This window comes from Jaculus jaculus, chromosome 13 (genome assembly GCF_020740685.1).
Source record: "Jaculus jaculus isolate mJacJac1 chromosome 13, mJacJac1.mat.Y.cur, whole genome shotgun sequence".
NCBI classification, from domain to species: Eukaryota; Metazoa; Chordata; class Mammalia; order Rodentia; family Dipodidae; genus Jaculus; species Jaculus jaculus.
In genome coordinates this window covers 30,079,929-30,223,099 of record NC_059114.1, presented here as the reverse complement: position 1 = coordinate 30,223,099, position 143,171 = coordinate 30,079,929, and the positions used below count along the sequence as shown (strand labels likewise).

Sequence of the window (143,171 nt, the reverse complement as noted above, 5' to 3'; positions counted from 1 at the left end):
CTAGACCAGCCTTGAGCTCATAGCAATCCTCCTACTCTGCCTTCTTAGTGCTGGGATTAAAGGCATGTACCACCTTGCCTGGTTAAAACTTTTTTTTTTTTTTTTTTCAAGGTAGGGTCTCACTCTAGCTCAGGCTGACCTGGAATTCATTATGTATTCTCAGGGTGGCCTTGAACTCACAGTGATCCTTCTACTTCTGCCTCTTGAGTGCTGGGCTTAAAGGCGTGTACCACCACACCCAGCTCTGGTTAAAACATTTTATTGACACCCTCTGTATATATAGACAATATACCATAATCATAATCCTCTCCCACTACCCTTGCTTTCTCCCTTCTAAATCCCCCAACACTGAATCCTTTCTTACCAACTAGCCTCTCTGTTTGTTTTAAAGTTTAGAGAGACTTCACTAGGTTAAGAGAAGGAAAGATAACAAACAACAACAATCCCCTCCCCCCGCCCCCCGCAACAAATGCTAGAGGCTGTAGCTCAGTGGTAGAGCATAAATGAGGTTCTGGCTCAATTCCTGGCATGTCCAAGGTGTGGTGGCACACGCCTTTAAACCAGCACTTGGAAGGCTGAGGTAGGAGGATCACTGTGAGTTTGAGGCCAGCCTGAGACCAATTTCAAATCAGCCTGGGGTATAGTAAGACCCTATCTCAATAAATTAAAAAAAAAAAAGGAAAGAAGCACCTGTCCATGATAAGTCAGGAGGGGGTAAAGCCCAGAATACAGTGAGCATATGCCCATGAGAAATCAGAGTGGTGAAGTCTACCTAGAGACTCAAATTGGGGTCATTTATAGGCTCTGAATAGGGGCTGAACTAAACAATCACAGTGCCAGGATCAGGTTTAATCCTTCTAGGAATCTTAATTTATAGGAATGGGGAACTCCTTCCTAGGGAGGGACTCAGGTTGTTTATAGAAAGACAGATCTAAGGAACTGTTTTAGGCAAGAAATAAGGAGAAGCCAGATCCTTCTCTGACCTCTAGCAAAGTGGAGACTTCAGGGGCAAGCTCAAGGCATTCCCTGCTTTTATTTTCAGGGCCCAGTCACCCTAAACTGCCACAATTCCCCCTCTGAAGAAGCAACCCTAACTACTGTTAGGGAATTGGGGCAATGACCAATCTGGCTTCTTCAAACTGAACAGGGTTGTTGGGCGCGGCAGTTGGAAAACTCCAGTGGATCTATATAAAGGACCCTGACAGTGCATTCCAGGAAGATAGTCCTGGAAGAAAATGTTGGGGAGAAAGAATGAAACAAGAGGAGTCTAGGGGAAGTGGGTACTGAGCACATCAGAGCTTTTTAGGGAGCCCATTCTTGTAGACTCTCAGGCTTTGGAGGATTTCTAAGGGGACCCAGATAGATGTACTTAGATTGTCACAGGATCATCTCAGTGTGACCTGACTGTAAGCAAGAGGAGATAAAGTTAAAACAGAAGCTGAGCACAAAAGATCCAAATATTAACAGAGTTACTATTAGTTACTATCAGAAATGACAGGCATAATTTGCTTTCACCATGAAGATCCAGAAATCCACTTTTAAAGTTGTTCACTAAATGGCACAGTCTATACCTATTCTTGTAGATCTTGTAAAGCAGGTGAGACATTATCAGAATTGTCAATAATGCCACTCAGAGTAAGTACTTTACTTCCTGGTTATACTATTCTTCCTGAATGCTTAAAACCAAGTAGGTAGCCAAAATTTAACTTTCCATTGTATTTTTATTTATTTATGTTTTTTGGCTTTTCGAGGTAGAGTCTTGTCCTAGCCCTGGCTGTCTTGGAATTCACTATGTCGTCTCAGGCTAGCCTTGATCTCATGTGATCCTCTTACCTCACCTCCCAAATTCTGGGATTAAAGGACAAATGGCTCAGCAGTCAATGGTACTTGCTTATAAAGCCTGGCACCCTGGGTTCAATTACCCAGTGCCACATAAAGCCAGATGAACAAAGTGGTGCATACATCTGGAGTGCATTTCCAGCAGTTGGAGGTCTTGGGGCACCCATACTCTCTTTCTGTCTGCCTCTTTCTCTCTCTCAAATAAATAAATAATTTTTTTTATTTAGTTAGTTATTTTGTTTTTTTGAGATAGGGTCTCACTCTAGCCCAGGCTGATCTGGAATTCACTATGTAGTCTCATGGTAGCCTCAAACCTTCACCTCTGCCTCCTGAGTTCTGGGATTAAAGGCATGTGCCACAATGCCTGGCAATACATGATATTTTAAAATAAATTAAAAAAAAACTTGCTGCAAGGTATCCCTCTCCTGTAACTGAAATTTTCTTTTAACAATCTATGACTTCTAGGCCTCAATTTTTTGTTCACCATTCTGTTCCTAGCTCTTGGCACACAGTAGGCCCAGCTGGCACATAGTAGGTGCTCAGCCAGTGTTATTGTTAACTCCCCATTGCTGGGGCAAATATCCAACCAGAAGCAGTTCCAGAGGAACACCATTAATGGCAGAAGAAGCTGGCTCACTTCCACATATCCATAGCAGGGAAACACCACCAAACAGCCAGCACCACCAACACCAGAAAGCAAGAGCTCAAACTGTTCTCACACACATTTAAAAAATTTTTTTTTGGTTTATTTTTATTTATTTGTTTGAAAGCGACAGACAGAGAAAGAGGCAGAGAGAAAGAGAGAGAGAGAGAGAGAGAATGGGTATGCCAGGGCTTCTAGCCACTGCAGACGAATTCCAGATGCATGCACCCCCTTGAGCATCTGGCTCACGTGGGTCCTGGGGAATGGAGCCTTGAACCAGGGTCCTTAGGCTTCACAGGCAAGTGCTTAACTGCTAAGCCATCTCTCCAGCCTCTCACACACATTAGGGGGCAACTCAGATCTGCTCCTAGCAACTAGCCTCTTCTCCAGTAGGATTCTGGCTACTGGCCACTCACATGGCCAGCCTGAGTCTATGGGGCCATGCATTCCAACTACCACAACTAGTAGCTGCTCATGGACCAGAAAACATGCCTGCCCATATGCCTCCTGGGAAGAATCCTGTTCTGTCTCCAGACAGAACCCTAAAGTAAAAGCAAGGAATTTCCTTGAGGTTGTCCTTAGAATTTCTACTTCCCCAGAGGCCAGAGAAGGATGTGGTTTCTCCATATCTCTTCCTGCTTAAAGGAGTTTCCTCCCTAGGTTTTTCTTTTCTTTTCTTTTTTTTCGAGGTAGGGTCTCACACTAGGTCAGGCTGACCTGGAACTCACTGTGTTGTCTCAGGGTGTCCTGTAACTCAAAGTTTTCCTCCTTCCTCTACCTCCGAAGTTCTGGGATTAAAGATATGTGCCACCATGCCTGGGCTGGAGAGATAGCTTAGGGGTTAAGGTGCTTTCCTGCGAAGCCTAAGGACCCAGGTTTGACTCTCCAGGTCCCACGTAAGCCTGATGCACATGGTGGCACATGCATCTAGAGTTAGTTTGCAATGGCTAGAGGCTCTGGTATGCCCATTCTCTTTCTCTCTCTCTCCTTCTCCCTCATTCTGTGTCAATAAATAAATAAATATCAATAAAAAAGAAATTCTAAACTTTCTTAAAAAAATAATTTTATGCCAGGCATGGTGGTGCATGTCTTTAATCCTAGCACTCAGGAGGCTGCATAGTGAAATCCAGGTCAGCCTGAGCTAGTGTGAGACCTTACCTTGAAAAACAAAAACAGAAACAAAAACAAAAACAAAAACAAAACAAAAATTGCCAGGTGTAGTGACGCATGTCTTTAATCTCAGCACTCAGGAGGCAGTGCTAGGAGAATCATCATGAGTTCAAGGCCACCCTGAGAATACAGAGTGAATTCCAGGTTAGCGTGGGCTACAGTGAGATCCGACCTCAAAAACCAAAACAAACAACCCCCCCCCAAAAAATGATATTTTACTAATTTTCAAGGAGGCAGGCAGGGAGGGAATGAATTAGAATGGGCACACCAGGGCCTTCTGCCACTGCAAACTAACTCCAGGCACATGTGCCACTTTGCATTTGGCTTTACATGTGTACTAGCCTGGGAACCACAATCCCCCTATCAGATATATGATATGCCAATTGGAGTTCTTTTCCAGTGCACCAATATAATATGGGAATTGAGGTGTCTTTGAAACTGACAGTATCTCTTGGCTCTTGGTTGGATTGTAACCCAGGAGTTATGGTGCCAGACTGTCATGGTCACAAAAATACTTTCACTCAGTCAGTAGCCCCAAGATTCTTATCTTATGCATTCAAAGAAATGAAATTCCAGACCAGGAGACTGGGTAGATGGTTCAGTGGTTAAAGCTATGTGCTTGCAAAGCCTTCTGGCCTGGGGTTCAATTCTCCAGCACTCATATAAAGCCAAATACAAAGAGGCATATGCATCTGGATTTCATTTGCAGTAGCAAGAGAACCACACACACACACACAAATTAATAATAATAATAATAGTAATAATAATAATAACGATGATGGTGGAACAAGAAATCCATAGAGCACAGGGTAAAGTTTAGAGGTTTTATTAGGCTACAAATCGAATTTAAGAGAAGCAAGAAGACAGAGCTCATGCCCAAAGGGGAGGCATGGGAATGATTTTCAGAAATGGGGAAGCCCAGCCAGAGACCAAGACTGGGGTCTTTTCTAGGTTTTAGATTGGTACTGAGCTGATCAGCTCCAAGCCAGGTTCTAAGTAGAGGATCAGGTTTAATACTGCCAGGAATCTAAATTCCAGGAAAAGAGAGCTCCTTTCTAGGGAGGAATTTGGGTTGAGGTAAGGAGAAACAGATCTAGACAATTCATGTAGGCAGAAAGAGAGGAGAAGCCACATCCTTCTGTGGCCTCTAGCAAAGCAGAGACTGTAAGAACAGCCTCAAGGGTACTCCTGGCTTTTCCTTCTGTGGCCCAGTCACCCAAAACTGCCTCCCTGTGGTGACCTGTCTGGTGTGCAGAGGTAGCTTCAGTCTCTGACAGCATGTCTGAGTCATGGTCTGCCTTGCCTGAGAGGTGGTCATGCAGGTCCCCAGACTGGAGGCAAAGGTGAAGTGGCTGTCAGCCTAGCCTGTGAGAGTGAGAGGGAGGCCCCTTCTTTTAGGGAGTGAGGAGGAGGGAATTCTTCAGGGTGTGACGGTAACAGACTGCCAGAGTCCTCTGATGTTCAGATGCCCCTCCCTTTGCTCTGGGACTGGAGGTCCTGGTCATAGTATGTACAGATGGATGTTAGACAGGGGCTTCTCTGTGTTCTCGCCTGATGGAGGGCCAGGCCTCTCTGTGGTCTCTTTCATGGGATATCAATCTCCTCTTTTCTTAAAAAACAAAACAAAACAAAACATTTTTTTGGAGGGGGTTGAGGTAAAATCTCACTGTAGCCCAGGCTGACCTGAAATTCAATATGTAGTCTCAGGCTGTCCTTGAATTCACAGCAATCTCTCCATCTCTGCCTCTGGGATTAAAGATGTGTACCACCATGCCCAGGTTTAAAAAATATTTTAATTTAAGTTATTTATTTACGAGAGGGGGGAGGGAGGCGAGAGAAACAGACAGACAGACAGCTAGAGAGAGAGAATAGGTACACCAGGGCCTCCAGGTATTGCAAACAAACTCCAGGTACATGTGCCATTTTATGCATTTGGCTTACGTGGGTCCTGGGGAATTGAACCTAGGTTCTTTGGCTTTGCAGGCAAGTGCCTTAACCACTAAGTAATCTCTCCATCCCTTGACCTTATCATCCCCAAAGGCTCTGTCTTCTTCTTTTTTTTTTTTCCCATCTTCTATTGTCATCACCTGACCATTAGCTTTGAATATATGAACTTTGGGGTCATAAACACTCAGACTAGATTGGATGGGGCAAGTAAGGGCTAGAGTCTAAAGGCAGAATCCAAGCTTCTCTATGGGGTGGACACAGACAATGACACATTGGAGCACACAAGGTCTTGGGACTCCTCTGCTTCCACAGGACCAATGAGTTCTTTCATTGACAACATCCTGGCACCTCCTGCCCCAGGGCCTTCTTTCTGGATTGCTCTTCCTAACAGAACGTGCCAGGGCGCTTTCTTGCAATCTTTTTCCTATGTCACCTCCCCACTGTGCTCTGTTCTCTCACTTTACTCCCTGAAGCTGTAGGCATCATTAGGAAACAGCCCTACATGACAGGAAACCCACAGGCGCTATTTAAAAGTGTTTCAGGGGCTGGAGAGATGCCTTAGCAGTTAAGGCACTCGCCTGCAAAGCCAAAGGACCTATGTTCAGCTCCCCAGGATCCATATATGCCAGATGCACAAGGTAGTGCATTTCATTTGCAGTGGCTAGAGGCCCTGGCATGCCCATTCTCTTTCTCTCTCTCTCTCTGTAATAAGCAAATAAATATATTTAAAAAATTTAACTGAGCCGGGTGTGGTGGCACATGTCTTTAATCCCAGCACCCGGGAGGCAGAGGTAGGAGGATTGCCATGAGTTCGAGGCCACCCTGAGACTCCATAGTGAATTCCAGGTCAGCCTGGGCTAGAGTGAGACAGTACCTCGAAAAGAAAAAAAAAAAAAATAACTGTGTGGGACTTCGGGATAAGACGGTGGCATAGGAACCATGCCAAACCAGCCTAGGGAGGGATTTAAGCAAAACCACAGCAAAATATACTCTTCTTTTGAAAAGTGAAAGAGTATGGGTTATTCTTAGACATGGCGGAGAAATTGGAAAGATCAACTTCCACCGGAAAGGAGGAAGACAGCCAGAATCCCACCGAGGCGCTTGCTGCCTGCCAATCCACGCACCTGCCTGGCACCGCCCCACCAGGTGCGCCAAACAGCAGCAGCAGCAGAGACCAAACAAGGGGATTTTTCAACTTCATTAGCCTTCTTGCAAAGTTAAGAAATCTGAAGATCAACTACTGAGCCACTGAAAGGGACACAGGTGTAACTGTGTGAGCGACTCCAGAAGTCCGCACTCTCCCATCCCCCACCATAGAACCATGAACCTCTAGCATTCCGCCTGGGTTGCAGTGCAGCCTGCACAGCTGATCAGAGGTCCAGCTCCACAGCACAGCATGGAGAGATTGAGGTAGGCACTCAGCACTGGTGAGATTGGAAGCCACCCCAAAAGGTAACGAGGCTGACTGAAAAAAAAAGCAAAAGAAAAAGAAAAAACACCAGGTACATAGGCCTGCATTGGAAGAGTTAATCTCTCTTTCCTAGTCAGGGAAGATTACAGGTTATATATTCTTGGTTGGCTTTACCATTTTCAAATAACCTGCATTTGAGGGTTGAATATTGTTGCCTTTGATGCTTTCATATTTATAGGGCCTTTGTCTTTTGCTTCTGTCATTATTGGGGGCGGGGTCTGATCCAGAACCAAGCTGACCTGGAACCCAACTCAGAACAGAAATCTCTACCTCCCAGCTGACAAGATTAAGGGTGTAGAATAACACACACTCTTAGGGATTTTTGGCTTTATAAGACTATTTGTTTTAATCTCCACAATTGCATACTTCGTGCAGGTTTTTATTGAATGTGTTTATTGCTCAGTTGAAGTTTAGAATTTGCCAGTAAATTGTTCCACCTGGTCCACTAGAATATTTGCTTAGCAAGAAAACTCAACATCTAGGATTACTTCTATGGCTGGATGGGGTACAAGAGCTACACCTGGCACCTTAAACTCATATCCTGAGAGTATATTAAGGTGGATTGCTACATCTAAGAACACTGTAGCTAAGTAGAAAATCCAAGCATCAAATCAACCCAGGATGCAAAAAAAATGCTACAATATAATGCAAGAAACTCAAAGAATCAAGACAACACAGTCCCACCAAAAATTATAAATTCTTCAGATGATCACACATGAGACTGTTTTAGATGAAATGCCTGACAAAGATTTCAAAAAACATGATGGTACCTGCACTCAAAGAAATCAAAGAAGAAATGAAAGGCATCAAAGAAAACAAAGGAATTAAAGAAGAAAACAAACTTCTGAAAGAGACCACAGGAAACCAGCTTAGTAAAATAAAGAGGTCATTAGAAGGCATGAGTAAGGAAATAGAAATACTGAAGAAAAACCAGGCTGAAATCTTAGCTCTGAAGAATACAGTCAGTGAAATAAAAAACTCTGTGGCAAGTCTAACAAGTAGAATGGATGAAGAAGAGAACAGAATATCTAAACTAGAAGACTGGGTGGCAGATCTAATACAACCCAACAAGGAGAAAGACAAGCTAATAGAAAGCTTTGAATGAGAATTTCAAGATATCAAGGAAACTATGAAAAGATCAAACAGAATAAGAATTCAGGGCATAATAGTGGGAGAAGAATTTCAATCCAGAGGTTTAGTAGGCATTTTCAACAAAATCATAGAAGAAAAATTTGCCCAAATTGGGAAAGAATTGCCAATGCAGATACAGGAAGCTTTTAGAATACCAAACTGACAAAACCTGGGGAGAACCTCTCCTTGCCATGTTATAATTAAACTACTAACACACACCAAAGAAAATATATTGAAAGCAGTTACAGAGAAAAAGCAAGTCACCTACAAAGGCAAGTCCATCAGAATAACAGCAGATTATACAACACAAACTTTAAAAGCCAGAAGGGTTTGAAATGATGTTTTCCAAGTTCTGAAAGATAACAAGTGTCAATCAAGATTACTTTATCCTAAAAAGCTATCTTTCCAAATTGGTGGAGAAATAAGGACATTCCACAACAAAAACAGGCTAAAGGAATATATGACAACTAAACCAGCTCTACAGAAAATATTTAAAGGAATTCTTCACACTGAAGAGAAAGGAGGAAATAGAAAAAACAAAAAAACAAACAAAAAAAACCACACCCAAATAACAGTTAAAACAAATAAGTAAAAGGAAAACAGGAAACACTACAACATAAGAATGGTGAGAATAAATGCATACCTTTCAGTAATAATATCTTAATATCAATGGCCTCAACGTACCAACCAAAAGACACAGACTTGCAGACTGGATTCGAAGGCAGTAGCCATTTGTTGCCTCCAGGAAACTCATCACTGTCTCAGGGTGAAAGGATGGAAAATAGTATTTCAAGCAAATGAGCCTAGGAAACAAGCAGGGGTTGCTATCCTAATATCAGACAGGATACACTTCTAACTAATATTAGTGAGGAAAGAAAAGAAGGTCATTTTTACTGATTAAAGGAACACTCCAACAGGAGGACAGTACAATCCTAAACATATATGTACCTAATGTGGGGGCTCCAAATTTCATCACGTTAACACTATTAGACTTAAGGTCATAGATAACATTAAACACAATTGTAGAGGGTGACTTCAATACCCTACTCTTATCGATTGACAGGTCATTCCAGCAAAAAATAAACAGAGACACATCTGAATTAAATGATTTCATGGAATAAATGGACCTAACAGATATCTACAGAACATTCCATCCAAATGCTGCAGAATATACATTTTTATCAGCAGCACATGAAACAGTCTCTGAAATAGACCATATACTAGGGCACAAAGCAATCTCAACAAATACAGGAAAATTGAAATAATCCCTTCTACTACATCTGACCACAGTGGGATTAAAGTGCAAATCAACAACAAGAAAAACTACAGAGCATACATAAATTCATGGAGACTAAACAGTACACTATTGAATGATGAATGTGTCATTGAAGAAATCAAAAAGTAAATCAATAAATTCATAAAACCAAATGATGATGATAATACAACACACCAAAACCTTTGGGACACAATGAAGGCAGTCCTAAGAGCACAGTTTATAGCTCTAAGTGCCTATATTAAGAAATTAGAGAATACACAAATAAACAATTTAATGCTTAACCTCAAAGCCTTGCAATAGAACAAGACAAACCAAAAACCAGTAGACAAGAAGAAATAATAAAGATTAGGACAGAAATTAATGAAATAGAAACAAAAAAATCGACAAAACAAAGAGTTGGTTCTTTGAAAGGATAAACAAGATTGATAAATCTTTAGCAAATCTGACCAGAAGAAAGAGAGGAGACAAAAATTAGAGATGAAAAAGACACCATTACAACAGATACCAAAGAAATTCAGAAAATTATAAGGATGTATTTTAAGAATATAGGTTAAAAATCTGAAAAAATGGATGATTTCCTTGATTCTTATGACCTACCAAAATTAAATAAAGATGAGATATGCCATTTAAATAGACCTATAACAAGTATGGAGATCCAAGCAGTTATGAAAAGTCTCCCAACTAAAGAAAATCCAGGCCCAGATGGATTCATTGGTGAATTTTACCAGACCTTCATGGATGAACTAACACCACTGCTTCTCAAACTTCCATAAAATAGAAAGGGAAGGAGTTCCACTGAACTCCACTATGAAGCCAGCATCACCCTGATACCAAAGCCAGACAAAGACAGATTTAAAAAGAAAATTACAACGCCGGGCGTGGTGGCGCACTCCTTTAATCCCAGCACTCGGGAGGCAGAGGTAGGAGGATCATCGTGAGTTCGAGGCCACCCTGAGACTACATAGTGAATTCCAGGTCAGCCTGGGCTAGAGTGAGACCCTACCTCGAAAAACAAAAACAAAACAAAAATAAAAAGAAAATTACAAACCAATATCCTTCATGAAGATAGATGCAAAAGTTCTGAATGAAATATTGGCAAACAGAACACAACAATATATCAGAGCTGGGTGTGGTGACACAAGCCTTCAATCCTAGCACTGGGAGGCAGAGGAAGGAGGATCACTCTGAGTTTGAGGCCACCCTGAGACTTTTCCAGGTCAGCCTGGGTTAGAGTAAGACTCTACCTTGAAAAAAAAAAAAAAGAATATATCAGAAAGATTATTCACCCCAACCAAGTTGGCTTTATCCCAAGGATGCAGGGATGGTTCAACATACATAAATAGATAAATGCAATATATCATGTAAATGGTCTGAAAGACAAAAATCACATGATCATCTCAATAGATGTAGAAAAGGCATTCAACAAAATCTAACATCCTTTCATGGTAAAAGTATTACAGAAACTGGGAATAGAAGTAACATATATCAACATAATAAAAGTTATTTATGACAAACCTACAGCCAACATAATGCTAAATGGAAACCTTAGCTATAGCAATAAAGCAAGAGACACTCAAAAAAGGTATACAAACTGGAAAGAGATCAAATTATCATTATTTGCAGATGATATGATTCTATATATAAAAGACCCTAAAGACTCTACCAGCAAACTGTTAGAGCTGATAAACACTTTTAGCAATGTAGCAGGATACAAAATAAATACACAGAAATCATTAGCTTCCCTATATACTAACAACAAACATTTGGAAGATGAAATGAAGAAATTTCTCCCATTCACAATTGCCTCAAAAAAAAAAAAAAAAAAAACCTACCAAGACTCCACATACTTGGGCTGTAAGGCCTCTGAGAAATCCTGCTTGAATTGAGCTGATAACCTCTTCCATGCAGGCTTACAGAAAGCTGGAAGAAGCTGTTCTGCATGCAGTTCAATGGAAGAAAGAGAAATCCCCAGTGAAGATACTCAACAGTGGATACTGCAAGGCTTATATTTGGCCAGCCAGGCCAAATGAGTCAACGGGTGCAATAGTGGCACATCTGTCATGGTGGAAAGCAACTGCCCTCTAATTGGACTAGAGGCCCACTCCATGGGAGGGAATACATCCCCGATACTGAAAACTTAAAACAGGGGTATTCATGAATCCTAGGGGTGTAACGTCTGCTGCTGTCTGACTAAAAGTATATACCATGCTCATCAAACTGCCCAGTAAGCACTTCTCTTAATATTCATACCCTTATATTAATGCTACTCTCACTTTTAGTAGAGAATCTTCTCTTTTCAGATGGCAGTGACCTTGGGATGACTCAGAAGGCATCATGGTGCTGGAAAGAAGTGACGATAGTGCTCAGTACTGCAATATCTCTATCACACCTTCCAAGGCTCAGGGTCTATTGCAGAAGAGATGGCAGAAAGAATGTAAGAGCCAAAGGAAGGGTAGGACTCCTTACAATGTGCTCCCCCTGGACACAAAACGGCCAGGATATCCATGACCTCACAGTGCCTGACACTACCTACACAAGACCAGCATAATAGGAGGAAAAGATCATGACAACAAAATAAAAGAGAAACTGATTAAGATGGGGAGGGGATATGATGGAGAATGGAGTTTCAAAGGGGAAAGTGGCGGGGGGGGGGGAGGAAGGATATTACCATGGGATATTTTTTATAATCATGGAAGTTGTTAATAAAAATTTGAAAAAAAACTACCTCGGAATAAACTTAACCAAAGAAGTGAAGGATCTCTACAATGAGAATTTTAAAACACTAAAGCAAGAAATTGCAGAAGATACAAGGAAATGGAAAGACATCCCATGTTTTTTTTTTAAATTTTTATTTATTTATTTGAGAGTGACAGACACAGAGAGAAAGACAGATAGAGGGGGAGAGAGAGAATGGGCGCGCCAGGGCTTCCGCCTCTGCAAACGAACTCCAGACGCGTGTGCCCCCTTGTGCATCTGGCTAACGTGGGACCTGGGGAACCGAGCCTCGAACCCGGGTCCTTAGGCTTCACAGGCAAGCGCTTAACCGCTAAGCCATCTCTCCAGCCCACATCCCATGTTTCTGATTGGGAAAACCAATATTGTGAAAATGTCAATCTTATCAAAAGCAGTCTACACATTTAATGCAATCTCCATTAAAATTCTAATGGCTACTGAGTTTTCTTCTTACACAAATATAAAGGGAATAGAAAGGAAGGGAGAGGGTATGTAATAGGATGGTATTGTATATATGGTATTGTATATATGTAAGTAGAAGAATTGATTAATAGGGAAAAAGGCCTAAGTGAGTTCAGAGAAAGAGATTTAGTAAAGAAGGGTGAAGGGAGGGTTAATCAAAATCTGAGAGGATGTAAATAAATCATAGGGAAACCTACTTTTTTGGACAATGGAACACTCAGGAGCCACAGATTGTTACTAGAAAATTTTCAGTGCCAGGGATGGGATACCTTCCAGTGAACTGTTGGCCAGGGAGTGCTGGGCTCCCCCAGCAGGTAGTGGTGAGGAAGGACCAGGCCCACTGGTTCCACCCAAGGGGTTGAGGAGGAGGGTGAGTGTTGACGGCCAGGAACACACCACCACACCGGGAGTCTTGTCGAAGCAGGAACTCACTTTATTGTTACAAGCAGTTACTTATATAATGTTGAAAACTAGGGTGGAGATTTTAGGATGTGGGGAGAGGTAAGGGCCAATAGTAAACCACAACCTTTGAAATGATCGGTCCCAAGAGCGTGTGTGCAGGAATTCCAACTCCTATGTGAAGTAGCAGGCCAGAAGCCATTAGGCATCTTGCTGAGTCATAGCTGACCAGAGGCAGAGCACCAAACTTTAGCTAGTCACAGAAAGTTCCACTAGGCCTCACGCCTGGGCCTTTCAAGGCCCAACATCTCCCCCTTTTGTTTTTGTAAGAACATTAGTCACCATGGCCCCTGTCTTAGGTTGTCCTTCTCTGGGGATCTTACCCGTCACTGGGTACCAGGTGTTTAGCTTGTTGAGAACCCACTCCATGGCCTGTATTAGATTGTCTCAGTCAGTCTGAGATCTTGCCCATCATCGGTCACATGGAGGGCAGAGGAGGTGGCAGTGGGTCATCTGAGGAACTTAATTCCTGAGTTGCTAGCCTGTGATAATGTATCTCAACCTGATGGATTTTTATTGCCTCTAGCTGCTGGTGAATGAATTGTGTAATTTTGTTAATTACACAAGGCCCAACAGTGAGTGAGTGAGTGAGGAGAAGGAGAAGGAGGGGCCCAAATAGAGGGAGGAGGTAAGGTAAGAAGCCATGTAGGCCCATCCACAGTGGGTTGTCTTGGAGGTCCCGCCGTCTCTTCTCCAGGTTTTCTTGAAGTCTTCTGATTTTGTCTTGAACAATTCCTGATCTACTGGCATAGAAACAGCATTTTTCATGTAAAAACATACATGCTTCCCCTTTCAGCGGTTAATAGTTTTGTAGGACTATCCTGTTTTGTAGGACTATCTCAGACAGGGAATCTAGCTGTGGTTGGAGATCAAGGATAGTACTGGACACAGCTTTTATGTCATTGATCAACTGGAGAGAGAGCTTTCTGTGGAGATGGACTGCCATACCCATCCCAGCTGTCCTGGTGGCCATGCTACGGTTATTCCCAACCCAACGAGTAGGTACCATTTGTACAGCTCTTTTAGGTCTCCCTCCAATATAATCAAATGAGGGGATAGGGAGGACCTCATTTCCAGGAATGATATCTACATCTGGGATTAAGGTGGCTGGGGCACAAAGGCCCATCCAATTGGTGGGCAGAAAGTCATAAGCCATCCCGCCTCCACAAACATAAACCATTCCAGAAGGTGAGCAGTGTTGGGTACTGGGCTCAGTTGTGTTGATTATTAGGGGAAGGCGGAGCCCAAATGCAAGTTCCAGAAGGAGACATTGGGAAAAGCTGGACAGGGATGGGGAAGGTGGCTGAGCAATTTTTTAGGATCGTATGGGCAACTATAGTTGTATCATTGGTGATTACTGCAAGCAGCTGGGGAGGCCCAGATCAGAGGCAAAGCCAGCAATCCTCTGCAAGGGAGGGAGTTGTTTGGTTTAGTAGGGTGAAGACCATTTTAGGAACAGTCCTCAGGGGTGGTACACTCCCTGGAGAAGTGATTGTCAGTGTCCCCTTGTTGGGACAAATATTTTAGGTCTCTCTCTGGTACCCAAATGGGTCTTTTTTCTTGAGGGAAGACACATCCAAACCCTCTCCCTGCTGTGAGGAGTGAGTCTGGTCCTCTCCAGGCCCCAGTCAATGGGTCTCTCCATTTGACCTTGATCGAGCTGTATGTGACAGAGGATGACTAATGTTTTTGGAATGGAGACATTTTTTCATTTCTAGAAAAATTTAAAATATTTAAGGTGAATAATGCTTTCTTTAGCTGATCATGCTGGGGAGTAGTGATTCCCCTTTTGTTTTTGTAATTGTGATTTAAATGTTTGGTTATATCTTTCCACCATGGCTTGTCTTCAAGGGTTATATGGAATGTCTGGGCATGTGTAATTTGCCATGTCTGGAGGAAACTTGTAAAGTTTTTACTTACAAAGCAGGGGCCATTATCTGTTTTTACTTGATCAGGCAAAACCTTGAAGCATATGACGAATGGCATGTTTAGATTTCTCCCTGGCATGTGCAGATGCCTAATAGGCATGGGAGAAAGTATCAACTGATAAGAAAATATATTTAAGTTTGCCAAAGGGGGAATAATGAGTACAAGCCTAAAGCCAAAAGCCACAGCACAGTTCAGGAATTCCTGCTTGTAAATCTTTAGATTGAAATCTGAAACCCACCACCACACCTTAAGATCCACCCAGTGACATTGCCTCCAGGCAGGTGGCTGCAGAATGCAAACAACAAACAAATAAACAGCTGAATGAAATCAAACAAGTTAAACACTTAAGATTGCTAGTGTGTTGACAATAGCAGCTTTAGTAATCTAAAGCCAATCTCTGTGCCAGTAAATTTAACTTGCTTAAAGTTTCCAGCTTAAAATCTTAACTATCTCAGTCCAATACCTCTAGCCAAGTACATCAGTCCATTACAAATTTAACTTTGATCAAACTCTCTGGGCCTGGGCAGCAGAATGCAGCCAGCCCTTATGCCAGTAGCCCAGTTCCAACAAAGTCCTCTGTAGTCTTTCTTTCCCTTTAGAAAGCTCATAAGCAAAGCCTCAAAGTTTAATGTTATCTGTACTTAACATTCTCAGACTTTCATCAGAATAGTCCATCAAATTTGGCTTACCACTCCAGAAGACATCTTCAGTTGCAAGCACCAAGTCCATGCCTATTTCTACAAAACAAAGGTTCCAAAAGATCAACATCCACATGGTCAGGTTCATCTCAGTCCACTCCTCAGTACCAAGTTCTGTATCAGACAGCTTCAGGTTCACTGAGATGAGCTTCCAGACCAAGCACAGTTATGGAGGAAGGGATATTTACTGAAGCCGACAGATCCAGGGGAAGTTCCATAAATGTCAGAAGAAGATGGCCTGCCTTCACAGGACCAAGTAGAGAGAGAGAAGCACAAGCTTAAAGGTCAAAAGCCACACAGTGTGTCCACTAGGGACATATGACTCATTTAGAAATACAAAAGCCGCAGATGTAGCTTGCCGGTGAACCGAAAGTGAAAGAAAAGAGAAAGGGAATGAAAAGATGTTGACAATCAAGTACATGTTACAGAAGCAAAGTTTAACACATTAAATATGAAGACTGCCTCATAACTTATGAGGGTACACTCATCAGCACAGCAATTGACCTACTCAACGAGAATGCCTCACATGGGGTACCAGTATGCTGGGTTCCTGTAGCCCCATGTCAGGTGCCAGATGCTGGGCTCCCCTGGCAAGTAGTGGTGAGGAAGGACCAGGTCCACTGGTTCCACCCAAGGGGTTGAGGAGGAGGGTGAGTGTCGATGGCCAGGAACACACCACCAAGCCGGGAGTCTTGTGGAAGCAGAAACTCACTTTATTGTTACAAGCAGTTCCTATATAATGTTGAAAACGAGGGTGGAGATTTTAGGACAAGGAAGAGGTAAGGGCCAATAGTAAACCACGACTTTTGAAATGATTGGTCCCAAGCATGCGCACGCAGGAATTGAAGGAACCCCAGGAGGAGGACCCCACGCTCTGCCCGGATATGGCGACACCCCAAATCACTCACGAGAAGCGGTCTTGATGCAAACTGCAAGAGGATTTTATTCCAAGCGCGCTGGGGCCCACAGTCGTACACCGCACAGGGGTAGAGGACTGCAGACCCCGGATGCAGGAACGGGACAGTTTTTATAGGGTTTCTAACAAAGCCTGTGCATTAGACCAATCATTTTTTTATTATCAGGAGCCCGCAGGGTGTGAGCCAGTCAGTTTGTGCCACCCCATAGTTTCTAAGCCAATTAGTTTAATTTGTTCAAGCCCCTCGTGGACCAATCATTCTCTTATGACCTTGGTGGTCAGCATTTGTGCAGGTCCTTGGGTGGGAGTAGCAGAGTGTGGTATCAGTCTCCTATGACCTTGGAGGTCAGCATTTGCGCAGGTCCTTAGGTGGGGGTAGCAGAGTGTGGTATCAGCCTCCAATGACCTTGGTGGTCTGAGGTAGGCTGCTACAGCTTATGGTGTGATCTACTAAGGCTTACAGTGTGGGCTATTAAGGCTTATGGTGTAGGCTATTTACAGAAACCAAATAAGTGGTTCACTTTATTACTCATTTCCCATCCTTGGGGGCTATCTCATGCCCTTTTTACCTAGTTTTATATTAGGAGCAGGCTCTGATATAATGAGAAGAGGGATTCTTTACTTGCTTCCAACAGAGAGTAAAGCCTGGAGTTTGAGGTATGCAGGGGCCCGCTTAAGCTCCCTTTGGAGTGTGATAGTATTTCTGGGCTTCTGAATTCTTGGGCCTTTAAGAATTCCAACTCCTATGTGGAAGTAGCAGGCCAGGAGCCATTAGGCATCTTTCTGAGTCATAGCTGGCCAGAGGCAGATTGCCAAACTTTAGCTAGCCTCAGGAAGTTCCACTGGGCCTCACACCCAGGCCTTTTAAGGCCCAACAAGGGAGGTCCCTGATACCCCCAAAACATTATAGGCCATTGCTGAGGCTCTTGGTTTCCCACCAGAAGTAGATGGTAAGACCCTATTGCTGAAGACTCCACATACTTGGGCTGCAAGGACACTGAAAAATCCTGCTGTAGTTGAGCTGATTGAGCTCCACGTAGACCAGCTGACAGAAAGCTGAAAGAAGCCATTCTGCATGCAGATCAGTGGGAGAGAAATCACCAGTGAAGATACTCAACAGTGGATACTGCAAGACTTATGTTTGGCCAGCCAGGCCAAATGAGCCAACGGGTGCAATAGTGGCACATCTGTCATGGTGGAAATCAACTGCCCTCTAATTGGACTGGGCGCTTGCTCCATGGGAGGGAATACATCTTTCATACTGAAAACCTACTATGTAGGTAGTCATGAGCCCAAAGGGTGTAATGTCTGCTGCTGTCTGGCTAAAAGCATATAGTATGCTCATCAAACTGCCCAGTAAGAACTTCTCTTAATGTTCATACCCTTATATTAATGCCAGTCTCACTTTTGGTAGAGAACCTTCTCTTTTCAGATGGCAGTGACATTGGGATGACTCAGAAGGCATCATGGTGCTGGGAAGAAGTGACAGAAGAGTGTTCAGCACTGCAATATCTCTATCACACCTTCCAAGACTCAGGGTCCATTGTGGAAGAGGTGGTGGAAATAATGTAAGAGCCAAAGGAAGGGTAGGACTCCTTACAACGTGCTCCTCCAGACACAAAATGACCTGGATATCGATGACCTCATAGTGTCTGACACTACCTACACAAGACCCTCATAATAGGAGGAAAAGGTGACGACATCCAAATAAAAGAGACTGATTGTGCCGGGCGTGGTGGTGCACGCCTTTAATCCCAGCACTCAGGAGGCAGAGGTAGGAGGATCGCCGTGAGTTCAAGGCCACCCTGAGACTACAGAGTTAATTCCAGGTCAGCCTGGACCAGAGTGAGACCCTACCTCGAAAAACCAAAAAAAAAAAAGACTGATTGAAATGGTGAAATGGGAGGGGATATGATGGAGAATGGAGTTTCAAAGGGGGAAGTGCAGGGAGAGAAGGCATTACCATGGGCTATTGTTTACAATCATGGAAGTTGTTAATAAAAATAAATTAAAAAAATTCCAATAGTATTCTTCACAGAAATGGAAAAAAATCATAAAATTCATTTGGAAGCACAAAAAACCTTGAATAGCCAAAACAATTTTGAGCAACAAAAATAAGGCTGGTGTATCACTATACCCGATTTTAATATATTACAAAACCATAGTAACAGAAAGGGCATGACAGACATGTAGATCAATGGAACAGAATAAAGGACCCAGATGTTAATCTAGGCAGCTACAGCCATCTGAGTTTTGACAAAAATGCCAAAAAATATTTATTGGAGAAAAGACAGCCTCTTCAACAAGTGGTCTTGGGAAAGCTGGATATCTATATGTTGAAGGAGGAAAATAGACCCTTGTCTTTCTCCATGCACAAGAATCAAATCCAAATGGACCAGAGACCTTAATATCAGACCTGAAACTCAGAAATTGCTAGAGGAGAAGGCAGAGGAAACACTTCAACATATTGGCATAGGTAATGACTTTCTGAATATAACCCCAACTGCTCAGAAAATAAAATCACTAATCAACAACTGGGATCTCATGAAATTACAAAGCTTTTGTACAGCAAAAGACACTTTGAACAGAGCAAAGAGACAACCTACAGAATGGGAGAAAATCTTTGTCAGCTACACATCTGAGAGAGGATTAATATGCAGAACATACAAAGAACACGAAAAACAGAACAATAAGAAATCTAATAACCCAATTAAAAAATGGGCTATGGGGGCCTGAGAGATGGCTTAGTGGTTAAGAGCTTGCCTGTGAAGTCTAAGGACCTCAGTTTGAGGCTCGCTTTCCCAGTACCCATGTAAGCCCAGATGCACAAGGTGGCACATGCATCTTGAGTCCATTTGCAGTGGCTAGAGGTCCTGATGTGCCCATTCTCTCTCTCCCTCTTTCTCTCTGTGTTGCTCTCCAAAAAAAGGGGAGGGGAGCTATGGAACTAAATAGAGAGTTCTTACCAGAATAAATACAGATGGCATATAAACATCTAAAAAAAAGTGTGCTACATCCTTAGCCATCAGAAAAATTCAAATTAAAAACTACCTTGAGATTCCAACTCTCTTCTGTTAAGAAAACAAATGACAATAAATGTTGGCAAGGATGTGGTAAAAGGGGAACGCTTCTACACTGTTGGTGGTAATGTAATCTGGTACAGCCATTGTGGAAATCAGTATGGAGGTTCTTGAGACACCTACAAATAGATTTACCATATGATCCAGCTATAGCACTCCTAGGCATATATCCTAATGACTCTTCTCACTACCTTAGAGATACTTGCACAACCATATTTATTGCTGCCTTATTCACAATAGCTAGACAATGGGACCAGCCTAGATATCCATCCACAGATGAATGGATAATAAAGATGTGGGTCATTTACACAATGGAGTTATATTAAGTGGTAAAGAAAAATGAAATTATCGAGCCGGGCGTGGTGGCGCACGCCTTTAATTCCAGCACTCGGGAGGCAGAGGTAGGAGGATTGCCATGAGTTCAAGGTCACCCTGAGATGACAGAGTTAATTCCAGGTCAGCCTGGACCAGAGTGAGACCCTACCTCGAAAAACCAAAAAAAAAAAAAAAAAAAAAAGAAAAAATGAAATTTGCAGGGAAATGGATGGATCTGGAAAGGATTATACTAAGTGACATAACCCAGGCCCAGAAAGCCAAATATTGCATGTTTTCTGTCGTATGTGGATCCTAGTTACAAATGTATAGACTTGTGTGTGAGCTGGAACCAAAAATCAGTAGTAGAAGACCATATGCCAGAAAAAGGCAGTAGGGGCGGGAGGAGAGGGAAGATCTTAAGGGGGATGGAATTTATATATATATATATGTAAATAGAACAGATTACATGGAGGAGAAAGGCCTAAGCGAGGTCAGGGGAAGAGATTATATAAAAAAATAAGGGTGGGAGGTGAGTCAACCAAAATTCAAGATATTCAGAATAAGACATATGAAAGTCCACTTTCTTGAATAATGGCACACCCAGAAGCCATAAATTGTTACTAGAAAATTTTCAGTGCCAGGGATGGGATACCTTCTAGTGAGTTGTTGGCCAGGAAGGTCCCTGTTGACTCCAAAACATTACAGGCTATTGTCAAGGCCCCTGGTTTCCCATGAGAAAGAGATGGTAAGACCCTATTGTTGAAGACTTCACATGCCTGCATGGCAAAGTCACTGAGAAACTAAGCTGGTACTGAGCAGAAAATCTTCTCCCTGTAGCCCAGCCAACTGAAAGCTGGAAAAAGCTGAACTTCATGTAGCCTTATGGGAGACAGAAGTCATCAGCAGTGAAAACAGTGGACACTGGAAGCCTTAAGTTTGGCCAGACAGGCCAAATGACTGAACGAGTGCAATAGTGGCATGTCTGCTCTTGGGGAAAACAACTGCTCTCTAATTGGACTGAAGGCCTGCTCTATGAGAGGGAATATATGCCTGGTACTGAAAACCTAATCAAAAGCCTATGACAGGGGAGGTCATAAAGTCTGCTCTTATCTGGATAGATGCATGTATTGTTCTCATCAAACTGCCCTGAAAACACTACACTTAATGTTCATATTCATATAGTAATACTACTCTCACTTCTGGTTAGAGAAGCTTCTTTTCATATGGCAATGACCACTGGGATGACCCAAAAGGCAACACAGTGCTGAGAAGAAGGGATGAAAGAGTGTCCAGCAATGAAACATCTCACAACCTCCAAGGCTTAGGGTCTATTGCAGAAGAGATGGCCAGTAAGAATGTAAGAGCCAAAGGAAGGGTACCATTTCTTACATACAATTGTCTGGACAGAAATTGGCCTCAATATTCATGACCTCACAGTGCCTAGCAATACCTACACAAGATCCTCATAATAGAAGAAAAAGATGATGACACCAAATTAAAAGAGAAACTAATGGAGAGAGGGAGGGGATATGAAGGAGAGCAGAGTTATGAAGGGGAAAGTGGGGGAGGGGAGAGAAATACCATAGTTTGTTGTCTGGAAGTATAGAAGTTGTCAATAATATATATATTTAAAAAATTTAAAGTGTTTTCTAAAGTGTTTTAAGGGTGGGGGGCAGAGTTTTGTTATGTAGCCCTGGCTTGTCTAGACCCAGAGATCTCCTAAATGCTGAGATCACAGGAGTTCACCACACATCCGCATAGTGACTACATTTTAGACAAGAAATAGGTTGGCTGGAGAGATGACTTAGTGGTTAAGGCTTTTGCCTGCAAAACTTAATGACTTGGGTTTGATTTCCCAGTGCCCACATAGAGCCAGCTGCACAGAGTGGCACATGTGTCTGGAGTTTATATTCTCTCTGTCTCTTCCATCTCTCTTTGCTTGCAAATAAATAAATAAAATAATTTTAAAAAGAAGTGGAGACATCTTAGGTGATAAAGTGCTTACTGTGCAAGTATGGGGACCTGATTCCAGATCTTCAGGACCCATATAAATGCAAGGCATGGCAGTGTGTTAATATAGGGAGGAGGAGGATTCCTGTGGCTTGCTGGCTAGCTAGTCTAGCCTAATTGGTGAGCTCCAGGAGGATAAGAGACTCTCAAAAAATGGTGGGCACCTGGGTATGCCTTTAATCTTAGCATTTGTGAAGCTGAGGTAGGATTGCTAGGAGTTTGAGGCAAGCCTGGTCTACAGAGTGAGATCCAGTCAGACTGGGCTAGAATGAGACCTGCCTCAGAAAAAACCTTAAACAATGGGGGAGTGGGAACACAAGTGTATAAATCAATGGGGGTATGACCAATATGCAATATGTTCATACAGAAAGTTCACAATCAATAAAAAAATACACTGGGTTGGTGAGATGGCCTAGTAATTCAAGGTGCCTGTTTGCAAAGCCTGACAGCCCAGCGTTCAATTCCCTAGTACCATGTACAGCCAGATGCATAAAAGGATACATGAGTTTGGAGTTCACTTGTAGTGACAGGAGGCCTTGGTGTGCCTATACTCTCTTTATGTCATGTCTCTCAAAGAAATAAAATATTTTTATAAAAAAATATGGAGAGATTTCTTAGTGGGTAAGACACTTGCCTGCAAGGCTTAATGATTTGAGTTCAGTTCCCTAGTATCCACATAAAGCCAGATGCACAAAGTGGTATATGCGTCATAAATTCATTTTCAGCAGCTGGAGGTCCTGGCTCACTCATTCTGCCTTTCTTCTCTTTCTGCATGGTAGTGTACACCTTTAATCCCAGCATTCAGGAGACCAAGGTAGGAGGATTGCTGTGAGTTGGAAGCCACCCTGAGACTACATAGTGAATTCCAGGTCAGTCTGGGCTAAAGCAAAAACCAGCGGGGCATAGTAGTACACTCAGAGGTAGGAGGATGGCCCAGGCTGACCTGGAATTTACTCTGTAGTTCCAGGCTAGTTTTGAACTCATGGTGATCCTCCTACCTGTACCTTCTGACTGCTGGGATTAAAGGCACATGCCACCAGGCCCAGCTCCAGACTTTCTAGCTTTGTAACTGAAGGGTTACTAGCCTTCTCTGAAAACTAGAAGGAATTAAAGAGTTATTAACTATCCCTAAGACCAGCAAGCAATAAAGAAACTTCAGAAGCATGACCTTGACAGGCCTGTCTACTCCTGAATGATAAACTAAACTTCTCTTAGCTCAGAAAACCTTGAGGGAACAGAAACCACCTGGTGGATTATCCACCCTAGACAATTTGGCTAAAAAGCTTATTGTGAGCAATGACACAAATAACTACAGTTCCTTATCTACTTCCCTTTGACCTGCATGTGGTATAGTCTGGTTTTCTCAGGATACCCCTTTTAAGCTTACATCCCAGCCTGGCCCAGTGCTTCAGCCTCCATCCTGTGGGAGACCTGTTGCCCCTTGCTGTTTTCTCTAATAAAAAAGAGTCTGGGGCTGGAGAGATGGCTTAGCGGTTAAGCGCTTGCCTGTGAAGCCTAAGGATCCTGGTTCAAGGCTCGATTCCCCAGGACCAACGTTAGCCAGATGCACAAGGGGGCGCATGCGTCTGGAGTTCGTTTGCAGTGGCTGGAGGCCCTGGTGCGCCCATTCTCTGTCTCTCTCTGCCTCTTTCTCTCTCTGTCTGTCTCTCTTAAATAAATAAACAAAAAAATTAAAAAAAAAAAGAGTCTGTTTGTAGAGATCAAGGCTGGTGTTCCATTTTGCTTTTCTCTTGCACTTTCCTTACATTTTTTTGGTGTTGTGACTCAGATGCCCCTCTGGGGCTTTTGGGGTGCATGCTTCCAATTCCTATGTCCTCCCCACCTCCCTGACAGTGTATCATTCTCTCAGGAGCACAGGCACTCATTGAGCTCACTATTTGAACTAAACAGTCACCAGTCTGACCTGAGACCTCTGATCATTTGTGGTTTTTGTCTGTGTGAGCGGTGCAAGTTCCCTTTGGCCTCATGGCTCAGGGAGCTTTATTGGTACTTTGTATAAACCCAGTTTGATGCCTGGCAGCTTTCTCCTTCTTTTCTTCCTTTCATTCTGACACTTGGATTGCATGAGTTCAACAGCTCATTTGTAGAGACTGAGGAATTCTGGCCAGTGCTACCCCTGGTGAATGTCCAAAATCCCTATCTGAGCTCAGATGAGTCTCCAGAAGCCCTTTGGGTAATCCATCAGGTCATACTTCTCTCCCACTCTCTTCTCTATCTCCCTGCCAATGTTTCACCCCTCCAGGGGAACAAAAGCTCACTGTGCTCACTACTCTGAACAAAACAGCCACCTGTGACCTGAAACCTACAATCTTTTCAGCTTGACACCTTGGGGCTTCTTTCTTTTCTTTTTCTTTCACCCTCTGTTCTGTTCTTTTGAACTCCAGACTAGAGGCTTCTCACTGTGTGATCTGCTACATACACACCCTCATCAAATTACTTCAGGACAAGGTATTTGCCCACTGTCTGTGATGGAGGCGCCCCACCCCAGACCTCAGAAACTCAAGAATTTTCTCACTTTTCAGTCTGTGGACCATGGGAAACTCTGGGAGCCTCCCATGTGTCATTCCACTGGACACGCCAAATATTATGATCAGGGGGACACTCCCTCCTAATTTTTGGGTTTCATTTGCTCTCCCTAAGCTGGGGAGATGTCCCTTGTGGTGGGATTGGCCACTGTAGTCCTTTTCCTCCAAAAACGGGATCTAAATTATATGTTCCAAAAGACACCCCATTAGTATGACTCAAGGCTAATTTAAAGCAGCTCACACCTCCTGAACTGCTGCCTGCCAAATTATCCTGGCTCTCTGTTCAAATTTGTCCATGGTATTGCTTAGATAATGGCCATCACTGACCTCAATTTGGTACTTTTGAATTTAATATTCTTATTAATCTTAATTACTTTCTCGAAAAACACTGTAGTGGTCCAAACTTCCCTACCTTCAGGGCTTCTTTGCCCTTCATTCCCACCCTTCCCTTTCTATTTCTTGTTCTACCTACCAAATTCTCCTCTGTCACCAAAAACCCTCTAAAATCCTGCCCCTTCTAAAACTCTCACACACAGTTCTGCCTTCTGGCTATGACTTGCCAGAATCTCCCCCTCTCACTCCAAATTTAAGTCATATCACTAAAGCAAATACAAACTCTGCCCTCTTAAAGAAACTCCTGTCTTAACTGGACCTCTTTAACTTCTTCTATGTATGGATATCTATTTTTTCTCTCCTTGCTAAAAGATAAAATAACTAAACAGCTTCTAGGAGTTTTTCCTTTCTTATCTATTTCCTCCTTCTTTTCATTACAAACTACCAAGAAAAAAAAAGTCTACTTTAAATTTAAACCACTGGCTGTTACCCTGTTAAGATTAAGTCTATACCAATTTAAAACATAAGCAAAATCTTTTGTTGTTGTTGTCTTTTGTTTTTTGAGGTAAGCTCTTATTCTAGCTCAGGCTGACCTGGAATTCACTATGTAGTCTCAGGGTGGCCTTGAATTCACAGCAATCCTCCTACCTCTGCCTTCCGAGTGCTGGGATTAAAGGTATGCACCACCATGCCCAGCTAAAACATAACTAAAATCTTAAAAGCATGTCTCTCCATGTTTCATGTTGTCATGTCTAATGTTGGCCAACCATGTCATGTTACATGTTCTATGTTTCATGTAGTCTGTCCTTATGTATGACTAAATTTATGGTTATTAATTGTTCCAATGCTTATGGTCATTAAATGTTCTGATACTCATATATTTTAAGATGATGTTAAATTATTAAAACCAGGTTTACAATATGTTTAAAATAATTAACCTCTATGTTTTTGACAACATGCTTGTTCATGCTTATTACAATAATAGATATATTTGTATACCAAATTCTAATCTTACTTCTACAGAAATAAATATGTTTTTGGATCAGAAAAGACTTTGTAAGATAAAAGATTGTAATAAGGTATATTTTAATAATGTAAAAGGATATGAAAATGATATAAAAGGATGGTGGGACTTAAGGTAAAGAAGGTTTGGGTTGCCTGTGGTAAAATGGGTTAACTTAAAAGTTTTCATTCTCCATAATATTTCTCACCTTAATTATTCATTAGCTCAGACTTTACTCTTTGTAATAAGTTGATAAATTTATTTATATTGTCATGTCTCAAATCAAAGTTAAATTGAACTATACCTATATTTCCTAATGTTGAAATTCTGACTGCTAAAAAAAAATGAAATGTTTAACACAAATTCAACATTCATTTTTAATGAGCTTGCTTGTTTACTTAAACTTCATCTAAATGTAACACAAAAGTAAAAAAATATGAAATTAGTATAACTGAACTTCTAAAATTAAAAAAAAAAGAGGGAAACCTAGGGGAACTGCTGACCCAGGGAAAAGGGAAGACAGACAATCAAAATTTAAACAGTGTATTTATAATTAACCATAGGGACAAAACCCCATAAAAGCAGAAGTTAAAAAAAAAAAAAAAAAGAAGCCAGGCGTGGTGGTGCACGCCTTTAATCCCAGCACTCGGGAGGAAGAGGTAGGAGGATTGCCGTGAGTTCGAGGCTACCTTGAGACTCCATAGTGAATTCCAGGTCAGCCTGGGCTAGAGTGAGACCCTACCTCGAAAAACCAAAAAAAATTAAAAAAATAAAAAATAAAGAACCTTAAATGGTCATGTTAAAAGTCTTATGGGAGTATTAGCTGGGTGTGGTGGTGCATACCTTTAATCCCAGCACTCAGGAGGCAGAGATAGGAGGATTGCCGTGAGTTTGAGGCTACCTTGAGACTCCATAGTGAATTCCAGGTCAGCCTGGGCTAGAGTGAGGCCCTACCTCAAAAAACAAAAACAACAACAACAAAAAGTCTTATGGGAGCTGGAGAGATGGCTTAGTGGTTAAGTGCTTGCCTGTGAAGCCTAAGGACCTCAGTTTGAGGCTCGATTCCTCAGGATCCACATAAGCCAGATGTACATGGTGGCTCATGCATCTGGAGTTCATTCGTAGTGGCTGAAGCCTCTGGATATCCATTATCTCTGTCTCTATCTCTGTCTCTTTCTCTCTCTGTCTGTCTGTCACTCTCAAATAAAAAAAATAACAAAAGTCTTATGGTAAGGACAATAGAAGCTTTTGTTGTAAGTTATGAGAGAAACTGACTAAAGCAGATAAACTGCAGAGGAAACTGTTTTTTGAATATATATTTTTTTATTGACAACTTCTATATTATAGACAACAAACCAAGATAGTTCCCTCCCTCCCCTACTTTCCCCTTGATAGCTCTTCTCCCCATCATATCCCCTCCCTCTCTCCATTAGTCTCTCTCTTTTTGATGTCATCATCTTTTTCTCCTATTATGAGGATCCTGTGTAAGTATTGCTAGGCACTCCAAGGTCATGGATGTTGAGGTCAGTTTATGCCCAGACAGTTGTGTGTAAGGAGTGGTACCCTTCCTTTGGCTCTTACATTCTCTCCACCACTTCTTCTGCAATGGACCCTAAGCCTTGGAGGTTGTGAGATGTTTCAGTGCTGGACACTCCTTCATCCCTTCTTCGCAGCACTGTGTTGCTTTTTGGGTCATCCCAGTGGTCATAGCCTTCTTTTTTTTTTAATTTTTATTTTATTTTATTTATTTATTTATTTGAGAGAGACAGACACAGAGAGAAAGACAGATAGAGGGAGAAAGAGAGAATGGGCACGCCAGGGCTTCCAGCCTCTGCAAACGAACTCCATACGCGTGCGCCCCCTTGTGCATCTGGCTAACGTGGGACCTGGGGAACCGAGCCTCGAACCGGGGTCCTTAGGCTTCACAGGCAAGCGCTTAACTGCTAAGCCATCTCTCCAGCCCATAGCCTTCTGAAAAGAGAAGCTTCTCTAACCAGAAGTGAGAGTAACAATATATGAATATGAACATTGAGTGTAGAACTTTCAGGGCAATTTGGTGAGAATAATATATGCATTTATCCAGACAAGAGCAGGCTTATACCCCTAAGGCCCATGACCTCCCCTGCCATAGGCTTTTGATTAAATTTTCAGTACCAGGCATATATTCCCTCCCATAGAGAGAGCCTTCATTCCAATTAGAGAGCAGTTGGTTTCCCCCAGAATAGACATGCCACTATTGTACTTGTTCAGTCATTTGGCCTGTCTGGCCAAACTTGAGGCTTCCAGTGTCCACTGTTTTTACTACTGTTGACTTCTGTCTCCCATAAGGCTTTTTCCAGCTTTCATTTGGCTGGTCTATAGGGAGAAGTTTTTCTGCTCAGTACCAGCTTGATTTCTCAGTGACTTGGCTGTTCAGGCATGTGAATTATTCACCAATAGAGTCTTACCATCTCTTTCTCAAGGGAAACCAAGGGCCTTGACAATAGCCTGCAATGTTTTGGAGGCAGCAGGGACCTCTGTGGCCAACAACTCACTAGAAGGTATCACATCCCTGGCACTGAAAATTTTCTAGTAACAATCTGTGCCTTCTGGATGTGCCATTATTCCAGAAAGTTAGGTTTTCATATGTCCTATTCAAAATATCTTGAATTTTGATTGACCCTCCTTTCCCAGCCTTCTTTTATACAATCTCTTTCCCTGACCTCACTTTCCTCTCCCTGTAATCTGTTCTTCTGCTTACATATATACAATACCATCCCCTCAAGTCCTTCTTTCTCCTCTCTCCTTTATAGCCTTTTTCTAGCTTACTGGCCTCTGCTACTGATTTTTGGTTCCAGCTCACACACATCTATACATTTGTAACTAGGATCCACATATGAGAAAGAATATGCAATGTTTGGCTTTCTGGGCCTGGGTTACCTCACTTGGTATGATCCTTTCCAGATCCATCCATTTTCATGCAAATTTTATTTTTCTTTACCACTTAATATAACTCTATTGTGTAAGTGAACCACATCTTTATTATCCATTCATCTGTGGGGGGACATCTAGGCTGGTTGCATTTCCTAGCTATTGTGGATAGAGCAGCAATAAACAAGGTTGTGCAAGTAAATCTAAGGTAATGAGAAGAATCATTAGGATATATGCCTAGGAACGCCTTAACTGGATTATATGGTAAATCTATTTTTAGCTGTCTTAAGAACCTCCACAATGATTTCCCCAATTACTAGATTACATTCCCACAAATAGTGTAGAAGGGTTCCCCTTTTTCCACATCCTCACCAACATTTGTCATTTGTTTTATTGATGGTAGCCATTCTGACAGGAGAGAGATGGAATCCCAATGTTGTTTTAATTTGCATTTTTATGATAGCTAAGGATGTAGAACACTTTTTTTTAAAGATGTTTATATGCCATCTGTATTTCTTCTGATGAGAACACTCAATTTAGTTCCATAGACCATTTTTAATTGTGTTATTTGATTTCTTATTGTTATGTTTTTTGAGTTCCTTTTACATTCTGGATATAAATCCTCTGTCAGATGTGTAGCTGGCAAAGATTTTCTCCCATTCTGTAGGTTGTCTCTGCTCTATTCACAGTGTACTTTGCTGTACAAAAGCTTTGTAATTTCATAAGATCTCAGTGGTTGATTAGTAGTTTTATTTCCTAAGCAGTTGGGGTTATATTCAGAAAGTCATTACCTATGCCAGTATGTTGAAGTGTTTCCCCTACTTTTTCCTCTAGCAATTTCTGAGTTCAGGTCTGATATTAAGGTCCCTGATCCACTTGGATTCGATTCTTGTGCATGGATAAAGACAAGGATCTATTTTCATCCTTCTACGTATAGATACCCAGCTTTCCTAGGACCCCTTGTTGAAGAGGCTGTCTTTTCTCCAATGAATATTTTTGGCATTTTTGTCAAAAATCAGATGGCTGTAGCTGCCTGGATTTACATCTGGGTCTTCTGTTCTGTTCCATTGATCTACATGTCTGTCTTTGTGCCAATACCATGCTTTTTTTGTTACTATGGCTTTGTAGTATAATAAAATCAGGTATGGTGATATCACCAGCATTATTTTTGTTGCTCAAAATTATTTTGGCTATACAAGGTTTTTTTTTTTTAAATTTTTTTCTTTTTTTTTTTTAATTTATATATTTGAGAGTGACAGACACAGAGAGAAAGACAGATAGAGGGAGAGAGAGACAATGGGCGCGCCAGGGCTTCCAGCCACTGCAAACAAACTCCATACGCGTGCGCCCCCTTGTGCATCTGGCTAATGTGGGACCTGGAGAACCAAGCCTCGAACCGGGGTCCTTAGGCTTCACAGGCGAGCGCTTAACCGCTAAGCCATCTCTCCAGCCCTATTCAAGGTTTTTTGTGCTTCCAAATGAATTTTATGTTTTTTTTTTTCTATTTATGTGAAGAATGCCATTAGAATTTTAATGGGGATTGCATTAAATGTGTATATTGCTTTTGGCACAATTGACATTTTCACAATATTGATTCTCCCAACCCAAGAACATGGCATGTCTTTCCATTTCCTTGTGTCTTCTGCAATTTCTCGCTTGAGTGCTTTAAATTCTCATTGTAGAGATCCTTCACTTCCTTGGTTAAGTTTATTCCAAGGTAATTTTTTATTATTTTTTTTAATTAAAAATTTTTATTAACATTTTCCATGATTATAAAATAATTTATTATTTTTTGAGGCAATTGTGAATAGGAGAGATTTCCTGATTTCATCCTCTGCATGTTTGTTGGTAGTATATAGGAAAGCTACTGATGTCTGTGTATTTATTTTGTATCCTGCTATGTTGGTAAAGGTGTTTCTCAGCAGTAATAATTTGCTGGTAGAGTCTTTAGGGTCCTTTATGTATAGAATCATATCATCTTCAAATAATCATAATTTGACCTCTTCCTTTCCAATTTGTGTCCCTTTTATAAGTGTCTCTTGCCTTATTGCTATAGCTAAGACTTCCAGTGCTATATATTAAATAAAATTGGGACACTGGACACTATTTTCTTGTTCCTGAATTTAGTGGAAAAGCTTCAAGTTTTTCCCCATTGAGTATTATGTAGGCTGTAGGTTTGTTATAAATAGCTTTTACTATGTTGAGATATGTTCCTTCTATTCCCAGTTTCTGTAATACTTTTACCATGAAAGGGTGTTGGATTTTGTTGAATGCCTTCTCTGCATCTATTGAGATGATCATGTGATTTTTGTCCTTCAGACCATTTATATGATCTATTACATTTCTTGATTTGCATATGTTGAGCCATTCCTGCATCCTTGGGATAAAGCCAACTTGGTCATGGTGAATAATCTTTCTAATATATTCTTGTATTATGTTTGCCAATATTTTGTTCAGAATTTTTGCATCTATGTTCATGTGAGATTGGTCTGTAATTTTCTTTTTTTGTTCTGTCTTTGTCTGGTTTTGGTATCACGGTGATACTGACTTCATAGAAGGAGTTCAAAAGAATTCCTTCCTTTTCTATTTTATGGAAAAGTTTGAGAAGCAGTTGTGTTAGTTCTTCCATGAAGGTTTGGTAAAACTCACCAGTGAATCTATCTGGGCCTGGACTTTTTTTCTAGTTGGGAGATTTTTTTTAAATAACTGCTTGGATCTCCATACTTGTTATAGGTCTATTTAATTGGCTATCTCATTGTGATTTAATTTTGGTAGGTCACATAAATCAAGGAAATCATCCATTTCTTTCAGATTTTCAAATTTAGAGGCATATATATTCTTAGAATATATCCTTATAATCTTTCTGAATTTCTTTGGTATCTCTTGTAATGGTGCCTTTTTCATCTCTAATTTTATTAATTTTTGTCTCTTCTCTCTCTCTTCTGATCAGATTTGCTAAGGGTTTATCAATCTTGTTATCCATTCAATGAACCAACTCGGTTTCATTGATTCTTTTTTTTTTTTTTTTTTAAATTTATTTATTTGAGAGCGACAGACACAGAGAGAAAGACAGATAGAGGGAGAGAGAGAGAATGGGCGCGCCAGGGCTTCCAGCCTCTGCAAACGAACTCCAGACGCGTGCGCCCCCTTGTGCATCTGGCTAACGTGGGTCCTGGGGAATCGAGCCTCGAACCGGGGTCCTTAGGCTTCACAGGCAAGCGCTTAACCGCTAAGCCATCTCTCCAGCCCTCATTGATTCTTTTGATTGTTTTTTTTTTTTTCTTGGTTTCTATTTCATTAATTTCTGTCCTAATCTTTATTATTTCTTCCTGTCTACTGATTTTTGGTTTGCCTTGTTCTTCTTTTTCCAAGGCCTTAAGGTAAAGCATTAAATTGTTTACTTGTGAACTCTCTAACTTAGAGCTATAAATTTCCCTCTTAGGACTGCCTTCATTGTATCCCAAAGGTCTTGGTATGTTGTATTATCATCATCATTTGATTCTATGAATTTATTGATTTCCTTTTTGATTTCTTCAATGACACATTCATTATTCAATAGTGTACTGTTTAGTCTCCATGAATTTATGTATGCTCTGTAGTTTTTTTTTTTTTGTTGCTATTGCTGATCTGCAGTTTAATCCCATTATGGTCAGACAGAGTACAAGGGATTATTTCAGTTTTCCTATATTTGTGGAGATTTGCTTTGTGGCCTAACATATGGTCTATTTTAGAGAATCTTCCCTGTACTGCTGAGAAAAAATGTATATTCTGCAGTATTTGGATGGAATGGTCTGTAGATATCTGTTATGTCCATTTGTTTCATGAATTCATTTAATCCAGATGTCTCTCTGTTTATTTTTTGCCAGGATGGCCTGTCAATTAATGAGTGTTGGGTATTGAAGTCACCCACTACAATTGTGTTTTGTGTTATCTGTGACCTTAAGTCTAATAGTGTTGGTGTGATGAAACTGGGAGCCCCCATGTTAGGTGCATATATGTTTATCATTGTAATGTCCTCCTGTTGGAGGGTTCTTTTAATCAGCATAAAGTGACCTTCTTTATCTTTCCTCACAAATATTGGTATGAAGTCTATCTTGTCAGATATTAGGATAGCAACCCCTGCTTATTTCCTAGGCCCATTTGCTTGAAATACTATTTTCCATCCTTTAACCCTAAGACAGTGTCTATATTTTATTGAGAGATGAATTTCCTGGAGGCAACAAATGGCAGGATCCTGTCTTTTAATCCAGTCTGCAAGCCTGTGTCTTTTGGTTAGTGCTTTGAAGCCAATGATAGTAAGTTATTATTGAAAGGTATATATTTATTCTCACTATTCTTTTTTTTTTTTTTTTTTAAATTGAGCGACAGACACAGAGAGAAAGACAGATAGAGGGAGAGAGAGAGAATGGGCGCGCCAGGGCTTCCAGCCTCTGCAAACGAACTCCAGACGCGTGCGCCCCCTTGTGCATCTGGCTAACGTGGGACCTGGGGAACCGAGCCTTGAACCGGGGTCCTTAGGCTTCACAGGCAAGCGCTTAACCGCTAAGCCATCTCTCCAGCCCATATTCTCACTATTCTTCTTACTTTGTAGTGCTTCCTTTTTCCCCCTTACTCACTTGTTTTGACTATTATTTGAGTATGTATTTTTTTTCCCTATTTTTTCCTGGGTGTTTTGCTTTCTCTTCAGCATGAAGAATTCCTTCTTTTCTTTAGTGCTGATTTAGTTGTCTTACATTCCTTTAGCCTGTTTTTGTTGTGGAATGTCCTTATTTCTCCATCAACTTGGGTAGATAGCTTTGCAGGATAAAGTAACTTTGGTTGACAGTTGTTATCTTTCAGAACTTGGAATATATCATTCCAAGCCCTTCTGGCTTTTAAAATTTGTATTACATAATCTGCTGTTATTCTGATGGGCTTGCCTTTGTAGGTGAGTTGCTTTCTCCCTAACTGCTTTCACTATATTTTCTTTGGTTTGCTGTTAAGTAGTTTAATTATAACATTGTGAGGAGAGGTTCGTTCCAGGTTTTGTCTGATGTTCCAAAAGCTTCTTGTATATGCATGGGCATATGTTTCCCAAGTTGGGAAATTTTTCTTGTATGATTTTGTTGAAAATGCCTACTAAGCCTCTGGATTGAAATTCTTCTCCTTCTCCTATGCCCTGAATTTTTATCTTTGATCTTTCATAGGTCCCAGATATTTTGAAATTCCCATTCATACCTTTCTCTTAGCTTGTTTTTCTTTTTGCTGGACTGTATTAGGTCTGCCACCTGGTCTTCTAGTTTTGATATTCTGTTCTCTCCTTCATCCATTCTACTGGTGAGACTTTCCATAGAGGGTTTTTTTTTTTTTTTTTTTTTGTTTGACTGATTGTGTTCTTCAGAGCAAGAATTTCAGCCTGCTTTTTCTTCAGTATTTTGATTTCCTTACTCATGTCTTGTAATGACCTCCTTATTTCATTAAATTGGTTTCCTGTTTTCTCTTTCAGGTGTTCATTTTCTTCTTTAATTCTTTTGTTTTCTTCATTGATTCCTTTCCTTTTTTCTTTGATTTCTTGGAGAATAGATACAATCATTATTTTGAAATCTTTGTCAGGCATTTCATCTAAAACACTCTCATTGGTCATCATTTCTGATGGATTTATAATATTTGGTGGGATTGTCTTGTCTTGATTCTTTGTGTTTCATGTATTACAATGCTGTTACTTTTGCATCCCCAATTGATTTGATGCTTGTGTTTTCTACTTTTCTGCAGTGTTCTTAGATGTGGTGATCCACCTTTATATATTTTCAGGATGTGAGTTTAAAGTGCCATATCCCAATTCAATTGCAGAAGTAATCCTAGGTGTTGAGTGTGCTTGCTAAGCAAATATTCTAGTGGGTGGAACAATTTACTGGAAAATTCTAAACTTCAACCAAGCAATATACACATTCAATTAAAACTAGCACAGAATATGAAATTGTGGGGACTAAAACAAATGGATAGTCTTATAAAGATTTCTATTCTGAATTGGGTTTCAGATCAGCCTGGATTTGAGTCAGACCCTACCCCAATAATGACAGAAGCAAAAGATAAAGGCCCTATAAATCTGAAATCATTAAAGGCAACAATATTCGACCCCCAAATATAGCTTATTTGATAAGGATAAAGCCAATCAAGAATATGTAACCCATAACCTGCCCTAACATGAAAAGAGAGATTAGCTGTTAAGTGCAGGCCTTTGTCCCTGTTTTTTTTTGGTCAGTCAGCCTCATTACCTTTTAGGGTGGCTTCCAATTTCACCAATGCTAAGTGCCCACCTTGATCCCTCTGAGTCATGCTGTGGAGCTGTAGTTCTGATCAGTTGTGCTGGCTTCACTGCCACTGGGGGCTGAATGCCGGAGGCTAGTGGTTCTGATGGTTGGAGGATGGGAGAGAGCAGACTCTTGGAGTTCTCACACAGTTTCATCTGCATCCCTTTCAGTAGCTCCTTTGTTGATCTCAACTGTCTTTCCTTCAGATTTCTTGACATCAGAGTCTGATGAGATTGGAAAATCCCCTTGTTTGGTCTCTGCTGCTGCTGCTTGGCCTTCCTGTCGGGGTGGTGCTGTGCGGGTGCACAGATTGTGTGGATTGGCAGGCCACAAGTCCCTCAGTGGGATTCTGGCCATTTTCCTCCATTCTGGTGGATTTTGGTCTTTCCTGCTTTTCCACTGTGTCTAAGAATAACCTATACTCCTTCATTTTTCAGAAGAAGAGTGTATTTTGCTGTGGTTTTGCTTAAATCCCTTCCTAGGCTGGTTTGGCATGGATCCTATGCTGCCATCTTACCCAGAAGTATCCCAGAAAGCTGAGAGGAAACTTTAAATGTTGGTAAATGTTTGATGAAAAAGATTGTTACACAGTGGTTACACAGATTGTAAGGTAAATGTATGTAGATGAAGGTATGAGTAAAGTATGTGAATGAAGGTACGAGTTAGCTTAAACAGAAGGTTATAGACAAAGTTGACTAAGTCTTAAATTACGTGATCAGATTCAGACTCCTTGAGATATATCAGATGACTATTAACCTAGGGTTTGTATCAGACTAACAAAGGATGGTCCTGGCTGGTTGCAGGATGGTGTAGTATTCAGATGGTAAACTTAAAAACTTTAACTCATTGATCTTAATCAGGTCATGATAACTGGCTTTAAAGTTCTTAACCAAGTTTAATATGTTCCTCTATTTGTCAATATTTTATCATTTAATAAGATCATTATATCTTATCAAAAAACACTGTAACGTTTAAATGGTTCCTGTCTTGTTTATACTGTTTTACTGGGTGATTATCACTGAGATTATTGTCTAAGTCTTATAAAAGGTAATTTAGTCATTGTAACTTTGTTCTTAGATTATATAACCAATGTAATTCTATAAAACACAATTTCATTAAGTTTATAGAATAAACAACTGATAAAAACAAATTATCAAGAGTAATCAAAATTTTAGTCTTTCAGCCTTACATACTTTCATTAGTTCTAAAGATAAGACTTTTTTTTAAATTAATTAATTAATTTATTTATTTGAGAGAGACAGACAGAGAGAGAAAGACAGATGGAGAGAGAGAGAATGGGCGTGCCAGGGCTTCCAGCCTCTGCAAACAAACTCCAGACGCGTGCGCCCCCTTGTGCATCTGGCTAACGTGGGACCTGGGGAACCGAGCCTCGAACCGGGGTCCTTAGGCTTCACAGGCAAGTGCTTAACCGCTAAGCCATCTCTCCAGCCCAAGATAAGACTTTTTGATCTTTGGACCAAGTAAGAAAAGACCATGAACCTTCTATAGTAAAGACTTTTACACACACACACACACACACACACACCCTGTAAACCTAAACCTCACAAGTAGTTAACATCTTAATCTCTATCATATTTAAATTTAAAATAATTTAGGATATTTAAAATATTGCTTCAATACTAATCTCTTGTACTTCTTACCTTACCTAAACTACATATTTATATTTCCACAAATTTCAATTAACTTCCTATCCAAGTTAAAAATTCCTTCTTCCTTACTTATCACTTATATTATTATTTCCCAATCTTAAATATAATGTTCATGTCACTTGTAATTTTCAAGTCACATGCAAGAAAATTCATATATGGATAATAACCAGATCATAATGGCTAATAGATTTGACATGAACTAAATGTTTCTTTCCTAATGGCTCTGTTAACTATCACTCCCCTGAAGAGCTGCCTCCTTGCCTGTTCATTAGATTGGCATTGGATAATAGCCTAATATGTACACAAACTAAAAAAATGAAGCTTGACAAATAGAAAAGTAAGAGCTAAAACTACCAAAAGCCACACCTATATGACTAAGACTTCACTGATGGACTACAATGATTATGGAGAGATAAGTATTACCAATCCAGAACCAATAATACTTTGGGCTATATTAGCCTTTTTAATGGCCAATAATATTATTTCTCTGGATGCAACCTGACATCTCTCTGTGACCAGCAAAGGCATCTATTTCTGTGAGTTCAGAAATCTCACAGCTCTACTCCTTTCCAAGTTAAACCTATCCTGTCTCTGACATGTACTTTATTCCCCTGATTATGATTATGTTCATTCCCTCTTTTGGTCCTTGCATATTCAGATGTCTCAGTGAATTCCTCCTGGACAGAATACGTGTCTTCATGTCACAGTGAGTCAGTGATTCTTCATGGCCACTGACTATTAGCCCCTGAACATCCAACCTCTACAGGACTCTGTGGGATACCCCAAAAGATCTACTGCCCCCCTCAGCTTGAAGTAGTTGGAGATGAGTCACTGCCCCCTTTCTGGCCCACATAGTCCTCTCCTAGATGCTCTCTACATCCCCAATTCTCCCCAGTCTTTTGTATCTTTCCAGAGCCCAGACTGAACAGTTACTAGCCTTCCCTGAAAACAAGAGGGAACTAATGAGTTAGTAACTATCCCTAATACCAGCATGCAATAAAGAAACTTCAGAAGCATGGCCTTGACAGGCCTGTCTACTCTTGAATGATAAAACTAAACCTTCCTTAGCTCAGAAAACCTTGAGGGAACAGAAACTGTCTGGTAGGCTATCCTCTGCTGGACATAGGCAGGGCTCTGGGTTAAAGCAAACCTAAGCTGTCTGTCAAAAGCCCCAGGCTAGGAAGAGGTTGCAGCAGCCTGAACTGGTGGTCATATCTCGGGGACCTGAACGGCAGGAGAGCTCCTCTTCTCCATTCTCAGGAGTTGCAGTAAGCCAGGATTCTTCCCCATTGTTGGGGGGTCACAGTGAGCCTGGACCCCTGGACAAAATCTCAGACCCTGAAATCAGCAGGAAGTAAGGCTACTCCTTCTCCAAGCATAAGATACCTGGACATTCAGATAAGACTTAGGCTTTGCCCACAACCCTGTGGCCTTTGGCCAGTTGCCTAAGAAACTCCTTATATGGTATCAGCCAGCACCTTTGCAAAGTCCATCCCCCTGTACCATTGCCTATGTGCTGGAATGAATGTCCCCATATGCTAATTAGGCATCAGCAAGCAACCCTGTACATCCAGTCCCCTTAGGACCCTCAACGGCTTATAAATCCACTTCCCTGACAATAAACTGAGAGCTATTCACTGAAACTGTCTCCTGAGAATTATTCTCATGGTTGCCTGGGTACCTTTGGTGGACCACAACTGGCCCCAGAGGGAGGACCCAGGGACCCACAATCCTCCATACACAATTTGGATAAAAGCTTATTCTGAGCAAGGACACAAATAACTATAGTTCCTTATCTACTTCCCTTCGACCTGCAGCTGGTACAGTCTGTTTTTCTTAGGATGCTCCTTATAAGCTTGCACCCCAGCCTGGCCCACTGCTTCAGCCTACATCTTGTGGGAAAGCTGTTGTCTCTTGCTGTTTTCCCTAATGAAAACATTCTATTTTTAGAGATCAAGTCCCATGTTCTCTTTTGCTTTTCACTTACGCGCTCCTCACAGTTACCTGCCTGACTGTTTTCCCAAGCTCTGCGCCCGCCCGTTAGCGCACCACTGCTGTGGAGGAGCCGGCTCGCGCCCCAGCCTGTGCTCCGTGCTGCACTTCCCGTCGTTTGGCCTGGTTCCCATACAGGCTGCTCTCTTGGAGATTTTGTTTTTCCTTTGAGGTAGGGTCTTGCTCCATCTCAGGCTGCCCTGGCATTCACTGTATAGTCTCAGGGTGGCCTCAAACTCATGGCGATCCTCCTACCTCTGCCTCCTGAGTGCTGGGATTAAAGGCGTGTGCCACCACGCCTGGCTTCTTGGAGATTTCCCTAACTCCCCATTCTCATCTCCCTCTCTAGCCAGGCAAGGAGGGGAGTTCCTTTTTGGCCAGAGTTTTTCTACCAGTCCCCTGGATACCAATTCTCCCTAAAGTAAACTGTAATTTATAATTTACCCTTCTTAGAGTTTGTTTTCTTAATTCTTTTAAAAAATGTTTTTTGTTTATTTATTTATTTGAGAGCCACAGACACAGAGAGAAAAAGACAGATAGAGAATGGGTGTGCAAAGGCCTCTAGCCACTGCAAACGAAGTGCACCCCCTTGTGCATTTGGCTACTGTGCGTCCTGGGGAGTTGAGCCTTGAACTGGGGTCTTTAGGCTTAACTGCTAAGCCATCTCTCCAGCCCTTCTTAAGTCTTTTTTAAGTGGATAAGAGCCCAGAGGTTGGCGTTCACAGCCCTAGGAGACCCTCTTAACCCTAAAATCCTGTGTCAGTAGTACTGAGATACTTGACTCTTTCATAAAGTCTTTGAGATTCATATATCACACTCACGCTTGAATGTGCTGAGTCAGGGTCAATGTGGGTTTAGGGCCTCTTTCCTCCCTGCCCCTTTTTTGAGGCATCCTCACTCTATAGACCAAACTGGCCTTGAATTTGTTAAAATCTTCCTGCCTCAGCCTCCATGTGCCCAGATCACAGGTGTGAGCTACCATGCCTCCTCCTTCTCTTATTTCTTATCCTTGGCATAAACAATGTCATGCCCCTGGGGAGGCACATGCACATGGCATGTATGCAGAGGTGGCTTCATCAAAGAAACCCCTTGCCAGGTGTGTAACCAGGATCTGCCTATTGCATCCTTACCAATAAGTCACAAGTAGCTGTCCCCCCCAAAGGGCACGGTGAGGAAGTGTTAAGTGACAGCTGGCAGTGGAGACCCCAAGGCTCTGGCCAATTCTCCACACCTACCAACAGGGGCCTGCAGAGTGCCTGGCACTATTTGAGGAGCTCTAGCAACTAGTGGACAAGGTGGACAGATGCCCTACTAAACGGCTTTTCACAGTAGACTACAAATTTTATTGTTGCAGTCTGCTCCATGTTGCTCCACATCCGACCAGATAAAATTTATGGGAAGAAAGGGTTTATTTCAGGCTTACAAAATCCAGGAGAAACTCCATTCATGGTGGAAGAAGCCACTTACTTCAGACATCCAAGCAGAGAGAATTAAAAAAAAAAGAAAAAGAAAAGAAGCTGCAGCAAGCCAACATCAACACCAGCAAGTATGAACCACCACAGCTCAAACTGCTCTCCACACACCTTTGGGCTGGAATGAATACACTTCCCAAATGCACCCTGAGGCTGGATTCTAGGCTCTGTCCACAGTGATATGCCCCCCCCAGCAGGGGTCTGCCTGCTAGGAGCTCACATTGCAAGTTCAATTTTTTGTTTTGTTTTGTTTTTTGAGGCTCAGCTCAGGCTGACCTGGAATTCACTATGTAGTCTCAAGATGGCTTTGAACTCACAGCAATCCTCCTACTTCCTCCTCCTGAGTTCTGGGATTAAAGGTATGTGCCCCCACACCCATCCACAAGCTCAATTTTAATGAAACACCTGTGTGTATGGGACCAGATATTCAGCTATCACATTCAAACTTCCACAACTAGGAAGGAAAATGAACAAACCCAAATCCCAGTGGCCAAGCGCTCTTGGCTGGTGATCACTGGAGACGTAGAAGACACATTGTGGGGGTTGTCGGCATCTTGGATAGGAAGTAAGTCTTTGATAAGACGTTTGAGTGAGTGCTGCAGGGAATAACATTCCTGCCGAGGGTGCCAACGTGCAAAGGCCTGAGGCAGGAGCAGGCATTAAGCACCAGCACGGTCACAGCCGAGTAGGGCAGAGGGGAAGATGGAGGTTGGGAAAGGATGGCGACCTTACCTACTATAGTGAGCAAGGACTTTGGCCTTTACTCTGAAGGAGAGAGCCAGAGAAAAGTTATTTATATACATATAGCTTTTATTAGGATCTAATTTGCATATCAATTTATTATTTATTTATTGATTTTTATTTTAGAGAGAGACAGAGATAGAATTGGTGTGCCAGAGCCTCAGCCACTGCAATCAAACTCCAGGTGCTTGCGTCACCTAGTGGGCATGTGGGACCTTGCACTTGCCTCACCTTTGTGCAATTAGCATACGTGAGATCTGGAGAGTGGAACATGGATCCTTAGCTTTGCAGGCAAGTGCCTTAATGGCTAAGCTCTCTCTCCAGCCCTGCACATCAATTTTAGAGCATTTCTACTACTGTAAATAAACCTCAACCCCTGGTAGTGACTCAGTGGCTTTCTTTCTCTGAACATTTCACCCACACAAAATCATGCCTGTGGCCTTTGCCTGGCTTCTTTTCCTTACCAGTGTCTTCTGGATTCATCCATATAACAGCATGTATCAGAGCCTCTCACCCATTTTCTGTAGAGCAACAGTCCCTCTAGTGCAAAGACTGTGTTCGATGGATCCACAGCAGGGCTGCCATGGAGAGAGTGTTACTAAAAGTGTACAGGTACAGGTGTGCAAACAATTTTTCTTGGGCAGTGACCCGGGCTCTGGTGACTCAAGTTCCAGTGTCAAGAGGTTATGGTCTCACAGGAGTCAACCAGTGTGAGGGGCCAGGTTCTCAGCATCTTTGCCAACTGAGTCTCATGCTGGACAGGTGCTCTACTGCTGAGCCATGTCTCCAGCCTTCTTTTTACTTTAAAAAAAATAATTTATATATGTGTGTGTGTATTTTGGTTTTTCGAGGTAGGGTTTCACTCTAGCTCAGGATGACCTGGAATTCACTATTTAGTCACAGGGTGCCTCAAACTCATGGCGATCCTCCTACCTCTGCCTCCTGAGTGCTGGGATTATAAAATACATTTTTATTTATTGTTTACATGCGGGGGCGGGGAGAGACAGACAGACATAACAGGTATGCCAGGGCCTCTAGCTGCTTCAAACAAATCCCAGATTTGCACCACTTTTTGCATCTGGCTTTACGTAGGTACTGGGAGATCAAACTCAGGTCATTAGGCTCTGAAGGCAAGTGCCTTAACTGCAGAGCCAGCTCTCCAGCCCTCTTCTTATGTTTTGAGACAGGTTCTCTGTAATTTGCTGGCTCTGAACTCACTTGGTACCCTAGGCTGGCCTTAATCTTAGGAACCTCTGGCCTTGTCTTCCTGGTCTCCAGCATGACAGGCCTGGGGCCAGGGCTGCTCTGTAGAGAAGGGGCCCTCTGTCAATAGTCTGCAGGGGCTTCGTAGCCATGTTGATCACATTCTTTTTCTTTAATCTTTTCCTTGGCTTCTGCCTCCCCCACAAGCTTCTCTCTTTGTAGTGTGGCCCACCCAGTCCTTGCCCTTCCTTTGCTCCCCCACCAAGTGACTCTCCTCAGCAAGGTCAGGCTGGTCATGTGCTGCACACCCTTTCATCTCTGCCTCTCTAAAGTGTCAGCATGGCTTGGCCCTGGCCTTGGGCTGTTTGAGGTAAGCACTGCGCACATCTGAACCTTGAAGACCCAGTGACACAGTGAAGTTCAGTGACTTCATGAGATGGTCAAGGTAAGTGGGTATCAGGAAGGGGCAGCAGGGATGAGCAGATCTATGCTCTCAGCTAACTCGCACTTCCACGACCCACTGATGTCATTAGAAATAGAACAATCCCAGAGCTGAAGGTACTTAAGGGATTCAGGGAAATATTAATAAATAATCAACTCACTTAATGAATTAATGAATTCCCTAGTGGCTTGCCTAAGGTTTTTCTCCAGTACCTGCTAGATGGTGTGTGAGGCATTCACTGTCCCAGATGCTAGGGGTGACTTGACTAGCCAGAAAAGACCAGCTTCTGGATGGTGATGTGGCTTAGTGGACAGAGTGCTTGACTGGCATCTAGGAAGCCCTGAGTTTGATTCCCACCATCCCATAAAACAGTTATGGGGACACATGTCTATGATCCCAACACCTCAGGAAATGGTGGCAGAAGGATCAGAAGTTCAACGTCATCCTCAGCAGCATAACAAATTTGAGGCTAGCCTAGGCAACATGAGACCCCCTCTTACAACAAATAAAAAAGACCAACTATTTAGGGAGGTAAGACCATTTCATTTAGAACAGGACACCCCTTTTCTTCTTTTAAATATTTATTTTTATTTATTTGGGAGAAAGAGAGAGACAGAGAGAGAAGAGGCAGAGAGATGGGGTGGGGGAATGGGCACACCAGGGCCTCTAGCCACTCCAGATGTCTGCACCACCTTGGGCATCTGGCTTATGTAGGTACTGGGGAATTTTAACTGCTAAGCCATCTCTCCAGAACTCCCCTTTTCTTTTTATCTTCAGTCTTTCAAGATTTTTAATATCACCTCAATGTGACAGATAAGGTCCCAAAACTTTAGGTAGGGAAACTTCACCACACAGGTTCTCTGTCGGACTTGTGTTCATAATGGAGGTCGGAGTGGTGAGATGGAAACACTGAGCTGTCTGGCCTTGACATAGGTGCTTAGTAAATCCTGATTTGGGAACACTGCTGAAGATGATGAGGAACACCAGTTCTTCTTATAGGATTAGTGTCAGAGACATGACCCTGCCACCCGTGGGTGACCTGCCCACCAACCCCATCTGGTAAGTTAGGGACCTCAGGACTATGTGAAGTCCGAGCAGGCCAGGGCAATGTCACACAGACAGGCAGGGCACCCTTCCTCCCTCCCTCTCTTTCTTTCTTTTTTCCAGGTAGGGTTTCGTTGTAGCCCAGGCTGACCTGGAACTCACTATGTAGTTGCAGGTGGCGTCAAACTCACAGCAAGCCTCCTACCTCTGCCTCCCGAGTGCTAAGATTAAAGGCATGCGCCACCACGCCGAGCTCCAGCCCCAGACTTTAGTTTTTTGGTTTGTTTGTTTTGGTTTTCGAGGTAGGGATTCACTGTGCAGTCTCACCTCGTGTAGTGCGCCACCACGCGCGGCTTCACTTTGTTTTCTCGTCTGAGATTTTCCACCATCGACCTCCTCACGGGGAAGCCTCGTTTGCCTCGCTCAGTGAGCCGTCCTGTGCCTCAGTTTCCCTCCCTGTGACCCGGAGCGGTTTGGCGCCTCACTGTCTCAGTGGCACTGAGTGGCTGATGGGACCAGCTAGGCCTGGGCAGAGCGGGAGGGGCTGCCCCCGCCGGCGGCTGGCAGGGCCACAAAGCCCTCGGGTGGTGGCAGGTGATAAGGGGGCGCAGCGGGGAAGGCCTCTCGGATAAGACGCCGGGATGGAGACCCGAGCCAGGCGGTGTCTGGGGAAAGGAATTACCAGTGGAGGGCGCGCACGGCAGGCCCGGCGGGAAACTGGCGTGTCTGAGCGCGGGGCTCGGGAGGTGAGATGGGAGCAAGGGTGGCGACGGGGAGAGTCGGCGCCAAGGGCCCCAGGGCTCCTCCGAGAGGGCGGGGAAAGGGCGCGCGGCGCTGGGCGCGGACGCGAGTCTGGGCACACGTGGGCGCCCGATTCAGCGAAGGGCCTGCGCAGCTCGGAGGGGTGTGCCCCGCGGAGAGCCCGCCCCGCCCCGCCCCCGCGAGCCTCGCCCCCGACCCTGCCCGGGCCCGGGCCAGGGCGCACGGCGTGCGGACCCGACCGCCCTCTCCGGCGATCGCCACCCGGCCCGGCCCTCGGCCCCGCCCCAGCTCTGTGATCGACGGGCGCCCCGGCCCGCCCCCAGCCGGTCGGAGTCCTGCGCGCTGGGCGGCGGGGGGGCGGTGCGGCCGCTCGGGCCATGGCGCATAAAGCCGCCAGCCACCTGCGGGGCCGAGCCTCCGCGCTTTGCCGTCCCGGGCCTGCCGTGCAGCTCCGGCCGCCGCAGTCGTCCTCGTCGCTGTCCCCCGCAGACGCCGAGCCCCGCGAGCCCGGGGCGCGCAGACATGGGCGGCCGCAGCAGAGCTCACTGGGTGGCCACGGGACTGGGCGTCCTAGGGCTGCTCCTCGCCGCGCTGGGCGCTGTCATGATGGTCATGGTGCCCTCGCTCATCAAGCAGCAGGTTCTTAAGGTGGGTCATGCGTGCTCGGGGAGCGCTCTCGGGTCCCTGACCATTCTAGTCGGACAGCCGGGAAACATTAGGGACCTTCGCGAGAAGCGGCCACTTTCCTGCCCAGGCTGAGGTCAGGAGGACCCCAGGGGCTTTGCAGGAGTCGAAAGGCTTGAGTGAACGCCACCCCAGGGCCTAACTCCACTCTCGGGAGACGGAAATGTGGCCAAGTGTCTCCCCTCCCCCGCTCGGTGCCATCCGAACTGCCCTGGAGGCCTTCCTTCCCTGTTTGGTGAGTCCTTAGCTGCGCTAAGCTGGGGTCTTGTGTGCCCAGGAGGACAGGATGTGTCTCTGTGAGACCCTCAAGGGCACTCCGTAGTAGGTGCTCAAAGGGCTCATCTGTTGCTCAAGATGCCCTAGAGGTACCCTGTTTCGCCCTCACATAGCCCGGGCCCCAGCCTGGACGGATAAGCTGCTTTCGTCTCCACATTCCAGCAGAGACGGGCACTGCCCGGGTCCTCTACGTGCACGCTCTTTCCTCTGATCCCAGCCGCACATACCATTGCCCTTTCAACCGGGAATCCACATTAGGCAGTCAGTAGTAGTCAAGACAGACTCTGCCCTGGGAACTGGTGGCCTCCTAGTGAGCCCAGGGCTCATTAAGAAGGGAGATTGCAGTTATCATACCGGACTTACAAACGCCTTCAAAGCTTTTGAGCTATGGAGCCAGCACCTGTCCTGCCTGCAAGGGTAAACTGAGGCCTGCCTTGCCAGAACATCCATCTAGAGGCAGGGCTGCAGTAAATAAGCGGATATCGGCATACGGGTTGACATCTTTCTCCTCTGTCCATTTGTTTATACACTGAAGTTCTTGCGAATGAGGACTTGTCTACACTTCTGTGACCCCAAGCACAAGGGAACGAATGAAGGGATCCATGACTTAGATGTGGCTGCCACTCCAGGGGACCAGGCTAGCTCTTCATTTTTAGTTTGTTGGGTGTTTTTAGTCTTGTTCCCTGAAGCCCTCTAATCTGACTGAAGAATTTGGGTCACCTCTGGGTCGCCGGTGGAGCTAACAGTTTTCCTCCCGCCCAGCTCTTGGGCGGTTTAGGGTAGGATTGTTAAAGTAGCGGGACCAGCCTTATCTCAGGCAGCTTTCGCCACGTGCACAATGTGCCTGCCCTGGTAGTGTAAGCAGGTGACCCAGTGCCAAGAGGCCCTGCTCTCCCACTTTGGACGTGAGGGCGGGGTTGGAGAAGAGCCTCAATGCATTCCGACTTCTTTCTGGGAGTTTTCTTTCCCAGGCTGGGGAGAGGGGGCGCGCGTCGGAGGGCGGGGTTGGTGCATGTGTTGGAGCTGAGCATGTCTGCGCCTCACTGCCCCTGGCTTCTACACAGGAAAACCAGGGCCTGCTGAGTTGCCGCTACAGCTTGAGAAGCTTGAGGCTTAAAGTTAGCCTTCCTGCGCCCTGCGTGGGAAAACCCCAAAGGTGATTGGCTGGGGGCTGAGTGGTGTGAAGGCAGGAAGACACGCCCAGACCAGGGTAGCTACTTCTTAGACCGCCCAGGCTGAAGCCAGTCCAAGAGTTTCCGTGGGAGAAGAAAGCCGGTGTTCAGGGGCTGGGTGGAGGGGGCGGGTGGAGGAGCGCAAGGTGAAAGGGAGGCACTGGGGAAGAGGGCTCTGGAGCCGTCTTTGGCTACTTTTCATCCATGTAACTGGAATGGGGCCCTGTGCTTTGATTTTATTTTTATGCTTTGTTTTTGTCAGTTAAAGAAGTTCATATACAAATGGCCTGAATACTTGGTAGTGGGGAAAAAAAATCAGCATTGGGGATGTAGCTCAGCGGTAGAGCACTTAGACCTTGGATTCCATCTCTAGTATCTCTCTTCCTCTCGTCCCCCCCCCCCATTCAAATGGTGGAAAAAGAGAAAATCCCCTTATTCTCCTTTCAGATGTTAGTTTTATTGGTGTGTATCTTTTTAGGCATATATGTATATGCATGTGTATATATAGCCACAGACATGTGTGAATACTCATTCTGTATTTATTTCTGTTTTCCAAATCTCAAGTTGCGTAGTGTGTGTATCTTGTAGTTTGCATATCAGAACATTTCCATGGCTATGTGGCATTCCTTTGTCTTCTGTACCCACGGAGAGAACAGACCCTCTGTGTGGGACACCTCCACAGCGTGGATTCTTCATGGTGGCCTGTAGGCCCACAGGTGTGCTCTATTTAGGTTTTGATTGTTACCTGCTGTGTCCCCATGACAAGGTGTGGGACTGTTCACTCCCCTTCTCTCCTGTAGTCCTTACTGCCTCATTTTGGTTGTCTGTTGGGTTTGATTTACACATCTCAGCTTCCCTGTGAGGCCAGGCAGGAGTATGGTGCCTTTCGAAATCTGTGCTAGTGAGTTTCTGTGCTGGTGATTTTCTGTGTTGTGTTCCTGAGAATTTCTGGATTCTGGGGCGGCAGGTTAGCTTGGCCATGTGCTTGTTACAGACCTGGGCCAGTTACACCACCTGGAGCCAGGCTTGCTCCAGCTCTGCTAGCGCTCAGGGTGGGTTTGCCTCCCAGAGAGATCAACATGTACAGAGCAGATTACAAGTGTGTTTGGAAATACCTGGAGTACCTGCTTCTCTTCTGACAACAGCTTTGTGAGGCAGGCTGAGGCTGTGGAGTTCTTCCTACAGATAATGAATGTGGATTGTGGTAAAGGTCGGGAACCAGCCCAGTGCGTAGCCCAGTTGCAGTGGGCAGAAATCCAGGTGGTGAAGTTACAAAGAAGGAATACATACTTAGGTTTCAGCATGCTTATGGTGCAGAGCCACACTGTTAACTGAGAAAAACTTCTATGCTATTTATGTTAAGGATAGCTCCCAGCCCCAACAATAGCAAGGAGACACAAATGATCAAACTGGTGGTACACACCTGGCATCCCAGCTATTCAGCAGGTTGAGGCAGAAGAATCCCAAGTTCAAGGCCTGCCTTGACTACAGAATGAGTTCAAGACTACCTTATGAGAGCCTGTCTTAAAAGGTCAAAATAAAAAGAGGGCTGAGGATGTAGCTATTTGGTAAAGCACTTGCCGAGCATGCATGAGGTCCTGGGTTCAATTTCCCAGTACTATGAAAAGACAAAACGGGGCTGGAGAGATGGCTTAGAGGTTAAGGTGCTTGCCTGCAAAGCTAAAGAACCAAGGTTTGATTCCCCAGGACCCACATAAGCCAGATGCACAAGGTGGTGCATGCATCAGGCAAGCCCATTCACTCTCTCTCTCTCTCTCAAATAAATAAATAAATAAATAAATAAATAAATAAATAAATAAATAAATAAAAAAAAGACAAAAGCAACAGCATGATATACTGTATATGTGGTGAGTTCATGAATGTGAACTGAACACAGTTCATTATAGCAAGTGCAGCAGCTCAGACAAAGGTGCTGAAGGGCACACTAGGCTAACCAAGAAGATAGTGCTTATCCATGGTGGTTTTTTATTTTTTTATTTTTTATCTCACTAAGTTGCCAAAGGCCAGCCTGGTCTGGAAATCCTACCTTAGTCTTAAGAGTTGTTGGATAATAAGCCTGTGCCACCACAACTCTCTTTCTTGTTTCTTTCCCTCAAAAATTATTGTTATTTATTTATTTGCAAAGAGAGAGAGAGAAAGAGAGAGAGAGAGGGAGGGAAGAAGGGAGGGAGAAGGGGAGAAAGTGGGCACACTAGGGCTTCTAGCCATTGCAAATGAACTCCAGACACATGCATCACTTTGTGCATTTGGCTTTAGAGAGGTACTGGGGAATTGAACCTGGTTGTTAGGCATTAACTTGGTTGTTAAGGCTTAGCCATCTGCCATCTCTCTAGCTCTCTCTCTCTCTCTCTCTCTCTCTTTTTTTTTTTGGTAGGGTCTCACTCTAGCTCAGGCTGACCTGGAATTCACTATGTAGTCTCAGGGTGTCCTCAAACTCACAGCAATCCTTCTACTTCTGCCTCCCAAGTGCTGGGATTAAAGGCATGTGCCACCATGCCCGGCTCTCTCTCTCTCTCTCTCTCTCTCTCTCTCTCTCTCTCTCTTTTAAAAGCAACATATGGCTGGAGGTATGGCTTAGTGGTTAAAGTGTTTGCCTGCAAAGCCAAAGGACCCAAGTTTGATTCCCCAGGACCCATGTTAGCCAGATGCACAAGGGGGTACGTGCATCTGGAGTTTGTTTGCAGTGGCTGGAGGCCCTGGCACACCCATTCTCTTTCTTTCCCTCCCTCTTTTTCTGTCAAATAAAAAAAAATTTAAACCAACATATTCATCTTTTATATACTTAATTAAAAATTACAAATGAACAGGTACATAGCTTTCCCCCAAGGAATAGTCAAATGAATTACACAACACAGGTGTGCACAGAGGGCTATGAGAAGAGTGAATCTCATCTCCTCCTCGCTCCCTCATCTCCAGGGAGAGTGTTACCTTGATCTTGATACTCAAGATCCTTGTCAGTTAAGGAAACAAGCTGAGGAGTCATTTTTCCCAAGTGATCTCGCTCTGTGCATGTGTATAAATGTCCTGGTGGCAGGCTCATCAGGACAGGGTCCCCTGCGTATTTCTCCTGGAACCCAGTCTGGCACACAGCTGCCCATCTGCCAGGCTGCCACCTTCGATGATGGGCTTGGTGGACTGCCCCATGTCCAGGCGGGAGCTGAGTTCTCCCCACTGTCCTCTGGTTGATATTCTTGTTGGATTTAGCCTCATGTTTCATCACCCCTCTGCTGACAGCCTCCTGGGTCACTTTCATTTGTCTCTCCGGCCACCATTACCTGCTCGTTTCTTCTGCTGCCCTGATACCAGCCTCAGCAGCTTTAGGACATATGTGGAGGCTAACCTCTTACACCAGCTCTACCTCAATGTTGCTAAACTCGACTCATCCTGTTCTCACTCTTCTTACACAGCCGGAGGGAATCCATTGTCCCTGCTCAAATCCTGTGACGTTCCACCTCTCTCTCTCAGTGAACCTCAGAGTCTTTTCAGCAGCCTGAGGCCCCCAGTGATCTGGCTGTCATTCCTCTTTTACCTCAGCCCCTGTTGCTGACTCTCTGACTTAGCCATCTTGTCTCTCTGGTGGTCCTTGTAACCCCCCCAAAGTCTGGTCCCACTTCGGAGTCCCTAGCTTGCCTCCCTTGGTCCGGAAGGCTGGTCCCCCAACATCATCTGCACAGCCTGCACTTACTTCTCCTAACCTTCACCCCCATTGTGTTTCACATCTGCATGTGAGCTCTTGCCTGAGCACTAAGGCACTCACTGGCATGTCACTGTGGGGCCAGAGGGTTTGAGGCATGGCTGATCCTGCGAACCTGCTGGCCAGGTGGCAGAGTGCATGCAGCTGGCCACACTTCGAACTTGATGCTGTTTCCTTACCCCATCCACAGCCCAGCATGAATCCCAAACTTCATCTTTCCTCTCCTCAGCTCCTCAGGGAGCCCCCAGGCACCTAGGCTAGCTCGGGACCTTTTGTCCTGTGCCTGAGATATTTTGTGTCCTCCAGCAGAGCTCCTTTGCCAGTCAGTTAAAAGTGGGGTTAATGGCAGATAGCAGTAGTGAGTGCTGGTGGGACACCAGACCCTGGCTCACAGCTCACCTCCTTTCATTTAGAATGTAAATAGCGTGGAAGTAGCTAGTGTTGTTTTGTGTTTTAAGAGGACAGATGCATAGAGATGGAAAGTAACTTGCTCTAGGTCACGCAGCTCTAAAACATGGAACCAGGATTTCCACCCAGGTGCCTGACTCCAGAGCTAGTGGTAGACTATTGCCTCTTGGGATATATTGTGTGTGTGTGTGGGGGGGGGGACATACATGTGTGTGCATGTTTAGAGGCTAGAGGACAACGTTGGGCATTGTTTCTCAGGCACCATCTTTTTAATTTTTTTATTTGAGAGAGAAAGTGGCAGATAGAGAGAGAATAGGTGCGCTAGGGCTTCCAGCCACTGCAAACAAACTCTAGATGTGTGCGCCCCCTTGAGCATCTGGCTAATGTGGGACCTGGGGAATCGCCTCGAACCAGGGTCCTTAGGCTTCACAGGCAAGTGCTTAACCACTAAGCCATTTCTCCAGCCCCCATGTACCTTTTTTTTTTTTTTTTTTGTTTTAAACTTTTTATTTAGTTAGTTAAATTTTCATGGTAGGGTTTCACTCTAGCCCAGGCTGACCTGGAATTCACTATGTAGTCTCAGGGTGGCCTCAAACTCACGGCAATTCTCTTATCTCTGCCTCCCCAGTGCTGGGATTCAAGGTGTGCACCACCATGCCTGGCCTTTTGTATGTATTTATGTGAGAGACAGACAGCAGATAGACATCCGGGCTGTAAACGAACTCCAGACTCACCTGCCACTTTGTGCATCTGGGTTTGTGTGAGTAGTGGGGGATATCAGGCCAGCTGGCAGATTTTGCAAGAAGTGCCTTTAATGGTGGAGCCATTCTCCCCGCCCCATTTAACTTTTCTTGAGTCAGGAGCTCACCAAGTAGGCTAGACTGTCTGGCCACTGAGCTCTAAGGATCCCTTTGTCTTCTCCCCAGAGCTGAGGCAAACACATGCCACCACATTTGGGTAGCGTTGTTTTGTATGGGTTCTAGGGAGCAAACTGCGATCCTCAGGCTTTCACAGCAAGCACTTTACCCACTGAGCCCCTCCCCATGGCGCTGTGCGTCTTCATCAGCTAGTCTGGATCCTAGAGGCAGGGGTGATCCTCCTCATGCTGTTTCCTGTTTCTGTGCCCCACTTGTGATCCATCCATCCCAGGCTGGCTCCAGGATCAGCCTGAGAAGACTGGGTACAGGTTACCTCCTGATGCCTCCTTTTTGGGGGCACTTTGGTAGACCCAGGCATCAAATGCAGTGAGAAGAGTGGCCATTCCCCAGTGTTTGCTTCCAGTGATCTAGGCCCAAAATCCCCCTGCAGGGCTGTTGGGGCTACCCTCTGTCTCCCTCTCCCCCACTAAATGGGCAGGTGTGTGGTGTCAGGATGCACCCAGCTGGTGCTGAATCCCTTCTGTTTTCTTCCTCTTTCCTGTAGCCCAGTGCTTCCGGTCCCTGGGGCACATGAGGGGCCAGTCCAGGTCACACAGTGCGGCAGCTGCAGACGCGACCATTTTTAGTTCCTGAGTGGTTTATTTTTGTTCTCCTTTTGCATCCTCTCGATCAGTTTGTCCCTGTGTCACCAGGACGTGTGCCTGTATATATGTATGTACACATATGTGTTGGCATGTGTCCCTGTGTGCTGGTAGGTGTGCCCACAGATGCACCTTGATGTGTTGCAACATATTGATGCACTGTGGAACATGTTTCTGGGAACCATACATGTGGATGCAGGCATGTGGGCATGTGGGTTGTCCTGTGGGCACACATGGTCATTTCCCTGTGTTGAGGGGTTGAGGGTATGGCTTGGTGGTAGAGCACTTGTCTAGAACCCACAGTGAGGAGCTGGGCACGTGGCTCAGTGACTTGTCTAGCAGGTACAAGGCTCTGGGTTTCATCCTCTACCCTGTAAAAAGGAGAGAAAATAGCATTTGGTGTCACTGTGTGTATAGAGGTGAGCTGGGTCCCTTGCCATCTGGCCCTGCTGAGGCCCACCTAGCCTAAGGTTTATGCCCTGGGCTCTCCTAATTCATTCCTGGACTCACCCCATGGCCTTCCTGGAAAGAGCAACACTCACTGTACCTTCCTTGTGACTCACCCTGACTCACCCCAAGTTGGGGAGCTCAGCTCCCTGGAGTCCTGCACTCTGGCCTTGGGTCCCAGCAGATGACCAGAGCCCAGTTCCCAGCGAAGATGCTCTGTACGGGGCCTCTTGGTTCTGGTGATGTTTGGCATAGGCTGTCTGTCCCTTAGATGTCTTCTGCCATTCTCTAGTGTCCTGAGAGGTGTCCCCATAACTCCCATAGCTAGCAAAAGAGAGGTCCTGCCTTACGTTCTCCATGCTTCCACTAGATGGGGTTTCAGTCTTAGGGTCAGGGAGGTCAGCTGAGGAGCTTCAGATCCTCAAGGGCCTGAGAGGTCCAGCCACAAATCATCATGCAGAGAATTCAGCCACAGCCTCTGCCGAAAATAAAAGCTGAGCTGGGTGTGCTGGCCCATGCCTGTGATCCCAGGACTCAAGAGGCTGAGATAGGAGGATCACTGTGAGTTCAAGGCCAGCCTGGGCTAGAGTGAAACCCCGCCTCACAAACAAACAAGCCAAAGTGAATCAGTCTCAGAAATCCACAAAAAATAAAGTTAAAAAATAAAAAAGTGCAACAGAGAACAAAAACAATCCCTTTAACCTCTCTCACCCTCCCCCATACTATCTTAAAGGTGACTTTGACCTCCACTGGCCCAGGGCAGGGTCAGGCCAGGCTAAGTACACAGAAAGTCCAGGCCTGGCCTTTTGCCCCTGAGGCCCTGGAACTGGGGCCTACAGCTAGGGTGGGGGTGGGGTGATTTCCATCCCCCAGCCTCAGGTCAGGGGCTCCTCTTCTGTGTTCCCTCAGCCAAGGCCTGGCAGTTCTGGTGTGGGAGTGCATTTTTTTCTTTCTTGTATATTTTTAATAGTTTTATTTATTTTTCTGAGAGAGAGGCAGATAGAGAGAATGGGTGCATCAGGTCCTCTATCCACTGCAAACATGCATGCACCACCAGGTGCATCTGGCTTACGTGGGTACTGGGGAATCAAACTCAGGCTGTCAGCCTTTGCAGGCAAGCACCTTAACTGCTGAGCCACCTCTTTGGCCCATCCGTGCATTCTTGTTTCCTGTGCCAGCCCCCTTCCCTTGCATTGCTGCTGTCTTGCTTCCCTGCCTGGCTGGAGAGGGGAAGGAATGGGAGTGGCCTGATCCTTATTGATTCCTGCCATTTGAATGAAATTCCTCCCACCTTTCCTGGAAGCTTCTAGAAGGGCTCTTGAACCATGCAAATAGAGATCCTCTGGTGGCCCTCAGTGGGCTGGGGCCTCCTTCACTCCCAAGCTTTTTTTTTTTTCTGTTTTTTCGAGATAGGGTCTTGTTCTAGTCCAGGCTGACCTGGAATTAGTCTCAGGCTGGCCTTGAACTCACAGCAGTACTCCTACCTCTGCCTCCCGAGTGCTGGGATTAAAGTCATGTGCCACCACTCCTGGCCTACTCCCAAGCTTTTACTGTTGTGTGTCCAATATGTTCTTCTGGTATCATATACCTGGCAACCTGTCTCACAGTTAAGCCCCATCTTTACTTTCTTGCTCACCCCTAAAGTATCTCTCTGAGCTTGACCTTCCTCTTGAACTCTATCCTTAACCTCCAGTGGGGAGTCTCTCACTCTGGTGTACCCCAGGCCTGTGTCCACCTCCTTCATGGCTAGCTTGATCAGTAGCCCTCATTCTGTGGATACCCACCAGGCTCTGCTTCCCACACTGAGCCAGTGTGTGAGGTTCCATCCCTCCCATGACCAGCTGTTTGCCACCACACTCACTGGATTCTTGAGCCACCTTGTCACTGCTTCTGTTCCCTGCCTTCTCAGTAGAGCAGCTGAAGGTCCTTTGCTGAATGAAGGTCCCCGGCTCAGTTTACTGCAAGCCTGGGTGGCTCTCCTCTCTCCTGGGAGTCAAAGCTGGGCCATGAGGCTTAGATCTTCCCCTCATGTTTGGGCCACTGGACCTGTTAAGCCACCCATAGTGTCTGGAGATACCGCCTGATGGGGACTGTCTGGGCCTGTTACCTGTAGGTCTGTTCAGTCCACACCTGCTTGGGACATGTGTTCTGATCCTCCTCATGGTTGACATTGCAGCTTCTTTCCTCCTGTCCTCATCCTCCTCACCTGCCACACTTTATAAAAAAAATGGTTAGCCAGACGTGGTGGCACATGCCTTTAATCCCAGGGAGGCAGAGGAAGGAGGATTGCCATGAGTTCAAGGCCACCCTGAGACTACAGAGTGAATTCCAGGTTAGCCTGAGGAAGAGTGAAACACTACCTCGAAAAACAAAAAAGCAGAAACAAAAACAAAAAAAAATATTATAACCAAGGTTGTACATGTGGTACAATCCAAGCAATTGGAAGGTAAAGGTAGGAGGATCATGGTGAGTTCAAGGCCAGCCTGGGATACAGATTAAGTCCCAGGTCAGCCTGGGCTAAAGTGAGAGCCTACCTCAAAACAAACAAACAATCAAAAGATAATTTGTTTATGGGCATGTGTTGCAGTCGTGTTCGCATTGCTGGTAGAAATCACCCAACCAATAGCAGCTTCTGGGAAGAAGAGGTTTATTTGGCTTACAGGCTCGAGGGGAAGCTCCACGATGGCAGGGGAAAAACGATGGCATGAGCAGAGGGTGGACATCACCCCCTGGCCAACATAAGATGGACCACAGCAACAGGAGGGTGTGCCAAACACTGGGATGGTGAAACTGGCTATAAAGCCCATAAGCCCACCCCCAACAATACACTCCCTCCAGGAGGCATTAATTCCCAAATATCCATCAGCTGGGAACCTAGCATTCAGAACACCTAAGTTTATGGGGGACACCTGAGTCAAACCACCACATTCCGCCCCTGGCCCCCATAAACTGATATCCATACATGATGTAAAATACAATACATTCAGTCTGACTTTAAAAGTCCCCATAGTTTTTATCAATCTCATTGATGTTCATACATCCCCATAGTTCAAGATCTTTTAACTGAGCCATAATACCAAAATATAACCTCAAAAAACCCAGAATGGCATAGAATAAATATTCACACTGCAATAGATGGCATTGGGCATAGCAAAGAAACATTCAACCAATACAAGATTTAAAACAACCAGGGCAAACATCAAACTCTGTAGCTTCAAGTCCAGCAACTCTAGCCAGTGACAAGTCTTCAAGTCCGATAATTCTAACCAGCAACAAGTCTCTGGCATTCCAATTCTGCCCCTACAGCTAGGCTACTCACAGTCCTGGGAAACTTCACCGGGGCCAGCAGCTCCTCGGCAGCCATCTCATGGTCCCGGCATCTCCACTGGGTCTCCACTGCAAGCCACGGTTCATCCTCATGGCCCCATGGGGTCTCTATGCAGGCAACCAGCAAACCCGCTTCACACTGCCCATGGCCATTTCCAAAACACAAGACCGTGTTGCAAACTCAATGACCCTCTTTCCAGCATTTCTTATACTCCACAATACCAGGTAGGGTGCCAATTTGTTTATCCAGGGGGGAATAAAGCAGACTTTGAAGAACAGGACACTCCTTGATCACTCAGGCCCCTTCTAAAGAGTCAACATTCTTCTTGTTGCCCCAGCGCAGGTCAGCTAGCCCATTCTCAAAGGTTGTAATCTCTCAGTTGCAGCTGAACGGGCAGCAGTTCACCCAAAGATTTTCCTTTCTGTGCCATATCCCTCTACTCACACCAGTTCATTTCTACGCAAAGCAACCCTGCACAACTTCTCAGGGCATGGGCATAAGAGCAAGCTTCTCACACAAACTGCTAGCCCAGTCCAGGAAAAGTTCTTTCTCACCCTCATAAGCCAAACCTCACAGTCCATAGTTCTTACTGCCTTCAGGTCTTGCAGCTCAGACCAGAATAGACCATCAAGCTGTACTTACAGCACTGCAAGGCATCTCTTAGGCCAAGGTTTCAACTCCTTCCACAGTCCTCTTGAAAATCAGCTTCAAAAGGCCGAAGCCACACAGTCAGGTGTCTAGCAGCAACCCCACTCCTGGTACCACTTTACTGTTGTAGTCCGGTTCGCATTGCTGGTAGAAATCACCCAACCAATAGCAGCTTTTGGGAAAAAGAGGTTTATTTGGCTTACAGGCTCGAGGGGAAGCTCCACGATGGCAGGGGAAAAACGATGGCATGAGCAGAGGGTGGACATCACCCCCTGGCCAACATAAGATGGACCACAGCAACAGGAGGGTGTGCCAAACACTGGGATGGTGAAACTGGCTATAAAGCCCATAAGCCCACCCCCAACAATACACTCCCTCCTAAAGCCCATAAGCCCACCCCCAACAATACACTCCCTCCAGGAGGCATTAATTCCCAAATATCCATCAGCTGGGAACCTAGCATTCAGAACACCTAAGTTTATGGGGGACACCTGAATCAAACCACCACAGCATGTCTGTGTATATGGGTGCACACATGCCACAGAGGACATCAGGGTGCTTCTCCTTTCCTTTCACCTTCTTTTGTGATGTCTCTCTGGCTGCTGCTCTTGAGCTTCTGGATTCCCCTGGCTCCACCTCCCACTGCTAAAGGCACAAGGGGATTATAGACACGTGTGCCACTTTGCATTGGCCTTACTTAAACAAAAAAAGTTCTTCAGCTTGCCATGGTGGCACACACCTTTAATCCCAGCACCTGGGAGGCACAGGTAGGAGGATTGGTGTGAGTTCAAGGCCACCCTGAGACTACATAGTGAACTCCAGATTAGCCTGGGCTAGAGTGAGATCCTACTTTGAAAGAAACAAAACTGGGCCTGGAGAGATGGCTTAGTGGTTAAGCGCTTGCCTGTGAAGCCTAAGGACCCCGGTTCAAGGCTCGGTTCACTAGGACCCTCGTAAGCCAGATGCACAAGGTGGTGCCTGCGTCTGGAGTTCGTTTGCTGTGTCTGGAGGCCCCAGCGTGCCCATTCTCTCTCTCTTTCTCTATCTGCCTCTCTCTGTCGTTCTCCAATAAACAAATAAACAAAAACTAAACAGAACTTTTTTGTGTGTGTGGTATGTATGGGCAGAGCAGGGTTTCTTGGCATTGCAAATGAATGCCAGAGGCTTACACCACTTTTTCATTTGCCTTTATGTGGGTACAGAGAATCAAACCTGGGCAAGCATGCTTTGCAAGAAAGTGTCTTTAACTGTTGAGCCATCTCCCCAGCTCCCCAACCCCTCCAATTTTTTTTCAAGGTAGGGTCTCACGCTAGCCCAGGCTGACCTGGAACTCACTCGGTAGTTCCAGGGTGGCCTTGAACTCATAGCAATCCTCCTACCTCTGTGCCCTGAGTGTTGGGGTTAAATGCATGCACCACCATGCTTGCCCCTCAATGTTTTTTTGTTGTTGTTGTTGTTTTTGAGGTAGGGTCTTGCTATAGCCCAGGCTAACCTGGAATACACTATGTAGTTTCAGGGTGGCCTCAAACTCATGGTGCTCCTCCTACCTCTGCCTCCCAAATATTGGAACTAAAGGTGTGTGCCACCATGCCAGTTTGGGCTCTTAAATTCTTTCTTCCCCCTCTTCCACAATGTTCCCTGAGCCTTGGAGGGTGTGATAGAGATATCTTATTTGGTACTGAGTTTGAGGCCATCCTGAGACTACAGTCACTTATTCTCAGCATTTTGAGGAGTTTTGAGTCTCCCCAGTGGTTTCTGCCATCTACGAGAAGCTTTTCTGACCAAAGGTGAGACATAAACATGTAGAGGGCATTTTGATGGTTACAACACATCCATTTAGCCAGACTGTAGGAGCTCCCCTCCCAGGGCCTGTTCACCATGCTTTTCCGCAGGCCTGACACTGTGCTGTTTGTCTGCACATTGTGCTTTGGTTTTCTGTCACTTTGTCCCCACAAGAATGCAGCTGAGGAGGGCAAGAACCTCTGCTGTTTGTCACTCTGTTTCCACACCTGGTCCTGTGCCTGGTCATGGGCAGTAGATTCCCAACACATCCCAGATGTTTGCCTATGGGATGTTGAGCAGGGGGACCGGGCCACAGGGCGTTACGTAGCTCCTGGCAGGTTGAGGCTCTGTGAAGGGCGCTGGGCTTACTCCGCTCCTCCCACCACGGTGCCACTGCAGCTGCTGCCAGCTCCTGCCCATGGTGGCCAGAGCTCCTTGTGGGCCATGGGTTCCTCCTGTCAGAGCCAGAATGCTCTTCAGAACATGAAGATGGATGGTTTCATTTCAAATTACTTATTTAAAAAAATTTACTTACACGTGCGTGCATGAGTGTGTGTTTCTATGGGTGTGTTAAGGGTGTACCAGGGCCCATTGCCATTGCAAACACACAACACTTGCATTACTGTGGTGGTTTGAGTCCGATGTCCCCTACATAAACTCGTGTGTTTTGAATGCGTGGTCCCCAGCTCTAGGCTCCCCAGCTGCTGGCGATTTGAGAGGTGGACCCTTGCTGGAGGAGGTACATTGGTTAGGGGTGGGCTTAGAGGTGTTATAGCCAGTTTCCCCTTGCTAGACTTCAGCTCACCTGTTGCTGTTTTCCGCCTGCTGTGGCAGAGGTGATATCCAGCCTCTGCTCATGCTACAATTTCCCTGCCATCCTGAAGTTTGCCCTCGAGACTAAGCCAAAATACATACTTTTGTTCCATTAGCTGCAGTGGTCAAGTGCTTTGTCCCAGCAACGAGAAAGTGACTATAACAACCACTTTATTTTTATTTTATTAAAAAAAGCTTTATCTTTTTATTTATTTGAGAGACAGAAAGAGGGAGAGAGACAATGGGCACGCCAGGGCCTCTAGCTGCTGCAAACGAACTCCAGGTGCATATGCCCCTTTGTGCATATGGCTGCGTGGGTCCTGGAGAGTCAAACCAGGATCCTTTGGCTTTGCAGGCAAATGCCTTAACCACTAAGCCATCTCTCCAGCCCTATTTTTATTTTTTTATGGACAACTTCCATAATTGTAAACAATGTCCCATGATAATTCCCTCTCTCCCCCCATCTTCCCCTTTGAAACTCCACTTTCCATCATATCCGCTCCCAATCAGTCTCTCTTTTATTTTGATATCATACTCTTTTCCTCCTATTATGATGGGCTTGTCTAGGTAGTATCAGGCACTGTGAGGTCATGGATATCCAAGCCACTTTGTGTTTGGAGTAGCACATTGTAAGGAGTCCTACCCCTCCTTTGGCTCTTACATTCTTTACGCCTCTTCTTCCACAATGGACCCTGAGCCTTGGATGATGTGACAGAGATATTTCAGTGCTGAGTACCCTCTGTCACTTCTTCTCAGCACCATGGTACCTTCTGAGTCATCCTAAGGTCACTGCCATCTGAAAAGATAAGGTTCTCTAGCCAAAAGTGAGAGTAGCATTAATATATGGGTATGAACATTAAGAGAAGTGCTTACTGGGCAGTTTGATGAGCATAGTATATACATTTAGCCAGACAGCACCAGACATTACACCCTAGGGCTCATGACTACCCCTGTTGTAGGTTTTCAGTATCAGGGATGTATTCCCTCCTGTGGAGGGAGCCTCTAGTCCAATTAGAGAGTGGTTGGTATCCCCCATAACAGACATGCCACTATTGCACCTGCAACAACCAGTTTTTTAACAAAAGATAGTTATTTTTATTTATTTATTTGACAGAGAAACAAGGGGGGAGAGAGAGAGAATGGGTGCACTAGGGCCTCCAGCCACTGCAAATGATCTCCAGACGTGTTCGCCCCTTGTGTACCTGGCTAATGTGAGTCCTAGGGAATCGAGCCAGGGTCTTTTGGCTTTGCAGGCAAATGCCTTAACTGCTAAGCCATCCCTCTAGCCCAACGACCACTTTTTATGTCAGCTTATGTGGGCTGCTGCTAACTGAACCTGGGTTACCAGGCTATTTAAACAAGTGCTTTTACTGCTGAGACATCTTCCCAGCCCATAAACATTTTTGATTAATTAATTATTTTATTTTATTTTTGGTTTTTTGAAGTATGGTTTCACTGTAGCTCAGGCTGACCTGGAATTCACTATGTAGTTCAGGGTGGCCTGGAATTCACAGTGATCCTCCTACCTCTGCTTCCCAAGTGCTAGGATTAAAGGTGTGTGCCACCATGCCCAACTCCATGTTATTTTTTGAGATGGGGTCTCTCAGTGGACCAACATGGAGCATGTCATTGTTCCTGGTGTTGATGTGTGTGCTGTGATCACATTCAAGTCCTCAAGTACTTTAGCCACTGAGCCATCTTTCTCTACCTCTCCAATGTGTGGTGTGTGGATGCGTGCTCTGTGTGGGTCATTTCAAAAGCTAGCTTGAATGGTCCAGGGTTTAGCTTCCATGCAGTCTCCTGCACTGAAAGTCCTTTCCTCACAGGATTAGGAGCAGCTTGCCTTCTTTTGCAGTTAGTCAGGGACACAGGCTCCTAAAACATAGATGTTATCTTGCTCCAGTGAGACTAGAAGAGGATTCCAGTCTGATTTAAGATGGTGATAAGGAACAGCTTCCTGACCCTTTTTTTAAATTAAATTTTTTTTTTTTTTTTTTTTTTTGGTTTTTCGAGGTAAGGTCTCACTCTAGCCCAGGCTGACCTGGAATTCACTATGGAGTCTCAGGGTGGCCTCGAACTCACAGCGATCCTCCTACCTCTGCCTCCCGAGTGCTGGGATTAAAGGCGTGCGCCACCACGCCCGGCTTAATTAAATTTTTTATTGACAACTTCAGTAATTGTAGACAAAAACCCATGGTAATTCCTTCCCTTCCCCCACTTTCCCTTTTGAAACTCCACTCTCCATCATATCCCTTCCCTCTCTCAATCAGTCTCTATTTTGATGTCATTATCTTTTCCTCCTGTTATGATGGATTCTTCCTCCTTAATTTCTGCCTGGCTTTTCTCCCACCATTGGTGCATGCTTTTTTTTTTAATGTTATTTTATTTATTTATTAGATACAGAAGGACAGGGACAGAGGGTGAAAGGGAGAAAGAATGAGCACGCCAGGGCCTCTAGCCACTGCAAATGAACTCCAGACGCATGTGCTATGAGGTGCATCTGGCTAATGTGGGACCTGGAGAATTGAACCTGGGTCCTTAGGCTTTGCTTAACTGCCAAGCCATCTCTCCAGCCCATGCTTCTTTAGTCTGCACTCCCCTCTCTGATCCATCAAGCAGTCAAAGTGCTTCATATACAGTTGAACTTGGCAGTGAGGCCCATTCTAATTGTATGCCTAATTTATAAGATGACCTGACCCAAGTCTACACATGAAGTTCACTGGACTTTTCCCTTGGAACCCCTTCCAGCTTGGGGGAGTGGACCCCTCTCAGCTATGGAGCTTTTCTGCTGTTCTCTAGAATCTTTTATAACCTACCCTTCTTCACATCTATGTTTATTAATTCTTTGTTGATTGTGAGACAAGAACCTGAGAGCCTCTGGCTTGGGGAGTGCTACGCCCATCCAGAGCCCAGAGGGACTTTGTCATTCTTAACCCAATCACACCACTGGCTGTAGCCTTCTCAACCTTCTCATGCCCTTCTGTGTCCCAGCCCCTTTGCACATGCTGACCCTTCTGTCTGGAATGCCTTTCCCCCCTGGCTCTGAGCTTGGTTCCTTTTGTGTGTTTCAGTTCAAATGTAATTTATTTTTATTTTGTGATGCCAGGAGTTGACTTAGAGACTTGTTCATCCTGGCTTTACCCTCAGCCTACAAATGTAATTTCTTTCTTTCTTTTTGTTTGTTTGTTTGTTTTTGTTTGTTTTTCGAGGTAGGATTTCACTTCTAGCCCAGGCTGACCTAGAATTCACTGTGTAGTCTCAGGGTAGCCTCAAACTCTCCCTCCCAAATGCTGGGATTAAAGGTGTGTGCCACCATGCCCAGTGTACAAACGTAATTTTTTTGTTTTTTTTTTTCAAGGTAGGGTCTCATTCACTATGTAGTCTCAGGGTGGCCTTGAACTCATGGTGATCCTCCTACCTTTGTCTCCCGAGTGCTGGGATGAAAGGCATGCGCCATCATGCCCTGCTCAAATGCAGTTTCTTGAAGACACTTCCTGATGTCTAGCCTCTGTGGTGGACAGCTAGTGGCTCCCTCTGCGGCTCTTTCCCTCCATGCTGGGACCAGCTCGTGGCATTTCATGTTCAGCTCTGACATGTTCTGAAGTGACCCATTCTTTCACTTGCTTGGTGTCTTAATGGATGGTGACCATGTGTTTCTTGTCTCCATGGGTGGATCCCCTTGTTAAATACAGAACCTCAGTAACAAGCCTTGCTTCCTGGCGCCATGGGCTCCATTCTGTGTGGCTGTGAGTGAGTCACAGAACCACACTGTGCCTCAGTCTCCCCAAGCCCCATCTTGGGGCTGCTGCCAGTGCTAAGGAGTTCATATGCCCCAGACAGCACCCAGTAGCCAGGGTCTCTGGCAGGTGCCCATGGATCCAGACCTCCACATGCTTGCTGTGAACTCCAGCAGCTTTTCACCAGCACCGTACCCTAAGTTGAGTGTTGCTGGCTTCCCAGTGGGTCAGGAGAAAGGGACCCAGTCATCAAGATGTCATCAAACCCACTTGTGGGTGGCAGATAGAAGAATTGCACCTGTCCTGACAGAGGGTCTAGGAGACAGGGAGGTGGGATTTGGGGACTCAGTCAGTTTTCAGCCGTGGGCATTCCTCTCTTACTTACATGGAATCACTTGTCTTCTATCCTCTCCTCACACATGGCAAGGGTACAGAAACACATTGCTAATTGACTTCTAAAAAAAATATATTTATTTATTTGTGTTTATTTAAAAACATACACCACCACACCTGGCTAAGTATTTTTTTTCATTTAGTTTTATTTTTTTTTATTTGAGAGCAACAGACAGAGAGAGAAAGAGGCAGATAGAGAGAGAGAATGGGCGCATCAGGGCCTCCAGCACTGCAAACGAACTCCAGACGCGTGCGCCCCCTTGTGCATCTGGCTAACGTGGGACATGGGGAATTAAGCCTCGAACTGGGATCCTTAGGCTTCACAGGCAAGCGCCTAACCGCTAAGCCATCTCTCCAGCCCCTGGCTAAGTATTTTTTGTTTTTATTTATTTACTAGGGACAGAGACAGGGAGAGAGAGAGAGAGAATGAATGCACCAGGGCCTCTGGCCTCTGCAAATGAACTCCAGATGCATGTGCCACATTGTGCATCTGGCTTACGTGGGACCTGGAGACTCAAACCTGGGTCCTTAGGCTTCAAGGCAAGTGCCTTAACCACTACGCCATTTCTCCAGCCCTGTTTTTGTTTTTGTTTTTGTTTTTTGAGGACATGTTCCACTCTAGCCCAGGCTGACATGGAATTCTCTGTGTAGTCTCAGGGTGGTCTTGAACTCACAGTAATCCTCCTACCTCTGCTCCCAAGTGCTAGGATTAAAGGCATGCACCACTATGCCTGGCTTAAAAAATATTTTTTTTTTTAGGGCTGGAGAGATGGCTTAGCGGTTAAGCGCTTGCCTGTGAAGCCTAAGGACCCTGGTTCGAGGGTCGGTTCCCCAGGACCCACGTTAGCCAGATGCACAAGGGGGCGCACAGGTCTGGAGTTCATTTGCAGAGGCTGGAAGCTCTGGCGCGCCCATTCTCTCTCCCTCTATCTGTCTTTCTCTCTGTGTCTGTCGCTTTCAAATAAATAAATAAATAAATTTAAAAAAATATTTTTTTTTAAAGATTTTTATTTATTTGAGAGAGACAGACAGAGAGGAAAGAGGCACCTAAGTTTATGGGGGACACCTGAATCAAGCCACCACATTCTGCCCCTGGCCCCCATAAACTGATATCCATACATGATGTAAAATACAATGCATTTAGTCCAACTTTAAAAGCCCCCATAGTTTTTATCAATCCCAATGATATTCGAACATTCCCATAGTCCACGATCTTTTAACTGAGCCATGATACCAAAAAATCCCCCTCCCTTAGAAAAAAACCCATAATGGTACAGAATAAATATTCACACTGCAAAAGATGGTGTTGGACATAGCAAAGAAACATTCAACTAATATAAGATTTAAAACAACCAGGGAAAACATCAAACTGAAATTCCAAGTTGAACAACTCTAGCCAGTGACAAATCTCCAAGTCCGATAATTCTAACCAGCAATAAGTCTGTGGCATTCCAATTCCACCCCTCCAGTTAGGCTACTCACAGTTCTGGAAAACTTCATCGGGGCGGCAGCTTTCCTTCGCACCTATATCATGGTCCTGGCATCTCCATTGGGTCTCCACTGCAATCCACGGTTCATTCTCATGGCCCCATGGGGTCTCCATGCAGGCATTCAGCAAACCTGCTTCACACTGCCCATGGCCATTTCCAAAACACAAGACTGTGTTGCAAACTCAATGACCCTCCCTTTCCTGCATTTCTTTTTTTTTAAATTTTTATTTATTTATTTGAGAGCAACAGAGAGAAAGAGGCAGAGAGAGAGAGAGAGAATGGGCACGCCAGGGCCTCCAGCCACTGCAAATGAACTCCAGATGCATGCGCCCCCTTGTGCATCTGGCTAATGTTGGTCCCAGGGGAATCAAGCCTCGAACTGGGGTCCTTAGGCTTCACAGGCAAGCACTTAACCACTAAGCCATCTCTCCAGCCTGCATTTCTTATACTCCGCAATACCAGGTAAGGTGTCAATTTGTTAATCCAGGGGGGAATAAAGCAGAAGAAATAAAGTGAAGAACAAGCCACTTCCTGAGCACTCAGGCCCCTTCAAAAGAGTCTACATTCTTCCTGTTGCCCCAGTGCAAGTTAGTGGGCCCAATCTCAATGGTTGTAATCTCTCAAACAATTTTCAGGTGAATGGGCAGAAGTTTAGGTCCAAAGATCTCATTTTTTCTGTGCCATATCCCTCTGCTCACACCAGTTCATTTCTACACAATGCAACCCTGCACAACTCAGGACACAGGCATTACAGCAAGCTTTTCACACAAATTGCCTCTAGTCCAGTCCGAGCAAAGCTCTTTTCTCACCCTCATAAGCCAAACGTCACAGTCCACAGTTCTTACTGCATTCAGGTCTTGCAGCTCTGACCAGAATAGTCAATCAAGCTGTACTTACAGCACTGCAAGGCATCTTAAGAGATCTTAAGAGGCCAAGGTTTCAAGTCCTTCCTCATTCCTCTTGAAAATTAGCTCCAAAAGTCCAAAGCCACACAGTCACATGTCTAGCAGCAACCCCACTCTCGGTACCACTTTACTGTTGTAGTCTAGTTCGCATTGCTGGTAGAAATCACCCAACCAAGAGCAGCTTCCAGGGAAAAGAAGTTTATTTTGGCTTACAGGCTCAAGGGGAAGCTCCATGATGGCAGGGGAAAATGATGGCATGAGCAGAGGGTGGACATCACCCCCTGGCTAACATAAAGTGGACAATAGCAACAGGAGAGTGTGCCAGACACTGGCATGGGGAAACTGGCTGTCATACCCATAAGCCTGCCCCCAACAATACACTCCCTCTAGGAGGCTTTAATTTCCAAATCTCCACCAGCTGGGAACCTAGCATTCAGAACATCTAAGTTTATGGGGGACACCTGAATCAAACCACCACATGTGGGTACTGGGAAATTGAACCCATTGCCCTGTCATCAGGCTTTCTAGGCAAGTGCCTTAACTGCTGAGCCATCTCTCCCTAATTGACTTTTTTTTAAAAAAAAAAAACTTTTTATTTATTTGTGAGAGAGAGAGGGACAGATAGATAGAGGGAATGGGTACATAGGGCCTTCAGCTCTGCAAATGAACTCCAGAAACATGTTTACATTGTTCATGTGGCTTATGTGGGTCCTGGGGAATTGAACCTGGGTCCTTTGGTCTTGCAGGCACACACCTTAACTGCTAAGCCATCTCTCCAGCCCCCTACTGACTTTCAAAAATCTCTGTGCTCTTTATGTTTACTGTTACTGTCAGGAGACAATAAGTCTTTAAGCCAAAATGACCAAGCAGAGTGTGATGGTATGTACTTGTATGAAGTTGGGGTGGAGACCAGAGTCATTCTTATTGTGGGATTATGAGGTGTGGCCTTGTGCATGGTGCATGTGATCACTGTCCGCACCAATCAGAAAGAACAAGGAGTGGGGTGAGGTGGCATACCAGTCATCCACTACTATGGGGGAAGGAGGATCAGAGATTCAAGGTCATACTTGGTTACATAGCAAAATTTGAGGCCAGAACAGGGCTTGGTGGCAAGTGCCTTTAATCACAGCACTCGGAAGGCAGAGATAGGAGGATTGCCATGATTTGGAGGCCACCCTGAGCTACATAGTGAATTCCACGTCAGACTGGGCTAAAGCAAGACTCTACCTCTAAAAACAACAAAAATTGAGGCCAGGGTGGGCTACATGAGCCCTTGTCTCAAAAAAAAAAAGCAATGATGCTAATGTCACATGATCATCTCTGGGCCAATCACTGTGACTCAAAAATGGATACTCTTGCCTGGGCAGGTGGCACCTGCCAGCACTGAGAGGCAGAAGTAAGAAGAACACCTAGAGTTTGAGGCCACCTTGAGACTACATAGTGAATTCCAGGTCAGCCTGGGCCAGAGTGAGACCCTACCTCGAAAAACAAAACAAAACAAAACAAAAAGGTATTCTTGATTGTCCAGGGTCCAGTCCATGCCTATTTAAATGAATGATGTTTTCCAAGCATGAGGCATGAGAACTTAGGTGGGAATTGAGCTATGGCCTGAGGAGGAAAGGGCAACAGACAGCTAGCTATAATGGTTTTGGGTACTGTTGTGGTTTGACTCAGGTGTCCCCCATAAATTTAGGTGTTTGGGATGCTAGGTTCCCCAGCTGATGGCAATTGGAAATTAAAGCCTCCTGGGGGGAGTGTATTGTTGGGGGTGGGCTTATGAGTGTTATAGCCAGTTTCCCCATGCCAGTGTTTGGCACACTCTTCTGTTGCTGTTGTCCACCTTATGTTGGCCAGGGGGTGATGTCCACCCTCTGCTCATGCCACCATTTTCCCTGCCATCATGGTGCTTCCCCTTGAGCCTGTAAACCAAAATAAACCTGTTTTTTTCCCACAAGCTGCTCTTGGTTGGGTGATTTCTACCAGCAATGCGGACCAGATTGCAATAGGTACCTTTGTCCCCCACCCCCATTCATGCCTCCATTTCACCCGCTCATTCACTGCTTCTTAATTTCACATATTAGAAATAGTTTTCTCTGGTGTTAGCTCCAGGGCCTCTTGAAGGGGGTGGTAGATTATCTCCTAATTGGTGTTTATCAGAGTGAGTTTCATAAGCACTTAGATTGTTAGATCTTGAATTACTTGGGTTTCATTGCCTTAGTTCTTTTTTTTTTTTTTTTTTGCTTTTTTCTTTTTTTCAAAATAAGGTCTTGCTCTAGTCCCTGTTGACCTGGAATTCACTATGTAGTTTCAGGGTGGCCTTGAACTCATGGTAATCTTACTTCTGCCTCCCAAGTGTTGAGATTAAAGGTGTGCACTGTTCCCCCAGCTCTTAGTTCTTTTCTTTCTTTTTTTTTTGTCCTTTGGTTTTTCCAGGTAGGGTCTTACACTAGCTCAAGCTGACCTTGAGTTCACTATGTAGTGTCAGGGTGGCTGCCTCGAATTTAGAATGATCCTCTTACCTCTGCCTCCCAAGTGCTGGGATTAAAGGCATGCACCACCACACCCGACTTCTTAGTTCTTTTTGGATACAGTGTCATACACTGTATATCATGTCCCTGGCTGTCTGGCTTAGAACTTGCTGGAGGAAGCAGGGAGGGGTCTGCTCAGGGCTGACAGGCTAGTGGCTCCAGGCTAGCTGGAGAAGTGGATGCTGGGCAGGAGAGGATTAGGAAGGAATCTGGATAGGGACAGGGACAGTCCAGTAATTCTCTAGTGACCTTCAGGCAGAGCCCATGTGGTCTCCTGCCTGCTTATACCCAGGCTGCAGGGGACCTCTTGGTCCCATCCCCCAGCTCACACCCAGGCTGCAGGAATGGGGCAGATGTCAGTGCTGGGTGTGCCAGAGTTCAGGCTTTGTCTGCCTCCCCCAGGAAGTTCTGGAATAGGCTCTAGGGTAGGGGACTGTGACCTTTACCACACTCTGAGGCCCCACTCAGCTGTGAGGAGTTGATCTGGAATCCTAGTCACCAAGTTCTGCAATGCGACCCGGCAGAAGTCAGCCCCAGACAAAGCGGCCCTGGCTCCTGCTCCATATCCTGGGGGCAGGCTCCCTCTTCTCCTGGGGCAGCATGGAGCTGCAGCTGGGCCTCAGGTATGGGCACCTCCCTTGGTGAACTGGGTGGTACCTAAGTGCCCACATGCCTGCCATCCCCCTGGCTGAGAGGCCAGAGCAGGGGTTGCCATCAAAATCGTGGGTGAGCTGGAAAGTTCCAGACTTTAGACTTCTTTCTAGCACTTGGCAGGATTGCAGCCTCTGGGATCCAAATGAGTGGACTTTGGGGGCTCCAGCCCATGTTCAGATCTTGGCTGGGTCACTTTCCTGCTGGGTGATTTCAGGCCACTTCCTTAACTTCCCTGTGCCTATTCCCTGTTCTGATTAACAGTTACTAAAGCATATCCTATGTATCCTTGAATTGGGGTGGAGGAGTTTGTGCTTGAAAGGCTCCCAGAATGACAGGCTGGACAAGAATCCCCTAGCCCTAAACCCTCAAGGCCCCTGTCATCGTTGTACTGACACATGACTCTAGGCATCACGACCCTCAGTCACTGTGTGCCCGGGTCTCCCTCCAGCCCCTGGCTTAGCTGTGGATCACATGCTGACCCTGGGGTTGGCTGAATATTCCACAGTGTGGCTGCGCTGTGTCCAGCTGTCCCATGGATGGGTCTGTAGAGTGACGCAGCCTGCTGTTTTTCCACCTCCAAGTTTTGATTTGAAAATTATTACTCTGGGAAAATTACCAGAACAGGACAGTGTGCTGCCTTTGTGCTAACCCGGTCCCCATCCCTGCAGGGCACACTCAGAACCTGCAGGCCCAGTCTTAGGGGCAAGGACACATGGGCCCCATTCACAGAGGCCACACTCAAAGACGTGCATCCTTACCAGTGTTCCTTTCATCCCTTCCTCTCCCAGCATTGCCCTTTGCGGCTCTAATTTATTCTTTTATTTATATATTTGTTTTGTGGTACTGGGGACAGAACCCAGGACTTTGTACAATCTAGGAAAGTGCTCGAACATGGAGCCGCATCTCCAGCCCTCTTTACATTTTTTTTTTAAGTCAGGGTCTTACTAAGTTGTTCAGGCTGGCTTTGAGCTCTTAGTAGCCCAGGCAGGCCTTGAACTTGCGATCCTCCTACTCAGCCTCCTGAGTAGCTGGGCTGACAGGCTTTGACCGCCAGGCCCTGCTTGGTCTCTCATCAATAAGTCTGGAATCTCGTCTTGCACCTAGTTGCAGGTCTGTCCCTTCCTCTTCTTCCTCCAGCCAGGCCTGCAGCTCTTTCTTGTGGCCCAGGGCTGGCTGGGCTTCTGCCAGGACACCCTTGGTGGGATTGCCACATGCTTTCCCTGTAGATCCTGCACAAAAGCTGCCTTGTATGAGGAGTGTGAGGCTCTTCTTGCTCCATGGCTGCAGTGCAGTAGTGGTGGGGACCAGGATGGGTTTGAGCTCCATGGACTGGAACAAGTGTGAAATTCCTCCAGCTCCCAGGCTTCCCCATCCCCATTGGCCCAGGAAGTGCTCACGCACATCCTTATGGCTGTGGGATACTGCGGTATGGGGCCTGGTGGAGGTGGGCCAGTAGGGTAATAGCTGGAATACCTCTCATCTTGTCTCCCCCACTTCTTGGCTAATGAGCCTTGCAGGAATCCTGTGCCAATTCTGGCCCCATCCGGCCTCCTGGCACCAGGGCCCTTCTGGCTCTACTGGGCTCAGAGCCCAAGGAGACTTTCGTGGCAGTTGGGGCCCCAGGGGGCGCCGGCTTTGGGATTTCCTTCCACTGTCTGTTCCCAGGGCCCCCCCCCCACCTCACCTCCTCCTCTTTGATCTTTTTTTGTTGTGAAAGCTTATGCAATTGGAGCAAAGCACTGAAGCCTAATAAGCCTAATACGTAGCTAAATAAATAAGTGAATTGCGTGTGAGCACGTCACCCCTAGGTGGAAACATGGAGCCTCATTGTCCCAGCAGCCCCGTCTGAGGATCCTGCCAGCTCCTGGTGTGCCTTGCCTTCCCAGTACCGCCTGTGTTGGTCCCTGACACTTTCCTTTGGAGGTATACTGCTTTTACTTTGTCATGATGGTTTTTTTTTTTTTGTTGCTCTAGCTCAGTCCACCTGAAACTCAGTATGTAGTCTCAAGGTGGCCTCAAACTCATGGCAATCCTCCTACCTAAGCCTCCAAAGTTCTGGAATTAAAGGTGTGCACGACCACACCTGGCATGATGCTTTTTAAAATTTTTATTATTTTAAAAATGTTTTATTTATTTATTTATTAGAAAGAGAGAGAGAGAGGGAGGAAGAGAATGGGTGCACCAGGGCCTCTAGCCAGTGCAAACGAACTCCAGTTGTATGCACCACCCTATGCATCTGGCTTATGTGGAACCTGGGGAATGGAACCTGGGTCCTTAGGCTTCTCAGGCAAGCACCTTAACCACTAAGCCATCTCTCCAGCCATGAGTATGTGTGTGTGTGTGTTTGTGTGTGTTTGGTTCTTTAAGGTAGGGTCTTGCTGTAACCCCAGGGTGCCCTTGAACTCACAACAGTCCTCCTAGCTCTGCCTCCTAAGTGCTAGGATTAAAGGTGTATACCACCATACCGTGCCCAGGCTCATGATGCTTTAAAAAATTTTTAATTTATTTAGAGAGCGTGAGTTTGTGTGTTTTGGGGGAGGGCATGCCAGAGCCTCCTGCCACTGCAAACTAACTCCAGAAGCATGTGCCACTTTGTGTATCTGGCTTTATGTGGGTACTGGGGAATTAAACCTGGGTGGTTGGGCTTTGCAGACAACATCCTTAACCACTGAGTCATCTGTCCAGACCTTCTCCTCCCCTTTTCTGAGACAGAATTGCAATCTGTAGTTCAAGCTGGCCTGGAACTCATGACAGTCCTCCTGCCTCATCTCGCCTTCCCCCATGATAGGCCCTCTGGTGTGAGGCTCTGAGCCTGGCCTCACATACGTGTTCTTTCGTGCCTGGCCTCTTCTGCTCAGGGTTTTCAGGTTCATCCTTGTCACAGGGTATCTTGGTCCTTCATGGATGGCTACATAGTGTTTATCACACTCATTGCGTTAAGCTAAAGACATGGTGTGTGAGCGTGTCTGCCTGTAGCCTGGGGAAGCATGCTGCTGTAAAGGTGTGTGGATGCGGGGTCATTGAGTTTGTCTTTTCTGCCTTCCTCCCATCCTTGCCCCTGACCCATCCTCTGTGGGGCTATGGTCACCAATGTGACCTTGAACTTTGAGCAGTGCCACAGTGTGTCCACACAAGAGTGGGCAAGAGCTCCAGGTCCGGAGCCTGTGGGTTGGGTCGGGTCTTGGCTCTGCTTCCTGTCGGCCAGCCGTGTGACCTGGGGCCGGAGGCTCACCTCTCAGGCCTTTGTTGGGTGTATTACTTACTTACTTGCTTTGTTAGGCCATCATAGCAAAAAGCCACTGGCCACTGGCTTAAGCAACACCTATTTCTTTTCTGGCCATTCTGGGGCTGGATGTACAAGTTCAGGCTGCTGCCTGCCCTGTCCCTGACTTTATGGGGTTGCTTTTCTGTGTGCATCCCTGGTGTGTCCGTCACAAGCTCCTCTTGTCATAGGGACACCAGTCCCATTGCAACAAAGGCCACCCTAACTGATGGCCTCATCTTAACTTACAACCTCCTAAAGACCCTACTTCTAAACATAGTCTATAAGTTTGAGGTACCTGAGGGTTAGGACTTCAAAACAGTTTCTGGGGAATGCCATTCTGTGGCCATGATATGATATCATGATATCAGTGGCCCTGATTAATGGCATGAGACCCTGGCAGGCTTGGGTCCCCTGGAAGGCTGCCCAAGGCCCTGTCTCTCTCCCAGGGTTTGTAATCCATTGCTGGACACGACAGGGGTGCCAGCTCTTCTGAGGTGATTCAGCTGTCTTTGGTTCACCCATGCTCCCGTCAGTCACTCCAGTAAACTCATTGGTTCACTGAACTGGATTGGGTGAAATTGTTTCTTTGATCTATGGTGCCCTATTTATCTGGAGTGAACAAAACTCCCCAGAAAAAGTCACACAACAACAGAGATTTTTATTTTTATTTTTGGCAGCACTAGTGATGGAGTGTAAGGCCTTGCGCATGCTAGGTAAGCACTTTTCCACAGAGCAACACCACCAGCCCAGTACATGGTCTTTGGGAGGGTAAAATGCATCTTGTAATGCTGACTCTCTTGAGGTGGCTTAGAGCCACAACTTTCTATAGACTGGAGACAGGACTATAGGGAGCTGAACTGACATGTGGCATAATCATCAAGCATGGGCACTGGCTACAGTGTCTGCAGAGGCAGTGGCACCTCAGTGCCCTGGCCAGTATCTCTGCTCTTCGTCACTATGCTAGGAGCTGTGTGTGTATAAGGCTTGTTGCTTCTTTTTTAAAAAAAAAATCAGATTGCAGAAGCTATAAGAGATAAGTGGGCTATATGTGTTTTTTTGTTTGTTTTGTTTTTTTGAGGTAGAATCTCATTTAGCCCAGGCTGACCTGGATTCACTGTGTAGTCTCAGGGTGACCTTGAACTCATGGCAATCTTCCTACCTCTGCCTCCCATGTGCTGGGATTAAAGGTGTGTGCTCCTATGCTTATATATGTTTTTTATTCTTTCAAGTTTCTCCTATTTCTTTTAATTTAATTTATTTATTTGAGAGAGAAAGAGGGAGAGAGAGAGAGAATGGGCATGTCAGGGCTTCCAGCCACTGCAAATGAAATGCAGATGCATGTGCCCCTTTGTGCAACTGGCTTACGTGGGTCCTGTAGAATTGAACCAGGTTCCTTTAGCTTTGCAGGCAAATGCCTTTAAGCCATCTCTCCAGCCCCCTATTTCTTTTTTAAATTTTTATTTATTTATTTGCAAGTAGAGAAAGATATAGAGAAGAGAGACAGAGAAAATGGGCACGCCAGGGCCTCCAGCCTCTGCAAATGAACTCCAGATGCGTGTTCCACTTTGTGCATCTGGCTTTAAGTGGGTACTGAGGAAATGAACCAGGCTTGTTAGGCTTTGCAGGCAAGCCCCTTAACCACTGAACCATCTCTCAAGCCCCCTCCTTTTTTTGAGGTAGGGTCTTGCCCTAACCCAGGCTGACCTGGAATTCACTGTGTCGTCTCTGGCTGGCCTTGAATTCACAGTGATCCTACTACCTCAGCTACCATGCCCAGCTCAGGATTTGCATTTCTGAGTGAGGAATTTGATTCTCCTCCGTTTATGAGTGGGTTGGAGGGATTCAAGACTTTAGGGACTTGGTGGTGGGTCACATGTGCTTCCCCCAGGCTTGACCTGGTGTAATCAGAGTCTATGGCCCTGTGACTGAGGTCTAGTGTAAGGGAAGGCTGGCTGGTCTGTGCCTCATCTAGGAGCCACAGTAACCCTTAGCAGGAGAGGCCAGTGGTTTCCAGAGGCTGAGGGCAGAGCATATGTTCTTCCTATTGCTGAGATCCTGAGGTGCCCCTTTTGGGATGGTGACTGGTTTTCCTGCATGTGTCATGCTTGCATGGACGATGTCACTCTGCTAGTATTATGCGTCACAAAGAAGCGTGTGTTGGGTTGCCTAAGTGAAGGGAATGTGCTAGCTGGGCCCCAGCCTTGGAGGAGAGCAGACCTTCCTTCTCCCCCTCGGCTGCTGGTCCTCGTGCTGCTCTGCTTCTGTCCTCAGGCCTCCTATGGCCTCTTCTGGCCTTTATCTGATTTCTCTCCTCTTTTAAATATTATTTATTTATTTGACAGAGAAAGAGGTGGAGAGAATGGGCACTCCAGGGCCTCCAGCCACTGCAAATGAATTCCAGACACGTGCGTCCCTTGTGCATCTGGATAACATGGGTCTTGTGGAATCGAACCTAGGTCCTTTGGCTTTGCAGGCAAATACATTAACTGCTAAGCCATCCATCCAGCCCTCTCTCCTCTTTGGATAAGTTCACCTGTCAGAGCACTTAGGATCTTCCTAAGTTCAGGATGACCTCATCTTGACATGACTTAAAAAAAATTTTAAGACAGGGTTTCTCTCTGAGCAGCCCAGGATAGCCTTAAACTCAAGGTTCTCCTCAGTCAGCTGAAGTGACGGGCCTGTACCACCATTCCTACCTGATATATTTTTTAAAATTAATGTGTGTATGTGTTCATGTGTGTACAGGTACATGTGTGTGTACATGCATCTTGCCTGTGAAGCCTAAGAACTCCGGTTCGAGGCTCAATTCCCCAGGACCCATGTTAGCCAGATGCACAAGGGGGCACACGCGTCTGGAGTTTGTTTGCAGTGGCTGGAGACCCTGGTATGCCTATTTTCTCTGTCCCTGTCTCTCTTTATCAAATAAGTAAATAAAAATAAAGTTTCTTTTTTAAAAAAAAATACGTGTATTAGGGTTGAAGAGATGGCTTAGTGGTTAAGGTGCTTGCCTGCAAAGCCTAAGGACCCAGGTTATATTCCCCAGGACCCATATAAGCCAGATTCACAAGGTGGTGCATGTGTCTGTAGTTTGTGGTGGCTGGAGCCCCTGATTTGCCTCTTCTCTCTCTCTTTTTCTTTCTCCCTCTCAAATAAATAAATAAATAGAATATTTAAAAAATAAAAATAAGTGTATTATAGTCAGGAGTGAAGGTGTACACCTTTGATCCCAGCACTCAGAAGGCAGAAGTAGGAGTATTGCTGTGTGTTCAAGGCCACCCTGAGACTAGATAGTGAATTCCAGGTCAGCCTAGGCTAGTGCTAAATTCTACCTCAAAACACACACACACACACACACACACACACACACAGAGAGAGAGAGAGAGAGAGAGAGAGAGAGAGAGAGAGAGAGAATATTATGCAGGTGAGTATAGGCCTCAGAGCTACAAGTCTCTGGGAGCATTCAAGCCCAGCCTGCATGACTTGGGTTTGTTTTTAATTATTTTTCTAAAATTTTATTTGAAAGGAGAGAGGGAGAGAGGGAAGGAGGGAGAGAGAGAGAGTGAATGAATGGGCATAGCAGGGCCTCCAGCTACTACAAACACCACTTTGTGCATCTGGCTTTACGTGGGTACTGGGGAATCGAACCTGGATTGTTAGGCTTTGCAGGCAAACGCCTTAATCACCAAGCCATCTTTCCAGCCCCAAAGTTAGTATTTAGTCAAAGCAGCTTTCTCTTGTCACCTGGTACCCTCATCCCCATTGCCTATCTACAAATCAGATCATGACTTTGATCTCCCAGCCTCCTTCCCAGCTATCTGCTTTGAAGCTTCACTCTTAGGAGAAAGCTCGGCCCCTGGCTGCGGCTGGGGCATGACTTGGATCTTATGGACACTTGATTTCATCCTGAATGTCACTTTCTCAGCAGGTGGGGCTGGTCACCCCCTCCTCATAATCTAGAGGTCATGAGGTGTCCCTGGAAGTGTCAGGAAGACATACTGGTATGGTCGGTGGGGGTCTGCCTTGCTCAGACGGTCCCACAAGTGTGAAGGTTAGCTATAGAATAGACCACATATGGAATGGACGAGGCTACACAAACTGGAGCAGGGATCCTCTGGGCAGGCAAAGGCGACACTGCCCCTCCTCCACTGTTCAGGGGTAAGTTCAGTTAATGCCCTCTTGTTCTTTCCTGCAAAAAAACCGAAAAGCCAAACAAACATGTTTAGGTTCCGAGGAGATCACTCCCTGTCTACTCTGTCCTTCCATCCTGGCCATGGCACCTGCATCTCACCTGATGTGGTCATGGTCCCCAGATGGGTCCTGGTCTTCACTGGGTCCATAGCTTGCCCTCATCCCCATATGGAGTTCCCCCACCTCCATGGCTGTTTATGGGATGCTAGGGAGGATGCTGTGTTTCTCAGTAGCCAGGGCCGTGGCCAGGAGGTCTGACTCCAGGACGTTGGGCCCATTCCAGAAACATCCTCCTGGGCCTTCCAGAGCTTCCTCAAGGGATGCATTCATTTCTGGGGCTGCCAGGACCAATGACTCCTGGCTGAGTGGCTAAAAACAATAAGTCTACATTAAGATGCCGCCCGTGTTTTTCAAAGGTGGTGGCGGGAGGGTGTGTTTGCACTTCCTGTCCCTCCAATTCCTGTGGCTCTTGTATCCCTTGGCTTGTGGCCCCATTACTCCACTCATACCTCACCTGTGTCTTCTGAAAGGAAATTTGTCAGGTTTAGGGTCACCCTCTCTGGGATGCTCTCCAGACCCTTAATGATAACATTTGCAGAGACCCTTTCTCCTAAGATCACATAGCTATTGGGGGGCACTATTCAAGCCTCTCCAAGAGAGATGACACTAACAACAGTAGTCTGAACTGGCCGAGTGTGACAAGCACACACCTGTCATCCCAGCCCTTAGGAAGCTGGGGCAGAAAGATCCCAGTTTCCAGGCTGGACTGGGCTACACAGTGAGACCCTGTCTCCTAAAACTAGTGGGTTGAGTATGTAGCTTAGTGACTGAGTGCTGGCCTGGCATGCACAAAGTCCTGGGTTCATCACCGGCACCGTGCACATACACGTGTGTGCGTGCACACATCCACTGGCATTGATGGCACAGTTGCTTGGCCAGGTACCATGCCACATGTACAGGTTCAGAGAAGTAGAAGAATCTTCCCGAGGTCACACAGCTATTAGTGAAGGCCAAGTCTCACCTGGCACCTATGCACCCACCCTTGCTGGGAGATCACACCCTGCCCAGATCCCACTGGACATGTGTGTATTTTCCATGTGCTGTGATTTTTAAAAAATCTAGTTGGGGTTGGAGAGATTTCTCAGTGCTTAAAGACAATTGTTTACAAAGCAGATGGACCAGGTTCAAATCCCTAGTACCCACCTAGTAAAACCAGATGCACAAAATGGCATATGTGTCTGGAGGTCATTTGCAGTGATGATACAATGGGCCCTGATGCACCCATTCACACACTCTCTCTCCCTCTCTTCCTCTATCTCTATAAATAAATGAATAAAAGAGCTGGGTGTAGTGGCACACACCTTTAATCCCAGCACTCAGGAGAGGTAGGAGGATTGCTGTGAGCTCGAGGCCACCCTGAGACTACACAGTGAATTCCAGGTCAGCCTGAACTAGAGTGAGACCCTATCTCAAAAAAACAAAAACAAAACCATATATATATATGTATGTACATAATGTATATATACACACACATATACATATATATATGCACACACATACACACACACATACACATATATATTTTAAATCAATTGGTTGGAGCTCTTACAGAGAAACAGATCTATATCAGAATCTAGATTTTTGTTGTTTTGTTTTTTTGAGGTAGGGTCTCACTCTAGTCCTGGAATCCACTATGTAGTCTCAGGGTGGCCTCAAACTCATAGCAATCCTCCTACTGCTGCTTCCTAGTGCTGGGATTAAAGGTGTGCACCACCATGTCTGGCTAGAATCTAGATTTTGAGGTGCTCATGATGAATTGGAATGCAGCTGTTGTTGGAGCTGAGAGGTGGCTGTCCTCCTCTGAGGATGGTTGCTATTTAGCCAGGTTCCTTCTCACCTGGATGGTTCACAGGCAAGAGAATGGCTTCCCTGTGCCTCAGTTTCCTTGCTTGTAGGATGGGGCTGGTTGTCACCCTTTGCCTCACAAAGCTGTGGTTGTGAGGGACAAACGCCCGATGGCCAGGGCTGTTTTCGTATTGCTTGACTCCTATCCAGTGCATCATGGTGGCGAGATGGCTGAGCCTGGCTAGGGTGGTGACAGTCACAGTGCTCGTCTTTCTTGTTCTGGGTCCATTCTAGGAGGCATCCTGGGTGGTGGGTTTGCAGAAGCAATCTGAGGCTGCTGGAGCCTGTAGTGGCCACCTGGCTTGTGCCTCATGTTTTGTGCTTCCTACCTTAGCAAGTGAGGTGCTGACAAAAGGTATGAGAAGATGCCGTGTGTCACTGTAATGGTGGGGTGGAGTGGAGTGGGGATGAAGACAGGCCTAAGGCCAATCCATATTTCAGGCAGGGCCTCAGTTTTCCCATCTGTAAGGTGGGTAGTGTTAGCTGTTAGAGGATTCGGGAGGCTCAGCACTCCATGTGGGGCTGCCTGTGGCCAGTGGAGCTGCTTGTGGCCACTGGGCTTCTGGTGTCCAGTGGGTGTCCTTTGTCCAGTGGGGCTGTCCATGTCCAGTGGAAAGACATTCCGGGGACCCTCCAAGCAGGGGACAAGTCCAGCCAGATGAGGATAGGTGGGAAGGGGAGATGAGGTGGTGCCACCAGAGCAAGGCTGTGGTCTGGAGCCTGGTCCTTGAAGCCTCCCACAACTGACCTTCCTTCTTGTGTGGTTTGTGGCCTGAGAGCAGATAAATGAGCCGAGCTGTCAGGGCCACCAAGCCCTTGGTAGGGGAGGAGTGAGACAGACGGGATCTAGGTCAGGGATGAGGCTAGCTGAGAGCTGCTGCCCACCCTCTGTGTGGGAGCTTCCTTGTACCTTCTTTTTTTCTCTTTTTCTTTGTCTTTTTTTTTATTTTGTTTTTGAGGTAAGGTCTCACTCTAGCCCAGGCTGACCTGGAACTCACTGTAGTCCCAGGCTGGCCTCAAACTCATAGCTATCTTCCTCCTCCTGTCTCTGGCATGCTGGGATTAAAAGCATGTGCCACTATGCCCGTCTCTTTCTTTCTTTTTTTAAATGTTTTATTTATTTGTTGAGAGACAGGGAGGTAAAGAGAGAGAGAAAGAGAGAAGAAGAGGCAGATAGAGAATGGGTATGTCAGGGCCTCCAGACACTGCAAATAAATTCCAGATGATGTGGTACCTTGTTCATCTGGCTTATGTGGGTCCTGGGGAATTGAACCTGGGTCCTTAGGCTTTGCAGGCAAATGCCTTAAACACTCAGCAATCTCTCCAGCCCCTCTTTCTTTCTTTTTAAAAAAGTTTATATATTTATTTTTTGCCTTCTTTTTTTGAGGATCTCATGTAGTGCAGGCTGGCCTGGAGTTTGAGATACAGCTAAAGATGACCTTGAATTTGTAATCTTCCTAATTCCATCTTCTGAATGCTGGGATATAGGCATGTGCTATTGCCCAGTTTATTCAGTACTGGGATTGAATCTAGGGCTTTGTATATGCTAGGCAAGTGCTCTACCCATTGACCCACATCCCCAGTGCCTCACATACTTTCTGCAAGGCACTGCCTGGGAGAACCCATGGCTTGGCTTTGGCATCCGCTTTCCTGGGTCTCACAGCTTAGGTCTTGTTGAGTTCTAGCTGGTGAAAATGGGAGCTGCTGAGCTGGAGAGATGGTTTAGTGGTTAAGGTACTTGTTTGTGAAGCCTAAGAATCTAGGGTTGATTCCCCAATAGCCACGTAAGCCAGATGCACATGGCTGTACATGCATCTGGAGTTTGTTTGCAGTGGCTAGAGGCCCTGGTGCACCTCTCTCTCCCTCTCCTTCTGTCTTTATCTATCTCTTTCTCAAATAATAAAAAATGTGGGAGCTGATGGCATCCATGTCACCCTGGCAGATGGGACAGCTGGTGTGGGGCTTCACATTCCAGGTCAAGAGTGATACTTGGTGACTTGCATCCTTCTCCCATGACTGTGTCACACTGAAGGGTTGCAGAGAGGTAGTCCTCTGTTGAAGATGGCACAAATACAGTGGAGAAGGTTCTCTGGGCAGGAGGGCATTGGCACTGTAAACAGGAGGGACCCTGAGGACTGAGACTAGGGACACACCTTCTCCCAGCAGCAGTGAGCTGTGTGTGATTTTCATGCCGGGCCTTGTAGTCAGCTGCGGCGTTGCAGCGTTCAGAGAGCCCAGGTTCTGCCCATAGCCACTCCTGGCCGGAGGAAAGATTGTACACTGTACTTGGGTGGCGGGAGTGGACAGCGAGGTGATGGAGCACGTGTTGAGGCCTCAGGGGAGCAGGCTTCACAGCGGGTGCAGCAAGTGCAAAGGCCCAAGGGTAGGAGGGGTGTACTGGACTGCAGGAAGTGGCCAGAGGGCTTGGGAGAAGGGGTGGGGGAGTATGGGTGCAACAGAGTCTTGTAGGACCCCAGGAGGAGTTTCCATTTGTTTGGTTTTCCAAGGTAGGGCCTCATTCTAGCTCAGGCTGACCTGGAATTCACTATGGAGTCTCAGGGTGGCCTCAAACTCATGGCAGTTCTCCTACTTCTGCCTCCCAAGGGCTGGGATTAAGGGCATGCACCAGCTCCATTTGGTTTTTCACTCCTTGGAATGGTCTCTGTAGGGTGGCCATGATCCTAACCTGTGAGGGACATCAAGTGGGGCCCATAGAGGAGGGAAAACCAGTGACCCGCAGAGAAGTCAATCACTGGATCATGATGGGAGCAAAAAAGTGGCAAGAGGTTCAAAGTTTCTTTGGGAGACTCAGAAGACATGCCACTGGGATTTGAAAATGGGACAGGATGGCTGTTTGACTTTTGGATTTGAATCACCTGCTGGCTTGTGGTGCCAATTTCCCAAGGTGGGTTACAGTGCTGGTGGGAGTGTGGTCTTTCTAACTGAGAACGATGCCAAGTGCTGGACCACATGGCAGACATCCCTTTAACAGTGGGCCAAGGGTGGCAGATAGGTCAGTGTCTGGGAACCTGAGGGTCAAAGAGCCTGGGGCATACCTACTAGGGTGACCACTATAAGGTCACACAGGGCTGAGGATGTAGGCACCATTGTGGGCATTGTATAGGGGTCACTGTATAGGGGTGCAGCCACTATAGAGATGGGATGGCAGATTCTCAAAAAGTTAAATACATAATTCCCATTTGATGTGCATTTCTTCCTCAGGAACGGGGTTTGGAAGAGGTGCCTACACATCCAGGTCATAGCTGCCTACTCAAAACAGTAGAGGCAGCCAGGTGTGGTGGTGCACGCCTTTAATCCCAGCGTTTGGGAGGCAGAGGTAGGAGGATCGCTGTGAGTTCGAAGCCACTCTGAGACTACATAGTGAATTCCAGGTCAGCCTGAGCTACAGTGAGACCATACCTCAGAAAAAACAAAAACAAACAAACAGTAGAGGCAGAAGTGGTCCAAATATGTAGTGACTAATTGTTGGGCAAGGTGGGTAAACTATCTACCCAAGGGGAATGTTGAAAGCTTCAGAATTTTTTTTTTTTTTCTTGAGACAGCATTTCACCTTGTAGCCCATGGTGGTTTTGAACCTGTGACCCTCCTGCCTCAGCTTCCCAAGTGCTGATATTATAGGGGTTCATCAGCATGCCTGGTATAAAAAGAAGGGAATCCTGCCACATGCTGTTCTGTGAATGAACCTTGACTGCAGATGCTCAGAGAAGGCTAGGCAGTCACATAAGGCAGAAGTGGCACAGTTCCATTCCTGGGAGTCTCTGAGAGCACGTTAGAAGACAAAAAGTGAAGTGATGGTGTTGGGGCTGTGGGCGAGGGCAGTTTCAGACTGACATGGTCTGGATGGCATGCTGGTTGCCCAACACTGTGGGTGTACTTAACACCTTTGCAGTGGATGCTTAAAATTAGCTAAGTCCATGGACTAACAAAATTAAAATGAAAAAGAGCTACAGTTAGCTTTAATTTGAATGCACACTTGGTCATGGTCCTCCTTAGCAGCTGGCTCATGGACGAAGGACCTGGTCGGCTCCTCCAGTGGCTGTGTTGGCTGCATTTTAGCTGAATGTCTTATAAACATTGCGAGGGTGGCTAAGAGCCAGTGGTGGTGGCTGAGTTCACCTCACCCCATCCTCCGGAGTCTTGGCCAGCTACTTGCTGTGTTCTTGAACTGTGGCCAGCATAGAGCTGGAAGGCCACTGTGGCATTGTCCTCAGAGGTGTGTTTGTGTGCAGTACCTTCCTCAGAACAGCTGTGTTTCCTAGGTCACTGTATTCATTATCATGGGAGGTAAATACCCAGGATAGATGTGACAGGTGGGGGACCAGGCTGGAGAGAGCTGAGAATGATGGCTGTGGTGCGTCCCCTCCATGAAGGTCTCCTGTAAACCTCATGCACTGCTGGCTCAGCAGGGAACTTACCCATGTCTCTGAATGTGTAGGCCTGAAGTGGTTGCTAGAGGAACTCTAGAAGTCTCCCATACACCCTCCACCTGGACTAGAGTTGTGCCCACCCTCCCTGAGCTGTAGGACTCTCTACCCCACACTTGAACCACACATAGCTCTCCCAGTGGTGGTAGGAGGCAGGGAGGCCCTTGAGCAGGCAGCTCCGATGTGTGCTGTGTTGAATACTTACCTAGCAGGCCCCTGGGTGTGATGGCGCATGCCTGTGATCCCAGCACATAGGAGGCTGAGGCAGGAGGATCATGGGGGTTTGAGGCAAGATCTTGCTCTGCGCTCACTACATCGGCAAGACCCTGCACATGCCAGCGCGGCTCCTGGTACCAGGCAGCTCCTGGGCAGCACGGCCACTGCCAGTGCCACTCTTGCGCTTGCGCTTGCTTCCTCTTTCTTTTCACTGGGTTTTAACGTGGCATTTTTACCAGTATTTATTTGAACCCTTTTAGGTTCAACAATATGAGAAAAATACATTGTCGGTACAGAATTATCTGCTGGAGTATCTTCATTATCATCATCAGTGTATTCATTATCATCATCATCTTCATTGCTGTGATGTGAATTTGAACCATTCACGGAACAGTTCAATGACTCCTCACTTGGCCATTGAACAGTCTTGACCGTCTACCATCATCCTTCTGACAACTTTGGAGAGGGAAGGTGTCAGATTCTTGACACATTGCCTTCACATCTGTCCTTTGATCTTCCCTCTCCTCTTCAGAAGATGTTGCATCTTCTCCATTTGTAATCACAGAGTCAGGCTTACTGTCAAGCTCACCCAGCAATTCTTCCTATCTTTCTAGTTCTTCAAGTAGAGCCCAAAGTTCATTATCAGCAACCAAATCCTTGGGTCTTACATCATTAGCAAAATCTGCTTCAAAAATATCCAAAGTTTTTGGTTTGGAATGAGGTTTGTGAGCAATCCGTGGTTTTCCTTTAAATTCAAAGTCAGTTTTAATTTCTTCTCTTATGTCTACAATATCACCTGCAGCATTGCTCATTTTCTGCAAATCTTTGTAAATTCAACTCTGGATTCAAAATTTTTCATGACTTTTAAAAAATCATCCATTGTTTTTCTCACATGTTCTTTCCGGTGCTCACGCAAGCCTATAGCCTGCTTTGCTGAGCACTTTGCAAACCAGTTGTCCCCAAGTAAAACCATAACTTCATTCGTATGGACAAGTTTTCCTGGCATGAAGGCAAAAGGGCCAAATGATACCATCACATTGTAAGAGAACTTGTCAGGCAAGGTATTGAGTCTTTCTTGAAGGGTGTTGTAATCATCTTTGACCTTCTTCCAATGCTGGATTTTCTCCTGGCAGTTAGTGACCACCTTTTCCTGCTCCTCGCGGAGCCGGGCCATGGCCGGGGTGTGCAGCGTGCCCGGGGCCTTCGGGCTCATGGGCCCAATGTTATGCAGGTCTTGTAAAGATAATGACAGCCACTATAAGGCCACGAAACTAGTGACCACTTTGTATCTGGGAGACGGCATTCTAAAGCACTCCTCCCTCTCCGCTGGCTCTTACATTCTTCTACCACCTCTTCCACTGTAGTCCCTTAGCCACTGGAGACATCTTGTTGTCTCATTAAGTCCAACATTCAGTGTCACTTCTCAATACTTTGATGAGTTGTGAATCTCCCCAGCAGCCACCATCTGAAAAGAGAGACTTCTGTACCAAAAAGTGAGAGCAGCACTGAAATATACGCAGATACATTAATACTGAGAAGGGAATTTCATGGGCATAATGTATCCATGTAACCAAACAACAGTAGTAACTTCCCAGCCATAGGCTTTTGACTAGGATTTCAGTATTAGGCATGAATTTCCTTCCATGGAGTAGGCCTCAAATTGAACTAGAAAACACTTGGTTCTCCCCATAACAGACATGCCACTATTGCTCGAGGGGCATATCTTGCCTATGTAGGCAGTTGTGTAGCTTGCAGGGTCCACTGCTGGCTGAGGCTGCTGATGACTTTCTCCCCCAGAAGGCTGCAAAGCCCTCCCAGCACTGTGACTGCTAGTCAGCACCATCTCTCTTGGGTGACTGGCTGCAGGGTACAAATACATTCTGCTTTGGTCAGCGTTGCCCAATGATACTTGTGCTGTGCCTGCTCCCACACGAGAGTGCTGATGCTGCCAACACATGCCAGCAAATGTGTCTGATGCCCTGAGTGCTTCCCCTCATGTCTCTGAGTCATGTGGGTTACATGTCATCTTCCCCCACTTTGATCCATTTACCTAAGGCCAGAATCGTGTTTGGTTAACTTTGACCTATAACACTAAGCCCCAGCTTTGGGCCTCTTAGATGTTCAGTCAGGCAATAGAGAATGAACGAATAAATGATTGAAGGAAGAAATTAATGAATGAGTGAGTGAATGAACATATAAATGAACAAATAAGTGAGCAAATGGATGTACAGGCAAATGAAGGAATGAACAAATGGATGAATGAACAGATGAATGAGGTAACAAATGAATGAATGAATGAGCATTCTCAGGCTGTGTCACTCTGAGACAGGGCTTGGCTGGAATATCAATGGGGAAGGCCTCTATATGAGCCATCAGGGGGGTGGTATGGTATGAGCTGGAGGGCACGCTGAGGGGGTGACTGCTGTTCAGAGCCAGAGGTTGGGCCTCGTGGGGGTTCACAGGACGCTGGCACAGAAATCAGGAGTTTATCTGCTGCTTGCGAGTTCCATACCCAACTTGTCTGCTAGCTGCTCTGGCTGGGGGGCCATAGGGCACCCCACTCTGGGGGTTTGTTTTGTTATTTTCTTTTCCTGGCAAGGAGGACATGCCAGAAAATTTGAGTTAAATTTAAGTTTTTTAAAAGTTTATTTATTTATTTGCAATCCAAGAGAGGAAGGGAGGGAGGGGGAGAGAGAGAGATTAAGCAAACCAGGGCCTTCTGCCTCTGCAAACAAACTCCCAACACATGTGCCACTTTGTGCGCCTGGCTTTACATGGGTACTAGGGAATTGAACCCCAGGCCATCAGGCTTTGCAAGCAAGCACCTTTAATTGCTGAGCCATCTCTCCAGCCATTAAGTTTTTAAAAAATATTTATTTGCAAGAAGAGAAAGAGAAACAGAGAGAGAGAAGAGGAGAGGAGAGAAAGAAAAGAGAAGAGGCCCACTGGGGCCTCTAGCCACTGCAAACAAACTCCAAATGCATATGCCCCTTTGTGCATCTGGCTAACGTGGGTACTGGGAATCAAACTCGGGTCATTAGGCTTTACAGACTAGTGCCTTAACCACTGAGCAATCTCTCTAGCCTTCTTAAGTGTTTTTTTAAAATTTCATTTATTTATTTATTTGATAGAGAGAGAGAGGATGAATATGAGCATGCCAGGACTTCTAGCCACTGCAGTTGAACTCCAGATGCATGTGCCACTTTGTGCATCTGGCTCATGTGGGTACTGGGGAATAAAACCTGGGTCCTTAGGCTTTGCAGGTGAGTGCCTTAACTACTAAGCCATCTCTCCAGTCCCCCTTAAATTTTTTTAGTGGTACTAGGGATTGACCTTGGGCCTCACACCTACCAGGCAAGTACTTACCACTGAGCTGCACTCCCCATTCTTAAGTGGCTTCTAAGAACTTGCTTTCATGACTAATTGGAAGCAGCTAAGACGAGGGGACAGTGTTAAAGGCCAGTTGCCCTCTCACCTGCTCAGGGGATGTCCAGTCTTGAACCCTGGGTCATCTGACTGACTTCTGTTCTTTTTTTTTTTTTTTTCTTTCTTTCTTTCTTTTTTTTTTTTCCTTCAAGGTAGAGTCTCACTCTAGTCCAGCCTGACCTGGAATTCTCTCTGTAGTCTCAGGGTGGCCTTGAACTCATAGCGATCCTCCTAACTCTGCCTGAGATTAAAGGTGTGTACCACCATGCCCAGCTCCCTCGGTTTTTTTCTACTTCTGCCAACCGTCCCCAAATTCGTGCCAGTCACCATGACCTTAATCCATGAACTAGGGTGCATTAGCAGTATCTCCAGAGGCTGGAAACAGACCACCACTGCAGAAGCTGTTGGCGTGGCTTTTTTCCCCCTTGTGATGCTAAGGATGGAGCCAGGGGCCTCATGCATACCCGGCAGGTGCTCTGCCACTGAGCGGTGACGGGCAGCTCATTTGAGACCTCATCTTGGGAGCCACCGCCCCAGTAGGTCTGTTAAGCAGTAACTGAGGCCACGGAGTGAAAGCTAATGTCCCAAGACCACCTGTGAGGCGCTTATTCGCCCACCCCACCCCTGGTTCAGATGTGAAGGTCATGGCTGTCCCCATGTTCTGAAGAGCTGGGGTCCACCACAGGGCACTTGGGTGGTAAACTCCTTGCTGCTGGGTTCTTTTGGCAGAAAGGAGTGGGACTTGGTGGCAGCCAAGAGACAGGTGCCCACGTGCCCACATGCTGGCCCCAGCGTAGCTTAGGAGCCTCCTGAGGACCTTCAGGTGGTTCTCCCTGCTTCTGCCCTAGGGGAACCTGCCAACACTGAGGCCGTTTCGGGGAGTCCCCAGGTCTGTTCTGCCACTGTTTGAGGAAGGGTCTCACCAGGGTCTCTCTGGTTGGGGCTTAGTATGTGTTTCTATATCTAGACAGCAATCTACTGTGAAGTGTGTGGCCAGATGGGAGGAAGAGACTGAGGCAAGACTTGGTGTCAGCCCTGCTCATGGTGCGGGTAGTGGCCAGAGTAGCCTTGCCTGCGCTGGGGGCTCAGGGCTCTCTTCTTCCTCAGGTCCGTAGCATGTTCTGGTGGGTCCCCTGTTCCTCAGGGAGCTGGCTTGGGGAAGACCTATCTCCTTCATGGCAAGGTGCCTCCTTCTGTCAGGAGCACTGTGGCAGGAGCATTCAGCTCCTGGGTAGAGGTTTTTTTTTTTTTCTCTTTTCTTTGAAACAAGGTCTCACATAGTCCAGGCTGGCCTTGAACTCAGGTCAGTCAGTCTTCTTGCTTCAGTCTGCCCAGGTGCTGGAATTTCAAGTACAAGCCACCATATCTGGCTCAAGAATATTTTGTTTTTTTTTTCCCAAGGTAAGGTCTCACCCTAGCCCAGGCTGACCTGGAATTCACTCTGTACTCTCAGGGTGGCCTTGAACTCAACAGTCATCTTCCTACCTCTGCTGCCCAAGTACTGGGGTTAAAGGCATGTGCCACCACGCCAGGCTTGTTTTCAGTTTTCCTTCTTAGAAGTTAACAACATCCTTAGAATAGTGTGTGCAGGCTGGGTGGGGAAGGGGAAGACGTGGTGAGCATGGCAGAAGCAGGAACACTGGACTATTGCACAGGTCCCCGCGGCAGGAAGAGGGCCAGGAGGGTGCTGGAGGGAGCTGCATGCATCCCAGGTTCCAGGCATTTTGGAGGGAGAGACCCTAAGACCCTGAGAGCTGAGGGCTGAGTGGGAGATAGCAGAGGCCTCAGGATTGACTCAGCTTCCCATGAGCAGCTCACCCATTGTCTCAAACACACACACATGGGTTTCTTACCAAAAAGTTTCCTAGCTGGGCATGGTGGCACACGCCTTTAATCCCAGCATTCAGGAGGCAGAGGTAGGAGGATCACCATGAATTCAAGGCTACCCTGAGACTACATAGTAAATTCCAGGCCGGCCTGGACTAGAGTGAGACCCTACCTTGGAGGGAGGGGAAAGCTTTCTTAAAAATCACACCTTCTTACTACATACCTTTACAGCAAAAGAATTTGGGGCATTGGTCAATTGGGACCTCCAAACTCCAGGCTGGACTGTCCCCTGGGCTGTCTTCCTTGGTGTACAGGTGCCACAGGGCTGGTGACACCTGGAGCCTTAGGACTCAGTGTCATGACTGACCCGCGGGCCTGGGTTGTCAGGCTCTGGTCCTGTCCCAGAACTGGGCCTGGGGCACGATCGGCCTCTGGTCTGTGTGACCAGAGCTGTGTTTTTAACCTGGCTGTGTTTGCTGTTATTCCTCCAGGAGGAATTGGGTTTTGCAATTCCCTAGGAAGGAGTCAAGTTAATGATTGCTTTGGGAAATTGTGGTGCCTGAGCTGGCAGGTGGGGGAAGACCAGGAGAGTTTGGGGGCTTGTCCCAAGTGGGAGGAAGGACCTGCATAGTGGGCTCCATTTCTGAGACTTCCAGGAGGCAGCTGGCCTTAGAGCCTCAGTGTCCATGCATGTGGCTTTTCTGGTCCCCAGCATCCCAGGGCGGGATCACCCATTGTGTAGAGCTTCTGGTCAGGGTGTGTTGGGCTCCTCTGGCCCATGTCTCAGTAGAACCAGACTGACCTTAGTTGCAGTGAGGGTCTTACCCCAGGGTCCCTGTTTTTCTGCATGGCTGGCTTCCAGCCCACCTCAGGCCAGGAGCTTTGGTTTGTCTGGTGGCCAGCCATCCCACCCTCACCCTGGTAGCTGCCCAGCTCTGCTTTATCTTAGAAGCCAGCATGCTCCCCATAAGTATTTGGGGCACACCAGGTCTTCCTCGCACCCCAGCAGGGGACTGTTATTCTCATCTTCCTGCATTTCAGGCTCCTGGGCTTCTTGTGGCATTCCCAAGGTATTCAGGTGGCTTCCTGCAGAGGTGTCTCCTGCACATCTGGCTTTGTCCTGGCCTAACCTCTGTTGTAAATTCAGTGTGGTAGTGAGCAATTGTGAGGCTGAGGCAGGAAGATTGTGTGAGAGGGTTAGGCCAGATAGCGTACCGCCATAGCTAGTGAGTCTCTGTCCCTGTCTCTCTCTCTCTCTCTCTCTCTCTCTCTCTCTCTCTCTCTCTCTGTCTTTGAGACAGGGTTTTCTTGTGTAGCCCTTGCTAGCCTGGAACTCACTGTGTAGACCAAGCTGGGCCTGAGTTTGTAGCAGTACTCCTGCCTCTGCCTCCAAGTGCTGGGACTGGCATGTGCCAGTGTGTGGGCCTGGTATGGCTCTTTTTTTTTTTTCTTCAAGGTAGGGTCGCACTCTAGTCCAGGCTGATATGGAACTTGCTCTGTTGTCCCAGGCAGGCCTTGAACTCACAGCTATCCTCCTACCTCAGCTGGGATTAAGGGTGTGTGCCACCACACTTGCCCCCTCTTTTTTTTTTGTAAAAAGTGTATCATGGTAGAGAGCTTACTTCATACTCATTTGCTCAGGCCCTGGGTTCAATCCCCAGCACTTCTAAAAGAAAAAAATTAGTATCCTCTAGGGTGAAGCAGCTGAGGCAAGCCAAGCTATAAAGAAAAGAGGTGTGTTCAGCTTGTGATCTTGAAGGGTATGCCTCTGCTGAAGGGAGGCCACAGCACATAGTCTCTCCCAAGAGAGCTAAGGACTTGTCATGAGGCCACAGTTCTTAAAGGTCCCTCATATTCTCACATGGCCTTACTGGGGACCAAACCTCCAACCCTTGAATCTTGGGGTCATGATCTCAGCCAGAACCCCTCCCTTGGTTATTGTGACCTTGCTTGGAAACAGCAGGTGTTTTGAAGGTGGAGATCTGATGGACGAATGAGAAACACTAGAGAAAAAGACATGCAGAGAGGAAGGGAGGGGACAGTGAAGGCAGAGATGGGAGTGACACAGCCACAAGCCAAAGGATGCTGGAGGAGGTGTCGGGACCATCCCTGGAGCCTTGGCAGTGCAGGGCCCTGCTGGCTGGTTTAGACACTAGGCCTTCGCTGTGGAGGTTCCTGCAGATGCACGTCACACCATGGTGTGCAGGGGGATTATAGCCAGCTTCCTGATGTGTGGTCATTGGAGGGGCCTTGGGACCCATGAGAGATGCCTTCTAGACTGTGGTGGGTGGAGGCCCAAGCTGAAGGCAGAGGTTTATCATGGCCTCTGCTGCAAGCTCCTCCTGGCTCGTGCTGGCTGCTGGAAGGACAGTTCAGGGAGCCAGGGCTTTCCCAGCCCTCAGCCCCCTGGCACTGGTCTCACCTTCCTCGGTCAGCGCTGAGCCTGGGCTGGAGGCCTGGTGTGACTTCCTCTGGTGGGAGTCCTTCACTTGGTCCTGCTGCAGAGCTGTGCTCCAGCTAGGAGGTGCAAGTTTGTTGAAGCCAGACTTTTTTCTGAATTGAAACTTTTGAGATTCGCCTAGCTGAAAAATAGGTGAATTGTTGGCAAAGTGTAAAATTTTTCTGTTACACTTGTCCCCAGGCTTTGCCAAACTGGACCCAAAGAACTTAAGCCCTTGGAGGGCTCAGAAATACTGTCTCTTAGACCGGCCTGGAGCTCAGAGGGACAGCATGCTCCTGGCATGCGTGCTGGCCTAGGTTCCATCCCAGTGCCCCGAAGCCCCGTTCCCAAGCCTGAGTGGAATTGGAAGCACCCACAGGATGCTTAGTCCTTTGGGTATTGTGTTTCCCACCCCAGTGTGGCCCACCCATCCCGGACATGCGTGTGGATCTCAGTGTTCCAGGACCCGGTTTGGCTTCTTCCTTGACACATGGCTTTGGAACTCCTGCCAGGTGCCTGGCGCTGCCCAGAGTGCGCAGTGTGGAGGGGGTTCCGCTCTTGGGGGTTTGTGGCCTGGCAGGGAGACACAATACACAGGATGAGTTAATTAATGTGAGCGGGAAGGCAAGTGAGTTCCATGAAATAAACAAAGTAAGTGAAGGAGCCTAGGGTCTCTTGGGCGAACTGGGTGGGTCTTCCTGAGAGGAGATACACAAGCACAGATCCCAGGGTGACCTTGACCATGGAGCTACCTTGGGAAGCATGTTCAAGGCAGAGAAAAAAGCCAGTTAAAAAGGGCCCTGGCCCGGGAGTGGTGGCGCACGACTTTAGTCCCAGCACTTGGGAGGCAGAGGTAGGAGGATCACCATGAGTTCAAGGCCACCCTGAGATTACAGAGTGAATTCCACGTCAGCCTGGGCTAGAGTGAGACCCTGCCTTAAAAGGGCACTGGGGCAGGGGTATGCACACACATGGGAGAGCAAGGCATTTGGCTGGGCTAAAGGAGGGAATGTGGACAGGAGGGCCAGAAAGGCCACTAGGGCCGGACCATAGGCAGGGACTTACAGGTCATTGTTAAGAAAGTTACTGAGCATGGTAGCACACGCTTTTAATCCCAGTACTTGGGAGGCAGAGGAAGGAGGATTGCCGTGAGTTCCAGGCCATCCTGTGACTACATAGTGAATTTTAGGCCAGCCGGGCCTACAGTGAGACCCTACCTCTAAAAACTAAAAACAACAACAAAAAAGTTACATTTATGTTTTTTTTTTGTTTTATTATTATTTTTGAGAAAGAGAGAGTGAGTGAGTGTGTAGGCACACCACGGGCTTTTGATGCCGCACACAAACCCCAGATACGTGCTCCACATCGTGCAGCTGCTTTCGTGTGGGTACTGGGGAGTCAAATCCAGACAGGCAGGCTTTACAAGCAGGATCTTTAATTGCTGAGCCATCTCCCCAGTGCTGCTTTTCCTTTTTTGAGACTAGATCTTGCTATGTAGCCCATGTTGGCCTCTTAACTCACCATGCTTCTGCCTCAGCCTCATGAGTACTAGAATTACAATCATGTTAATTTAAAATTATTAAATTTTATTTTAGTTGTTTATTTGAGAGAGAAAGAGAGTGTGTGTGTGTGAGAGAGAGTTAGATTATAGAGAGAATGGCTGCTGCAAACAAACTCCAGACGCATGTGCCACTTTGTGCTCTGGCTTATGTGGATCCTGGGGAATTGAACCTGGATCCTTTGGCTTTGTGGGCAGGCACCTTAACTGGTAAGCCATCTCTTCAGCCCTAGCATGCTAATTTTATATTGAAGACACAGAACATTGATTCCTTGCCTCCATCTATCTTAGAGCAAGTCACACCTGTTTGTCACACATTCCTGTGGCCTTGATCCTTGACCTCACTGTAGGCCCACGAGCAACAGTGCAAGGCCTGTGGTCGAGGCTCTGAAACTACCTGCAGAAGATCCTTCCCCTTAAAAGATAGAATTATAAATTCTCTCTCTGTTCTCTCTCAAGTAAAAAGAAAACTAAAATTAAAAAAATTAGAATTGCATTGCAATGATAGATGAACCTTACTCCATGTCTCCCTCCCACCTGCCTCTGATGATCCAGGTTGGTGGGGTTTACTTTTGCCACTGTGGTGATATTTCCACAGGGATTTGTTTCAAAAGGGAAACCAGGGGCTGGAGGGATGGCTTAGCAGTTAAATAATTTTTTTTTAAAGGGAAGTCAGTAGCTTTTGTGTATTTGATATCTTTGCATCATGAGGCTGCTGTCAACCCTTTCTTCTTTGTAGTTTGCTTTTCTTCCCTTGATTCTTGTAAAAAATTGGGATGGGGAGATTGCCCAGTGGTTAGAGGCGCTTGCTTGTGAAACCTGCCAGCCTGGGCCCTCATGAAGCTAGATGCACAACGTGGTGCGTCTGCAGTTTGTTTGCAGGAACAAGGGGCCCTAGGGTGCTCATACTCACTGGCTTTCCCCTTTATCAAATAAATGAAAAATAAATTTAAAAAAATTATAGGGCTGGAAGTTTAGTGGCCTAGCATGCCTGAGGCCCTGAGTTCCATACCTAGTAGTGCATTTCCATGCACACACACACACACACACACACACACACACACACACACACTTTATGGTACACCTATATGAATATATATATGCATAGAAATACAATTGTACTGTTAGGTCCATGATAGGTTTTCACTAGTAGCCCAGGCTGGCCTGGAACTTGCAGTCCTCCTGCCTCATAAATGCTGGAATTATAGGCCTGACTACTTACCCTAAAAATTTTTTTGAGTGATTACACTTGGAATGTGGTAATTGAGGTGCAGTGCAATATGGGCCACATTCCCCCTGGAAACCTACAACTCTGACAGTGGTTCTGAGCACAACTGTCCCAATGGATACTTCCCCACCATGAGAGTTTGTTACCCAAAAAATCATTGAGAATTCCGTATGAGGCCACGCGTGTGGACTATGACACATGGATGCTGTGTTCAGACCTGATCCCTATCCCCATGGGTGTATATACAAGAATTCCAAACTCTTAAACAGTCTCCGCTCCTTTTTCTTCATCCTTCCTCCTCCTCCTTTTGGTGTTTTTGAGGTGGGGTCTCACTCTAGCCTTGTTTTTCAAGGTAGGGTCTCGCTCTAGCCCAGGCTGCCCTGGAATTCACCAGTAGTCTCAGGGTGGCCTTGAACACATAGCAATCCTACTGCCTCTGCCTCCCGACTGCTGGGATCAAAGGCGAGCACCACCATATCCAATGTTTCGGTGCATTAAATTTTTTTTAAAATTTATTTGCAAGGAGAGAGAGAGAAAGGGAAAATGAATTGGTGCACCAAGGTTTCAGCTGCTGCAAATAAAGTCCAGATGGATGTGCCACCTTGTGCATCTGGCTTACATGGATACTGGAGAAATGAACCTGGTTTATTAGGCTTTGCAGACAAGCACCTTAACCACTGAGCCGTCTCCTCAGCCCCTTGTTGCATTTTTAAAAAATATTATTTATTTGTTTACTTATTTGAGAGAGAAAGAAAGAGAATGGATGTGTCAGGGCCTCCAGCTGCTGCAAATGAACTCTGCATGTGCCACCTTGTGCATCTGGCTTACGTGGGTTTAAGGGAGTTGAACTGGGTTCCATTGGCTTTGCAGGCAAACACCTTACCACTGAGCCATTTCTCTAGAATGCTTGTTGCATTTTTCTTTTTCTTTTTGGTTTTTCGAGGTAGGGTCTCACTCTGGCCCAGACTGACCTGGAATTCACTATGGAGTCTCAGGGTGGCCCTGAACTCATGGCGATCCTCCTACCTCTGCCTCCCGAGTGCTGGGATTAAAGGCGTGTGCCACCACGCCCGGCTGCTTGTTGCATTTTTAAAAAGCATTTTTATTAACTTATTAGAGAAAGAAAACATGGGCATGCCAGGGCGTCTTGGTGCTACAAGTGAATTCCAGACATTTATACTGTTTGGGGCATCTGGGGATTTGAACCTGGGCCAGCAGGCTTTGCAAGCAAACACCTTTAACTGCTGAGCCAGCTCCACAGCCCCTCAGTCATTTTTCAGTACTTTAGCCTAATTGTTCTCTCCTCAGCTGCCCTCTGCCTGCGGGGCCTGGGCTGGGGGTCACCTGGGCCAGGTGGGAAAACACTAATGTCCCTAGGACTCACCTTGGCTCTCTCTCCCCACCTGTGTCCCAGGGCTGTGATCTTTGTCCTAGGAAAAGGGGCAGGAAGGGGACAGAGTGACAGCATCAGCACTGAGGCTGCAGCTTCACACTTATCTGGTCGGCTGCTGTAGCTGGTCTCTGTGACTGAAAGACAGCAAAGGCCGGGCCAGGCAGGGCAGAGTCCACCCCCAGCGGGATGGGTGTGGGGCAGACGAGGGAGCTTCACTTCCTGCAGACTGAAGGGGTCTGCCGCCCAGTGCTGTGCGCCTGTCACCTACCTGAGCTCGTTCAAACCTCCCAGTAGCCCAGAGGCGGATGCTGTTTTAGTGCCCCTGTCAAGACCTCCCTTGTCACATGGAGAGAGCATCAGGGACAGGTGTGTTGGCCAGTGAGTGGGAGGTGTAGTGTGGAGGGCAAGGCCCGGCCTGGGACACTGGGGATTCCTAGCCCGCTGTTGTCAGAGTCCTGGGTATGACTCGCCCTGTTTGTGTTGACTGGCCGCACAGGTTGTGGGTGACACTGTGACACACAGCTGTAAGAAGACAGGTTTATCAGCGAACAGCCCCACGGGCAGCGTCCTTTTTCCCTGCACTGCAAGATCTGGCATGCTGTGGCGTGGCAGCCCCGGCCCCATTTTGCCCTAGAACAGACCGAGTTCCAGAGGAGCCAGCTTAACTCTGGCTGTTTGGGGACAGTGGGAGTGGCTGTCCTTGTCCTGGAAGGCCATGTTCAAAGACGGTGGGCAGTTACGCAAGTTGCCCTGACCACCTGGCTTTGCGACATCTCTCTGACCAGCTAGGGTGTGGGCTGCTTGCTAATCCTGAAGCAGAGGAGAGGTCCTGAGTCACAGGCCAAGGGACAGTGGTCTTTTCCTTCAGTTTTGTGAGCAAATTGGTAGTTTTTGTTCTTTTGAATTTTTTTTTAAATGTTTTGTTTTTCTTTATTTATTTGAGACAGAGAAAGAAATAGTCAGGGAGAGAGAGTGAGAATGGGTGTACCAGGGCCTTCAGCCACTGTAAACAAATTCCAGATGTATGTGCCCCCTTGTGCCTCTGGCTTATGTAGGTTCTGGAGAATTTATCCTGGGTCCCTTGGCTTTGTAGGCAAGTGCCTTAACCACTAACCTGTTTCGAGCTCCCCTTTTTTTGAGGTAGGGTTTCACTCTAGCTCAGGATGACTTGGAATTCACTCTGTAGTCTTAGGGTAGCCTTGAACTCATGGCTATCCTCCTACCTCTGCCTCCCAAATGCTGCGATTAATGGCATGCACCCCCATGCCTGACTTGTTTTTGTTCTTTGGACACAGGGTCCCACTCTTTGGGTAGCTTAGGCTGTCCTCACCCTCACGGTTCTGCTTCAGCTTCTGAGTGCTGGGAGACAGGGTCACATGTAGCCCAGGCTGGTCTTGAACTTGATAAATGTGTGAGAATGGCCTGGAGTTCCTAATTGTCCTCCTTGACTCCCGAGCACACCACCATGCCTAGTCTGTGTGATGCTAGAGATGAAAGCCAGGGCATGCTGCATGCTCGGCAAGCTCCGTGCCAGCCGAGCCTCGTCCCAGCCTTGGTGTGCTACACTTCCTGTAGCTGATGGATCTGTGTGAAGCTCTGTCCCCTTCCGCTCCCTGCTCTTTTACTTTGTTACACAGCATGGATTTTGCACTGCTTGACACCCATGTTTTCTGTGCTTTGGTAAAAGGTGCACAAGGCTGGGGACAGACTGGGGTCTTCCCAGTCCTGAGCCACTGTCTGGCCATGACTGTGTGCTCAAGACACGCTTGATGTATGAAATGAATGAGTGAGTGAACAAATGATGCTACATTGGGCCATACAGAACCCACCTTCCTACACAGTGCCATATGCTGCCACCAAGCTGCAGCCTTCCTCCCTACCCGCCCCCCCCCCAGCAGATGGTTATGTCCCTTGACCCTCATCCCCTAGATCATGTTGACAACTACAAAACCACAGCATGAAATCTGGGTCTCGTTAATAGCCACCACAAACTGGGTATGCTAGCTGCCCTTGGGAAGAGACTTTCTGTCACCTGTCCCCAAGGCTCCAGCCTGAGGAGCACGATCCCTGACATGTCTATGGCGGGACGCTTAGTGCAGGCTGTGTACGGGCAGCCGTGCTGGAGCTGTGGGGTGGGGGGACAACTGTGAGTTCCTCCTAGCCCACCTCATGGCATGTTCACTTCTCCCCTGCAGAATGTGCGCATTGATCCCAACAGCCTGTCCTTCAGCATGTGGAAGGAGATCCCTGTCCCCTTCTACCTCTCTGTTTACTTCTTTCACGTGAGCAACCCCGATGAGATCCTGAAGGGCGAGAAGCCACAGGTGGAGGAGCGTGGACCCTATGTGTACAGGTGAGGCGGGACCGGGTGGAGCTGTTGTGCTGAGCCTTGGAGTGTGCTCCTGGAGAGGCCAGGGACAGAGGGAGTGTGGTGCCCGCGAAGTTCTTTGTGGAGCAGTGATGTGGATTTGGGGCGGGGGGGGGGGACAGGGGACCCAGGAGGACACATAATGGGCCAGAATAGCTGCTGCTGAGTCAGAGAAGTCCCAAGAAGGAGCAGAGGTAAAATCAGGTCAGCATTGAGGCTAAGAAGAGAACAGCGAACAGCTAGGGGTTATGGGGCACAGAGGGTGTTGTGTCTTAGGTGACATGGTCAGTGGGCCTGTCTGAAAAGATGACTGGTGACTTCAGGGATGGAGAGAGCCCTGCGGCCAAGGAACAGGCCCTCAAGGAGGCTATGGTGAGGCTGGGGAAAGGTGAGGTAGGCCCTGAGGTGGGGCTCTGGTGAGGGTGGGAAAAGGTGAGGAAGCCTGCTTTCCTAAGGGTGCCCTGGGGCCTTGACCTCTGGTGTGTGTAGCCACCTGTTGAGGTGTTATCAGCCATCTAACACATGGGAAACTGAGGTCCCAGAACAAGGCCAGAGGTTGTCCTGCTCTAAGGATTTCATGGCTGAAGTTATGGGCTCTGAGAGCAGCTGGGGAGCTTTGCACTTGATAAGGAGTTTAGTACTTCCCAGTGCCTCAGTTTCCCATCTGTGAGATGGAGTGGCAGTGCCCCACCCTGGGCGGGTGTGAGGCCTGGGTGAGGAGTCAGTGGGAAGCTAGCTGGGCTGAGGCTCCAGGCGGGCAGTAAGCGTCCTGTAAGTGCTTTCATTTGGGTTCGCCTGATAGAGCCATGGTTTTTCAAGGACAAGGAAACCTGGGGACACGGAATTGTTCATAGGGGTTGGTAGGACTGATGAAATATGGGCTCAACTCTGACCTTCTGACCTTCTAACATGGGGTCTCAGACTAGCTTCACCATGCAGTGGCTTCTGAGCCTAGCTGGCCACCATCTTGTATTGATCCCTTCATTTGAGCACATATTGAGCACCAGCTGTGTACCAGGTGCCATGCTGTCTGCTATGGGAGCTCCCTGGCCCACAGAGCACCTGCTAACAGGGAAAGAAAGGCAGGGGACATGTAAGGTCAGATCGGACTGTAATAAGTGTGAGGAAAACCAAACCAGGGAGAAGATGGCTGTCTGGAGAGAGGGAGTTGGCAAGAGAGATAGGGGAGGGCCAGGGAGAGCCTCTGCAGAGGACCCTTGCTAGACGCTGGCCCGAGGAGAGCGCTGGGCAGAGCACCATGTGGCCCTGGGGCAGGCAGGCAGTGCATGCTGGCCTCAGACGTTCAGGCCTCTCGACAGGGTGTACTCAGCTCCTCTAGTTCTCTGCTCTGACTGCTTTCCTTGAATGTAAACTGCTTCATTCAGAACAGTCCTAGGAAGTAGGTCTCTTATTTTTTGGTGCTGGGTGGCAAGGAAGTGGGGAGGTGTGCAGATTTGGGGTGTTCCCTGAAGGAGCTCAGAGAGTCCCGGGGAGGGTGAGGACAGCAGAGCAGTGGTGGCAGTGAGTCTGGTGCACACAGGAAGTGGCAAGCCTGATTTTGGCATGGTCAAGTAGAGATACACAGACATACCAGGGACCCCTGGCTTCCAGAGTACCATGGGACTGGGAGCATCCATGTGCCTTATGAACTTGTCTGACCTGACGTTTTCCCACAGGGAGTTCAGACATAAGACCAACATCACTTTCAACCCCAATGACACAGTGTCCTTCGTGGAGTTCCGAAGCTTCCAGTTCCAGCCAGACAAGTCCAAGGGCTCAGAGAATGACTACATTGTCTTGCCCAACGTGCTGGTCCTGGTGAGGCTGTGACCTGTGCCTACCCTTGCCCTCTCCCCAGGGGTCAGAGCTACCTCATGGTCCACCCACTGTCCTCTTTTTTCATGTCTGCAAATTTTCCACCTCTAGCATGGGATGACCTGGTACCCTAGGCCATGGCCTTCTGTATCGGGGTGGGTGTGACAGGGACAGTGCTGTGCAGGTGGGGGCAGGAGGAGCTGAGTCTGTTGAGCACTCACTGTGTGAGTTCCCACATCTACACCCTGGCTCACTGATTCATAGATTGGTGTTGTGACACCCATGTGACATGGGTCACGAGGGCCCTGTGGGACTCAGTGCTCTAGTAGATGCCAAGAGTGCTCACCTAGCATGGGCCCAGCTGCCTGGGGGAGGACACCTTTGAAAAGAGGGCCTGGGCAGATCCCTCCAAGGACAAGATCCCAGACACCACCTGTGCCAGTCACTTGGCCAGGGCCAGGTAGTGCCATTTTTGCTTGGAGACCAACATACTGCTGAAGAGGAGCTTGGTGGGTCCCATGGTCACAGCCACTCAACTCAGTGCTGACTCCTGGAAGCAGCTGAAGACGGCATCAGTGACTGGGCAGGGCCATCCAACTCTGAGGCCAAGAATGCTATGGGGGCATGTGGCCAAGTCCCAGTGAAACTAATCTGAAAGACTGAAATGTGAAAATCTGAAATGCGGACTTCAGCTGGGCCTGGTGGCACACACCTTCAATTCTTGCTCTCAGGAGGCAGAGATTAGGAGGATCACTCTGAGTTTGAGACCAGCCTGGGATGACAAAGTGAATTCTAGGTCAGCTTTGGCTATAGTGAGACCCAATTTTGAAAAACAAAACAAAACAAAACAAAAAGAGATGAAATGTGTCCTTCTTGTGATTTTTATGTTTTTTTGGAGGAGAGAGTGAGAGAGAACACCAGGGCCTTTTGCCACTGAAAACTAATTCCAGATACATGCTCCTCTTTGTGCATCTGACTTTACTTGGGTACTGGGGAATCAAACCCAGACCATCAGGCTTTGCAAGTATGTACCTTTAGCCACTGAGCTATCTCTCCAGCCTGATTCTTTTTTTATTTTTGGTTTTTCATGGTAGGGTCACACTCTAGCCCATGCTGACTTGGAATTCACTCTGTAGTCTCAGGGTGGCCTTGAACTCACAGCAATCCTCCTACCTCTGCCTCCTCAGTGCTGGGATTAAAGGCGTGCGTCACCACGCCCGGCTAGCCTGATTCTTTTGATTTATGTTTCCTAATCATAAGAGCACAGAAAGCTTTGGTATCCATGCAGGGAACAAGCTGACGATGGGGCCTGTGGCTCATGGCTGGTTTGCCTGCCCACTACCTCATGTATGTTGCCACTGAAGGGATCAGCAAGGGTGGAGAGGCACTTTCTTTTTTTGGGGGGGGGGTTCAAGATAGGGTCTCACTCTAGTCCAGGCTGACCTTAAACTCACTGTGTAGTCTCAGGGTGACCTTGAACTCACAGTGGCGATCCTCCTACCTACCTCTGCCTCCCAAGTGCTGGGATTAAATGTGTGTGCCACCATGCCAGGCTTAAAAATTTTTATATCCTTTAAATTAAAAAAAAAAATTTTTTTTTGAGGCAAGCCCAATAGACCAGCCTTTTTTTTTTTTTTTTTTTTTTTTTAATGATTGAGAGTGAGAGAAAGACAGAGACAGAGAATTGGTGCACTAGGGCTTCCAGCAACTGTGATTGAATTACAGACATGTGTGCACCCCTGTGCACATGTGCGACCTTGTATGCTTCCATCACTTTGTGTGTCTGGCTTACGTGGGGACCTGGAGAGTCCTTAGGCTTTGCAGGCAAGTGCCTTAACCACTAAGCCATCTCTCCAGCCTTTTCTGTATTTTATTTTTTGAGACAAAGTTTCATATAGACCAGGCTGGCCTTGAACTTCTGGTCCTGTTCTCTCCAACTCCCAAGTGTTGTGATGACAGGCAGGCATCACCATGCATGGAAGCTATGGCAGGAGGATGGCAAGTCTCATCAGCCTGGGTTACATAGGAAGAGCCTGTATCAAAACAATAAAACACAGAGAAAGGTGCACGCCTTTAATCCCAGCAATTGCGAGGCAGAAGTAGGAGGACTGCCATGAGTTCAAGGCTACCCTGAGAATACATAGTAAATTCCAGGTCAGCCTAAGCTAGAGCGGGATCCTACCTTGAAAGACCGAAAAAAATAAATTGGGCTGGAGAGATGGCTTAGTGGTTAAGACTCTTGCCTGCAAAGCCAAAGGACCCAGGTTTGATTCCTCATGACCCATGTAAGCCAGATGCACAAGGTGGTGCATACATCTGGAGGTCATTTGGAGTGGCTAGAGGTCCTGGTGTGCCCATTCTCTCTCTCTCTTCCTCGCTTTCTCTCCCTGCCTCTTTCTCTCAAATAAATAAATAATTTTGGGCTGGAGAGATGGCTTAGCGGTTAAGTGCTTGCCTGTGAAGCCTAAGGACCCCAGTTCGAGGCTCAGTTCCCCAGGTCCCACGTTAGCCAGATGCACAAGGGGGCGCACGTGTCTGGAGTTCATTTGCAGAGGCTGGAAGCCCTGGCGCGCCCATTCTCTCAACCCCCTCTATCTGTCTTTCTCTCTGTGTCTGTCGCTCTCAAATAAATAAATTAAATAAATAATTTAAAAAAAATAAATAGTTTTAAGAAGAGAGAAAAATGGGGTTGGAGATGTAGCTCAGTTGTACAGTGTTTGCCTACATGCACGAAGCCCTAGGTTTGATTCCCAGCCTTGGGTGAACTGGGTGTGGAGATCCACACCTCCAATCCCAGCACTCAGGAAGTGAGGGCGGGAGGATCAGGAGCTCAAGGCCATCCTTGACTACATAGCAATTTTGAGGACAGTCTAGGCTACATGAGACCTTTTGGGTTGAAAAGAAGGAAGGAAGGAAGGAAATTTTAACAAAAGGAGAAGGGAGGGTTGGGGAGGAGGAGGAAGAAGACCATACTCCACTTGGCCCCTCAGCAGAGAGGTACTTCTGGGCTTACACCTCTGAAAGGTCAAGGGTTGTTCTGGCTGAAGGTAAGGAAGACTACTGTGTCTGTCCCCTAACCCTGTGTCCCTTTGGCTTTGCAGGGGGCAGCAGTGATGATGGAAAACCAGCCCATGAGCCTAAAACTGTTCCTGACCTTGGCACTGACCACCATGGGCCAGCGTGCCTTCATGAACCGCACAGTGGGAGAGATCATGTGGGGCTACGAGGACCCCTTTGTTAATCTCATCTCTAAGTACTACCCAGACATGTTCCCCATCAAGGGCAAGTTCGGGCTGTTTGCTGGGGTAAGTGTGCCCCAGGGAAAGTACAAAACTCAGGGCCCATGTCTGGTCTGGTTCCTTGCTGTGGTGATGGCCGTGTGCTGTGTAGGGCAGAGACCCTAGGTTTAAGTAAAGTCAGGAATTTATCAGTCCATATAACCAAAAACATGTGTTGGATTCAGGTGCAGCTTCCTGTAGGCTTAAGTGGTGTGACTAGGGCTTAGCTTGGAAAGTTGGAGGTTTGGTGGAAGGGTTTGGAGTGGGGAGGCAGGTCTCCTGTGTGCCCTGCTCAGAGCTGCATGCCTGCTCTTGGGTTTGACCTTTGGTGGTTTGGCAGGGTCATTGACTGAGTGTCTGAGAGCCAAGGGCCGGTCCATGTAAGGAGAGCTCATAACCCTGCTGAACTGCAGGATGAAATGAGCTGTATGGATTGATCTAGCCTCAGCCTTAAGAAAGTTTATGTTTTAATTATTTTATTTATTTATTTGAATGAGTGAGAGAAAGAGACAGAGAGAGGGAGAGAGAGAGAGGGAGAGAGAGAGAGAGAGAGAGGGAATGAATGGGTGTGCCAGGGCCTCCACCTACTGTAAATGAACTCCAGATACATGTGCCACTTTATGCATCTGGCTTTACATGAGCCCTGGGGAATTGAACCTGAGTCTTTTGGCTTTGCTGGCAAGTGCCTTAACTGCTAAGTCATTTCTCCAACCCTATTTTTTTAAAATTTATTTTTATTTATTTGACGGAGAGGGAGAAAGAGAGAGGGGGAGGGAGAGAAATGGGCACATGCCAGGGCCTCCAGCCACTGCAAACAAAATCCAGACGTGTGCAACCCCCTGTGCATCTGTTAATGTGGGTCCTGGGGAATCGAACCTGGGTCCTTTGGCTTTGCAGACAAGTGCATTAACCGCTAAGCCATCCTCCAGCCCCCCTAATTCTAACTCTAACTTTCTAATTTCCCTAACTCTAATTGTATTTATTTATTTGTTATGTCTGTGTCTGTGGGGGGAGTATGCATGTAGGTGCTGAGGTGCATGCCCCATGCTCACATATGCACAGACCAGAGCAAGACACTGGATGCCCTTCTCTACTGCACCTTGTTTCCCTAGATAGGGTCTCACTAAGCCCGGAGCTCCCCATTGTTTGGTTTGACTGGCTGGCCAGAGAGCCTCAGGAATCCTCTCGTCTGCACCCCATCAGTGCTCAGGTTACTGGTATGCATGGCCATCCCTGGCTTTTTTTTTAAGTAGGGACTTGGGCTGGAGAGATGACTTAGCGGTTAAGGCACTTGCCTACAAAGCCTAAGGACCCAGGTTCAAGTCCCCATGACCCACATAAACCAGATGTACACGGTGACGCATGCACACAGGTGGCACACGTGCACAAGGTGGTGCATGCATCTGGAGTTCCTTTGCAGTGGCTAAGGCCCTGGCACACCAATTCTCTCTCTTTCTCATAAATAAAAAATAATAAAACAAAGTAGAGTCTTGGGCTGGAGAGATGGCTCAGCAGTTAAGGCACTTGCCTGCAAAGACAAAGGATACTGTTTTAATTCCCCAGGACCCACATAAGCCAGATGCACAAGGTGGCACATGTATGAGGAGTTCTTTTGCAGAGGCTGGAGGCCCTGGAGTGCCCATTCTCTGTATCTGCCTCTTTCTCTCTCCCTTTTTCCCTCCTCTCAAATAAATAAATAAAAGTAAAAAACATTTAAAAAATTAAGTAGTAATACAGGTGTGGTGGTGTATACCTTTAATCCCAGCACTCGGGAGGCAGAGGTAGGAGGATCGCGTGAGTTCGAGGCCACCCTAAGACTATATAGTGAATTCCAGGTCAGCCTGGGCTACAGTGAGATTCTACCTTGAAAAACCCATAAATTAATCAATTAATTAAATAATAAAAATAAATAAAGTAGGGTCTTACTTTAGCCCAGGCTGACCTGGAATTCACTCTGTAGTCCCAAGCTGGCTTCAAACTCACAGTGATCCTCCAACCTCTGCGTCTTAAGTGAGGGGGTTAAAGGCATGTGCCACCACATCTGGCTATGCCTGGCATTTGTGTGTGGGGGGGAGGGGAATAAAGGGTTTATTTTGGCTTACAGACTTGAGGGGAAGCTCCATGATGGCAGGGGAAAACGATTGGACATCACCTCTCAGCCAACATCGGATGGACAATAGCAACAGGAGAGTGTGCCAAACACTAGCCAGAGGAAGCTAGCTATAATACCCATAAGCCCGCCCCCAACAATACACTACTTTAGGAGGCATTAATTCCCAAATTGCCATGAGCTAGGGACCTAGCATTCAGAACACCTAAATTTATGGGAGATACCTTAATCAAACCACCACATTCTGCCCCTGGCCCCCATAACTGAACCACCCCTGATGTAAAATACAGTGCATTTAGTCCAACTTTAATTTTGTTTGTTTTTTTCAAGGCAGGGTCTCCCTCTAGCCCACACTGACCTGAAATTCACTATGTAAAGCTGGGCATGGTGGCACATGTCTTTAATCCCAGCACTCAGGAGGGTTAGAGGATTGCCATGAGTTTGAGGCTACCCTGAGACTACATAGTAAATTCCAGCTTAGCCTGCGCTAGAGTGAGATGCTACCTTGAGGGAAAAAAAAAAAAAAGAAATTCACTATGTAGTCTCAGGGTGGTCTTGGACTCACCACAGTCCTCCTACCTCTGCCTCCCAAGTGCTGGGATTAAAGGAGTGTGCCACAATACCTGCCCAGTCCAACTTTAAAAGTCCCCATAGTTTTTATCAATCCCGATGATGTTCAAACATTCCCAATTTCAAGATCTTTATTTATTTATTTGCTTTATTTTATCCTTTTTATTTGAGAGAGAGATAAGAGGAAGACAGACAGACAGAATGTACCAGGGCCTTCAGCCACTGTAAATGAACTCCAGACACATGTACCATCTTGTGCATCTGGCTTATGTGGGTACTGGGGAATTGAACCTAGGTCCTTCCTTCACAGGCAAACTCCTTAACTGATAAGCCTTCTCTCTAGCCCCTCAACGTCTTTTAACAGAGCCATAATACCCAAAAAGAAAAACCCCCAAGCCCCATAATGGCACAGAATAAACATTCGCACTACAAAATATGGCATTGGGCATAGCAAAGAAATATTCAGCCAATACAAGGTTTAAACAGAGTAAACATAAAACTCTGTAGCTCCAAGTCCGGCAACTCTAGTCAGTGATGAGTCTCCAAGTCAATTCTGACCTGTGATGAGTCTCTGGGGTGCCAATTCCACCCCTCCAGCTAGGCTACTCCCAGTCCCAGAAAACTTCAGCTGATGCCAGCAGCTGTTCTTGGCAGCCATCCTATTGTCCTAGCATCTTCATTGGGTCTCTGTTGCAACCCACGGTCCATCCTCATGGCTCCATTGGGTCTGCATGCTGGCAATCCAACAAACCTACTTCACACTGCCCATGGCCATTTCCAAAATACAAAACCATGTTGCAAATCCAATGACCCTCTCTTTCCTGCCTTTGTTACACTACATAATACCAGGTGGGTTGCCAACTTGTTAATCCAGGGGGGAAATAAAGTAGCCTTTGAAGAACAGGACACTCCTTCAGCATTCCGACCCCTTCAAAACAGTCTGCATTCTTCCTATTGTCTCAGTGCAGGTCTACTGGCCCAATCTCAATGGGTGCAATCTCTCAAACAATTGCAGCTAAATGGGCAGAAGTTTCAGCCCAAAGATTTCATTTCTGTGCTGTATACCACTGTTCACACCAGTCCGTTTCTGTGCAGGGCAACCCTGCACAAATTCTCAGGACACAGACATAACCACATGCCTCTCACACAAACTGCTTCTAGCCCAGTCCAGGCAAAGTTCTTTCTTGCTCACGTAAGCCAAATCTGACAATCCATAGTTCTTACTGCATTCAGGTCTTTAAACTCTGACCAGAATAGTCCATTGAGCTGTACTTACAGCACTGCAAGCTGTCTCTTAGGCCAAGGCTCCAAATCCTTTTATATTCCTCTTGGAAATCAGCTCCAAAAGGCCCAGAGCCACACAGTCAGGTTTCTAGCAGTAAGGATACCACTTCTTGGTACCAATATTACTGTTTCAGTCAGATTCATATTTCTGGCAGAAAACACTTGACCAAGAGCAGCTTGTGTGGGGAAAAAAAGGGTTTATTTTGGCTTATAGACTCAAGAGAAAGATCCATGATGGCAGGGAAAAACGATGGCATGAGCAGAGGGTGGACATCACCTCCTGACCAACATAAGGTGGACAATAGCAACAGGAGAGTATGTCCCATGCCTGGCTCTTTATGTGGGTGCTAGGAATTGACCTCAGGTCCTCATGCCTTTACAGCAAGTGCACTTACCCACTGAGCCATCTCCCAACCTCCCTAGCCCCAGTTTCTCTGGGGCTGTTGACAGTGTGAATATTGGGGTGAGGTGGGGGGAGTTGGGGTTCTATAACTCTGTCCAGGACAGCAGGTCCTGCCGTGTGGGCAAATTGGAGACTGGTCAGTGATGTGATGTTGTGAAGGTGTCACTTCTAAGTGCTTTTCAGGTGACAGTTACTAGAGTCATCAGTGTGTGGGGATGACAGAGGCCATAGGCAGTGAGGCTTCAGTGCTGTGGCAGCTTTCCAGCAGGCTGTGCCACTCTGCCATTTCTAGGGCATGGTTTCCCCACTCGAGGTGACTTCGCGGCTTCAGGCTATCACGGCCCCATTCCAGGCGGCCCAGCAGGAAGGAAGAAGTGGTGAGGGATGGAGAAAGGAAACCAACTTCCACTTACCTTCCACACGTACTTGCATGGCCATACCATGGCAGGAGAAGCTAGGAGGCACAGCCTTCTAGGTAACTGAGAAAGGCTGGGGTTTGGTTATGAAGAAGAATGTGGAGGGCAGATTTGGGGTGTGTCTGCTCAGGACCAGACCGGAAGCTGAAGGTTCATCAGTGGTCAGGTATCCCAGAGAGCTTGTCCTCCTCTTGGAAATGTATTTATAACCTTATGGCGGTGGGCCCTACATTTTGGCTCAGGCCAGAGGAACAGCAACTGGTCTGGGCTCGGGGCTGTCTCAGGAAGAGGCTAGCCGGGATCCCAAGTTCTAAGCCTGACCAACTGGAATGTCAGGATTCTAGAAAAAGACTTCCCTCCCCAGGGAGGGGCTCAGGTATGGAAAAACAGGTCTAGAGAACTAGGCAAGAGATGAGAAGTCAGATTACCCTTTGATCTCTAGCAAGTGCAGACCTTTCTGCCTTTTTTACTTTCAAGGGCCACGCTAACTGCCTGACAAAGCTACCTGACTCCCTCTCAAACCGTTCCCACCAAACCCTCCACAGAACTTTGCTGCCGTGTGCTGACCCTTTCGTATTCTGTATCCTCCCAACAGCAATTCTTCCTCTGCTTTTTGCGTCTTTGTTCTGAATAGCAGCTGAGCCTGTTGGCAGCAGCCTATCAACTCAGTACTCAGGAGGCTGAGGCAGCACCATTGTAAGTTCAAGGCCTGCCTGGGCAATTTAGCATGACCCTGCCTCAAAATGACGAGTGAAAGCTGGACTGGGGGTGCAGCCCCGTGGCAGAGTGCTGGCCAGGCATGCGTGTGGCCCTGGGTTCCATCTGCAGCACTGCTGAGTTAGCGACCTGCTTCGAGGGCATGTCCACTGAGTCCACGTGGGCAGGGGACAAGCAGGGAGCAGGGAGGTAGTGCCATGCACAGGAGGTGTCTGAGGGCTGGCCAGTGGTGGCACTGAACATGCAGCCTGCGTGCCAGTGCCTTAGACAGCAGACGCTTCTTTCTTCACTCGCACATCCCTCAGGGACCAGCAGGGGACACTCCATCCTGACACATGTGTATGGTAGCTTCTGTAGGGGAATCTAGGGAAGAGTGTGCACAGGGTGGGATGGGCCTGTGATTGGACTGCACTCCTGCCGGGCGGGGTTTGGGCTGGGTTGGTGTTTCAAGGTGGGGTGAAATCACCCCACCATTCACCTGGTTGGAGAGCCAAGGAGGTAGGTCACTGCAGTCCATTGGAAACAGAAAGTGAAGGCCCAAGTCCCCTGTGACAGGAGGGCCCTGTCTGTCACTGAATACTGACAATGGACTGCTGCTGTCCCCAGGCCGTTCACCCCTGACCTGAGGCTTAAAGAGTGTCCCTACCATTTTCGCAGATGAACAACTCGTACTCCGGGGTCTTCACCGTGTTCACAGGGGTCCAGAACTTCAGCAGAATCCACCTCGTGGACAAGTGGAACGGTCTCACCAAGGTGAGAGTGGGAGGGGCCGTGCCCAGGGCCGGGTGGCACAAGCTGGTACGCCTCACGGGCCTGCTGCTTATGGCTTGTGTCTGCCGGGAACTCTCCTTTTCCTTCCTGCGACCTGCAGTGACAAGGAACACAGGAAAACATTCCAATAAAAGTAGACAATAGAGACAGGCGCTTCGCTTCCAGCCTGTGCTCACGTGCTCTCGCGGCAGCCCCGCGCTCGGTGTGGGAGCCAGCTTCCTGGCCGGCTGTCTTTTACTCCTGGGCCAGCTTCTCTGGAGCCAGAGCAGCGTTTTCTCTTTTTTGTTTGAACATGGTGGGACCTACCATAGATGTGTTTTGCAGCTGACTTTTTTCTTCTTGACGGCCCACTTGTATTTTTTTGGCAGTGTTACAAGTGGGACGCCCCTCCTTTACCTTCTCCTCTGAACCACACTCCAGCCCCTTGCTAGAGAATTCTAATAGGATCACCCTTTATAACCAGAAATAACTCCTCTTTTGTATTTTTCTTCTTTTTATTTAATTTAAAAAGTATATATTTATTTGTGAGCAGAGAGAGAGAGGGAAGAGGGACAGATAGAGATAATGAGGATGGGCACTCAAGGCCATCAGCCACTGCAGGCGAACTCCAGACACAGGTGCCCCTTGTGCATCTACTTGGGAATCAGACCCGGGTCCTCAGCTTCATAGACAAGCACCTCTACTGCTAAGCCATCTCTTCAGCCCTATATTTTTTCAAAAAAAAATGTTTATTGCAAGGAGATGGGGAAGGAGAATGGGCGTATCAGGGCCTCTTGTCACTACAAACGAACTCCACATGCTTTATATAGGTCCTGGGACATCACATCTGGGCTTTGCAATCAAGCCTCTGGCTTGACAAACAAGCACCTTTAACCATTGAGCCATCTTTCCAGCCACTCTTTTTATCTTGTGGTGCTGGAGATCAAACCTAAGGCAAGATCAGACCTCTTCCACTGAGGTATCTCTTCAGCTCCCCCTCCCCACTAACAATTCTGTCCTGAGACAGAGCCTCACTCTCTATGCCACACAGACTGGCCTCAGACTTGCCATCCTCCTGACAGATTATGACCATGTGCCATCATGCTCAGCCGGTGTTGCAGTCAGGTTCGCATTGCTGGTAGAAATCACCTGACCAAGAGCAGCTTCTGGGGAAAAAAAGGTTTATTTTGGCTTACCGACCCGAGGGGGAAGCTCCATGATGGCAGGGGAAATGAGGACGTGAGCAGAGGTGGACATTACCCTCTGGCCCGTATCAAGTGGACAATAGCAACAGGAAAGTGTGCCACACACTGCCAAGGGGAAACTGGCCATAACACCCATAAGGCCGCCCCCAATAATACACTCCTCCAGGAGGCTTTAATTTCTAGTTGTCATCAGCCAAACCACCACAGCCAGTGACCGTTTTTGTTGTTGTTTGTTTCAAGTTGTTTTTTGTTGTTGTTGTTTTGCGGGGTGGGGGGGTGTTTTCCAGGTAGGGTCTTGCTCTAGCCCAGGCTGACCTGGAATTCACTATGTAGTCTCAGGTTGGCCTCGAACTCATGGCAATCCTCCTACCTCTGTCTCCCAAGTGCTAGGACTAAAGGTGTGCGCCACCACGCTTGGCTTTTTTTCAGTTTTTGAAGTAGGTCTCACTTTAGCCCCTGCTGACCTGGAATTCACTATGTAGTCTCAAGCTGGCCTTGAACTCACAGTGACCCTCCTACCTCCCAAGTACTGGGACTAAAGGTGTGTGATGCCATACCTGGCCCCAGTGACCATTCTTCTTAATCTTCTTTTTTATTGAGAGAGAGAGAGAGAAAGAGGCAGAGAGAGATAGAGAGAGAATGGGTGTGCTAGGGCTTTCAGCTGCTACAAACAAACTCCAGCCATGTGTACCCCCTTGCACACATGTGCATGCTTGTGTCACTGTGTGTCTGGCTTATGTGGGACTTAGAGATTTGAACATGAGTTCTTCAGTTTTTCAGGAAAGCTTCTTACCTGCTAAGCCATCTCTCCAACCTTTGCTTTTTTTTTTGAGAGAGAGAGAGAGAATGGGCTAGTGACTATTCTTTTTTTGTGTTTGTTTTTTGAGGTAGGGTCTCACTGTAGCCCAGGCTGACCTGGAATTCACTATGTAGTCTCAGGGTGGCCTTGAACTCATGGCAATCCTCCTACCTCTGCCTCCTGAGTACTGGGAGTAAAGGTGTGCACCACCATGCCTGGCTGCCAGTGACTATTCTTAATGGAAACAATTAATATTTGCAACCCATTTTTTTTTCCAACATAAAATGAAACCTGGTTCCAAAAAAATAAAATAAAATAAAATTCTGGGGGCTGGAGAGATTGCTTAGTGGTTAAGACATTTGCCTGTGAAGCCTAACAACCCAAGTTAATTCTCCAGTACCTGCATAAGCCAGGTACACAAGGTGGCATGTATCTGGAGATTTTTTTTTTTCCAGTGGCTAGATCCTGGTGTGCCCATTCTCATTCTCTCTCTCTTCCCCCTCCTTCTTTCTCTCTCAAATAAATAAATTAAATTACATTAAAAGAGCTTTAAAAAAATCTGCCCAAGAGTTGGGAAGCTGGCTCACCCAGCAGGTAAGAGTGCTTGCTGAACAAGTATGAGGACCTGAGTTTGGTCCCCGCCACTCATATATAAGGAAGCTTATGCATGTGGCTTCCTACTTCATGTATTTTTCGGGGTGTCAACTTCCACTCTGCCAGGCAAAGACACATTAGTGACAGGCCCATTTTGCAGGTGAAGTAACGGAGTCCCAGCACAGGGAGGGACCAGGATGTTCTGTCTACACAGTCTGCATTCCCTGCCAGTGCTGAGGCGGGAGTGGAGGGATGATGCCTGCACGGGGCCACCAGAAGTGCAGTGCGCGGGAGGCCCGACTGTCCTCAGGCCACGTCTCATTGCTCCTTCCTTGCAGGTCAACTATTGGCGTTCTGATCAGTGCAATATGATTAATGGAACTTCTGGGCAGATGTGGGCACCATTCATGACTCCCAAATACTCATTGGAATTCTACAGCCCCGATGCCTGCAGGTAACACTTGCACAGGCCTCCCTGTCTCCTGGACCAGGGACATCTACTTCCCAGATGGCTCAGCGCCATCAGCGCCTACTCAGGTGCTTCTTGAGGTCTGGCCTACCATGTCCTCAGCTCAGCAGCTCTTGCACAATACCTGAAGGAATCAAGTTGAGGCAGGAGGATTTGTTTGGTCACCATTTCAGGGAGCTCAGACCATCATGGAGGTGTGCCTCTGTGGTGGCAGGAACGTGAGTCAACTGCTTGTTACATTTTAGCAGATCAGGAAGCAGAGAGCTTGGCAGGAAGTAGGGCCATACCATAACCTCCCAGTGCCACCAGCTGCAAATCAAGTGTTCAAACATGAGCCTCTGGGGGCGTTGCAGTTGCACTGTCTGGGAGTCACACTATCTCTGAAAAGCCAGATGCCACACACTGACCTCAAAGGGACTATGTAGTTGTTGGGAGCTTAGACACAGAAGTGAGGCTTGTAGGCAGGAAACGATCCATGTTGTAGGGGCTTATGAAATAAATGAAAAGGAGCTGCATTCTTCAGCACCCGGCTGATGGGCCTGTGACTCTTCTGTGCAGCTCATGAGTCCTTGCTCCCAGCCCTTCTGTCTGTAGCTTCTCCAAGATCCCAGGGGCCTGTGAGGTGGGTGGGGCACTTGAAGCTTGGGCTACACTATCCCAAGGTCTGGCTCTGGTGAGGAAGACACAACAGCTTCCTGAGCCCTTTCTGAGTGGTACTCACCAGCATTCCATTCTGGCTATGCTGAAAATGACATTGGCCTGAAAGTTACCAAGATGTCCTTTGACTCCTCTGCCTTTCCAACAAACCCAGGAAGCCAGTTGCGTGCACGGTTGTGACATGATGGTCTAAGTTACTGTGCCTTGTGGCTGTGTTCAACTGCATAGGGTACCAGATAGGAAGAGCACTTTTGCTCTGTGTGTGGCCACTTGGAAAAAAAAAAAAATCTATATATCTATTTTTTTTTTCCAGGTAGGGTCTTACTCTATCCTAGGCTGGCCTGAAATTAACTATATAGTCTCAGGATGGCCTTGAACTTATAATGATCCTCCTACCTCTCGCTACTGAGTGTTGGGATTAAAGGCATGTACCACCATGCCCAGCAAAAACCATAATTTTTTTAATTTTTTTGTTCAGTTTTTGTTTATTTATTTGAGAGTGAGAGAGAGAGAGAAAGACAGAGAGAGAGAGAGAGAGAGAGATTGAGAAAGGGCATGCCAGGGCTTCTAGCCACTGCAAATGAACTCCAGACGTGTGTGCCCCCTTGTGCATCTGGCTAACATGGGTCCTGGGGAACCGAGCCTTGAACCGGGGTCCTTAGGCTTCACAGGCAAGCGCTTAACCGCTAAGCCATCTCTCCAGCCCACCATAATTTTAAGAGTAGGGATGTAGTTCAGTAGGTAGAGTGCCTACCTATCATGCAGGAAGCTCTGAGCTTGATCCCCAGCTCTGCATAAACTGGGCATGGTGGCTCACACTAGCACTTGGGAGGAGGATCAGGAGTTCAAGGTCATCCTCAGCTGTATAGCAAGTTGGAGGCCAGCCTGGGATACATGATAACCTGTTTCAAAAAAAAATTTTTTTTTTGTGGTTTGGGGACGGAACCCAGCGCCTTGCACATGCTGGGCAAGTGCTGTACCACTGAGTCACAACTCCAGCCCCCAAGTAGGATTTCAGACTAGAGGTAAAAGCCCAGTAGCCCCCTCTGTCCTCCACTCAGCCAGCCTGTGCTGCTGAAAGCTACCTGGGATGGCGATTTGTGGAGAGGAAAGGGTGAGTTTGGCTCATAGTTGGAGGCTTTGGTCCTGGTCAGCTGGCCCTGTGGTGGGCATCGAAGCATGAAGGAAGTATGTGGCAGAAGGGCCAGGCTGTGTGGCAGGAGGGAATATGTTTGAGGAGTGGCAAGGAGGCATGGGAAGTAGTAAAACAGAATGATGGGCACCGTACAGGCTGGGATGCATGCCACCAAAGCCTGTGGGTCACATGAGGACAATACATCGTACTGTGCTGACCCAAGAAACAGAGCCAGGTTTACAGTAGGCCATGGTGGCTTGTCTGCCCTCAGTCTCCAAAGCCCTTGTTTACCAAAATCCTGGGTGCTCAACTCCATTATAGACAGAGCACCGTGTTTCTGGGTAACTTGTCTTGCATACACCTGACATCATCTCCAGGGGCCTACAATATCTGGCTCAGAAAGTGCTATGTAAGTAGTTTTTTTTATTGTTTAGAGAAAAATGAGGAAGAAAGTTGCCACACGTGCCATTTACTGGCAGTTTCCCCCAGAGGTGTGTGGTCCATTCTTGTTGATGCCACATCCCCACAACAGAGCTCTGGCCAGTGAGCACCCTGGGTGCAGTTCCTTTGTCTTGTGTATCCCAGGCTGGCCTCAAACTCACCATCTCCCTGCCTCTGCCTTCCAAGTGCTATCCCAGCCACCGGGCTTGACAGTGATCAGCTATTTGTGAAAACTCTGTCCCACTGAGGGAAACAGGCTGGTGGGGAGCCGAGGGCATGGGCAGGACATTGAAGCAACAGCTGACGCAGCCTCAGAGCATCTCCTGGGGCAGTGCTCACCCTGCCTGCCCTCTGCAGATCCATGAAGCTCGTCTATCATGAGTCAAGGGTGTTTGAAGGCATCCCCACCTATCGCTTCGTGGCTCCCAAAACCCTGTTTGCCAACGGGTCTGTCTACCCACCTAACGAAGGCTTCTGCCCATGCCTCGAGTCCGGCATCCAGAACGTCAGCTCCTGCAGGTCAGGTAGGTGTCCTCTCACCCCGTCCCCACAGGCAAGCGGGAGGAGGTGGGGTTCCGGGGTTATCTGCCACCAGCTGTCATGTCCCTGTAAGCTCTGCTCTCTGCACCCCGATAATCCCTGACTGTAGACAAGGACTCAGATGAGCGGGACGACAGAGTATTGCGTGTCTTCCATTGCATTGTGATAAGCATCGGGCCACTTCTCATTGCTTAGTTGAGATTACAGGGCCGGCTCTAGGCCAAGGTTCTGGCCAATGGCCTTGATGAGAGGCCACAGGGAGAAAGAAGTATGTCTCAGCCTCCTGTAGCTTCTGGAAATGTAGAATTTCTTGGCTCATGGCCTTTCCTCACCTTCTTTCAAGCAGCATCACCTTCCCCCAATCATTTCTTTCATTTGTATGTTTTTCTTCATTTTCTTTGGCGTGTGTGTTTATGTAGTGTGTGTGAACCTGGGTGGAGACCAGAGGAAGACATCAAGTGTCTGCCTCTGTTGCTCTTCTGCTTTATTTCTCAGACAGTTTCTCACTGAAACCAGAGCTCCCTGGTTTTGTGTTAGACTATTGACCAAGGAGCCCCAGGGGTCTTCCTGCCTCTGCCTCTCTAGCACTGTGGTTTCAAGCAAGCATGGCCATGCCCAGCTTTTTATTTTTTTGAAGAAGGATTTCACTCTAGCTCAGGCTGACCTGGAATTCACTGTGTAGTCTCAGGGTGGCCTTGAACTCATGGTGATCCTCCTACCCATGCCCCCCAAGTGCTGGGACTAAAGGCATGTGCCACCATGCCTGGCTTAAAAGGTTTTTTAAATTGATTTTTTAAAGTTTATTATTTGAGTGAGAGGATGAGAATGGGCACATCAGGGCCTCTAGCCACAGCAAACGAACTTCAGACGCATGTGCTACCCTGTGAGTCTGGCTTATGTGGGTTTTGGGGAGTTGAACCTGGGTCCTTAGGCTTTGCAGGCAAGTACCCTAACTGCTAAGCCATCTCTCCAGCCCATGCCCCACTCTTGATATGGGTGCTAGGGCTCAAACTCAGATTCCCACGTTTATGTAGCAAGTGTTTTTACAGGTTAAGCCATCTCCCCAGGCTCTGATTTAAAAAAAAAAATTTTTTTTTATTTGAGAAACATAGAAAGTCAGAGAGAGAGAGAGAGAGAGAGAGAGAGAGATATGAATATGGGTATACCAGGGTCTCCTGCCTCATTGCAAGTGAGCTACACATGATGCACCACTTTGTGCATCTGGTTTTATGTGAGGTGCTGGGGAGTCACACTTGGGTCATCAGGCTTTGTAAGCAAGCACCTTTAACCACTGAGCCATCTCTCCAGGCCAGGCCATTTTTTAAATTTAATTTAATTTAACTTTTTTATTGACAACTTCCATAATTGTAGAAAATAATCCCTGGTATTTCCCTCCCTCTCCCCACTTTCCCCTTTGAAATTCCACTCTCCATTGTATCCCCTACCCCTCTCAATCAGTCTTGTATGTATATGTATGTGTGTGTGTGTGTGTGTGTGTGTGTGTGTGTGTGTGTGTGTATTAATTTGACACAGAGAGAGGGAGAGAATGGGAGTGCCAGGGCCTCCAGCCACTGCAAATGAACTCCAGATACATGTGCCCCTTTGTGCATCCAGCTAGCGTGGGTCCTGGGGAAGAGAACCTGGGTCCTTTGGCTTTGCAGGCAAACAATGCCTTAACCACTAAGCCATCCCTTCAGCCCTCAATCAGTCTCTTTTATTTTGGTGTCATGACCTTTTCCTCCTATTATGATGGTCTTGTGTAGGTAGTGTCAGGCACTGTGAGGTCATGGATATCCAGGCCACTTTGTGTCTGGAGGAGCACATTGTAAAGAGTCCTACCCTTCCTTTGGCTCTTACATTCTTTCTGCCACCTCTTTTGCAATGGACCTTGAGCCTTGGATGATGTGACAGAGATATTTCAGTGCTGAGCACTCCTCTGTCACTTCTTCTCAGCACCATGGTGCCTTCTGAGTCATCCCAAGGTCACTGCCATCTGAAAAGTTAAGGTTCTCTAACCAAAAGTGAGAATAATATTAATATGTGGTTATGAACATTAAGAGAAGTGCTTACTGGGCAGTATGGTGAGCATAGTATATACATTTAGCCAGACACCAGCAGCTGTTACACCCCTAGGGCTCATGACTACCCCTGTCGTACATTTTCAGTATCAGGGATGTATTCCCTCTCGTGGAGTGGGCCTCCAGTCCAGTTAGAGAGTGGTTGGTTTCCCCCATAACAGACATGCCACTATTGCACCCATTGCCAGGCCCTGTTTTTGTTGTTTTGTTTTGTTTTGTTTTTGACAGGGTCTTGCTCTGTATGTAGCCCAGGCTGGTTTTGTTTGTTTGTTTGTTTTGTTTTGAGATAGGGTCTTGCTGTAGCTCAGACTGACTTAGAATTCACTCAGGCTAGCCTCAATTCACAGCAATCTTCTGTCTGCCTCCCAAGTGCTGGGTTAAAGGTGTACAGAACCATGCCCAGCTCCAGGCTGGTTTTGAATTCCTAATCTTCCTGCCTCTGCCTCCCAGGTGCTGGAACACAGGTGTGAGTCCCCACATCTGGCTCCCTCTGCAGCACTTGTCCACAGGTCTTCCTCCAAGTCCTCCTCCTGCAGTTCTCACTGGGTGATTCAAGACCTTCCCTGCCTGAATTCCTTAGTGGCATGCTTAGTGAGCTCAGGCATCCATGGGCACAGGGAACTAGGGTGTAGGTGAGGACATCTGCTTCCCACACAGTGATCTGCAGTGGGAGAGCAGAGATTGGGGGGACTGCCCCTTCACCCCATTCTGAATGAAACAAGCTGGCAATGCTCCCATGCTTGCATCAAACTCCCTTGTGTGGTGGAGTTGGATGTGAATCTTGGCGCTGACCATGTCCTCTGCTGTCTTCTCTATTTTCAGTCCTGTCCCAGTGTCAGTCATATCCAGCTTCTGTTGCTCAATTCAGACACTTGGGTGTCAGCTCTGTGCCCTTCCTCACTCCTTACCTGGTGTTTGAGCCCAGGGCTCTGGTCAAGCCCATGGTCCTTTTCTCTTCTACCCCCGCACTCACCTCTCCTGCCCCCCTGCCCTACCCTGCCACTGTGGTCTCATAACATCCACTTTGATTTTAAAGGCAAGTCCGCATAGAAAGGCCCTTCCTTCCTGGGACCTGCTGCTCAGATGCCGCCTCCTACCAGAGGCCTGCCCTGATTGCCTGCCCCTCCATTTGCCAGCTGGTCCCTGCTCTGTGCTTCCTGGGGCTGTTTCCTGCCTGTCTCTTCTTGTGGTCTGGGTCTGCTCAACTGGGCGCAATCTTCACCTCTCAGGACTGGTTCCCCTGATCATGGCTACTCATAGAGTGCTGGAACATGCAGGAATCTGGTGTCCCATTCTAGAAACTGAAGCCTGAGGCTGGATCATGACCCCAGTCACATGGTTAGTGGGACAGCCAGCCAGCCTTGACTGAGTCTGACTTTAGGGAGCCTCTTTGGTTGGAGCCCAGTGTTGTAGATGCAGATGGTGATTCTGGGGGTTCGACAGTGGAGGCAAGAGGAAAGGTTGGGAGTGCAGGCTGAGGTTTGGCGCTGGGGCCTGTGCCTCCACCTCTGTTTGTTTCTTCCTTCACTGGTGCCTGCTGGGGTTTATGCCAGGTCACCTGCTGGGTGATGCCTTAGACACTTTGCAGCAGGCAGCAGATACGGCCTTGAAAGGCACTTCTTGCGGTACAATGAAAACCTCCAGGCAGAGCCTTGGTATAGAACAGGTCCAAGGCATGTGTGGTCTGGAAGCTGCCTCCGCCCTGCCCTAACTTGGCCTTCCCCTTGCAGCTTCTGCTGCCCCAGCCACCCTTCCACTTCTCTCCATCAAACTCCCAGGGCTCACTGTGATTGGCCAAGAGTAACCCAGTCACTATGGCCTGGCTTAGACTGCACTGATTGGTCAGATTGTGGTCATATACTCAAAGCGCTCCATGAGAGGGCTCCACCACTCAAAGAACACAGCAGAGGGGAGGGAGGGTGTCCTGGGGCGGACAGAAGCAGGAGGGCTGACAGGTCCATACCCAGTGGACTCACTACCCAACCTGCTGAAAGAATTTCAAAGTTGCAAGAGAATTTAAGTGTGTTTATTGGGCTAAAGCTTGTTCTTTTAAATGGAAACACAGATATGCTCAGATGACATGAACAGTTGGATGTGATAATTTTTTTGTTTTGTTTATTTTTCGAGGTAGGGTGTCACCCTGGCCGAGGCTGACCTGGAATTAACTATGTAGTCTCAGGCTGGTCTCGAACTCATGGCGATCCTCCTACCTCTGCCTTAAGTGCTGGAATTAAAGGCGTGTGCCACCACGCCTGGCTGACACGAGCAGTTTGAAACTTGCAAAGGGACTGCAGCCTCTAGCCAGCAGCCACGGAGAGGCAGGCAGCGTACTGCAGGACCCCACATCTCCTGTCACCGTCTTTCTTATCTCCCCACAGCTCTGTGCTAGGTCAGAGTGGTGTGTGTGCTCCTGCCCTAATGCCACCCGCTGTCGTGTTGTTGTGGTCCATCTGCAGGATAGTGGGGGGCAAGCACACCCTCTTTGTGGCCATGTAGTGCTCCATGAGAAGCACTCCTCAATTTCCTTACTCCTTTTTTTTTTTTAAATTTTTATTTATTTATTTATTTGAGAGCGACAGACACAGAGAGAAAGACAGATAGAGGGAGAGAGAGAGAATGGGCGCGCCAGGGCTTCCAGCCTCTGCAAACGAACTCCAGACACGTGCGCCCCCTTGTGCATCTGGCTAACGTGGGACCTGGGGAACCGAGCCTCGAACCGGGGTCCTTAGGCTTCACAGGCAAGCGCTTAACCGCTAAGCCCTCCTTACTCCTTTTATTATTTATAGAGTTCTTTCTTTCTGACCATTATGTGGCTGCTGCTAGAATAGTCTTGCACATGCTACCTGGTGTTCCTGAGCCTGCATTTATGTGGCATTTGATCTGATGATAAAAGAATATCTTCAGGTTTTCATTTCTGGGTCATAACAATTTCTTGGACTCAGGACTCTCTCATCTCACATGCTCCTGTCTTATGAGGCCGCAGGCCTGCCCACGGGGCTCCTTAATCATAATCTGCTGTGATCCTGGGTAATTAAGACTGGATAGATGAGCCATAAAGCTATAAATTAATTATGTTTACTGCCCAGGCTGCCTCTCGCAGGGTGTTCAGAAGTAAACAGATGAACCCCAGGCACTCATGCATGCTGTTAAAGTCCACATGGGCCATATCCAAGTCAGCAAGTGGCTGTAGATTGCTTAGCCACTGTGGCTTCCTGGGTGGTGGCCATGCTGACTCTGTTGGATTATCTGGCTACCAGGCCTGACTTGGGAGCTACTTCATTTCCCCAAGGTTCTATGGTGTCACGCCACAGAAACGGGGTCCTGGTGTTTGCTGTGGTCTTCTTTCATGGATTGATGGGAGGATGAGAGACTGTATTTTCCAAACTTGGAAGGACTTTTTCCCTATAGTGTTTGGGTTGGTTTCACAGTCCACAGGGTAGTGATAGACCACAGGGACCAACAGGGAAGGCTCCTTTTCATTCTCTCATCTTTCCTGTGGTGGCCAGCTCAAGCCCTTCCCTCCCTTCTTCTTCCTTCCTTCCTCCCTCCCTTCCTTCTTCCTCCCTCCCTCCCTCCCTCCCTCCCTCCCTCCCTCCCTCCCTCCCTCCCTCCCTTCCTTCCTCTTTTCTTTTTTGGTTTTTCAAAGTAGGGTATTGCTGTAGCCCAGGCTGACCTGGAATTCACTCTGTAGTCTCAGGCTGGCCTCAAACTCACAGTGATGCTCATACTTCTGCCTCCCTAGTGCTGGGATTAATAGTGTGAGCCACCACCACCATACCTGCTTCAAGTCTCTTCCTTACAGGCATCAGTCTGCCTTTCTGAAAAAAGGGGCAGTGCCATGAGCAGAGCCTTGCACAGGCTTTGGGGTATGCCCAGAGTTCGTGGTATCCCTTGCTTCCCAGGGCATCTCTGCCGGCGCGTCCCTTCTGGCCATGGCGCGTGTTTCCAGATTAGCACAGGCATGGTGCTCATGTGCCAGGCATCCATGGCTGTGGCCACAGGCTTGGCAGAGTACATGTCCTAGTGCAGGCTGTCCCTGCTGAAGGACTGGCACAGTGGAGGGCAGGATGGACAGAACGCCAAGAAGAGTGAATCTGACGTTGAGAGTTCCCCTTGCATTGCCGCCTGTGCTTAGCTTTACTGAAGCAGAGATGACCCAGAGCTGGAGGTTGTGCCAGTGCAGATGCCCACAGGACAGACTGTGCAGTGCGAGTGCCCACAGGACACGCTGTGCCATGCGAGTGCCCACGGGACAGGCTGTATCAGTGCGAGTGCCCATGGGACAGGCTGTGCCGTGTGAGTGCCCATGGGGCAGACTGTGCAGTGTGAGTGCCCAGGGAGCAGGCTGGAACTGTGCCAGTGTGAACGACATGGAGCAGGCTGGGGCTTGAGGAGGGAGAGCCAGAGTTTGGGGTTTTTCCTTCATATCAGTGAAATTTGTGGAACACAAGCACGTCACAGCATAGGCCTTGGGGAAGACCGCTGCCAGGGCTGTGCAGCTTCCTCTGTCTCATTCATGAACGTTCTCTTCCCCCGGAGACCCTCTGTTGCTACTTCCCTGTCCCTTCCCAGCCCACCCGTGCCTCCGTGGATCTGTCACCTCTGTAGTTTTATGGGATTCTGAGCGGCTTTGGTTGGCTGTTGCTGAGGTCTGGCTTCGGGGTTCTGGGTGGGATCTCTGATGGGGCTGTACACACATGCACGCACACACACAGACACGCATGCACACACTCGGCTGTAGTGTGGCGGCTAGGAGAGAGCCCCTCTGCTCCTGGAACATCTGTCCCTGAGCCTCCGAGATGCGTGTAGAGCATTTGGAAGCCTCCACGTCACTCCCAAGTTTACGTGTGGCCTCGACTTTTTGTCTCCTCCTCTCAAGATTCCCTTCACACACCTGTCCCCATGACCTTGTGTTTTCCTGTCCCCTGTACTTGCTCTGCCACCCTCCTGCCTGGCATGCCATGTACCCTAGCCCTCCTCTTTCCAACACTGGCCCCTGTTGGAATCCTGTCTCTGGCTTCACCCATCCTCCTGTATCCTGTGCCACCTGTTTACAGGATGAATGGAGGGCTCCTCTGCCTTGTGAATGTTTGTCTTGCCATTGTCATCAGCCTGCTCGACTGACCGCAGCTCCATTTCCTGGTCCCTGTACCCCTGCTCTTTGGTCCTTAACACTGAGGCCCCTTGGCCGATATCCCCCTGCCCTCTGTTTTCCAGGTGCACCCCTGTTTCTCTCCCACCCTCACTTCTACAACGCTGACCCCACGTTGTCAGAAGCTGTGCTCGGCCTGCGACCTGACCCCAAGGAGCATTCCTTGTTTCTGGACGTCCACCCGGTGAGCCCTGCCCCTGCATGGTGTGGGTGGTTCCTGTGGGGGACACTGCCGCTGTCCCCCCCCCCCCCCGGCACAGCTGGCCTGGGTCAGGGTAGGTTCTTTCCACACTGGCAGATTCTAGAACTTCAGGCCATCAAAGGTCGTACTTTATCTCGACTCCATAGTTCAGGGATGTCATTATTTCTTTATAAGGGCCTATAAACAGGCTGCAAGATGGTAAATTAATTAGGATTATCAGCTGGTGTGTCTCCTGCACCATAAAGACAACATAAAGATCTCAAGATACTAGCGAGGGCCTGGCATGTACAGACACGTGTCACTTTGAGGGACTCACCTCAGCCCTTCTACCTTCCTCTGGCTACTGTTGGATAGACCAGCGAGACTTGGTGTCTTCACCTCTGTCTGCTTTGGGGACACCCATGGTTATCCCTGAAGGTTTCTTGTGCAAGACTTTTTGTCTCTGTGTTGCTTTGCTGAGCCTCATGTCCACTAGGCATGTGCTGTCCCACTGAACAGAACCCTTGCCTTCTTTTTCCTTTTTGTTATAAGACAGTTTTGCTTAGTAGCCTGGGCTGGTCTTGAACTTGTAATCTTCCTACTACAGTTTCCCAAGTAACTGGGATTATTGGCCTATGCCACCCTGCCTGTTCCCTATAGACTTTTGGGGGACAAAAAAGGGGGAGCTGGTGAGATGGTTTAGCAGCTAAGGCACTTGCCTGCAAAGCTTAAGGACCTAGGTTCAATTCCTAGATCCCACGTAAGCCAGATGTACATGGTGGTGAAATGCATCTGGAGTTTGCTTGCATTGGCTAGAGGCCCTGGTGCACCCATTTTCTTCCCCCCCTCTAATAATAATAAATGGATAAAAATAAAAAAGTGATTACAAGAAAAAAACAATATTTTTTGTTTGTTTTTCGAGGTAGAGTCTTACTTTAGTCCAGGCTGACCTAGAGTTCACTACATAATTTCAGGGTGGCCTTGAACTCGGTGATCCTCCTACCTCTGCCTCCCGAGTGCTGGGACTAAAGGCATGTGCCACCACGCCCAGCTGCCTCCTGTTTTTATTATCTGTGGGGAAAACACAGAAAATCTGTACTGTATTCTAGCAAATGCTACATGTTGCTAACTGCATTCTCTTTGTCCTGCTGAAAGCTTGGGTCTTTTAATCAGCACTGCCTCATTTTCTAGCCATTGTACAATTTTTGGCTATGATGGATTTGACTCTTTTTAATTTTAGTTTTTTGTTTTTTCGAGGTAGGGTCTCACTGTAGCCCAGGCTGACTTGGAACTAACTCCGTAGCTCTAGGCTGTTCTCAAAGTCACAATAACCCTCAAACCCATTCTCCTGAGTGCTGGGACGAAAAGGGTGGATTTGACTTTTTACAACTCCCTATACAAGTGATGCACGAAGCGTTGTCCTTCCGTGTCTGGCACATTTTACGACACCATGTGCTCCAGATTCGCCTGTGCCGTTGTGGAGACAGGCCCTCTTTCTTCTGGACTGACTAGTGCCGCACCAAGCCAGAGTGCCGCCTTCTCTGTCAGCTCCCCAGGGTAGAGAAGCAGCCCAGCAGAGACCCCAGAATGCGGAGGGCAACGGGTGACAGGTTGTGCTGCTTGGGTTTGGTGACTTTGTAGCCCATGTTCCAGGGCTCAGCTGAAGGCAGTGCTCGTGGTGCTAAGGTGTTGTTTTTTTAAAATAAGTTATTTATTGGCAAGGAGAATTTTAGGCAGGGCCTTACACCATAGCTCAGGCTTTCCTGAAACACTGCGTAGCCCAGGCTGGTCTTGAACCTATGGTGATCCTCCTGTCTCAGCTCCCAAGAGCTGGAATTATAGGCATGAGCCACCATACCTGTGTCTGGCTCTTTATTTATTTATTTAGTTTTATTTGAGAGAGATAGGGAGAAAGAGGCAAAGAGAGAGAATATGGGCACACCAGAGCCTCCTGCCACTACAAATGAACTCTGTGCTTCTGGCTTTATGTGGGTACTGGGGAATTAAACCCAGGCCACCAGGCTTTGCAAGCAAGCATCTTTTCTGGTGAGCTATCTTTCTAGCATCCTGGCTCTTAAAAATATTTTTTTTGTTTGGTTTTTCGAGGTAGGGTCTCATCCTAGCCCAGGCTGACCTGGAAGTCACTGTATAGTCTCAGGGTAGCCTCAAAATCCCAGCAGTTCTCCTACCTCTGCCTCCTGATGCTGGGATTAAAGGTGTGCACCACCACACCCGACTTGGCTCTTTAATTTTTAAACAAGTGCCTTTAACCATTGAGCCACCTAGCCCTGGATCATTTGTTCTTTCTTTTTTTCTATTTGTTTTTTTGAGGTAGGGTCTCATTCTGGTCCACACTGATCTGGCTTGGCTCTTTATTTATTCATTTTTAAAATATTTATTTATTGCTGGGCGTGGTGGAGCACACCTTTAACCCCAGCATTTGGAAGCAGAGGTAGGAGGATTGCCAAGAGTTTGAGGCCACCCTGAGAGTACATAGTGAATTCGAGGTTAGCCTGTGCTAGAGTGAGACCCTACCATGAAAAAACCAAAAATTCTCTCTCTATATATATATACACATACATACACACACACACACACACACACACACACACACACACACACACACACACACATATATACACGCACAGATAAATGTATATTTATTTATTTAAGAGAAGGAAAAAGGGAGAGAGAGAGAAAATGCCAGGGCCTCTAACCATTGCAAATGAACTGTAGATGCATGTACCATCTTGTGCATCTGGCTTACACGGTACTGGGAAATCAAACCTGGTCCTTAGGCTCCACAGGCAAGTGCCTTAACTGCTAAATATTTTATTTATTAGTATTTATGAGAGAGAGAGAGAAAACTAGAGATAGAGTTGGCACACCAGGGCCTTAGCCACTGAAAATGAACTCCAGACGTGTCACCTTGTGCATCTGGCTTACATGGGTTCTGGGGAGTTGAACCTGGGTCCTCTTAGGCTTCAAAGGCAAATGCCTTAACCACTAAGCCATCTCTCCAGCCCCATGACTGTTTTGGAGACAGGATCTCACTCTATATTTTACACTAACCTTGAACTCATTATGTAGCATAGGGTGACCTCAAACTTGTAATCATCTTGCCTCGGCCTCCTGATAAGTGGGATCACAGGGGTGCCTCCATGTGCAGCTCACAGCTGTGGCTAATTCCTGAAGAAAGACAGGAGGCCAAGTTTGTGGAAGGGATGAGTACATGGGAGGACACTGGGGAGACCAGGTTCACATGTCCGTACTCCTCTCCCAAGGGAATCACATGAGATTCACCCAACTCCTCAGTGGTGAGTATGACAACATGGGAAATGCTGTCTAGCAGGGAGGCTCATGAGGACCTCAGAGCCCGGTATGAGGGCTGGTCCTGCCAGCCTGTGGCCGGGCACAGACCTATACCCCAGACTCCCCAGGGAAGCACGTGTCCAGTGTCAGTCATTCAGTTAGTGCACATAGAGAGACGAGGCATAGCGAGCCCTCTTTCCAGCTAGAGAGAAGGGGAGCCCTGAAAGATGGAATGTAGAGACAGAACTTCCCTGGAACTCTTGGTGAGCACAGCAAAAAGAACAATGGCAGAGTGAGATCCGGAGAATCCCTGCCTCCCCGGAGGTTGGCAAACCTACAAGTTGTCCTTATCCTCTGACCGCCACATGCACACTGTGGCGTGTGCATGCTCACACTCACACACATGAACACATACAAATAAAAACATTTTTTGTTGTTGTTTCATTTCAAGGTAAGGTCTTGCTGTAGCCCAAGCTGACCTGGAATTCACTATGTAGTCTCAGGCTGGCCTTGAACTCACAGCAATCCTTCTACCTCAGCCTCTCCAATGCTGAATTAAAGGTATGTACCACCATGCCTACCATAAACAAACAAACGAGACCGAAGCTATGTTGAGTTTGGGGAGATGACTCAGTGTGTCAGAGCACCTGTGTGCAAGCCAGATGTGGTTACACAGACCTGCAGCCCCACACTGGTCAACCAGTGTCACCAAAAACCAAGGAGCACCAAGTTCAGTGAGGAACCCTGTCTCAGGGAAACAGGTGGTAGAGGAGGACACCTGGCATCTTCACACACATACACATGTACACATGCATACATAAACACACATATACACATGCACATGCATACATACATATACATACATGCATATACACATGCACATATACACTTACATACACACACATGTACACACTCACATGAATCTAGATGTAGGTGGGGCTGTGGTACATACCTGTCATCCCAGAATTCTAGAGGTGGAGGCAGGAGGATCAGAAGTTCAAGGTCAACCTCTGCTATATAATGATTTGAAGCCAGTCTGGAGCCTGGGATATAGGAGACTGTCCTAAAAAAAAAAAAAAAAAAAAAAAAAGGCAGATGAAAATCATTCATCTGGTGACAGTTGTATTTTTAGAGACCCCGAAGGAGGCATGTTTCTAGGGGAGGCTCCTGTGTGTGCATGGGGAATTTTTGGAGCTGTGGATGCCCCCGACTGCTGCTGCCTTCAGATGTGTCAAGAGGCAGGACGGGACGGCCTGTCCTCTCACCGTCTTCTCTCCGCAGGTCACCGGGATCCCCATGAACTGCTCTGTGAAGCTGCAGCTCAGCCTCTACATGAAGTCTGTCAAGGGCATCGGGTGAGTGAGTGAGTGGGGCTGTGAGCCGGGCTGTTCCCACAGACATCCAGGGTTAAGCTGCACATGGAGGCCAGGGTCGGAGTGGGGGATTCCCAGCTGAGATCCTTCCCTGCCCATCTTTCCCAGGAGGAAGCTCTGCTTGGTGATCTGGTGCGCACCCTGACACCCTTTTCTTAAAATCCCCTTTTTTTTCTTTCTGAATTCCCCTCCCTCACTAGCCAGAATATTCTATCCAAGTTTTCTCCTACTCCACCGAAAGGAGAAATTAAAGCTTGGTCAAAAACAGTGTGTGGGAAGTCAGGTGTGGTGGTGCAAGCCTTTAATCCCAGCATTCGGGAGGCTGAGGTAGGAGGGGTGCTGTGAGTTCAGGGCCACCCAGAGACCACATAGTTAATTCCAGGTCAGCCTGGGCTAGAGTGAAACCCTACCTCAAAACAAACAAACAAGCAGACAAACAAAAAACAGTGTATGGGGCTGGAGAGATTGCTTGGTGGTTAAGGTGCTTGCCTATGAAGCCTAAGGACCTGGGTTCAATTCCCCAGGACGCACATAAGCCAGATGCATAAGGTGGTACATGCGTGTAGAGTTTGCAGTGGCTGGAAGCCTTGGCATGCCCTGTCTCACTCTCTATTTGCCTCTCTCTCTCTCTCTCAAAATAAGTAAATAAGTAACATCCTTACCAAGCAGTACCCTTCCTTCCATCTGCTTACAGAAAGTCTTTGTAACCGGATTCTTTTTCATTTTAAAATAATAGAGCTGGTGTGGTGGCGCACACCTTTAATCCCAGCACTTGTCAGGCAGAGGTAGGAGGATTGCCAAAAGTTCGAGGCTATCCTGAGACTACATAGTGAGTTCCACGTCAGCTTGGACTAGAGTGAGACCCTACCTCAAAAAAACAAAACAAAAAGTAAATAAAAATAAATAAATAAATAGCTAGCCAGCTATATGGAGATACAACACTATATGGAGATAGGACCATACATAACAAAACTCCTTTAAATTATACAATTTGGGGAGTGGGGGCTGGGGAGATAGCTCAGTTGGTAGAGTCCTTGCCTAGCATGCATGAAGCCCTGGGTTTGGTCCCCAGCATCACATAAACCCAGCATGGTGCACACCTTTAATCTCAGCACTTGGGAGGTAGAGGCAGGAAGATCAGGAGTTCAAAGTCATCCTTCGCTACATAGAGAGTTCCAGGCCAGCCTGGACTACATGAGACACTGTCTCAAAAGAAAGACAGAAAAAGACAGAGGAAGGAAGGAAGGAAGGAAGGAAAGAAAAGAAAGTACAATTCACCAATCTGTAGTATATTCAGAGCTATACACCACAGTCAATTTTAGAACATTTTTCCTCAACCCCTAAAAGAAAATTATATCTCTTGCTGGAACTAAACGCCAACCAGAGCCTGTTTCCAGGCTCATGTGCACAGTATGGTGGTGCGGGCTCTCTGTCACCTGCTCTGTTTTGCTTGCTTCCAGGCAAACTGGGAAGATACAGCCAGTGGTCCTGCCTCTGCTGTGGTTTGGTCAGGTGAGGCTGTGCTGGGTGGGAGGGGCTGGGCATACAGAGAGACAGGGCTGGTGGCATTGAACAGTTAGGAAAGTCATGTCACCAATCCAGGGAGGGAATGGAGTGCTTGAGGTCTGGATACAGAAGCTACCTGAAAGTTCTTTGGTCCTGGGGCAGTGAGGTCAATGTTGTTACTATTTTGTTAATATTGCCACCAGTTGCTCCTAAGAGAGAAGGAAGTGACCTTTAGTTTTTATTTTGTGTTTTTTTAATTTTTTTTTTTTGGTTTATTTTTATTTACTTATTTGAGAGCGACAGACAGAGAAAGAGGCAGAGAGAGAGAGAGAGAGAGAATGGGCACGCCAGGGCCTCCAGCCACTGCAGACGAATTCCAGATGCATGTGCCCCCTTGTGCATCTGGCTAACGTGGGACCTGGGGAATGGAGCCTTGAACCGGGGTCCTTAGGCTTCACAGGCAAGTGCTTAACCGCTAAGCCATCTCTCCAGCCCTATTTTGTGTTTTTGAAACAGGGTTTCATTATGTAGCCCTGGCTGTTTTGTTTTTAAGGTTTTTTTTTTTTTTTTTTTTTTTTGAGGTAGTCTCACTCTAGCCTAGGCTGACTTGGAATTCACTATGTAGTCATGTAGTCTCAGGCCAGTCTTGAACTCTTGGTGATCTTCCTGAGTGACAAGATAAAAGGCATGTGCCACCATGCCTGGCTGTTTTTAAATTTATAAAAAAAATTGTTTATTTTATTTGCAAGGAGAGGTGGGCAAATCAATTCCTCTAGCCACTGCAAACCAACTCCAGATGCCTGTGCCACTTTGGGCATCTGGACTTATGTGGGTCCTGGGGAGTTGACCCAGTCTTTCAGCTTTGCAGGAAAACACCTTAACCACTGAGCCATCTCTCCAGCCCTGATTAATTAATTTTTTTTTACTTTAAGGCAAGGTCTCACTCTAGCCCAGGTTGACCCAGAACTCACTCTGTAGCCCAGGTTGGCCTCAAACACACAGCAATCCTCCTACCTCAGCTTTTGGAGTGCTGACATTAAAGGTGTGTCCCACCATGCCCGGCTTTAAAAAAAAAATTATCTTAATTTTGTTATTTAATTTAACTTTATTTTACCCTGCATGTTATGCTGTGTTGTAATATGACTGAGATACCTAAGTCAGGGTTTGCTAATGGCCTGGACAGATAGCTCCTAAAGTCTAGCTAGCTCTTGCCCACAGCTGGCTAAGGGGCTGGTAGAGCTGGCACCCCTTTGGGTGCCTGGGCTTTCTGTCATGCGGCCCCGCCCCTTGAGATCTTTAGGCCAGTGCCCAGTGGCAAAGGTTTCTGGGAAATGAAGTGGTCCTGGGCACCGAGGGAGTCGGTGTCCGGGCTGGGGGTGGGCAGCCGGGGTCCTGCTCACTGTTCCCCTGCCCGGCAGAGTGGAGCCATGCAGGGTGAGCCGCTGCACACGTTCTACACGCAGCTGGTGCTGATGCCCACGGTGCTGCACTACGCCCAGTATGTGCTGCTGGCGCTGGGTGGCCTGCTGCTGCTCGTGCCCGTCATCTTCCTGATTCGCAGCCAGGTAAACCAGGGCAGGGGCCGCGGGGTTCTGGTGTTACCCCCTGCCTCTCCCACCTCGCACCCTTGCCCCTCTCGCGTCCTGCTCACCCTTTTCTCTGCTGGGGCTCTCCAGATCCACCGGGGGCGCTGGCACTGCTGGGTGTAGGCTTGACCGGGCGCAGGGCACGTAGGCGGGTCTCTCCTGGTCAGGGGCAGCTCAGGGCTGACATGATCAGAGGCAGGTGAATGCCAGGTCAAATAAACAGAAAAGGTAATTTTAGCAAAATTAACAATAGAAGATGTCACAGCTCCATTAGGCTGTGGGCATGCACACAGGACAGGAGCCACGTGTGTGAATTTCCAGAAGCTTCTAAAGAAGAATCAAGTGAAATTACTTCTGTTTATAAATTTTGTTACACCCAAATAGATCCAAAATATGGGGTAGGGATTTAGGTCAGTGACAGAACACATGCTTAGCAAGCACAGGGCTATGGATCAATCCTCAAGGCTGAAGAAGAAGAAAAAACAAACTGACAAAATGATTAACAAAGAAAAGGTTGGGTGTGGTGGCCTTTAATCCCAGCCCTCAGGAAGCTGAGGTTGGAGGATCACCATGAGTTTGAGGCTGGCCTGGAGGTACAAAGTGAATTCTAGGTCAGCCAGAGCTATAGTGAGACCTTACCTAAAAGAAAGAAAGAAAAAAAAAATCCAGGCGTGGTAGGCCACAGCACTCGGGAGGCAGAGGTAGGAGGATCGCCATGTGTTAGAGGCCACCCTGAGACTACATAATGAATTCCAGGCCAGCCTGGGCTACAGTGAGACCCTGCCTTGAAAAACCAAAAGAAAAAAAAAAGGAAAGAACTAATTAGATATTTTCAAAATACCAGTATTGCATAATGTAATCAATATAAAATATATAAGTGGGTTTGCAGTTCTTTTCCACACTTAATCTCTGAAATATAGTGGCCATTTTATACTTAACAGCAAGTGTGTGTGCGGGTTCACCCTACTACCCTACTTCAAGGGTTCGGTACCCGTATTTGCTGTTAGATGGGATAATTTTTGCCCAAGGGCTTTGGGAACAAATGTAGTCAGGAAAGGCCTCTGATGGGTTGGAATCCAAGTGTTGCAGTTACGTTCTTATTGCTGGGACAAAATACCAGACCATGAGCAGCTTATGGGAGGAAAGGGTTTATTTCCAGCTTACAGTTTTGAGGACAGTTTCACCATGGAGGAGAAAGCATGACAAGAGCAGGAAGCTGGCTCACAGCCGCGGGGAAGGAAGCAGTCCTGGTGAGCGAGTTAGTGAACACACCCAACAGGGCTGGATTAATTAATTGACCTCACGGTGTCCCCCCCCCCCGTCCCCCCCCCCCGTGACACACCGCCTGCAGTCAGGCTCCACTCCCCAAAGACTCCAGGCTCTACACCTGTCACACATTGCCACCAGTATTCAAGACACATGAGGCTACTGGGGACATTTTACATTCGAACCACCATGTTAGTTGTTGGGGTGAATTCGAGGAAGACATGAAGCATAGAGCCGCATGAAGAGCTCTGCAGTGTAGAGGCCCTGGGGCAGGCCGGAGGCCCGTTAAGGAGGGCCAGGGATGGCCAAGCGGAGAGATGCAGGAGTGGGGGTGATGGTGCCTGAGCGGGGACAAGATGTGGGCAGCTTAGAAGTGGTGGAAGCTATGGCAGACAGGCCCTGGCTTGGAAGAGGGGAGCGGGGCCCAGTGAGCAGGAATGGTAGCTCAGCTCAGGGTTGTGTCAGCTTCTATCAGAAAGGGAGTACAAATGATCTTCACCCCAGGCCATTTAGCAGGAAGAAGAGAGGCTGACAAGGACCTGTGCCCTTCTGGCCTTAGGGCCATTTATTCATTCTTGACCTTCTATTGCCAGCATTCCTGGGCAAGTTAGTTTTCATGTACCCTGTGTGCGTGTGTACCGATCTAGGGAGATACAGAAAATACCAGAACAGACTATCTGGAGTTCAGGGTCAAGACACCTGTAGGTAAGTCCTTGCCATCACATAGTGACAACAGCTGTGGTCACAGGACTCAGGGGCATGGGAATAGTTACTTGCAGTGATGCCAGCGCAGTGCCACTGGCGGGCAGGGTATCTGCCAAGACCACCTTGAACACATTTGCCAGAGCCATCCATGGACCTCACCTAAGACATCATGAGGCCACAGGCCAGGCCTGCCTTCTGTGGGGCTCTGGTGGGGGTCCTCTTGCTGTGTGCTTCCTTGCTCTAGGTCAGCCAGCCTGCTCCTTGCTTGCTTGCTCTAGGGAGAGCAGACTTTTCTCACCTCACCCAGGCCTTGCCCGTGCCCCACTTCCCTTCCCAAGTCCCTGATCTCTAGAGTCCTCGGGGCAGCTGGGACCCTCCAGCTCTCTACTGGACTGAGTCTAGTCTTGAGCACACAGTGGACATTGGTTTGGGCCACTGGGCTGGCACTCCTCTTCTCTGTCTATGCCCAGTGGGACTGAGGCCAGCCTCTTCCATTGGGGGGAGGAAGAAGGTGAAGAAACAATGGAGGGGAGCTGCCTTTTCTCCAGATTAGTGGCCCCAAGTCTACCAGGAGTTGTGTTCTCTCTGTGTACTGTGGGGTCTCAGGGCATTATGGGGTCTGGGGTGGAGACCCCTTGCCCTGCAGCTTTTATTGGAGGCTAAGGAGTTAAAGCATCCATTATGTGTGCTTGGTCTTACCAGACTAGGCCTCACCTGGTCTTATGTATGTCTTGATCTTTTATAAACAAAATTGCATCCTGGGAAATAACATACCTGCCCTTAAGCCACTCTTGAAAAGAAATCAGAAGTATCTTCATGGAAAAAGCCATGCTGGCGATTAATTAAAAGGCCACCATGGGACTGGGGTGTGGCTCAGTGGATTTCATGCCCAGCATACACAGGCTCCGGGTCCCATTGCCAGACCAATTCAAACACTCCACATGGGGCAACCACTCACCATGGCCCCTCACTCCACGCTTCTTCTTGGTGGCTCTGTGCTTCTGTGTGCGCCCATCCTTGAAGGGCTCCCTCCTCTCTCGGTCCTCCATGTTGCATGGGGGAGGGCTCTGCATCCTGTCCCTTGCCATCCCTTGCTTCCGGGGACCCAGCGTGGACTATAAACAGGCTTGGTTGTCTTCCAGGAGAAGTGCTATTTATTTTGGAGTGGTAGCAAAAAGGGCTCGCAGGATAAGGAGGCCATTCAGGCTTACTCAGAGTCCCTGATGTCCCCAGCTGCCAAGGGCACGGTGCTGCAAGAAGCCAAGCTGTAGGTGCGTACCAGGTAACCCACCATCTGCCGGAGCCAGCGGACCCTCGGCACCTGCGGTGTCCGTGGCTGAAGAGTGGTGGCTGTGTCCTTCCTGGGGGAGAGACGCCCTCCCGCCCTCCCAGCGGCCTCCGCCTGAGGCGGTCTCTCAGACCCCGGCTTCTGTGCCCCAGGCCCCGTTAGAGACAGGGCGAAGGTTAGGTCAGCTGCTCTCCACGCTCCTCCCCTGCGCTTGGCCAAGAGCGCAGGTCCCTGGGCATCCTGGAACACTTCCGGGCCACAGAAGGGATTTTCATGTAGTAGGTCCAGAGCATCGTGCTTGGGATACTGAGTCTAGTGTCCCTGGCAGAGAATAAAGTGTCTAAGCATAGATTGGGCACCGGCTGCGTACCCAGGACCAGGCTGTGAGAATGGGGTTGGAAGGTCAAGCATACAAGAGACACAACAGAAATCCCAATCCAGTGTGTTTCAGGTCAGGTGTAACTGGTGTCCTGTTGTATCTAGATCCCTGATCCCATGGAGTGCAGGGGCTGAGGGGACCCTGGGCCCACAGGGTGTATCCCTGCTGGGGAGGTGACAGGAAGAGCCATAGGCCCTGTAATTTGGGTTTGGCAGGCAAGAGTTGTGCCTGGGATAATAGGTGCTATTTTCGTTTCTGAGAAGTGTGCTGCCGGCTTGGCTGCAGCTCAGAGGTGGGAGGCCACAGCCTGGCCCCTGGGGCCAGTTGGCTGCCTCTGTCTCTGAGTTGCCAGTTGCCTGGGCCAGAGGAAAATAGAACAGAAAGCTGGAGAGGGGCGGGCGCTTGTCTTGGTGGGCGCCTCTAGCCTGGAGGAGGAGGATGGCAGGCCTGGCAGGGTTTCTGTGTACCTCCAGGACTGAGGAGGGGTTCTAGGTAGAGGAGAGTCCCACCCTGGCCTCTTTTCTTCCTTGCCTTCTGGGTCCCAGGGGTCTCCAGGACCCTTGGGTTGGGCATCATGGAACACCCTCCACCCTGTTTATGTGTTGGGGAGAGCAGTGTCCTCCATGCTTCAACATGGGAATGGACACCTGCTTGTCGCAAGTGGTCTCCACGCCTATCTGGTTGGCCTCACACCTTGCCCTGTGAGGGTGAGCCCCAGGGCTACTGTGCTTGGAAGAGGAAAAAGGGCCTCCTCAGCCCAGAAGGTACCTTTATTTTCAATAAGAAAATGATAGTTCCGTCGGGCGTGGTGGTGCACGCCTTTAATCCTAGCACTTGGGAGGCAGAGGTAGGAGGATTGCCTTGAGTTCGAGGCCACCCTGAGACTACATAGTGAATTTCAGGTCAGCATGGGCTAGAGCAAGACCCTACCACGATAAACCACAAAAGAAAGAAAGAGAGGGAGGAGGGAGGGAAGAAGGAAGGAAGGAAGGAGGGAGGGAGGGAGGGAGGGAGGGAGGGAGGGAAAGAAAGAAAGAAAGAAAGAAAGAAAGAAAGAAAGAAAGAAAGAAAGAAAGAAAGAAAGAAAGAGAGAGAGAGAGAGAGAGAGAAAGAAAGAAAGAAAGAGAGAAAGAAAGAGAGAGAGAAAATGATAGTCCTTCTGGACAGATAGGACTTGCTGTAGGGCAGAGGGCTTGGCAAGCAGGCTTGGCGGGCGTCCTAGTACAGTGAGCATCCTGGGCAACTGTACACTGTGGCCCTTTGGGGAACTGTGTTATGCCTTTCCTTCTCATTGAACATCTCCCACTCTGTCCTCCTGTCTAACACCAGTGGAAGAGAGGAGGTGGATGGGGAAGAGGAAAATGCTACTTGAAGTTCTGGCTCTTTGAAAGTTTATTGTTCATAGTTTTCTTGGCGTTCCTCCTGTTTTCACTTTTTTCCAACTCAGTGATCCTCTTACCTCTGCTTTCCAGCTTTTTTTTTTTTTTTTTTTTTTTTTTTTTTATGAGAGAGGGAGAGAGGGAATTGGCATGCCAGGCCCTCCAGCCAATACAATCAAACTCCAGATATGTTTGCCTCCTTGCATTTGCATCACCTTGTGTCTGGCTTACATGGGACCTGGGGAGTCGAACATGGGTCCTTAAGCTTCTCAGGCAAGCACTGTACCCATGAAGCCATCTCTCCAACCCCCAGCCCTTGTTTTTGAAATTTTATTTGCAGTGACAGAATAGGATTGAATATGCTGCAAGGAGCCACAGGCTGCTTGATCTAAAGGACTCAAGAGCCGGCCTTGACTACAGCAATCCTCCTGCCGCATTCCTGCCTCAGCCTCCCGTGTGCTGGGATTGCAGGCAGGCACCACCCCAGCCTGTGTCCTGTTTCACTTGTGGTGGGGCGGGGCCGTTGCTGGTCTCTCTTTGGTCTGTCCCCCACCCTCAGCCCTCTGTCTACCCATTGCTTCCAGCTGTGGGGGCAGCAGGTCCAGGACCTGTGTGTTGGGGGATTTGTAGCCCCTTTGTGTTCTTGGGGAAGGGAGGTAGGGGCTGGGGGCACCAAGTTGCCCTGTGTTCACATCATCACTAGTGGTACCCAGTTTTCTAAGTTGATGTAAAACTAGGATCTGGGGAGATGCTCAGTGGTTAAAGGCTCCTGTTTGCAAAGTCTTGCCAGCTTGAGTTCAGTTCCCTAGTTCCCACATACAGGAATTTGTTTGCAACAGCAAGAGGCCATGGCACTCTCTTCTCACACACAAATAAAAATATTTATTTAGGGCTGGAGAGATGGCTTAGTGGTTAAGTGCTTGCCTGTGAAGCCTAAGGACCCCGGTTTGAGGCTCCATTCCTCAGGACCCACGTTAGCCAGATGTACAAGGGGGCACATGCATCTGGAGTTCTTTGCAGTGGCTGGAAGTCCTGGCATGCCCATTCTCTGTCTACCTGCCTGTTTCTGTATATCTCTCTCTCTCAAACAAATAAATAAAAATAAAATATTTTAAAAAAATATTTATTTAAAAAAGTTAAAGTTGAGCCGGTTGTGGTGGCGCATGCCTTTAATTCCAGTACTTGGAAGGCAGAGGTAGGTGCATCACCACAAGTTTGAGGCCACTCTGAGACTCCATAGTGAATTCCAGATCAGCTTGAGCTAGATCAAAGCCCTACCTTGAAAAACAAAAACAAACAAACAAAAAGTAAAACTTGGGTGGGAGGGATGGCTTAGTAGTTAAGGCACTTGCCTGCAAAGCCTAAGGACCCAGGTTTGATTCCCCAGGACCCACATAAGCCAGATGCACAAGGTGCACATGCATCTAGAATTCATTTTCAGTAGCTGGAGGTCCTTGCATGCCCCTTCTATTTCTATTTGCCTCTTCTTCCTCCCTCCCTCTCTCTTTCTCTCTCATAAATAAATAACTTTTTTTTAAAAAGTAAAACTTGGGCTGGAGGGATGGCTTAGAGTTAAGGCGTTTGCCTGCAAAGCTAAAGGACCCAGGTTCGATTCCCCAGGACCCAAGTAAGCCAGATGCACAAGAGGTTGCACACATCTGGAGTTTGTTTGCAGTGGCGGGAAGCCCTGGCGTGCCCATTCTCTCTCTCTCTCTGTTCCTCTTTCTGTGTCAAATAAATAAATAAATAAATAAATTAAAAAATATATTTTTTAAGAAGCAAAACTTGCCAGGCATGGTGGTACCCACCTTTAATCCCAGCACTCGGGAGGCAGAGGTAGGAGGATTGCTGAGAGTTCGAGGCCCCCCTGAGACTACATAGTTAATGCCAGGCCAGCCTGGACCAGAGTGAGACCTTACCTCGAAAAACCAAAAAAAAAAAAAAAAGTAAAACTTGCTGGGTGTGGTGGCACACACCTTTAATCCCAGCACTTAGAAGGCAGAGGTAGGTGGATTGCTCTGAGTTCGAGGCCACCCTGAGACTCCATAGTGAAGTCCAGGTCGGCCTGGGCCAGAGTGAGACCTAATAATAATAATAAGTAAATAAAATAAAACGAGATGAGTTGTGCTCTTTGTGTCTCTTTACATATGTCCCGTCTTTCCCTGTACTGTGTCTTTGTCCCTCTTCCCAAGTCCCATTGTCCCCAGCCCTGGAGGCCACCATGGCAGGAATTTTGTGGGTGGTTTTTTTTTTCTCTCTCCAAATTTGTAGGCATGCTTCCGCAAACAAAAGTCCATGTAAACAGCTCTCCCAGCCGTGGTCCTGTACGAGCCTTGGCCTAAGCTGTCTGTCCCTCCTGCGTCATGTCTGTGTGGCTGCCTCTGACAACACTGTAAACACATCCTCCTCTGAATGGACATCTAGTCCACTTTCAGTTCCATTTCTCTGTATGACAGTGTTGCACATTTCTTGGCTGCTGTCCTGTCCTCACTGTGGGACACGAGGCTCTCCTGCCCGTTTCCCTGTCTCTGAAGGGAGGGGCGGGGCTGCAGGTGGGGGGGGAGGGGCCTTGTGTGGGGACAGCTGTCTTGGGCTCATGGTGCGCAGTGCAGCAGTGAAGGGCCAGGAAGGGGCTCCTGTGTTGGTGGGGTGGGGGTGGGGTGGGTCAGGGGCTGGGCGGGACGGAGCTAGGTAACTGCTTATGACCCAGCTTCCCCTTTTTCCACAGGAACCCCAAGACATCATGTGCCAGCCAAGCCTGGTGACTCAGTCAGACTGGCCCCCCAGCCCCCATGCCCCACTTCTTGAAGACTCTCTCAGTGGGCAGCCTGACAGTCCCACAACCTGAGCCCCCGGGTGTCACATGTACCTGACTGTACAGCACACGTGTGTTGAGGCATGTGCAAAAGCCACTCAGGGATGGAGCTGTTGCTGAGTGCACCCAAAGAGGCAAGGCTGCAAGCAGTCTGTCTCCAAATGACGCCCGCGCCTCACCCAGGAGCCCTGCCTGGGAGGACCCCAGCCTGGCCCATGGCCCACCCACTGCTCCTGTTTCCTTGTCAGCTCTGAACACTGCCATGCCCCGCTGAGCAGGCCTGTCACTCCCAGGGGCCTGGTGCTGTCCTGGGAGGCAGGCTGGCATGAGGCAGTCTCCTGTGCCAAAGCCAGGTCTAAGAGGTGCTCCGTTGTCCCTACCCCGTGGGACTCTGATGTCCCTTAGTCCACACAAGTTCTGTGGCAGTGACTGGACTCTTCTTTCAGCCTCCACTGAAGTTACTTGCTCAGTGAGCTGGCCACTTGTGGCTGTGGTGGCAGGTCCTTCTCCAAGCTCCCCTCAGTCCCCTGCTTTCAGGTGCCAGGTCAGAGGTGGAAGCATGGGACCTGGTCCAGTGGCCCAGCATGTCTCCGCCCTGGGGGGCTGGGAAGACCACCTCCTGGTTTATGTCCCTGGGGTAAGCCTCTGTCCCTTTTCTACTGGAAAGAGAAATGAATTTTATCATCTTTTAAAAGTAACTCACAATTTAAGCAATAAACATTTTTATGAATTGAATGCTGCTGTCCGAGTCCATTTTTTCTTGTTGGGCTACATCCCTGCTCAGCACCTCCTCCCCAGTGGCCACCATGCTTATCTACCAGGACCACGCCATCCTCATCAAGCCTGGTGTAGGACACATGGTGTGAAACTGTCTCCTGCCAGGCCTGCAGTAGGCCATTGTCTTTGTCTTAATGTCCTTTATGGATGAGTGTGCACGCGCATCCTCTCCCCAGATCCTCTGGGCTCAGTAATCACTTACTTACTGTTATTCTCAAATGCAGCCCTGCTGGGACTCTGGGTTTCTGCATGTGGATTTTGGGGTCAGGAACCCCCAACATCTGCATGGCCACTCAGCTGGTCACCTAGCTCCTCATAGCATCTGGGTGTCACCTTTTGCTAGACAGAAGTCTTGGACCTTTACCCTTTAACAAATTTTACATTTTGTCACACGTGTGTGTAGCATATAAGGTGTGCACATGTATGTGCAGACGCCCATGTACACATATGGAGGAGTGAGGAGAATGCCAGGTGCCCTCCTATATCATTCTTCCACTTTTTTTTTTTTTTCCTGTCTTGCTGTAGCTCAGGCTGATCTGTTATTTACTATGTAGTCTCAGGGTGGTCTTGAAGTCCCAGTTGATTCTCCTATCTTTGCTGGGATTAAAGGTGTGCTATTTTAATGTATTGTGTGAGAGAGAGAGAGAGAATGAGAATGGGTGCGCCAGGGCCTCTAACCATTTCAAATGAACTCCAGACACATGTGTATCTTGTACATCTGGGTGGGTACTGGGGGGTCAAACTCAGGTCCTTAGGCTTTGCAGGCAAATGCCTGAACTGCTGAGCCATCTCTCCAGCCCTTGCTCTTCCACTTTATTTCCTTAGGTGGAGTTTCTCACTGAATCCAGATCTGCCAGACTTTGGGTGGTTGTTGGCTGACCAGTGAGCCCAGCATTGACTAGTCCCCACTCCCCCAGAGGACGTGTTATAGGCACTCATGAACACACCCAGCTAGTGCTAAGGATTGAACTCAGGGTCCTCCCAAGCCCTTATGCTTGCACAGCAACTGCTCTTACCCACTGAGCCATCTCTTTCAAGTGTGTTTTATATATGTTTCAGGATGTGTCCCTGCATTTTAACACAGGGACAGATTTAAGGATCTAACCCTAAAGTCAAGATCAAGCCCCTCTTCCCTTTTACCCCGTCCCCTCAGTACTCAACAACTAGCAGCAGCTAGAGTTGCCTGTTCTAGAACATCCTCAAAAAAGAATGCCATGCACAGCCTTCCCTCAGCATCACACCTTGAGGGCACTCTGCTGGTTCCTGGTTGCTGATCACCTGTGGGAGTCCTCTGCAGGCCATACCTGGTGTCAGCCATGCCGAGAGAACATTTGGAGTGACTATGGACTTGGGCAGCCTCAATCCCGAGCAAGGGTTTGGATGCACGCGCTGTTGTTGCCATTGAGCACAGACCTGGCGTGGGCTGGGGCTGGCAGCCCTGGAGTTGGACTTCAGGGTATGGCCAGTCTTCTCAGCAGCCTCTGATCTGCTCCAGCATTGGCGTGGATTGGGAGACTTCTTACACCCCACATACTTACCAGTAGTTGTAACTTTAATTTTCTCATCGTGGCTCTTACTTGCTTAAAAATACATTTCAGGGGGCTGGAGAGATGGCTTAGTAGTTAAGTGCTTGCCTGTGAAGCCTAAGAACACTGGTTTGAGGCTCCATTCCCCAGGACCCACTTAGGGCAGATACACAAGGTAGTGCATGCATCTGGAGTTTGTTTGCAGTGGCTGGAGGCCCTGGCGCACCCATTCTCTTCCTCTCTCTTTCTCTGCCTCTTTCTTTGTCACTCTCAAATAAGTAAATAAATAAACAAAAAATATTTTAAAAAGAGAAATACATTTCAGGATCTAGAGAGATTGATCGGTGGTTAAAAGCACTCCCTCGCTTGCAAAGCCTGATGGCTCAGGTTTGATTCCCCAGTACTATGTACGATCAGACCTACAAAGTGGTGTGTGCATCTGGAGTCTGAGTGGCAAGAGGCCCTGGTGCACCATGCTCAGCAACTAAAAATATTTTTTTTTAAAAAAAGGTTAGCTAGGGGTGGTGGCACACGCCTTTAATCCCAGCACTTGGGAGGCAGAGGTAGGAGGATTGCCATGAGTTTGAGGCCAGCCTGAGACTACATAGTGAATTCCAGGTTAGCCTGGGTTAGAGCGAGATCCTACCTGAAGAAACAAAAACAAAGCAAAATAACAACAAAAAAGTTAAAAGGGGCCAGGCGTGGTGGTGTACACCTTTAATACCATCACTTAGGAGGCAGAAGTAGGAGCGTCGCTGTGAGTTCAAGGCCAGCCTGAGGCTACACAGTGAATTCCAGGTCATCCAGGGCCAGGGCTAGAGCCGGACTCTACCTTGAAAAAGTGACAAAAGGCCAAGCGGAAGGCAGGTTGGCCTCTCGGCCTGTCTAGCTCAACCCTAGCCTTAATGCCTCCCTGGGAAGCCCCCACCCCTCCTGCTTTCCCAGTTTTCCCATCTTGAGACTCCTGGGGCACTTTGTGCCTCAGTTGATACTAAAATGTTCTAGACTTGAAGTCCTGATTCCGGCTGCTGAGGCCTGACGCTAAGTTACTGCGACAACCCTGGTATACATCTGCAGAGGCCAGTCATTCAGCTCACCCAGCCTCCTCTGGCTCAGGGAAAATTTTCTGGGCACCAATTGTGTACCAGGCACTGGGCAGGGCGGTGGGAGCTTTGCTGTCCTGCAGGATGGGTCTCACAGCCTTCTGGAGCCCCTCACTGCCTCCCCTTTAAAACAGAGTGAAGCCTGTTATTTCAGCACTGGGGAAACTGAGGCAGGAGGATTGGGTGTTTCAGGTCTACATGGCGGAGTTGGGCTGTCTCACAAAAGAATGAAGTGACCCGGACCCCTCTGCAGGAGGTAGAAGCTAAGAGATGGGGACCTGGTTCCTAAAGTCAGATATTCTCCTGGAACAGTCAATCCTGGCCCACGGGGCCGGTCTGGAGCTCATTCTTGGGGTGCTTGTGATGGGCGCGCGCGGTCGGTCGCGCTCACTGCCCCACAGCTGGCCTGTCCACATTCTGAGTTCTCCCGGAGGCTCTGCTAGTCTTTGGTCTCCTGCCCCCGCCCACACGTGGGGCCATGCAGTCCATCCTCCAGGAGGTGGCCCGAGGGATCTTGATGAGATGCCCATCTGTCTGCACTGGCGGCTTTTCCCACCCGAGTGGGGAGGTCCTCTCACGTCCTCGGCTTGCGGGCTGGGCTTCGGGGCAATTCCAAGACTGGCCACCGGGGGGCGGGCTGTGCACACGGATGCGCTCTTGGTGCTTGGATCCTGAGAATGTTCCCTGCTGTCCCTAGCCTGGCTCAGGAGCTCGACCTCCAAAACGGTATTTTCTGTGTCAGTGTGGGCCCTTACCCACAACCAGAAAGAAGGCCCCTTACCCCCTCTAAGGCTTAGGAGCAAGAGTGAGCCCCTCTTCCCTAGCACGTACTGCAAGGGACCCAAGGCTTTGGAAACAGGTCACGGGTAATCTCTGCTCCACTGCTGGACCCTCCGCGGGGCAATTCACCACGGCTCTGAGCTTCTTACTGCTCCCTCGCTAGAGGGCAGTGACATTTTGCGCTGTGGGAATCTCTGAGCTTGTCATCGCTCACTAGCCAGAGGACAGGGAAACTCACTGCTGTGTGAATCTCCCAGTTCCTCAATGGGGGTGGAATAGAATGAGGTTGAGCCAGATGTGGTAGTGTTTGCCTGTGACCGTAACACCCAGAAGGCTGAGGCAAGAGCATCATGAACTTAACGCCAGCCTGGGCCTGTCTAAGTAACTAAATAAGAAAAGACAAGGGTGTGTGAGCAATCTCTCCAGAGCTGGTGTCACACTGGAAGTTCTTGGACACTGAGCCCCCAGTAAGCAATTATTAGGTACCTACTGTGTGCATAGCACCTGCAGCTCTGGGAAGGAGCTTATGTTCCTTTATTCAAGAAGTGTGGGGGATGGAGAGATGGCTTAGCAATTAAGACATTTGCCTGTGAAGCCTAAGGACCCAGGTTCAATTCCCAAGTACCACGTAAGCCAGATAGATGAACATGTGTCTGGAGTTCATTTGCACTGTCTAGAGCTCCTGGCATGCCCATTTTTTCCTCTCTCAAATAAATAAATAAACTTTTTAAAAAAGAAGTTTCTGGGTGCCCACCATGTGTCCAGTGCTTTTCTGTGCTGGGCTCCCCAGAAGAAGATTCTGAGATGAAGACTTGGGGGCATCCCAAGGGTCAACTCGGGCTAAGGGCAGGTGTCCAAGGAGAGCCAGTGGGAGCTGGACTGTGGTGTGGGATGCATGCACCAGGAATCCAGACAACGAAGGGTTGGAGTGGATGTGGTTCGAGCCAGCTCACGCAGAAAGAAGGCTCTGAGGCTCGCAGGCGTGCACCGCAGTGGCAGGAAGTGTCGAAGCCAGACAGCTCCGAAGAGTGATGATGCAGGAGAGAAAGAAGAAAAGGTTGCTGAAGGAGGGTGAGGGGCTACCACAAGGAGAGTGTGTTTCTAGAAGGTTCCCCTGAGAAGCACCATTTATGCTGACTACTAGAGCCCTTGCAGGAATATACGGACGAGCTCTCCGGGACAAGACAGCCCACGTGCAAAGGGCCTGACTTGGCACCACACAGAATAGATGAGGGGAAGTGGGAGAGGGAGGGAGTGGGAAGCCAGGGAGGGTGGTGGCAGGGTGGCATGGTTTGAGGCTTTAAACACAGTGGGGCCCCAAGGGAAAACTGTCAGCTGGAGGAGGGGCAGCCTTTTGACTGCTGCTGCCTCTTCTGTGTGGGGGTCCCTGTGCCGACAGTCAGGATGGGGGAGGGCTCAACTGTGGGGAGAGGTGGTGGGTCGGGGTTGGGGCTTAGATGAGAAGAGGGGGATCCTAGGACCTGTTGGAGAGGAGTAGGAAGCTCAAGCCTCCACAGCAGCCAGAGCAATGAGAGGT

General features: G+C 47.5%; 1 protein-coding gene and 1 pseudogene across 4 annotated transcripts; one reads left to right on the top strand and one right to left on the bottom strand.

The window, feature by feature from the left end:
* The first annotated feature begins 44,930 nt into the window (after positions 1-44,930).
* On the top strand, positions 44,931-138,183 carry Scarb1 (scavenger receptor class B member 1). 4 transcript variants are annotated; one of them, XM_004668502.2, is made up of 13 exons: positions 44,931-45,135; positions 97,073-97,230; positions 98,922-99,063; positions 102,162-102,365; positions 108,496-108,591; positions 111,525-111,640; positions 114,246-114,412; positions 121,724-121,842; positions 126,433-126,506; positions 127,985-128,036; positions 129,449-129,595; positions 132,730-132,858; positions 137,362-137,497. In XM_004668502.2, exons 1-12 carry the CDS (start codon positions 45,010-45,012, stop codon positions 132,856-132,858), a joined length of 1,530 nt encoding a protein of 509 aa, XP_004668559.2. In that variant the 5' UTR covers positions 44,931-45,009; the 3' UTR covers positions 137,362-137,497. The 4 variants fall into 4 exon arrangements, with proteins under 4 accessions (XP_004668559.2, XP_044988737.1, XP_044988738.1 ...); XM_045132802.1 differs by having other exon boundaries at positions 44,940-45,135; positions 132,730-132,869; positions 137,362-137,488; XM_045132803.1 differs by lacking the exon at positions 132,730-132,858 and having other exon boundaries at positions 44,942-45,135; positions 137,362-138,183.
* Positions 83,100-84,179, bottom strand: LOC105944776 (annotated as a pseudogene).
* Positions 138,184-143,171: the final 4,988 nt, after the last annotated feature.

What these genes read in the sequence shown, in the direction of transcription:
- Scarb1 (XM_004668502.2), top strand. Translation starts at nt 45,010, where the DNA reads ATGGGCGGCCGCAGCAGAGCTCACTGGGTGGCCACGGGACTGGGCGTC. An exon ending in AGTTCGGGCTGTTTGCTGGG is followed by an intron (nt 102,366 to 108,495) that starts GTAAGTGTGCCC and finishes CCATTTTCGCAG; the next exon opens with ATGAACAACTCGTACTCCGG. An exon ending in TGTTTCTGGACGTCCACCCG is followed by an intron (nt 121,843 to 126,432) that starts GTGAGCCCTGCC and finishes TTCTCTCCGCAG; the next exon opens with GTCACCGGGATCCCCATGAA.